The sequence below is a fragment of the Salvia miltiorrhiza genome, chromosome 3, assembly GCF_028751815.1.
Source record: "Salvia miltiorrhiza cultivar Shanhuang (shh) chromosome 3, IMPLAD_Smil_shh, whole genome shotgun sequence".
NCBI classification, from domain to species: Eukaryota; Viridiplantae; Streptophyta; class Magnoliopsida; order Lamiales; family Lamiaceae; genus Salvia; species Salvia miltiorrhiza.
Genome location: NC_080389.1, coordinates 50,378,079 through 50,522,257, shown reverse-complemented (window position 1 = coordinate 50,522,257; position 144,179 = coordinate 50,378,079). Strand labels below are relative to the sequence as shown.

General features: G+C 36.2%; 10 protein-coding genes and 3 long non-coding RNA genes across 25 annotated transcripts in view; 5 read left to right on the top strand and 8 right to left on the bottom strand.

Moving 5' to 3' along the window:
• Positions 1-4,998: 4,998 nt before the first annotated feature.
• Positions 4,999-5,630, bottom strand: LOC131014164 (proteinase inhibitor). The gene is made up of 2 exons (XM_057942048.1): positions 5,472-5,630; positions 4,999-5,387 (listed from the first exon to the last, which is right to left on the bottom strand). The coding sequence occupies exons 1-2, from the start codon at positions 5,488-5,490 to the stop codon at positions 5,194-5,196; spliced, it is 213 nt and encodes a 70-aa protein (XP_057798031.1). The 5' UTR covers positions 5,491-5,630; the 3' UTR covers positions 4,999-5,193.
• A 20,964-nt stretch (positions 5,631-26,594) lies between these two features.
• Positions 26,595-27,233, top strand: LOC131014163 (uncharacterized). Its single transcript, XR_009098092.1, has 2 exons — positions 26,595-26,735; positions 26,823-27,233. It is a non-coding gene; the product is annotated as an uncharacterized LOC131014163 (long non-coding RNA).
• Positions 27,234-27,270: 37 nt separating this feature from the next.
• On the bottom strand, positions 27,271-28,882 carry LOC131014162 (uncharacterized). Its single transcript, XM_057942047.1, has 3 exons — positions 28,039-28,882; positions 27,688-27,958; positions 27,271-27,609 (listed from the first exon to the last, which is right to left on the bottom strand). The coding sequence occupies exons 1-2, from the start codon at positions 28,819-28,821 to the stop codon at positions 27,689-27,691; spliced, it is 1,053 nt and encodes a 350-aa protein (XP_057798030.1). The 5' UTR covers positions 28,822-28,882; the 3' UTR covers positions 27,271-27,609; position 27,688.
• Positions 28,883-32,226: 3,344 nt separating this feature from the next.
• On the bottom strand, positions 32,227-34,116 carry LOC131014161 (cytochrome P450 94A2-like). Its single transcript, XM_057942046.1, has one exon. It carries the CDS (start codon positions 33,937-33,939, stop codon positions 32,431-32,433), a length of 1,509 nt encoding a protein of 502 aa, XP_057798029.1. The 5' UTR covers positions 33,940-34,116; the 3' UTR covers positions 32,227-32,430.
• Positions 34,117-51,576: 17,460 nt separating this feature from the next.
• Positions 51,577-56,132, bottom strand: LOC131014160 (probable myosin-binding protein 4). Of its 3 annotated transcripts, none has more exons than XR_009098091.1 (4): positions 55,973-56,124; positions 54,197-55,403; positions 52,841-54,034; positions 51,577-52,063 (listed from the first exon to the last, which is right to left on the bottom strand). XR_009098091.1 is itself a non-coding variant. In XM_057942044.1 (3 exons), exons 2-3 carry the CDS (start codon positions 55,320-55,322, stop codon positions 53,121-53,123), a joined length of 2,043 nt encoding a protein of 680 aa, XP_057798027.1. In that variant the 5' UTR covers positions 55,323-55,414; positions 55,973-56,132; the 3' UTR covers positions 52,760-53,120. The 3 variants fall into 3 exon arrangements, 1 of the variants encoding a protein (XP_057798027.1); XR_009098090.1 differs by having other exon boundaries at positions 54,197-55,414; positions 55,904-56,014; XM_057942044.1 differs by lacking the exon at positions 51,577-52,063 and having other exon boundaries at positions 52,760-54,037; positions 54,197-55,414; positions 55,973-56,132.
• A 14,659-nt stretch (positions 56,133-70,791) lies between these two features.
• On the top strand, positions 70,792-74,222 carry LOC131014159 (iron-sulfur protein required for NADH dehydrogenase, mitochondrial). The gene is made up of 8 exons (XM_057942043.1): positions 70,792-71,003; positions 71,089-71,212; positions 71,409-71,531; positions 71,736-71,833; positions 72,079-72,205; positions 72,505-72,590; positions 73,210-73,335; positions 73,592-74,222. The coding sequence occupies exons 1-8, from the start codon at positions 70,977-70,979 to the stop codon at positions 73,757-73,759; spliced, it is 879 nt and encodes a 292-aa protein (XP_057798026.1). The 5' UTR covers positions 70,792-70,976; the 3' UTR covers positions 73,760-74,222.
• Positions 74,223-75,808: 1,586 nt separating this feature from the next.
• Positions 75,809-80,400, top strand: LOC131014157 (fructokinase-1). The gene is made up of 5 exons (XM_057942042.1): positions 75,809-76,497; positions 78,120-78,364; positions 78,465-78,756; positions 79,406-79,558; positions 79,717-80,400. Exons 1-5 carry the CDS (start codon positions 76,132-76,134, stop codon positions 80,101-80,103), a joined length of 1,443 nt encoding a protein of 480 aa, XP_057798025.1. The 5' UTR covers positions 75,809-76,131; the 3' UTR covers positions 80,104-80,400.
• Positions 80,401-96,230: 15,830 nt separating this feature from the next.
• LOC131014156 (flowering locus K homology domain-like) lies at positions 96,231-102,364 on the bottom strand. Its single transcript, XM_057942041.1, has 7 exons — positions 102,206-102,364; positions 101,374-101,688; positions 99,302-99,545; positions 97,796-97,944; positions 97,419-97,694; positions 96,723-96,917; positions 96,231-96,577 (listed from the first exon to the last, which is right to left on the bottom strand). Exons 2-7 carry the CDS (start codon positions 101,683-101,685, stop codon positions 96,389-96,391), a joined length of 1,365 nt encoding a protein of 454 aa, XP_057798024.1. The 5' UTR covers positions 101,686-101,688; positions 102,206-102,364; the 3' UTR covers positions 96,231-96,388.
• Positions 102,357-112,309, top strand: LOC131014155 (uncharacterized). The gene is made up of 18 exons (XM_057942040.1): positions 102,357-102,603; positions 102,685-102,781; positions 102,888-102,941; positions 103,067-103,119; positions 103,216-103,249; positions 104,003-104,075; positions 104,772-104,863; positions 106,369-106,443; positions 107,135-107,226; positions 107,961-108,090; positions 108,203-108,292; positions 108,857-108,922; positions 109,783-109,874; positions 110,193-110,258; positions 110,362-110,428; positions 110,792-110,880; positions 111,478-111,604; positions 112,015-112,309. Exons 1-18 carry the CDS (start codon positions 102,551-102,553, stop codon positions 112,042-112,044), a joined length of 1,380 nt encoding a protein of 459 aa, XP_057798023.1. The 5' UTR covers positions 102,357-102,550; the 3' UTR covers positions 112,045-112,309.
• Positions 112,310-125,575: 13,266 nt separating this feature from the next.
• Positions 125,576-129,786, bottom strand: LOC131014154 (pentatricopeptide repeat-containing protein At3g22470, mitochondrial-like). 9 transcript variants are annotated; one of them, XM_057942036.1, is made up of 4 exons: positions 127,559-129,689; positions 127,115-127,164; positions 126,143-126,244; positions 125,576-125,927 (listed from the first exon to the last, which is right to left on the bottom strand). In XM_057942036.1, the coding sequence occupies exon 1, from the start codon at positions 129,638-129,640 to the stop codon at positions 127,838-127,840; it is 1,803 nt and encodes a 600-aa protein (XP_057798019.1). In that variant the 5' UTR covers positions 129,641-129,689; the 3' UTR covers positions 125,576-125,927; positions 126,143-126,244; positions 127,115-127,164; positions 127,559-127,837. The 9 variants fall into 9 exon arrangements, with proteins under 9 accessions (XP_057798019.1, XP_057798021.1, XP_057798015.1 ...); XM_057942038.1 differs by having other exon boundaries at positions 126,165-126,244; XM_057942032.1 differs by having other exon boundaries at positions 126,143-127,164.
• Positions 129,787-130,466: 680 nt separating this feature from the next.
• Positions 130,467-135,728, bottom strand: LOC131014152 (uncharacterized). The gene is made up of 3 exons (XR_009098088.1): positions 134,914-135,728; positions 131,968-132,122; positions 130,467-131,866 (listed from the first exon to the last, which is right to left on the bottom strand). It is a non-coding gene; the product is annotated as an uncharacterized LOC131014152 (long non-coding RNA).
• Positions 130,522-134,382, top strand: LOC131014150 (calmodulin calcium-dependent NAD kinase-like). 3 transcript variants are annotated; one of them, XM_057942028.1, is made up of 9 exons: positions 130,522-130,644; positions 130,727-130,912; positions 131,127-131,350; positions 131,436-131,494; positions 131,620-131,841; positions 131,973-132,099; positions 133,118-133,437; positions 133,602-133,746; positions 133,930-134,382. In XM_057942028.1, the coding sequence occupies exons 1-9, from the start codon at positions 130,638-130,640 to the stop codon at positions 134,167-134,169; spliced, it is 1,530 nt and encodes a 509-aa protein (XP_057798011.1). In that variant the 5' UTR covers positions 130,522-130,637; the 3' UTR covers positions 134,170-134,382. The 3 variants fall into 3 exon arrangements, with proteins under 3 accessions (XP_057798011.1, XP_057798010.1, XP_057798012.1); XM_057942027.1 differs by lacking the exon at positions 130,522-130,644 and having other exon boundaries at positions 130,702-130,912; XM_057942029.1 differs by lacking the exon at positions 130,522-130,644 and having other exon boundaries at positions 130,702-130,912; positions 133,857-133,996.
• Positions 135,729-141,648: 5,920 nt separating the features above from the next.
• LOC131014153 (uncharacterized) overlaps positions 141,649-144,179 on the bottom strand; it is a 2,922-nt gene continuing 391 nt past the window's right edge. The window contains exons 1-2 of the long non-coding RNA XR_009098089.1: positions 143,213-144,179; positions 141,649-142,127 (exon numbers count right to left, since the gene is read on the bottom strand). The exon at positions 143,213-144,179 is cut by the window's right edge and continues 391 nt beyond it. This is a non-coding gene — a long non-coding RNA (uncharacterized LOC131014153). The remainder of the gene's footprint in view (positions 142,128-143,212) is intronic.

Below are 144,179 nucleotides of genomic sequence, written 5' to 3'. Positions count from 1 at the left end.
GACCTCGAAGCTCCAGAATCTTCCATTCATCCATGATATTGTTGAGCTCAATAAATGGAGATAGAGGGTTAGAGTTTGATGAAATGTTTTAAAGGATTGATTCGAAAGAATAAGGATTTTGAATTTTGACCAACAACTGATTCCGAAAATCAAATAAGCTTTAGAGCTTGAGGTGATGTGAATGCATGAAACCAACTTATTTAATGAAATATTTCTGATGATTGGTTTGAAAGAATAAGGGTTTAGAATTTTGACCAACAATGATTCTGATAAGCAAATTAGTTTTATAGCTTGAATCTGACATTGTGGGATGATGTGAATATAGGAAATCAACTTCTTTGATGAAATGTTTCAGAGGTCGAAAAAATAAGAGTTTTAACCAATAACTGATTTTGGTGATTGCTATTTATGCAGTTTTTCTAATAAGTGTATTGATGGAACCCGGTGAGGAGTTCTCTGCCAAGGATCACATAAGATAATATTCTAAATATTCATGCACAATTAATTCTTATAATTACCACATAACAAATACAGTAGACAAAGTAATTAAAGCGGAATAATCAAGTCTTAGCATGCTCACAGATATTGATATGCATACATTGTTGTAGGCAGTTACTGATTCGACCTACGAATCTTCTAGTTTATTCCCTCTTATATCTTGAACGTTGGATGAACAACGATCTAACAAACCTTATAGCTAGGTGAAGAGTACAAAATCACGACAAAAGAAGAACACAAATTTTCAGTCCTAACTTGAGATGGGGTGAAAATTGCTTTATGTGGGGATACCGAATTATGTGCTCTCTCTCCCCTATTTATAGGTGTTGATGGGCTAAGCTAGGAATTTATAGGAGGATTATGATTATGTCTCCTGTTAGACTTCAATCTTCTTTAAGTTGAGCCCAACTTAAATTGTATATATCAATATAAATTCATTTAATTAGATAATTAATATTTTACTACATATCCTTATCCATATTACGAATATGACTAATTTTAATGAATTTAATTATTTTTCGTTTGTAAGATAGCGCATGTCCATTAATTAATGTAAGTTTGCTGACAACTTTAGTTAATTAATATATTATCCAAGAGTATAATTATTATACTTTGAATTAATTTCAATTGGCCAGATAATTTCTAGTACAAAAAACCTTATGAGCACCTCAATGGGACATCATCAACTCGACACATTGAGACACGATTTTATATAATAATATAAAAACACTTGTCGAGATTAAATTATCATTGTCCAAACTATCAGTAATATTGGAACTCCACCACTACATCGTCATCATCATATCTCTACAAGATCTATGAATTTCAGATATCGGAGTTCTAATTCTAGGATTTTCAAATTTGGAACGAAATGGTTAAAATTTTTGCCATCTGTACCAAGATTTGTCGCATCAACTGGAGGAATGAATGGTGCACATGCATCCATTACCGCTATTCATTCCTTTCGTTCTAACATTTGTGGCGCTGAATGCTCGCACGAACGGTGTGAATGGAGCCATTAGCACTGTTTGTGCTAGCCGTTCCAAAATCTATCGCCCATATAGTATGAGGGGTATGAAAAGACCTATTCATACCATTTGTGCCAATGTGCAGACAAAGACTTATTAGGAGAGATATAACAATTTCCAAACATCCTAGGATTCACGTCTGCCGCCGAACGACGCCTTCTGCTTTTCTAAAATGAAAATAAATATTTAGTACACATATTTAGCTAGATTTTCTAAATTTCGTGTTATTTTGTTTTGATTTCGTCATTGATTTGCAGCTGGATTTGATGAAAATTGAAGAAAATGAAAAAAAAAGTTGAATCGAAGTGTGTGTAGCAATTGTACTTGGATTTATTAGTAAAAACTGAAATATTATGATTTTTTGTTAGACAAAGATTGCACAATTTTTGTGGGATGAATGGTACGAATGGGGCCTTTCGTACTATTTGTTCCAAGTGTGGAACTACAAATGTTGGGATGAATGGTGAGAATGAATTCTTACCACTCGTTCCATGTTCTAGTGAGCCCAACGTGGAAAGAATGGTGCGAAATAGCCTATTAGTATCAACACTGGCACGACAGACCTTGGCACGAATGGTGCAAATATGTCATTTCGCAACATGCGTTTCAAGTGCTGGCGCGACAGACCTTGACACAAATTATACGAAATGACCTATTCGTGCCAACACTTGCGCGACAGACCTTGGCATGAGTGGTGCGAATATGTCATTTCGCATTAGTCATCCTAGCTAAGTGTTGGCGCGATAGACATTGGCACAAATTGTACAAAATGACTTATTCGTGCCAACACTTATGCGACATACCTTAGCACGAATGATGTGAATGTGTAATTTCGTACCATTGGTCCCAACATTTGGTATGACATATTCATCCCAAATAGCTATCGCGACATATCTTGGGACAAATAGTACGAATCAACTAAAAAAAACTACAACATTTTATTTATCTTTTTCATTTTACAACACATTCAACTACAAATACAAGTACAAATTTTCTAAAATAAAACGAATGTGGCATAACTAAATCTATTTGAAATAGATACATTGATTGTGCCGGTGAATCTTGATTCTGGACAGACATTATGGAGAAGCTTGGAAATTGGTTTTAGCAATGCCCCAAAAGTATCCGCCGATACACTTGGTACGAATGGTGCCAAATGATTAATTTTGTACCATTCATGTCGAGCATATGTCTGACGAGTCTCTGTTGTTCCAAGAATGGATGGTACCAACAGGTACGTTCGCACCATCCATTCCTTCGACTGACACGACAGATCTTGAAATGGATGGTACAAATTCATTCCATTCGTTCTAGACCTTTTTAGATCTGATTTTGAATCTCATAACTATCGTAGATCTGGAACTCCCTTTAATTCATGTTTTACCGAATTCTGCAAAAAAAGATGTTTGACAGCGACAATGAAGAACATTAAAGAAGAGACATCGTCGGAGAGAGAGAGAAAGATAGCAGCTCGTCGGCGCAAAATAATTAGAGCATCAACAACGGAGCAATTAGGGTTTGAGAGAGAGTAAGAGTGAAAATAAAGAAAACAAAGAGTCCGTATTTTTGTATGTACAACAGAGAATGACAGAATAATTCCATTCAAAACATTGAAAATTAGATATAATTTATTAAAATAATGCTCGTTCCATCCCACTTATCTTGGCGCATTTAATTTGGGTACGGAGATTAAAAATAAAGAGTTAAGAGTGTAAAGTGGATAAGGACCATGTATTTGATGTGTGTAGGGAATGTAGAGACAGCATACTATTTTTAGAAAATGTCAATATAAATGGGACAAACTAAAAAGAAAAATGTGGCAAGATAAGTGGGACGGAAGGAGTATTAAATAGATAACTTCATATGTCCTATTATAAGTGACACAAAATTTTTGGACACGTAAATTAAGAAAAAAAATATAAATTAATTAAAAGTGGTAGAACCTACATTTTTTTTAGTATTAAATTTTGTCATTTATTAAAATAAGTCATTTATAATGAGATAATTTAAAATAAAATAGAGACCACTTTTAATGAAATGGAAAAAACAACCTATCTCTAATAAATATTTCGTAACATTAATACTGGATACTAAAATTGTTCGAGACCCTTCTAATTGGAATACGCAAAATTGATCAACGCACAACACATAAATTTTAAAAACAGATTTTCGTCCTCTAATACAATGATCTAAAATAAGTGTAATCAATAAAATAAAAATGATTAATTAACCTTTAAGCAATACAATTGTGTGACGCAAGGCACTCCAAGAACAGCCAAGTCATCTATGGTATTTTTAGCCGAAGCTCCTAATACTCGATATGGTTATATTTTGTTAGGATTCTATAGATAAAAATATAAGTGCTAACTTTGTTAAATTTTAAATTGAGGGCTGTAGAGAAAAGACAGACATATAATTATGATTCTGTTATATTATTTATAAAGAGGAAGCTTTAAAGATTAAATGGGGGCGTATAAAATCAGTCCTGAACAAAACTACAACTACTTAAAAAAGAAAGGGTTAATGGCCTGTAAAACCACGAACTTTGAACGAATTTTGGTTTTAACCTCTAACAAAAGATTCTGCTTGTAAAACCACAAACTTTGAAATCTTTCTGATTTTGACTACGGGATAAATTTCCGACCAAAAATAGGTTGAGTTGGCAGCTTGAAATCCAGCATGTCTTAATCGACGATGACACAAAAATGACGTCGTTCTTTTAAAAAAGCAAAACGACGTCATTTAACTAAAGAAAATAGATTAAAATATCACATAAGCGGCTGTAAATTATCTCATAGTCAAAATCAGAAAGATTTCAAAGTTTGTGGTTTTACAGGCAGAATCTTTTGTTAGAGGTTAAAACCAGAATTCGCTCAAAGTTTATGGTTTTACAGGCCATTAACCCAAAAAGAAATGCAGATTTATATTGCGTTCATTGTCAAATAAACTTCAATCCAAAAAAATTTGTCAAATAGACTTCAATCCATTTTTTTTTTTTGTCAAATAGACCTTTTTTGTACAGTGGTTTTCTTTGTATAGTGGCTTACTTTGAATTTTTCTTAGAAAGAGAAAAGGTCCAAACCAAGTGCCAATTATTTATAAATCTAAATATAATATGAAAGTCGCATCATCACCTCTCTCTTTTTTTTTTCGAACTGAATTGAGAGAGATTTGTTGATTTCTTATTCGTGAGCTCGAATGCATGCCAATTGGATTATACAATAATGTAGTGAAATAAGAAGCAAGAGTAGGGAAAATACAAAAGCGGCATGAATGTTAAGATTTATTTATTTATTTTTTTTGAGAGGGAAAAGAACTTATATTAAGGTAAATCGGAGATGACAATATCTGAAAGCCACAAAGGAAAAGCCAGAATGTTAAGTTAGAAGAACAATTCTTATAGAATCCAAACACTAAACTTATGGCTCTTCATTTATGAAGCCAAAAATATAAAATTGACGCACAAACCAAGTAATTTAACAAGAGAAGGTACAATTTATTTATTGGCCATTGGCACTATTTATTTAAGTGCAACGGTAGTTTACAAGGTACAATTTATTTATTGGCCATTGGCACTATTTATTTAAGAGCAACGGTAGTTTACAACACTTAATTGACATCATAGATATATAAGTGTAAATAAAAAGAGGAGGAATGTGATTATAATTTAACCGGCGGTGGGTGTACGAACCACGATCCCCCAATCGTCGACCCAAACCCACACACGGTCGCAGCGGAAATCCTTGGTAACCGGAGTTCCGTCTTTTAGAACTATCGCATCCACTTTTCGATTTTCTCTCTCTATCACGACCGCCGCATCCTCTCCATTCTTCCCCACCAACTCCGGCCACGAATTCTTCCCTATACAAACATTCGTACTAAAAATTATACCATATATATGTAATCAAAATAAATGTAGCTAGCTAGAGAGAAGGTGGTTCTTGCCTGGACACGAGCTTGCCATATCTACTATTAATTGATTAATTTTGATAAATGATGGTAAATATATGGCACATACTTCACTCCATATTTATAGAGAGAGTAAATTGTACGTTTAGAATGAACTTTGAAAAATTGCACGTCATCTGCCGATTTTGTTGATTGGTGTTAATCATTTGGACTTTTGCTTGTTATGAATTTGTGAGGAGATTTATTTATATGTTTGACTTTGGTCGGCCTAACCCTATCTCATCTACTTTGGGTTCCCATTTGACGGTCATATATTTCAATCTCTTTTAGCAATCTTCTTGAGTTTATATTAGCTTATTTCAAGAAATCTCCACGAGTTCCTGGAAAAAATAAAAGGAACAATAATAGAAAAAAAGAAAAATCATGTGGGTAATCTGACTACCGATTCTCCATTAATCTATACCTATTGTAATTCTAAAAATAGAGTATATCTTCACCTCAAAAAAAAAAAAAGAGTATATCTTATGAATTTATACGAGATAGTCACAATTATGATAAGAATTATGACTAGTCACAAAAAAAAAATGATAAGAATTATGATATGATATTTTTTTGACTTTTGGGTTAGGTCGGCCTAACTCGATCGGTCTCTTACTTATGAACTTATACATTATTTTTGTGTGTGGAGCTAAGCAAAAAAAGTTTCAAATAATTTAATCGATTCATTTTTTTTTCTCTTTTAAAATTAATCTATAAATTAATATTAAATTAACTAAAAATAAAATCATAATTATTGTCTAGAATTTCAACAATTATTTAAAAATAAATAATTAAACCATAATCTATAAAAAAATATTTCTATAAAAATACTAAATAAGTAAGAATATAATAATCAAGTACTAAATAACATATTAGTAGTTGAATAATGAGATATACACTTATTTTAATTGTATATCTACAAAATTATTATATCATTAAAATCAATTTTATCTCTATCTTTATCACAATATTAAGTTAAGTAACAGTGGAACTATGTGTCTTCTACTTTACATTATAATAATAATAATAATAATAATAATAATAATAATAATAATAATAATAATAATAATAATAATAATAATAATAATAATAAGGGTTAATGCCGTGAAAAACCATGAACTTTGGTGCCATTTCAAAATTTTCCATGAACTATTTTTTTTATCCAATTTTCCATGAACTTAAGGGGTTGAACAATTTTTCCACAATTTTCAAAAATCCCCAAATTGAATGCTGACATGGCATTTTTAAATAACCTGAAATATGACATGGCACCGCCGGACAGGAACCAAAACGACGTCGTTTCATTGGGGGTAAAACGGCGTCGTTTTTACCTTAATTCCACCGGAGGATTCGTCGACCTCGTTAGCCCAGCCCATGAAGAAGTCGGAGATTATGCAGAGCGGCGGGGCGCCGTCTCTGGCGGTTATATCGCGGATTAGGGCGCGGAAGGGGGGTTGGAGGGAGGTGGAGGCGCGGAAGAGGGTGGCGAGGAGGTGGAGGGGTACGGCCTCCGAGTTCTCTGTGTCCGGAGGGAGGCCATGATCGGCGGCGGAGAAGGGGAGGTCGGAGAAATGGATTTGGGGGTTGGAATTCTCTGCAACTTCACCAGCACAGCAACAACAGAGATAGATGGGGGATCGAGCGAGGGATAGAGAGGCGCGACTGGCGGCGGCGACTTGCCCTTTCGTCGCGGCGGAGAAGGGGAGGTCGGAGAAATGGATTTGGGGGTTGGAATTCTCTACAACTTCACCAGCACAGCAACAACAGAGAGAGATGGGGGATCGAGCGAGGGATAGAGAGGCGCGACTGGCGGCGGCGACTTGCAGCTTTCGTCCTCCCAATCCTCCACCGACTTGTAGATCTGAAATGGGAAAATTTCCACCGACTTGCTGATCTGAAATGAAAAAATTTAAAAACCCTAGGAAGTTTGTAGTTTGAGAATTTGGGAGAAAATGGAGGAAGGAAAGAGGGAGAAGAAAAGGCGCCGGCCTCGCGGCGCCGGATGCGGCGAAAACCGGCGACGTCCGCCGGAGGAGAGCGAGAGAGAGACAAGAGAGAAGAGAGAAAACGTAGAGAGAGAGAAGGGTGAGGAAGAAGAACAATTCGTGCTTTTTTTTTCCATGTGGAAATTTTTGGTCCACATAAGCGCCATATCAGCTCGTATTGCCTAAAAATTGCCATGTCAGCCCGGAGCTTCACCGGAGGAAAAATTCGTGGAAAAATTGTTCAGGCGTTTAAGTTCATGGAAAATTGGATAAAAAAAATAGTTCATGGAAAATTTTGAAATGGCACCAAAGTTCATGGTTTTTCACGGCATTAACCCTACTTGGTTTTTTGTTACATAGACGAGCACTCTTTTTCCTTGCTATGGGGTTTCCCTTTGAGTTTTTTCCTAGCAAGGTTTTAACGAGGCTCGGCTCTTAGTCTGCTTGGTTGTGCTTTCAAGGGTTTTGGGTCGTTTTTTCTTTTTCTATAAAATTTTATTTCACACACACACATACACACATATATATATATATATATGTGTGTGTGTGTGTGTGTGTGTGTGTGTAGGAGATGGCTATAGTAAAAATACATTTTATTGTATAAAATATGAACCATTTTCAGCCCTTAGATCATCAAGATCCACGGTTGATTCATCACCTTATTGGATGAATTCATGGTCCTGAGTTCGAATCTCATTGGTGAAACGAGAAACCAACACCTAAACTAGAAAGCAGTAAACGACACCGGATTTACGTGGTTCGGTCGAGAAGACCTACGTCCACGAGGTGTTGGGGATTTTTTCACTATACTTCGAGAGAATTACATTTTACAAGAGATGAATGAGTAAAAAATGAGATGATGCTCCTAACCCACTACTAAGTCTCTATTTATAAGCATGTAAATAAGCCTTAGGGCCTCAAGCCCATTCCCTAATATAATTGGGCTTAAGCCCCTTTAATACATTGACCTTGGTCTGAGTCGCCTATGCTTGCTTGACTACGCCGGAAGCTCTATTATTTCTTTTACTATCCCAAGTCTTCCATTAAACCTGCACTGGTTAGCTTAATAATAATAATACTAATCATAAGCATAAATAGAAATGTTCCCATTATATAGTGCACAGCGCTGGTGCATATTTCAGTCCTCATCAGCTACTCCTCCCCTGGTCTGGTTGAACCGGGTATTCTTCGTGTTCAGCCAGCCAAGTATTGTTAAAGCCAGCGCTGTGCTGTTTTCCTTAATCCCTGCAAATCATGAAGACATAAGAGTTTTAATATTATAAAAAAAGCAGAGATAAGCATTTTCCCCTTGACTTTGGAATTGTAGTTCCAAATTAGATTTCCTTCTTGTTTATTGAATGTTGACAAAGATAAATAATTTCCATTTCTTTGGGCGCAAAAGAAGACCAGCGCTGAGAATACCCCATATTGAATACTTTGCATAGATAGGCAATATAAATGCTTTGTGTTGGATGAATCAGAAGACCGTTGCAAGAATACCCGAATAACATAAGAGGACCCATGTCGAAGCTGAGAAATATGATACTCTGATCATGTGAGGAAACCCATCATAAATATTTGACGAGTTTGAACAGTATACCCTGTTGTTGAGCACGTAAGAAATCCAGCGCATGAGAAGACCAATAGATGACAATAGCACGCCAAAAAGGCGGCTTATTTCTCGTTGAGCAGCGATTAAAATAGATCAAAGCAGCCCATAGAGCAAAGGCGCAAAACAGTGTAGCCCGTAGAGTAGAGCAGAGAAATTCCTATCAGATCAGAGAAATGCTCGTCAGAGCAGCCCGGTCAGAGCAGAGAAATACCCTTTCAGAGAAGAGAAATGTCCCTCAGAGCAGCCCGGTCAGAGCAGAGAAATTCCTATCAGATCAGAGAACTGCCCGTCAGAACAGTCCTGTCAGAGCAGAGAAATGTCCCTCAGAGCAGAGAAATGCGGCAGAGCATTGAAATCCCGACAGATGATTGAAATCCCGGCAGGGCATTGAAATCCCGGCAGAGGATTGAAATCCCGGCAGAGCATTGAAATCCTGACAGAGGATTGAAATCCCGGCAGGGCATTGAAATCCCGGCAGATGATTGAAATCCCGACAGGGCATTGAAATCCCGGCAGAGCATTGGAATCACGGACGGCGGCAGAGCATTGAGGTCACGGACGGCGGCAAAGCATTGGGGTCACGGACGGCGGCAGAGCATTGGGATCACGGACGGCGGCAGAGCATTGGGGTCACGGACGGCGGCAGAGCATTGGGGTCACGAACGGTGGCAGAGCATTGGGATCACGGACGGCGGCAGAGCATTGGGATCACGGACGGCGGCAGAGCATTGGGATCACGGACGGTGGCAGAGCATTGGGACCACTATAGAGCAGTGAAATCACGGTAGAGCAGTGAAATCACGGCAGAGCAGTGAAATCATGGTAGAGCAGTGAAATCACGGCAGAGCAGTGAAATCACGGTAGAGCAGTGAAATCACGGCAAAGCAGTGAAATCATGGCGGAGCATTCCTCAGCTGCTTCCCTCCTTTGTATGCATTCCTTTGCTGCTTCCCATCCAAGCTTGAACACTCTGCGCGGAGCATGGAAGACCCGGGGGGGGGCGCAACCAACTTTCTCGGCTTACGATTAAATAGTAACCCTCTGCGCGGAGCATGGAGGACCCGGGGGGTGCAACCAACTTTCGCGGCTTACGATTAAATAGTAACCCTCTGCGCGGAGCATGGAGGACCCGGGGGGTGCAACCAACTTTCACGGCTTACGATTAAATAGTAACCCTCTGCGCGGAGCATGGAGGACCCGGGGGGTGCAACCAACTTTCGCGGCTTACGATTAAATAGTAACCCTCTGCGCGGAGCATGGAGGACCCGGGGGGTGCAACCAACTTTCGCGGCTTACGATTAAATAGTAACCCTCTGCACGGAGCATGGAGGACCCGGGGGGTGCAACCAACTTTCGCGGCTTACGATTAAATAGTAACCCTCTGCGTGGAGCATGGAGGACCCGGGGGGTGCAACCAACTTTCGCGGCTTACGATTAAATAGTAACCCTCTGCGCGGAGCATGGAGGACCCGGGGGGTGCAACCAACTTTCGCAGCTTACGATAGCTTCCCTCTGCTCTTCCCTTGACTTGCTTAGAAGCAATTTTGAATTTGTAAATTGGGGACTACGGGTATACACCCTACTCCCCCCTCTGGTGGCATGTGCAATGCTCTGCATGAATATGTTAAGTGTGTGTGTTTGGTGCTCATGCTTGTGATGATTGTGAGAGAGTTAACATAACTACAATTCCCAAGTAACATAATTCCAGTTGCACTTCAAGCCCTAGCACATATGCAGAAGGTGTGCAGCTTCGTGTACTTAGTCAATTCATAATCCAGCCCTAGGCACATATGCAGAAGGTGTGCAACTTCCAAGACATAATTATTATTGCATAAATCCCAGCACAGATCATATAAGTCATGGTTTTGCCCAAGTAAAGAAGTAGAATATTTCCCCAATCCCTATCATGCTTACATGTTCCCATAAAATACCCTAAGATCATAATTTTGCCTAGTGATAAAGAATAATACTCCCCCATCATGCTCACATGCTTCCACGAGATAAAGTTCAGCGAAGTACCTGAATTACCACTTACAAGTGGTTTATCGTTTTCATGTTATGGCGGTTCCCATATTTTGTTCAAGTTTTTTCCCCCAGAGATGTTTATCCTGTGCTATAAGAATTCTTAAGCAAAAGTATTAGTAAAATATGAGAGCCCCTTTAAACAGGGCTGTAATCCCATTATTGAGAACACTCAAAATTTTGATCATGTACACCCATAAGAAAACAATCACATGTCACTTTGAGGTTGTATTTCCCTAATTAATCATCAGAATCGACACTCGAGTGTTTAAATCAACACCAGGCAAGAAATTTGTGGGAGAAACATGATTGATTCACAAAAGATCAACAAAGCCGAAGGAGACGAACAAAGCAATAATTGCACATGCACCTTCAGTTTGCATAATCATTTCCCAATTAACTCAAAACCAGACGGAGTTGAGAGAGAGATATAACCCAACTTCACCATTGACAAGCAAGTCGCCATTTTCTTCGCCGAGCTATTCTCCCTATCACCGGCTCGAGGGAATATACCTTATCTTCTTGTTTCACTAATTTATTTTTCTCTTTTGCTATTTTGTCTTGCTCCACTCCACATGACCCTCGCATTAATCAGCAAGTAATTGCAATTAACTATTCAAATACAGAATATATCCTCATAAGAATGAGAAATAAATTACTAATTATCGTCCATTTGGTCCTGTCTAGAATTTAAGTTGAATTCCACCAAGGTAAGATATAGGCAAAAGCAACAATTGTAATTCATTTACCCCAACAATATTCATTTTCACAAGAAGACGATCTTTGAGCCCGTATGTACCCAAATCAAAATTTAACGCAGTTAAGCTAACAAAATTCATGACAGATAACGGATGACTTGTAAGGAACAAGCCTTTCACTATAATAACCAACAAATATCTATGAACATCAAAATTCAAGTATGTTTCACAAGTTCATTTAACATGTCGAATTGTCCCCAGACAAGTAAATAAAAATCATCAAATTGTATCACCTCGAGAATTAGATGAAAATCCCAAACACGAGTAAAATAGTTCACCACTTAACAGTGCAATTTCTATGCTTCAGATTCCTAATCAGGCAACTAAACTCAGCAATTCCCTGCGTGATAGCATTGAACCCTCACAACAAAGCAAATTTTATGCTTCAGAATCCCAATCGGGCAACTAAACTCAGCAATTCCCTTCTTGATAGCATTGACCCCTCAAAACAAAGCATCATTTGCCCCAAAACCAAAGCAAAAATCAGAGCTAAACCTATTCGAAAGCATGACCGATTCATAGAATTACAACAAAGTGAAGACATGTAACTTAGCTTTGCAAAATTGAGCACAGCTGGCTATGCTACCGAGCAGAGCAGCGACAGGGGCGAGGGGCGGCGGCGCTGGCTGCGCTGCCGAGCAGAGCAGTGATCACCCGCCAGAGCAGAGAAGTTCCCGCTGTGGCAGAGAAGTGCCCGTCCGTCAGAGCAGAGGAGTTCCCACTGTGGCAGAGAAGTGCCTGCCCGTCAAAGCAGATAAGTGCCCGTCCGTCAGAGCCGAGGAGTTCCCGCTGTGGCAGAGAAGTGTCTGCCCGTCAGAGCAGCGAAGTGCCCGTCCGTCAGAGCCGAGGAGTTCCCGATGTGGCAGAGAAGTGCCTGCCCATCAGAGCAGAGGAGTTCCCGCTGTGGCAGAGAAGTGCCTGCCCGTCAGAGCAGAGACCCGTCAGAGCAGAGAAGTGCCCGGGCAGAGTAGAGAAGTGCCTGCCCGTCAGAGCAGAGCAGCGACAAGGGCGGGGGCTGTGGTGCTGGCTGCGCTGCCGTGCAGAGCAGCGACGAGGGACAGCGCTGCTGGCTGCTCTACCAAGCAGAGCGGCGACAAGGGCGAGGAGCGGCGGCGCTGGCTGCTCTGCCGAGCAGAGCAGCGACGAGGGCGTGGGGCGGCTACGCTGCCGAGCAGAGCAACGACGAGGGAGAGAGGCGGCTGCGCTGGCTGCGCTGCCGAGCTTCTATGCTGGATTCCGATGGGAGGAATCTGAATTTTCTTGCGATGTAAACCCAACAACTGTGATTCCAGTGGGCATCAGCCCCTCCTCTATACCTAAAACCCAAAGCAACATCAAAGTAATATCAAGCCCAAAAACAGAGCGGAATCACAACACAATCTTAAACTCAAAATCAGAGCAAAATTATGATAATATCAATCCCGAAGCATAGCAAAATCTCAAAGCAATTAGAGCAGAAATGTAGTGAAATCAGTCTTCAAATCCAAGCCAGATTGCAATAATATCAGTTTCAAGGTCTGCGTGAAGATCATAAGAAATATTAATGAAATGAGTAAAAACAATTAGGAGAGTCCTGGAGATGTCTCCCTTTTCTTATGGAAGTGTTTGCCAGCGACTGGCGTTGCTTGTACACCCAGACAGCGGCGATTTGCTCGCCGGAAAAACACAGTCAGCAGCGAAGGATTGAGAAGGAGCCGATGGAGCTAGGGCTCGGCCTCTGCAGTCTGTGTGTGAGGGAGAATCTTCGTCGATGAGAGATTCGGAATCAGTTGAGGCGGAGGAACCTTCCTTCAAAGGCACCGAGACAGCAGGCGCAGCTTGGTCGGATTTCATAAATGGCGGTGACACCTCGGTGGAAGAAAAGTTAGGGCCCGATTCAGGGCTTTTGTGCAGCTTCAGGTCGCGAGAATGTGCAACGAAATTTGACCACCCAATATTATCGATGATTTGCTTTTACCCTGAATTGAAGAAATCGGACTGGAGAAGACGAGAAGTCTGTAGGCGTAGCTTTGGTCGCGGCGGCAACGCACAACATGAATCAACGACAGTGCGCGGCTTTTGCGCAGCGGCGGCGCGCGGTTCTGTGCTTTCACGAAGGCCTGAACGGCGTTGCTTTGTCCAGATTTAGAGAGAATGACGAAATCGGCGGTGGCGTGATCGAGCAACGAATCCTCTACCGCTGTGGAGAGCCTCTCCAGTGCTCGGCCGGAGGAAGGCGGCGATTCGCTGGCTCTGGAGGAGTATCGATCCACTGGCGTATCGGAAATGACCACATTCCACCGGATTAGAGACGGCCCAATTCAGATCTGGGGGTCCTCCAATTTTTTTTATTTTTTTTATGAACAGTAATCTCCTCCGGTAAATAGTAACCCCCGATGAACAGTAACAAGCAGTAACCCAAATCCCCAATCGATGAACAGTAATCAGTGATGAACAGTGAATCTCCCCATTTTTTTTTGTAAGCTCGCCGGAACTCACGACGTAGCTCCGATCCTTTCCCACAGACGGCGCCAGTTGGTGAAACGAGAAACCAACACCTAAACTAGAAAGCAGTAAACGACACCGAATTTACGTGGTTCGGTCGAGAAGACCTACGTCCACGGGGTGTTGGGGATTTTTTCACTATACTTCGAGAGAATTACATTTTACAAGAGATGAATGAGTAAAAAATGAGATGATGCTCCTAACCCACTACTAAGTCTCTATTTATAAGCATGTAAATAAGCCTTAGGGCCTCAAGCCCATTCCCTAAGATAATTGGGCTTAAGCCCCTTTAATACATTGACCTTGGTCTGAGTCGCCTATGCTTGCTTGACTACGCCGGAAGCTCTATTATTTCTTTTACTATCCCAAGTCTTCCATTAAACCTGCACTGGTTAGCTTAATAATAATAATACTAATCATAAGCATAAATAGAAATGTTCCCATTATATAGTGCACAGCGCTGGTGCATATTTCAATCCTCATCACTCATAGATAGCAAAAAAATTATTTTTCGCAATTCATACCGTTATATAGTGAATTCATACGTGTTTTACCTAAAATTCATACATTTTTGCTGGTTTGTAGTTTTTATTTTAAGAGCTGTTTTTACTGTAGCCCTTATATATATTTATAAGAAAAACAATTTTAGAAATAGTAAGTTATTAGATTTGGGTGTCACATTTTTACCCCTAATTTCTTTCTTCTTTCAATTTCTACCCACAATTCCAATTCAGCCACCGCCGACATCTCCCTCGGCCTCTCTTCTCTTCCGGCGGTGATGAGACATGTTCGCTAATTTCTTAACACAACGCAAGTGCACGAGTGCAATTGTGAATAGTGGCAACCAAGGTCGAATCGACAAAGACCAATTAAAATCAGTTCATATCCTGGATTACTATTCTCTATTTGGACCGAAAAGATGAGTTTTTATTTTTAAACTAAATAAATAACCAACAGGAAAATAAATAAATCAAGCTACGAAACAGATATGAGAAGAATTTCTCAAGGCAAAGGTTTCAACAGATTCTCATAACTAACAAGTTCAATTCAATCATCAAGATGATTTCTAAGGCAATCTCAAAGCTAGTCTATACCCACTCTCATGGCATACAAACCGTTGATTATATGCAAGGCTATCGTCTTCGGTTCGCACTTCTAACATGAAACTCCTAAAAGCTCATAGGATTAGCGCCCTCACAAATATCAATTCCCTTTAGAATTAAAATAGATGTGTTCTATATATGTTCTTAGTTCAAGTAATAATTATCATCTCTCGATATCAAATTAAAACCTATGATTATGCTAAATTGGTGGTTAATCAATAAAGCAAACAATATAAACAAGAACATAAAAATGAATAACAATCTCGATTGATTGAATCAAACAGTCATAAATTCAAATCATGTTTACTCCCTAAACCCTGGGAAAAAATGATTCTAGCCACACATAAACATATGAACTAGAATCAAAGTCTCAATAAAATAGGAAAACATTCAACAATAAAAATCGTAGTAAAATCGAGAATCTTCAGTTCTTGCTCTGGCTCCGTTCTCCGTCTCTCACAGCTCCAAAAGATAGAAAATATGATAAAAGGTCCCTTCAATATGTTTCTGGGGAGTATTTATATGTCCTAGGTCTTGTAGCTCTCAAAAATACCCAAAATTGCGTGAACATGTAAAAATTCAGAAATTTGGGTGGAAAAACAGCATCTCGCGCGGCCCACAAGGTGTGCCCGCATGACGAAACAGAACTCCTGACAACTTTGCACATCGATTTTGTTTTGGCTCGTTCTCCCTCGTCCGAACTCCAATTTATGATCCGTTTGCGCTCACGAACTCCTCTCGAGACGTATTCAGCAAATTCTTCAAAATTATGCTTCATTATTTCTAAAAATTCGTTCAAACAACAAGCAAGTGACAAGTTCTTGACCATAAACCAATATAAGCTTAAATAAACCATCAAACACACAAAATCCTCAAAACTAAACATCAAAATTGACACACCAAGAGTTAAAAATGCATGTTTATCAAGGCCGCCGGTCACCTCTTCTTCGCTTGAGGCGGCTGCACCGGAGAGTGTTAAAGGGAACATCTATTTCCTCAAGTTCCTAAATCTTCTCAGATCCCCCGACCCCGAAACCAAAAAAGGGAAAACAACAACTTTCGGGAAATATTAGAATAGAGCAGTGCTCTGCTCTGTGACCTCCGTCCAATGCGCCGCTCACCTCCGCTCCGCCAACGACGCGCCTCTCCAGTCGCCATCCCCATCTCCAACATTCTTCACAAATTTATACGAAGCAAACACTTTAAAAGCCTGATTCTGCTTATTTAGAATATGATTTAAGCTGCCACAAGCTCTCAAAAACCCTCTTAATTGTCCTACAACTTTTCTTTTTGAATTTCTCTCCTTACACACACACCTTCCTCCCTGAATCTTGATTCGACCAAAGAAACCTTTCGACAAAAATGATAAGGTATTGAGTTTTTCTTTCATTATCAGTAAACATTAAAAAATGGAAGTTCTTACAATTACTCATTTTTTGAATCATGATTTTGTAATTGAATAAGAATTAGTAGATATATTTGCATATTATTTCGTTATTACTTGTTCTTTGATGCTTGTATATATATCTATTTAGTATACACATTTAAATTCTTTGAATAGGATGGGTCAAAATGATTTTGCTGCCGCCTCAAGCGAACAAGAGGTGACCGGCGGCCTCGTCACCGCCGGAAGAGAAGAGAGTCAGAGGGAGATGTTGGCGGTGGCTGAATTCGAATTGAGGGTAGAAATTGAAAGAAGAATTAAATTGGGGGTTAAAAAAAATTGACTAACGTTTGACTAAAAGAGGTTAGTCAAATGGGCTTAATTGATCGATTTTTCGGACTTTGGGGGCCTATTTGCACACACAGTGAGTATGTATAGCAATACGCTATAGAGGCCTATCTGCACCTTAACCCTTGTTAATATTATGAACTTAAAATAATAAATTCAAAATAACAAATTCAAAATAATAAAGCTAACGATCCTTTAGAACGGTTGTTATCTTAGAAAATTTAAAAAAATATACTCCTTCCGTCCACCAATTAAAGCCCCATTTGAGGTGTGCACGGAGACTAAGAAAACTGAAAAAAGTGTTGTGAATGAAATATAAGGGTAGTTGACTAAAGTGATAAAGTAGTTGACTAAAGTGTTAAAGGTATTGTGTGGTTGGTCCATGATGCGTCTTCGACTTTTGGGCCATTTGGCCCTCTTTTTTCCTTTATTTGTGTCAGTTCAGGTCTGTCCGGGGGAAAAACGAAGTTGTGAAGGAAGGAAGGTCAGTAGCGAAAACGGAAGAAAAGCGATCAGAATGGGCACTACCGAGCCCAGATTGCTAAGTCATGTTTACCAGCATGGAGCTTCGGCCAACAAGTACCTCTCCAATTCAACTTGGGGCATGGGAACCTGGAGCAACCACCTGGTATAAGCCACACCGATAAGAGCAGTCAGTCTGATCGCTACCAGAAGAAGCAGACAGCCAGAGCCATAAAAGGAAGGTCAATCTCGGGGATCTCATGGAACAAGCGGAAGGTTGAAGAAGAAACTGGAAGGATCGAAAGAATGGGAAGGTTTGACTAAGCTTGCAGCTGGACGCCATCTTCAATCAGGATCAATCAAAGATCGAACTAATTAAGGAAAGAAGATCCCGGCGAAGATTTGGAACCGGCGCAGCTAGGGTTAGGCCTCTACCATCCGGCAGTATAAAAGGCTAATGTTGTGCAGCGTGGAGAAGCTCTTGGAACCCCTTGAAACTTTTGCTACTTTAGTTATCACTTTAAGATCGCCGTGTGTGGCATCCAAAACATTTTACAATTCCGCATTTTCCCTTTTCCGTTGTGTTATTACTTTTGGACAAGTTCGAAGGCTTGAAGCCTAGGTACTATTTTATCTATTTCAGCATTTCATTTCGTTCTATCATGTGTTTAATTCTTTTTGCATTTATGAATTGTGTTATGTGTGAGTAATCCCCTTGGTGAGGTTTTAGGGGGTGGAAGTAATTGTTGTTAATATGTAAACATTCGTGAGGCACTTGTTCTTTCGGTTGAATCTCGTGGTTCCGGAAGGATCTGTTCGACATCATGGGCAGTAGGGGCCTAACGGGTGATCTCCGTTCGGTAAAACGCTGTCCATGTCAAGCAAAGGCCAGGACATACCAAAGTACAACAATTGGTATGCCCAAGACCGAGTAGCTGAGCAGCGTCAACAAAAGGCGTTGTAGATCCAGAAGGTGGGGAAAGGGTTGATGGGATACACTGCCCTCCCTCAGTCTTGGGCTTCTCTAGAGACCATCCATCAACTGTGACGAGGCATAAAGCCATGGTTATCAAACGAGGAAAGCAATCTCGGCGCCGTAGCATGTCTATGACTGGTCGGCTAACAAAGCCAGAAATAGTTGAGTCCAGGAGGCATGTGTCACTAAAAGCACGGAGTTGGGGACTTCGGGAGAGAAGGTTGGTGAGGGCCATACTTGGTGAGTAACGGGTATGACTACTACCTAAGGAGAAGTGAAGCACTGCCTTGTGACCGGGGATTGTGTGACCTTCGGACCAAGTGACCACAATGAGATCAACCATCCTATATGTGAAGTACAATTCCTTGAAACGCCCCAATGTCTTTGGGCCACGCCTTGGAATTGTATGGATCATAGACGGATCATCAGTGTGCCTATGACCGAAACAAATGTTAACAACAGTTATGACCTAACCGAATAACCTCACCCCTTGTTATTATTGATCTTGTTTATTTCTTGTGCAGAGTATACAGATTGAGAATTGTGACACCTCAGTTTGTCGTAGGAAAACAAAGCGGTTCATCACTCCCTGTGGGATTCGACCCTGCGCTTACCGCTAAGACTAAGTTCTTATCGTGAGAAGTAGGAGCGTGTATTGTCCGTACTGGGCTTACACAGGTATTTTGTCCACACCGCACGACGGGTGTGTGCCAGTCCACTAGTGATAAAATGTATAAAGGTAGTTGACTAAAGTAATAAAGTAGTTGACTAAAGTGTTAAAGGTGTTGTGTGGTGGTTCCACTAGTAATAAAGTGTAATAAATATAGAATATAAAAATGATAAAGTTGTTATAAGGTGGGTCCATTAGTGGCAAATGGTAGTAAATATAGAAAAAGAAGAAGACTAAAAAAGTACAAAAAGCACAATAGAGCTTTAATTGGTGGACAAAAATTTAAGTGCAAGTAGGACTTTAATTCGTGGACGGAGGGAGTTTGTAATTATTAATTTCGGTCGTAGTGTAAGTATAAATGGTCTTACGCCCGCCTTGGTAACGACCGAAATTTTCGCTCGGATCATCAGGTTGCATAAGAGCATATAATATTGTAAAAAGGAATTGAGTATACTAAGTACATCCGAGAATCTTCGAAGTGATGAGAGAGAATATTATAATTGGAGTTTTTCATATGTATCGTTCGGCGAAGGAAGCCGCACGTGACACATTGAGCAACCTATGAGGGGGTCTCTTGATTTTTCTAGTTGGCTTAGGAACATGGCACGGAATGACATTGAGTAATACATATTCTTAGCATTCCGCTAAAAAAAAAAAGAGTAAATCAAGTACTAGGAGCTTTAAAGCAATAAATATCTGTACAAATTTCATTTGAAATGAAAGTAGATTAAACTTCAGTTGATAAAAGGGCATCCATTACATGTTACGTTGTTTGTTTTTAATGAGGGTATGCTGCTTGTCCAGAGTAATTAAGCTAGTAAAAGCAATCGCTATAGCAGAAACTGGAAAATGGGCAAGATCAGCAAAAAGTGCTTCTGTCGTCCCTGCAATAATAGTAATTAGAATGCTTGAAAACATAAGATGATCATGTAAATGACTGTGTGTATATATATGTATTTGCACGTGCGCATGAGACAAAGAAAGAGAGGGACAAGATGAAAACCAGCTTCATAAATCTTGAAGAAACCAATAGTTAGGACCATTGTCCCTGAAAAAGAATACATTAACTACTGTAAAAAAAGAGATGCTCACAGACAGGTGAGAATCGGGTTAAATTTTGATCAATGTCATGAGAGCTAATGTTTTGATCCCTCATGTTTCCAAATTGTTCTAGTCTCTAGCTAGGCAGATTGAAATTGAATCCAAGATGACCTTGCTTTATTAAATTATAGCATTTACATGCACGGAAAACGTTTTTATATTTTTATATTTATATAAAATTGATACCAATTTAATTATTATATTTATAAATATAATAAAAAAATAATTTTATGAAAAGTCATAATGTGAGCAAAAAGAACAAAACAAAAAAAAGAAGATTTTTTCACAAAAAGATGAGAGATAAGAGATAATTTTTTAAAAAATTTAATCTTTAAATAAAGGGCGAAGGTGCAGATTCCCCCCTGAACTACACCCCCCTAGAGCTTTTAGCCCCCCATACTCGGTCAAAGCGCGTTGACCTCCCCAAAGTCTCGGAAGAAGGGTGCAAATAAGTCCCTCCATTAAACGGCGTTTAAACGCCGTTTTCTTTAATCTTTTTTTTTTTTAATTTCTAATGGGTCCCACTCCTCTCTCTTTCTCTCTTCTCCACTGCCATTGTCATCTCTTACGGGATCTCCGACGAAGATGTCGCCCTGCATCTCTCACTCTTCTCCAACCCTTCGCCATCAACTGCCACGGAACCGCCACCTGGGATTCCATAGCTTCGATCTTCAGAAGAGGACATCGGAGGCGGTGGACGCGGAGGCTTGCTGGTAACGGCGGCGGCTTCACTTCTGTTGGGTAGATTCAGGGAGAAAAGGGAAGCAGGGGCGGTGGGGGTTTTGTGAGCAGAGGGAGGCGGCGGCATCTCCGCCGTCGCCGAGGAAGGAGACGGCGCCGCGTGGGGCGGCGTCGATACCCAGATCGAAGAGTGGAGTCGGGAGGGGGGAGGGGGATTCAGGCGGCGTGGTCGTTTGAGATACGGACGGCGGCAGCGATTGAAGAGGAACGGTTGAAAGAGTGACGGGTTGCGGCTCTCTGCAACTGCCGGAGTCGGGCACGCGGCGACGTTTGGCTCCGCCTGCTGCTGTCGTCTGCCAGAGGAAAGAGATGTGTGGTGTGCGTTTTCAGTTTGTGTGTGTGTGTGTCGTGTGGCAGCTTGAGGGAGAGAGCATACGCGAGAGAGAGGGAAGTCAGGGCGGCGGCGGCCGGCGCTGTCTACCCTACCGGAGAAGAAGAGAGGGGGCTGTGAGTAGAGTGGTGGGCCCGCTTGAAAATAAAAAAAAAATTAAGAGAGACGGTGTTTAGACGCCGTTTCACCCTAGGACCTAATTGCACCCTTCTTCCGAGACTTTGGGGAGGTCAACGCGATTTGACCGAGTATGGGGGGCTAAAAGCTCTAGGGGGTGTAGTTCAGGGGGGAATATGCACCTTCGCCCTTAAATAAATGTAACTCTTACATTTTAAACCAAATATTAACATAAAACATATCAAATTAAAGTTCATATCGTGATATTTAATTAATTTGATATGCATATTAAATATTTGGGCAAATATCATGAAAATCCCTGAAGTATACCCGTTTTATCAAAAATACCCTGAAACTTTCAAAATGTTCTCTAAACCCTCAAAGTATCAGGTTTTTATCAAATATATCCCGCATCTATTTTTCAGTCACAAAAAACGTGACGTGGCTCGCCTGGTGCCACAATATAATTTATATTCTATTTTTTAAAAATGCAATGGCAAAAACGACGTCGTTTCGTACCATATCATTAAAAAAAAATCACTCTGAAATTTAAAATTCACTCCTATCGTGTTTGAAATTCACGCTAATAACCTAGAATTAGGGATAAACACGATAGAATATGGTATGAAACGAAGTCGTTTTTTCCATGTTATTTAAAAAAAATATAATATAAATTACATTGTGTCATCCGGCGAGCCGCATCACGTTTCTGGTAACCGAAAAATAGATGCGGGATATATTTGATAAAAACCTGATAGTTTGAGGGTTTAGAGAACATTTCGAAAGTTTCAGGGTATTTTTGATAAAAATGGGTATAGTTCAGGGGTTTTCATGATATTTACCCTAAATATTTTATAAATAGTCGAATTTCACAATTTTAGAAAGAAATAAAATAAAAAAATAAGAACATACAGAAAAAGGAATAAATAAAAATTATACTTTACAAATAAACCTTCAATTTTATTATAACTACAAAATTGTCATTTATTAATTTTGAAATTAAATATTACATTCTTAATATATTATAAATTAGTATTATGTAAATATAAATTTCTAAATTATTTACAACGAATGCCTATAAATTGTACACACACACACACACACACACACACACACATATATATATATATATATATATATATATATATATATATATATGGTGGGGTTAATATAGAAACCCCCCTTAAGATGAAAACTAGGAACCTAATCATGACCCTTTAAATTTTAGATCTAGTGGTTAGGATTTATTCACTTAAAAACACGCCTATTTTCTAGTGATTAAGTTGATAGTGCCGTCCTTTTCTTTTCAATTAATTAGAAGGTTAGTTAAGTCTTTTATAATATTCTTATTTAATTAAAGAGCCATTAACAGCAGTGAAATTTATTTGTTCATTGTTCCACGCCTATTTCAATGCACCAAATCAATCTATGCATTTGTAATTTCAGCTATGCAACATAATAAAATAACTATGCATTTACAAATATCTGGTGTGTACTATTAACATTATCTAATTAAACACGTCTATTTGTTCCACGCCTATTTTAATTGTGTTGCATTCCATTTTATTTTATTGCATAATTAATTATGTCATTTATTATAATTATAAGTAGATTTCATGTGCACAGTAAATTAAAATCATTGCACATATTTGTGAATGCATATGCAGCTTCAGATACTAACTATGCAATTAAAATTGATACACTATGCATTTCAATTTTTTACTTGTGCAACACTGGACACTACATCAACTATGCAATTTCAGATACCAACTATGCATATGCAATTAAAATGAACACATTATGCATTTATATTTTTCATTTGTGCAACATAGTACACTACAACAACTATGCAGCTTCAGATACCAACTATGTTTAATGCAACACAAAAATGATTCATGCAACAGTGATAAAATAATTATGCAACACAATAACATGTTATGCAACTATATATTTACTATGCAATTGTATGCATTCACACATATGTGCAATGATTTTAATTTACTGTGCACATGAAATCTACATATAATTATAATGAATGATATAATTAATTATGCAACAAAATAAAATGGAATGCAACACAATTAAAATAGGCATGGAACAACTAGACGTGTTTAATTAGATAATGTTAATAGTACACACCAGATATTTGTAAATGCATAGTTATTTTATTATGTTGTATAGCTGAAATTACAAATGCATAGATTGATTTGGTGCATTGAAATAGGCGTGGAACAATGAACAAATAAAATTCACTACTATTAATGGCTCTTTAATTAAATAAGAATATTATAAAAGACTTAACTAACCTTCTAATTAATTGAAAAGAAAAGGACGACACTATCAACTTAATCACTAGAAAATAGGCGTGTTTTTTAAGTGAATAAATCCTAACTACTAGATCTAAAATTTAAAGGGTCAAGATTAGGTTCCTAGTTCTCATTTTAACAGAGGTTTTTATTAGAACCACTTCCTATATATATATATATATATATATACATATAATTCATTATGGAATTTTAAATGATTATAATGTGTTTAATTATTTTAAATTCATTTTTTATAATATATCAAATTAAAGCTTGTATCATGATCTTTAATTCAAGATCCATATTGCATATAATTTCATGAACGCGGATTTTAAAAAATAATGAAATTAAAGATAATAAATTAATAAATATACAATTTTTTTATGCACAAAATTATGTGATATTTCCACTTTCATAAATCCAAATGCAATTTATCAATCTATTGCATGAATCAAAGCAGTTTTTTGGTGCCCCTTTCTTTCAAACGTGGGACATGTAATTTTAATTAAGTTAGTTTACTTAATTTTTGCATATATACAATAGGGTCGCATTCAATGGAGACCATTTCTTATATAGAGAATGAAGACCAAATCAAGGCCATTCATCTCAATCCAATCAATGATCCAGATTATTTCATCATTTGATTTTTCATGTAATTAAATAATGGTTAATTACATTTATTTAATCCAGAAAGGGCAAAAACGTCCACTCAAATCTACTGAAATATGGGATCCCATTGAACAAATCCCGAAAATTCATCTTTTTCCATTCTGGGACCTAATCCGTCAATGAACATAATAGATGAACATTAGTATGTTCATTGTTTTCCTACGAACATTTCGACGAACATCAGTATGTTCATTGGTTTTTTTACGAACATATCGACGAATATCAGTATGTTCATTGGTTTTTCTACGAACATATCGACGAACATCAATATGTTCATTGGTTTTCTACGAACATATTAACGAACATCAGAATGTTCATTGATATTTTCTACGAACACTTCATTGACGATATGCAGATCTGCAAATCCGGCGACGGCGCGGCACGGCGGTCGCCACCACGAGCGTTCTACCATTGTCGTCTTCATCGGCTTCACCCTGACGACGCCGGGGCAGCACAACCTCGAGAATCCTCCGCCTGCGACGCCGACGGAGCAGCAGAAGGAGGAGGAGGAGATGGAGGCGATAGGGGATGAAGGCGGTGGAAGGGAGAATGGAGGGGATGGCAGCGGAGCAGAAGCGGCGGAGCAGCAGAGATGGGGAGGCGGCGGAGCAACAGGGGATTGGGGGAGGCGGCGGGAGAGGGGGGAGAGTGATTGAGAGAGAGAGAGCGTGAATGAGAGAGAGTGAGTGAGATTAGGGTTAAATAGAAAATGACATGCTTAACCTTTTGATTATAAAATAAATTAAAATTAATAAATTTAATCAATTAAATTACCACCATTAGATTAAGTTAGATCAAGGAACCAGATTTGGTCTTCATTCTCTATATAGAGGAGTGGTCTCCATTGAACTCTCCCCTATACAATAAGCCATTATTTTTCAAATAAATTACAAAATCGTCATTGAAATCAATTTGAAATTGATTTCAAATTGGAAACTCCCTTTTTAATATAGTACTAGCATTTGCATCCCGTGCAATGCACATGATTTTTTTATTTTTTATATTTATATATAAACTAATACTAATTTAATTACCATATTCATGAATATAATAAAAATTAATTTTTAACTAAATATATTTGAATTTAATATTAAAAAATAAAAAAGAATTTACAATTCTAAAATTTGATATTATGAAAAGAAAAAAAATAAGTTAAGAAAATACTAATAAAAAAGAATTAAGAATATTTTTTTTTCAAAAACATGAGAGAGGAGAGAGAAATTTATAAGATTTTAATATTTAAACAAATTTAATTTGTATATTTTAAATCAAATATTTTTACATAAAATATATCAAATTATCGTGATCTTTAATTTGATATGCATATTAAATATTTTATAATTAATCGAATTTCACAATTTTGGAAAGAAATTAAAACAACAAATCAAAAGTTAAAGAAATGGAAAATAAAAAGAACAATATAGTTAAAATGTAAACTTTTAATTTTATTATAATTACAAAATTGTCACTCAAATTTGAAATTGATTTCCAATTGAAAACTGCTTTTTTAATATAGTATAGATGCTAAACATCCTAAAATATGAGTTAAATTGATCGAATACTCATATGATAATTAAGTAAAGGAATTTAGTCTAATATACTTCATTTTGAGTGGATATTATAAGATTAAATATGTGCAGGACCACTTGCCAATCTAATGACCAATTTAGTCAGTAACATGGCTTCAAGTTTACTAGTAGTATATATAAGGGTTAATTGCATGAAAATACACGAACTTTAATCCCAATTTCATTTTGCACATGACTTTTAAAACTTACATTTTAAATCATGACCTTTACATTCCTTCCAATTTTTCCTTAAAATTGAGCTCCGGCCATCGGAGAGGCTGATGTGGCGCCTATGTGGCAGCCGGGCACGTGCCATGTAATTCGCCGGAAAATAACCTATACATCGTCGTTGTTAAAAGAGTAAAAACGGCGTCGTTTTCGTCCAAATCGTAGAATTAGGTTTAAATATCACAAAATGACCCAATTTCCTCACATTTGAATCATATGTCGTAGACTAGGGTTCCTCACCAACCTCACCAAATGTCGACTTCATCTGCGACTTCCGGCCAAGTTCAGTTAGGCACGAACGCAGGGGGGTGCAATTGTAAAATGTCGGTCAAAAAATCGATTTCGAGGACCAGCAGGAATCCTGGGCGTGAATTTTTCTGTTGTGCTTATGGCTCGGTATGTGGTTTTCCTAATTAATCGAATTTTAATTTGTTCTTCACCTCCTATTGAAAACTTGTCTTAATCATTCGAATTTTGTTGTAGTGTGACTATTTTCAATGGGTTGATTCTCATTCAATTCCACTATCTTCTCAATTTCAACATGTAAACTGTATGGAGAAGATAAACTTTTGGATTGGGGAATACTTCAAGATTTCCGAGTCAAATGCTGTCTTCTTGAAGCACAACCATGATCTAAGAGTTGAACTCTCCATTTTGGAAGCTGCAAAGAAGGGAAATGACAGACACATTCGAGCTCAACGTATTGTAATTGCAGGCCTTTTGGTGCTTGTGTTAGGTTTAATGTTTAGATAGATTGGAGAATGACAGGCTTGTACTCCTAATTTGCAGATGCTATTTTCAGTATTTGGTGGATGAATGCCTGAAATATGGCCATTTTGTATGTGTAATCTTGTTTCAATTATGTATGAATGCCTGAAAAATGGCCATTTTCTATGCTTGAATTGATGCATCAATACCAAAACAACAAAGCTGCATTCATAATGTGAATTGTTATAAAACAATAACCAAATATTCCTTGTCCATCAACAAAAACCATCAACTGTTATATTTCACTAACCAAACATCTGCTGCAAATACCATTACATAACTATCATCAAATAGCAAGTAAGTCTTGTCCATGAACAAAAGACCAAGTAAAACTTCTCAATTAAACTGCCTAAGTGCCTTCACTTTCTTGTGTTGGAGCTTCATAAGTTGGACCATCTTGTGTGTTGGAAGATCCTACACCAGATGCTAAGCTTCCACTGGTAGACGACCTTGTGTTGGGACGGGGTGGTACGAAGGTTGCTCTGGCACTCCTTGAAGACATCTACATGTGCAATTAATACCAGTTACTAACATTCTAATAAATGATCAATATATGCAGTTAAACAAGTTAGATTCTTACATTAACATATATATTTCCAGTCCCTTGAGCAACATATGCCCCCATCCCCTTCAAAGCTATAGCTCTCTCTCTCTCTCATGACTGTGCTTGTGGAAGCTACAACATGAGTTGTAGAGTGCAAGGTCGTGGCTGGACCAGTAGAAGTTGGAGTTGGTGCTGAGTCTTCATTGTTGGCAGATGTAGCAGTCTTCTTGGTGGTGCGCCTCTTCCTTTCCTTAGCTGGCCTCTCACTGCAGGTGAGAGGATGCTTCCTAGGCCTTCCTCTTGGTCTCTGTAACCAATCATTCACATAGGTTATTTAGGTTTTACAAGTGCTAGCAAAACTGAATCACTGAAAACTAAAATTCATACCTGGTTTGCATCATCTTTTTCCACAGCCTCATTTTTGCAGGTTCTTGCATTATGCCCAACCTGGAGACACTTCTGACAAGTCATTCTAAGCCCAACTCTTTTCAGCCTTGTAGAGTTGTGTGGATCTCTCTCATCAATATCCCTCTTTCTCTTCTTTTTAGGCCTTCCTGGCATAGACTTAATCATAGGAGGCTCTACTGGATAACCCACACCCTTTGGCCACATTTTTTTACCATTGATAGGTTCTAGAGCATATGCATATGCCTTCAAATACTTGTCCACAGAATAGCACTCATTCACATAGTCAGTGGGCTCTTCCTTCATGAAGTGTAGGGCTGCAACCGCATGTTTACATGGTATCCCACAGAGATCCCATTGCCTACAGCTACATGTTCTATCCCCCAAATGGACTATGAGTCTATCTTCATAACAAGACACTTCAAATTTACCCCCTAAACCAGGATGGGCACGGCAGATTCTTACATCATGCTTAAGTTTTTCAAGTTTCTTCTTAATATTAGGACAAAGCCTATCTGTAGACCCTGTAACCAATCCCAATTTCTTGTACTGTCTTTCTCTCAATGCTATTCTAATATCCTCTAGCATTGTAATGATATGCTTAGCCCTAGCTTTGACAATATAACCATTGAATGTCTCTGAGACATTATTGTCAATCATATCAGACACACAAGCAGTTGAAACAAAAGACCTACAGAACCTGTGGTATTCCCTGTCCATGAAGTCATTGTATGCTGCTTCACTTTCAGATTTCATCTCCTCCATTGCTACTTCAAATTCTGCTTGATAAGTTGCCCTACATGCTCTCAGCAAATGGTGCAAGACATGTCACTGCATTTTCAAGCCCCTGCAATATCAAATAACATATATGTTTCAGAAATAATCAAATAACTTGAGCAAAATGTGAAAACTACTAAGCAAACGTACCTTCTGTTGATCTGAGATGAAGCTCAGACCAAGACCATCTGTTATTCCCAACTCCTCAAGCAAAATTTTCAGAAACCATTTCCAACATTCTTCATTCTCAGTTTCTAAAACCGCCCATGCCACTGGAAACATCTGGTTGTTTCCATCTTTGGCAACAGCACATAAAAGTGCACCCCCCAAGTAAGTCTTCAGAAAACACCCATCCAGTCCCAGAATCTTCCTACAACCCTCCATGAATCCTTTTCTTAGAGCACTGAACCCAATATAAAGCCCTCTAAATACAGAATCATCTCCTCAAAGAAGCTCAAACCTGCCTTCCCTATCCACCCTTATTAACTCAGACATGTATGATCGCAATGAGTTGTAATGACTCTTCACTGACCCCCTTAACAACTCTAGGGCATGTGCTTTTGCCCTGTACAGTCTCCCTAATGAAGGTTGGATAGAGAACCTGTTATTAACATCTATTGCCATCTCCTGTATCTGCATACATGGTCTAAGTCTAAACACCTCCACATATTGTCTAGCTAGCCATTGTAGTCTGCTAATTTATTGTGAATGTCAAAGAGATAAGTATGCTCTCCAATAACAACCTTCAGAGCAAAAGTTTGCTGCTCTTTGATTAAAGAGCCATAGCACCTCCACACACATGGTGCTTTACATCTTGCATCCAACTGTTTTTTACTTACTCTCCTAAACTTCATAGGAAACCCCTTCAGAATTGCCCAGGTTCTAAGAGCCTCTTTGCATTGGAACCCATTCTCAAACCTTAACCCAATCCTCACTGACAAATCACTGTGATTGCATCTAGGGTCATACATAACTCTAGGCAATCTCTTAGCCCCCCCATCCTCATCTGTAGAGTCTGAAACAACATCCCCATCAGATTGGTCATAATCAGAATGCATATCATCCCCTCTCTCAACATTGCTCTCATCTTTGTCCATAGACCTACCCTCACTCATCAAGGTATCCTCCTGCAAATTTAGGGGTTCCATTTCTGCCACCACACCTTCATCAAGCCTAATGTTCAATCTTGCCTCTCTATACTCTTCATCATCACTGCCCAATTCACTATCACCTAAACTGTCATCTGTCTCATAATGCTCTCCCTCTTCATTAGGAGCATAGTCAGAGTCCTCAGGATCTGTCTCTATTATGACCTCATCTACTAACTCATATACCTTACTCTTATATCTTTTAGAAACAGGTGACCTACCCAATTTTTGCTTCCCCTTACCCAACTTTTTTGGTGTACTCTCAACTGCCTCACTACCCTTTCCCATATCTAAAGTTTTCTTGCTCCTAGTGATTGGAGAAGTAGGAACATCTAAAGCCTTCTTCATACCTCTAGTTAGTGGTGAATTCTTCCCTATTACACCTACATGCTCTTTGCCATTTCCCTTACCCACAACATCTGACTTCTCTTTACCCTTTCCCACTGCATTGTCTTTACTCACAACATCTGACTTCTATTTGCTTTTACTCTCCTGTTCAACAGTTTTATCACTACCCATTTTACCATTATCTACATACACACTACAAAATGCATTTTTGCTGAGACTGATTTTTAGCATTTTCATAACATCAGCATCATTCTGTAAATCAAAAAATGCTAGCGTCGTGGGAGCTTTCCAAGCAAGACGGTCCCAGCTAACATAACCTAATTCACCAACCAATTCAAGCAAATCAAAGTAGCCAAATCTATCTTTATCTGCCGTTTTCAAAATTGAACTGCCCCCAAGATATAATCTTGCACACCCAACATGAGTAAAATTCCCCCCATGATGTATATAAACCCCAAATTCATCACTGCATCAAATTACCAACAAATCAAATAATTCAGAATTTACCCAAACTAATTCGTACATGAAATTCGAGAAAATCATAAAAATTGCCAAGTAATTGAACACGAAAAAGCCTAATTCGTACTAATTGACAAACATTTAAAAGGATTTCACTACGAACTAATGGACAAAACAAAAAGAGGCGCGAAGTGAAGAAAAAGAACCCTACCTGTCTGCCATTGATGCCTTAAATTAGCCTCGATTTGTGGCTTAAATGCCACGTTCTCCACTGTAGCTGGGACCACTTCGAATAAACAATCGCCTTCCTGTAATCGTTGACCATCAACGATGGGTGAAAATGGCGTCTCCTTCGTAATTTTACAACTGTAAAATTACAATGCCCTAATTTGAGGGTTTAATTGGAAATGGTGGTGGAAACGACATCGTCCGCTAGCTAAACGCGGTGTTTTGTCACACACAGTCAAAACGACGTCGTGTTCATTGTGGCACGTAGGTTTAATTAAAGACATGTCAGACGAATATGTGGCACATAGGCGCCACATCAGCCTCTCCGATGGCCGGAGCTCAATTTTAAGGAAAAATTGGAAGGAATGTAAATGTCATGATTTAAAATGTAAGTTTCAAAAGTCATGTGCAAAATGAAATTGGGACTAAAGTTCGTGTATTTTCATGCAATTAACCATATATATAATGGATTAGTTGTTGGATATAACACTATTTTCTCTTGTGCTCACCTTTCTCTTGATAGCTTTAGATAAAGTAAAATAGATAAATAATCATGTTTTATTTAAGCGTTTGATAGCAATATTGATTAACAAGAAGGCCCGCATTAAAGGAGAGACCCGCTCTTATATCACTGTTTCACTGAGAAATTTAATATCTCCTCCACTAGTATTATTTATCTAGATTTTATTTATTTAAGTTTTATTTATCACCCTTTATCTCAATTTTATACCAAACACACGGGTAACTTGTTTGATATTACCCCATGAAAACAAGTTCTCCATTGTGCCATAACCACTCATGGAACAACCGTCAACTACCTAATGGAACATTAATTGTGTAATTAAATAGTACTCCTTAATTAGGCAGGCCAATTAAATCATTTTAATTAATTTCGTGCATAAATGGATAAATCATCTAATTCACTTTATTATGTACAAAGTAACAGATATGAATATGATCCTCTCTGTAAGACTAGTAGCTAAACATCCTAAAATAGTAGTACTATGAATTAATTTAGATGATAAGCCTTAATTTCAAAAATAAGCTTTGGCAAACCTTTTAAGATCCTCTTGCGTGACATTATATATTGCATATATAAATTAAAAAATAAATTTGCCAATGTTAGGGTGTATATTTTTCTTATTCAAACAAGTCGAATCTATGTATATAATAATGGCAAATTACACTGTTATAATGAACTCATAAAAACTTGATAAATGAAGTGCCATGTAACTCAATAGAAACATAAAAATATATATAAAGATACATATATAGATGGTTACAACTTACAACATATGTATTTTGCTTCAATAATTATATATATATATATAGACGAATAAAGTAGTTGTAGAATCTATTAATTAATTATGATGTACTTCACCTACTCGATCTCATATCATAGTAATAATTAATGTCAAGGCTCACCCCTCTCTTGAATCCTCACCATGAACCCCCCTTTCATCTTCGAAGTAAAATCCGAGACATACACCGGCGCCACGCTTTCCTCCGCCGGCAGCACCCTGAACCGCCGCAGGATTCCGGCAGCCACCCTCTTCATCTGCAGGAACGCCATATCCTTCCCCAGGCAAATCCTGGGCCCCGCCTGAAACACCGGATAAGTGTAGGGATCCCGGCCGACGAAGCTCCACTTGCCGCCGGCATGCTCGAGCCACCGCAGGGGGCGAAACTCCGCCCAATCGGGGCCCCACACCTTCTCCACCCGCCCCATGGCGTAGGGGTGGTAGCTTATCCTCGTCCCCTTCTTGACCACCGTGCCGTCGGGTAAAACGTCGTCGCATGAGGCCGATTTGGTACTGACCGGCACCGGCGGATACAGCCTCATGGCCTCGCAGAGCGCCGCGTGTGTGTACACCATGCTCTTCACCTCGTCGTAGCTGCCGCCGTCGTCGGACTCCCTCCCCTGCTTTATCTCTCGGAGTATCTCCTCCTCAACCTCCGGGTGGCTCGACAGCAGCCAGAAGAACCACGTCAGCGCCGCCGACGTCGTGTCTCTTCCGGCCAGGATGAAGCAGACCACCACGTCGGTCACAAAGTCCTCGTCGGAGTTGCCGGAGCTCAGGAATCTCGACAGGAGATCCTCCGATTCCAGCGACGATTTCCGCCGCAGCTCCTCCTTCTTCTCCCTCGTGATCCTCTTGGCGAATTCGCGGATCTCGCCGACCTTCTCCCTCAGCTGCTTCTCCTTCCCGACGCCTAGGGCGCGCTTCATCTTCCACAGGAAAGGAATGTTGGAATTGAACCTCTCGCTGATGAGGTGGAGCGCCTCGTCGAACACCACCGCGAATTCCACCTCCGGCAACGACGGCAGCAGGTACGCCGGATCGTACCCGAAGGCGATCCGGCAAATGTTGTCGAACGCGAACCTCTGGAGAATGTCCTGCAAATCAACGGCGGCGGCGCTGGAGGCGGCGATTGCGAGGGTGGGGACCAGTCGGTCGGATAATTCGCTGTCGACGACGGTCTCGACGAATTTGCGGAGGGACCTGGTGTTGAACTGGTGGCTGGCGAGCTGGCGCTGGAATTTCCAGGTGTCGCCGTCGGCGTTGAAGATGCCGTCGCCGAGGAAGTCGGAGAGGATGGTGCGGAAGGTGGCGCCCTTGGGGTAGTTGTAGAAGTGGTTTTTGAGGATGTGCTGGACATTGGCGGCGTTGGCCGTGAACATCTGCCGGTAACCAAGGGGCCGGTGGAGCGTGAAGGTGAGCGTCGGCGTGGAGATGATCATGTCGGAGATCCACTGCACGCGCCGCTCCTTGTTCTTCCATATGGTCAGGATGGACCCCACCACCGGGTAGGTTTTTGCGGCGGAGTTAGGGTTAGGGTTTTTGAGGAGGAAGATCAGAATGAGTGGGAATGCCATGGAGATGGAGAGGAAGAGGAGAGTTGAGAACTGGAGATCCACCATATTTTTATTTTTTTAATCTTTATTTTGAAAATGTGATATTGAAGATTTTGGTTGTGGACGGATATTGCATGATCTTGAGAAATTATGTACATTTATAGTAATGCAACCATACTACAAGTCTACTGCGCGCCACGACTGCATGCAGCAGATTCTTCAAACAAAACTTCTTGCAATCCTTATTTATGTCATGTTAGCAAGCTAGGAAGTTGATTTTTAATTTCATTTAATCCGTCCGTACCTCATAAATATGCATAGTTAATCACGTCACGAATTTTAATAAAAAGTTATTTGAAGTATTGATAGTAGAAATTGTTATTCTATATATCCAAATTAATTTAATTCAAATTAATAGCCTAGCCTACACTCTCCTTCATTATTTTTTTCATTATCACTTTTTTTTTCCTCATGTGAAATGTAGATATGTATCGCTTTACATCGTGCATTAACTCCAAATTTTTGGTATCTCTTCTTCCATTTTTTCTTGTTATTAATACCAAGTTAATTAGGTATATGTAATTATGTTTTAGTATTTAATTTCAATCTAATTAGTTAATTAATAATTTTTTAATTATTTTGTTTGGATAATTGTAATTACTTTTTTGAATTAAAATTACAAGAGATATCTAAATATAATCAAATAAGCAACCCGTACGCAGACATGACCTCTACACCACACAAATGTGAAGCATAACCGCACACAGACGGGACAACTACCCACACAAAAGTAGAAAAACAACACCGCACACATGCGAGATTGAACAGTACCTCTCACAAAGGAGAGTCTCTGGATATATCAGTTTTGCCACTTGAGCTAGGTCTCATTGGCATTAGGGGTGGCAAATCGTGCGGGTCGGATCGCTATCGGGTCGACCTGATATCAACCCGACCTGATAAGGCCAAACCCGAACCCGACCTGATAAGGGAATGCTAAAACCCAACCCGAACCCAACCTGATACAGCTAAACCCGAACCCAACCCGAATCCGATTACAACCCGATATGAATCGGGTTGACACGACCCGATAGCGACACGATAACGACACGATCTGATTACAACCTGATAAGAAATGCCTATTTAATATCATATACTTCTTGCAACAAAAAACAAAATAAAAATCAACTTTTGAAGATAAAATAACAGATGCATCATCCAAAGGCTCGATGAAGACAATCAATCAATCTAATAAGCTATATTCAATCTTCATAATTATCTCTGTTTTTTTATTTTATACAGAATTATGTATAATATTCATAATGTCATATCAAATAGTTTGAATCACAATTTTCAAGAATAATTACATGAAATGAAGCATCGGATTCAAGAACAGAAATTGAATTTATTTACATCTATATTTTCCAAAAAATGGCAAATGCAGAAGAATAAAAAAAAGTAAGAAACAAAGCCACAAAAACAACAAACGAAGTAACAAACAAAATTTTAAGCAGAATCAAGAAAAAAAGAAAATGGTGACTTGAACCAACTTTCAGCAGCCGCGCCGATTGGAACTCTGAGAGAGGGGCGGCGACTCGAAGAGGGGCGGCGAATCGACTCCAGAAAACCGGCAGCGGCGGCGTGAACTCCTTCAGCAGCCGCGCCGATTGGAACTCTGGGAGAGGGGCGGCGACTCGAAGAAGGGCTGCGCCGGGCCGTCGTCGTCGATGTGGCTGCGAGAGTCGACGTCGAGTGCGGGCGGCGGGGCGGGGCAGTGCGGCGGCTGGAGGCTGGGAGTTGGAACTTGGAAGAATGGAAATTGGAAGGGACGAAACGGGTGTGTCTGTGTGCGGCGGGGGATGGGATGGAAATTGGAAGGGATGAATGAAACCCTATTAACCTAAACTAAGAAAATAAAAATTTAAAAATTAAAATAAATGTTTAATAAAAATAATAATATTATTATCGGGTTACCTGAACCGAACCCGACCCAACCCGAACCCGACCCGAAATTATCAGGTCCTTATCAGGTCGACCCGATAAGGACCCGAACCTTATCGTGCGTGTTACTAACCCATTAATTTCGTGCGGTTTCGTGTCGGGTTATCGTGTCGTGTCGAAAATTGCCAGCCCTAATTGGCATCTAATTAATTAGTTAATAATTGATTATGAGTTGATTAATCAACAACTATATATGGTATGCAGTTTTTCAATTTAAAGTTCAACCTTTGGTAATATATGTTAAATATGATTCATTATTTTATATAGTAGTAGTAATATTTATTTTTATAATAAAATTTAAAAAAATGGTATATATTCACGGTGGAACACGAGTGAACAATATAAATATTGGAAAGCATCACTACAAAAAAACGCGAAAATAGCGGCCAAAATTAGCGACGGCGAAGCCGCCGCCGGCAATTACCGCCGGCACGGCGGCGGCAAAAACGGCGACCCGCCTTTTGCCTATTACCGGCGCATTACCGACGGCAAAACAACCGCCGCTAATTAGCGGCGGTTGTGCCATCGCTAATTTAAATATATGTTAATTTAAATACAAATTATTTATTACCGACGGCGTTGCCGTCGCTATTTACCGGCGGCAAGAGGCTGCCGCTAATCACCACCGCCGGTGACATCCGGGGATAGCACCACTGCCGTCCGGCCAAAATTACCGACGGCATTTTTCCGCCGCTAATTACCGACGGCAAACGCCGTCGGTAATTTTTTTTTATTTTTTTATTTTTTTTTTATTTTTTTTCATTTATCATCTAATAAATTGGTCAAAGATAATAATACAAAAACATTGAAATTAAATATATATTGAAATACAAGTGAAAATTTAAATATTGATTATTAATTACTAATCCAAGATTATTACTAAGAATTCAAGATTCCTAGTAAGAAACTTATAATTACAACTCCGGCGTGTGCGCCACCACCGTCCAGTGAAAATTACCGACGGTGATCTCGCCGCCGCTAATTACCGACGGCATTTGCCGTCGGTAATTTTCCGGCAACTCTCCGCCGTTCAACGGCGGAAATGCCGGCGGCGGCCGATCGCGTCGGTAATGGCGTTACCGACGAGCCGGTTAGCGACGGCGATTTGCCGCCGGTAACGCCGCCGGTAACCTTTATCACCGGCGGCCGTGCCTTATTACCGACGGCAAAATGCCGTCGGTAATCGTACGTTTTTTTGTAGTGCATGATGAGAACCGCACATTTATTTAATCAGGATCGAATGAGTTGTTTCTTGCAAGTTTATATTTGAAATTAAAGACATAATTAAGAAATTGTCTAAACCTAATCAGCACGGCACGATGTCTTCATGTAGTTGTCCCTCTAGTCGTAGTATGCATTCAAGCCCTCTAGTCGTAGTTGTCCCTCTAAAACATGTGTTGCTGCTATTAAAATATCACAATTAATTAAATTAATATTGAGATAATATCTAAATATCACCAATAGTTTTAATTTATTATAATCATAATGTAACCTCTGTTGGCTTTTAGCCAACAGAAGTTAATGGTGTTTTGTTGATTCATTAACACAGGATCATATACGTACGCAGAAGAAAAACGTTTAATTAATAACAAAAGAGAAAATTTATTCAAAAAGCAACGTCATTTTGTATTTTTGTCCACATGCAATTAATCACATGATTAACAATGGTTTCGTTGAAGTCAATAGAAAACTAGATTATGATTAAAAATTGAAGTTATGAGTACTATCGAGATATTATTGGTATAGTATAAGACATTTTGAAATATATATATATATATATATATATATATATATATATATATATATAAGCGAATAATTTTGAATATTTTCATAACTTGTCATTTATCTACATGGAAGACACGTCAACCCGTTTGGTGAGTTAGCAAAAATTTAACAATTATATCAGCAAAAAAAAAAAAAGCAATATTAGATTATATATAATACAAAATTGAAAGTTTAATAATTATTATTAAGATAATATAATATTTATAGTATATGATATTTTAGAATATAAGTGGATAATTCGAAGTATTTGGATAATTATTGTCATTACTATATTAGGCCGATCCCATTAATTAGAATTGATTTATTTGTAGCAGCAAGTCAAACCTTTGCGCGAAGATCGAATGGTGATTCTATATTTTTTTGTGTCGCATTTATTTCTCAATAAAATCTTTAGTTCTCCATTAATTATTTCAGTTTTACTCAGTTTGACTGTTAATAGATTATGACAACTTTTGAAAGAAGAATAAAAAATTTGTCCTCGGATCGACAAGTGTGTTTAGAGTTGAATTATATATGTTCATTTCAAGAAATATAATGAAAAGGAAGCATATATCATTATCACATTATAAATATTCATATAAAATGGAAAAGCTACTTAAAACATAAAGAAAAAAAAAACGGAATCAAATATGCGCGCAATTATTGGTCGGTGGCTTGAAATACGATACGGCGGAAGAGTGGTCCATTTAAACACCTACTAAATTGACTTTTAGGGTTCTTATAAATATATATATATATATATATATATATATATATATATATATATATATATATATTATATTAAAATTTTATTAAAAAATAAAAAGAAAACCTAAGGAACTCTTGAAAACACAGAGAAGCTAACTAAGGGCCGAGCCTCATTAAAACTTTTTTAAAGAAAATTTCATGGGAAAATCGTTAAAAAGGAAAATGATTACTCTTCTAGAGAAGAAACCCGAAGGTCAAGAAAAAACAAAGGAAAAAACCACACGCATGAGGAGGGGGATTTGCTTCGGGAGCTCCGGCCTAACCATCGCCCCCAAAATAAATCCGGAACCATCCTCATATAGCGGAAAACAGAACAAAGGCAACTGCCAAAAAGAAAGACTCGACGCCAGAGATCCAAGAGGGTAACTCTCGACCCATGGCGGAGCTGCCAAAGGAGTCCGACCCGTTGGAGACCAGCTACCAGCGCATCAATAAATTGAAAAAGATCTCAAAGGACACTCCAACCAATAACCACCAAAAAACCACCATCAAAATACTAAGAAACTAAGACCCATGGCCAGAGAAAGGACGTCATAGGTCCAGAGAAAGGACGTCATAGGTGACAGCATGCAGTGAGCAATCATGTCACCATGCGAAGATGACTGTGGATGGCCATGTCAAGCCGAACAACAGGTTTGATAATATCAAGCTCGTGAGGCCACGCCATCCATCATCACGGGAAAGGTTAGCTATAATATCAACAACCTTGTTACCTTCACAAAAAATATGGGCTATCTGGAGATGAAATTGGTTAAGATCAATGGAGAATTCTATATTATTCGTTCTGAATAAGTCAATAACTTTATCAAATAAATCGAGAGACCGTATGAATATACATATATTCATAACACACGCCACCTTCAGGATTTGAACCCCAAGCAGAATATATGTTTAGTAAACTTGTTGCGCATATTCAGTAAATTTATTGACTTATTCAGACCGTCTTCCTCTTTCTCTCTACATTTAACATTCTCTTTGATCTCTTCCCTATATATATATATATATATTTCAAAAAGATTAAAATATTTACTTCCAAACAAAAACAAGTTATATCTGTACGATAGGTTAAATATTAATTTTACACTAGAAAAGATTAAAGTGAAGATGGGGAGTCAAAACTAAAAAATATTAGAGGTGACTTTAACACTAATATTTTACTATTTATTTTGATTACCAAATTATCACACTTTAATATTCGTAATGTAACGTGTGATACGAATACGAATACCGTAAATGAGTTTTAATCCGTGTGACAAAAAAAAAATACTGAAAGGTTATTACTTATTAGGCCCCCACTCTAAATTGTGCATTAATATCCAATTCTTAAGTAGACGGTTGGCAATAAATTGGTTGTACATTTTGTCTCAAAAACGACATGTACCCACCCACTGCTCCTAAATCGTTTCTTTCCATTTTTTGAAATAGTATAAAATAGATATCTATCAATTATGAATTCTAAATTAATATTCTCTCCGTCCCACCGAAAATGAGTCATATTTTTTTTCGAATCGTCCCAATGAAAGTGAGTTGTTTCCATTTTTGACAAAAATAGGGAATTTAAGAGCTTAATTAACAAAATTAAGTGCACCCTTATTTTTTTAAGGGTTAATAGCCGGAAAATACACGAACTATTTTCAAATTTGCATATTGCACATCACCTTTAAAATTAGTCTCATAATACATCACCTTTTAATTTTGTTGCAAATTGCACACGGCGAAAATTCCGGCAACTCTTAAGTTTGACCGACGATGACATGGATAGCCACGTGGTTTTTTTACACGCTGGCAAGCCACGTGAGCAAAACGACGTCGTTTTGATATTTTGAAGAATTTTTTTTTAAAAAAAAATGTTGCTTTCTTCCTGCTCTAGGCGGTCCGCCGCGCCGCCATCACCATTTTCAGAATTCGGCGAGCCATCACCGGCCTCCCCTTCCGATTCAAAGGCTGAGCAACATGACTCCGCCCCTTCGAAACACAACCACAACCACCGCAAGACCTGTTTTCCCTCACCTCCACCATAACCACCACCACAAAAATCTCCACCACCATCGTTTTGCCAAAGAAAATCAAAGACCAAAACTTACCAAATCTATTGGGTCCGCGGCGGCGCAGATGTAGAGGTTGGTTGTTGCGACGTCGATTGCACGGGGCGGTGTAGTCGCTGGCGAAGATCTAGGGCTCGGTGGGGGATTTGGGGGTTTTGCAAACTTGGTAGATCCATGGTAACTGAGAAGTTCGTGGCGTGGTGGTGGAAGGCGACGACTGGAGACAAGGCCGCGTTGTGCGGCTGGCCTGAGCTGTGGTGGCGGAACCCGGTGGAGGCGGTCGGCGTTTTACAAATGGAAAAGGACAGCGGCGATGCGAAAATAGCAGCGCAGCGGCGACTTCTGGCAGTGATGGTGGTGGAGGCGGCGCAATGTCTGGAAGTTGGAGGTGATGCGTCTTGTGGCGAGGAGGGCGGAGGCGAGCGGCTGCCAACGACGAACTGGAGTGGTGGTGGTGAACTGAGGCAGGCGGCTGGTGCAAGGAGTGAGGAAGGCCGGTGAGTTTGGGAGTGAAGATGAATTATGGCTCAATTTTGATTTTCACGATTTAATTTCCCCGTTTTTTTTAATTTATATTCACTCAAAATAACGTCGTTTTGAATGCCGGTGAGTCCACATCTGAAAATTCCGATGCCACGTCAACACCGATCAAGGTGGTGGTCAACGCACGTGCAATTTGCAACAAAATTAAAAGGTGATGTATTCTGAGGCTAATTTTAAAGGTGATGTGCAATATGCAAATTTGAAAATAGTTCGTGTATTTTCCAGCTATTAACCCTTTTTTTAATAAACCCAATTAATCACTCTCTCATATCTTCCCCTCTTTCTATCTACAAGGTCAGCCCCTATCTTCCTCGTGAAGTTCGTCACCGCGGCTTCCCCGGCTAGGCCGACTAGTCTCTTTGTTCTCTCATTAAACCTTTCCTCTTCAAGAACCAACTCACGCTCACACGCTCAAATAAAATTGAGCCTCGATTCCCCTCTATTTTAGAGAAATTGCTGCCCCTCATCTGAAATTTGGTGAGAGTTTGCCATCTCTGACTCCACCTCCCTCTCTTCTCAATCTGTCGTTGCAGCTTCGCGAATAAAGGTGGCGGAGGGAGGCAGCTGCTGTTAGGGCTTCAATTTGAGGTGGGTGGAGGGAGACGACTACTAGGGGTTCAATTTGAAGTGGGTGGCAGACCGTACATGGGGAAGAAAGATGGGCTCACGGGTGGCAGCTGGAGATTTGGGGGGTGGGGGAAATGACGACGGGTGGTGGGGGGAGGAAGACAGGTGGTGGGTGGTGGCTGAGAATTTGGCCAGATGGGTTTGAGATTTTAGAACAGTAACTTAGGTTGATTTGGAAATTAGGATAATAACTTTCGGACTTGAAAAAAAGGACACTAATTAATAAGTGTTGCACCCGCAGGATATTTCTTGGCCAATTATTGAATTTTTGGACTTTCCAGCATAGACCAAGCACATGACATCCTATCTGGAGCCGTAAAAACTATGTGCTTACCACATAATCAACCCCTCCGTACGAATTTTCATGTGCTTGGTCTGTGCGGAAAAGTCCCAAAATTTGATAACTGGCCCATAAATGTCCTGCAGGTGCAACACTTAATAATTAGTGTCCTATTTTTACAAGTCCGAAAGTTATTGTCCCAATTTCCAAATCAACCTAAGTTGTTGTCCTAAAAAGCCATCTGACTTGGTTGGGATGTGGTGGCTGGGGATTTGGGGGGTGGGGTTCAGGGTGTTTGGGGAAGGATGGATGTTGTTTAATTAATTTTAAACTATTTTTTTTAAAATATATTATATTAAAAAAATAAATCTGATCTTAAAATTATATAAAAAATTATTAATTGTCTATATAATTATTTATCTATCAAATTAGAAATGCACTTAATACACTAAATATTAATTCTTTAAATTTCATGTCAAAAAGAAATGTCTCACTTATGGCAGGATGAAGGGAGTATTATATTACAAAAAAGTTTAAATAATTCCTCCAATAACTAAACTGGTACAAACTAGATTATGTATTCAAATAAAATAGGATTACAATCCATTTATTAAATTGAGATTTTATAAGAGAAAAAAGAAGAAGTCTAAGAAATCCTTGAAAGCACAGAGGCGTAGACTAGGGGCGAAGCCTCGTCAAAATTTCTTTTAATGAAAATTCAATAAAAATACTTTTAAAAGAAAAAAAGAGTGCTCGTTTATTACAGTGAAGCAAGACTAAGAACAACCAGAAGCATACAAAAAACGAAGAAATAAAAAAAGAGGGGCTATCTTATGTTATGGCATCTCATGCCACTTGGGTTAAAAAAGTCCAGACTTCATCGACAACAATTTCACTGAGTTTTCAATTCTTTTATTATATAGTACTACTTCCGTCTCCCAAATACTGTTTTATATTTTTTTTTTTTGGACGTCATCCAAATAACTTCATATCCATTTTGAAACATTACCCAATCATTAATAATATTTTATTTATTCTCACTTTTCAACCTTTCACAATTCCTAAAATTATAACACTTTTTCACCAATTTCAATAATAATTATAACATTTTTTATCTACTATCAATACGCTTAATTAACAACCTCTTCTTAAAACTCATATTGTCCCTTATTATAAGGTTATTTGGGAGAGGGAGGGAGTATTGTTTTTATTCTTTTCCAACACTGTTTTACTTTGGGCTATAATCAAAACTCAAAAAGGCAACAATTTCACAAGTTTTCAAAAAAAAAAAAAAAAAAAGAATAATCTAAAGCAAGGCCTTGTGTCTGAAAATCTATAGTGACGGACGGATCAAAATCCGATTCTAAACATTACTACAATATTAAAAATATTAAAAGAAGTATATTTTAATTTGTTTTCCTATTATTTTTGCAATTTAGGTATGGTCGCAGTCTATGCATATCTACTACTCCTCATAATATCACATCAAACACGCCATGTATTCAAGTGTTGGTCCACGTTCAAGTTGTTTTCCAGTACTTTTTCTAATTTCAATACATTTAGAAGATGATTGGTATGATGAAATAAAATAAGAGAGAATAAAATAAAATAAAAATAAAAATAAAATTATAAATACAGATTAATTCTTACATTTGGTAGGCACAAAAAATATAAAATGGAGTCGTTATTTATTTATATAAAATTTATATTTTATATCATTCTCTTTCATAATAATTTTAGAGACAGAAAAGTTTGGAGAAAAAAAAATATTAAAAATGAAAAATTTAGAAAAGCAGAAATTCTAGAGGTAAAAAATACTACTAGAGAAAGAAAAATTTGGAAAGAAAAAATCTTCACTTTCAATTGTTTTTTTCTTTTCAAAATTTTTAGATTTGTCTTTTCAAAATTTTCTCTCTTCAAATTTCACTTTCTAAATCTCCGCTCTATATAAAATAAAAATTTGATAAATTTTCTCTTGCTCTAAAAAATTTAATTTACACTCTAAAAAAAATTGCCTATGAATTAATTTTCTCAACTTAATAATTTTCTCTTTTTACATCTCTAAAATTTACTTTCTTTAAAAATTATCTCTCTAAAATTCATCTCTATAAAATTTCTCTCTCTATAAATTTATATCTTTCTAAATTTTTTTCTCTCCAGCATTTATCTCTCTAATTTTTTTTTTCTATATTTTTCTCTCTGTAAAACTTTTTGTATATAAAATATTTGATTAAATAATAGAATATAGTGCTAATTGCCTGTGAATTCATAACGTTTTTCAGAAATTGGTTATTGCACCAGATGTGAAAAATTGACTTTTAAATTCATAACCTTTTGTTTTTGTCTGATTTTAGTCCTGGGATCAGTTTTTTCTTATGCCGACGCCAAAAAGGACACGGCGGCATCCGAAATTGACACCTAAGCACATTTATAATTGAAGCTAAATAAAGACCACGATTCTTTTGTTTGAGTTCGAATTCGTACGGCATAAATTACGCAGAGTTTTGAATTTCGAATTTCAACATTTATGTATTCATTCTTCTTTATTTCGGTGCTTCGAGCGCAGAATTAGTTGAATATGGCTGATTCGTTGAAAGGAAAATAAGTGAACTCGAGCGATTGTCTAGCTTTGGCTCGTTGAAAGGGCTAATTTCGAATCTCTCCTTTTTCGTATGCATGCTTTTCAATTTTCTCGAAAAAGTTATTTGGTGGATTGTCTTGTGATTGTCTAGCTTTGGCGGCGGCGGCGGCGGGTGTGGGGAGGGGAATTAGGGTTACCGATCAGGCGACCACCGGATAAATTTGAGACGAAAATGAAATGTAATGGATTTAAAAGTCAATTTCTCAAATCTGGTGCAATAACCAATTTCTGAAAAATGTTATGGATTTACACACAATTAGTCCTAAAATATACTCCATGTGTCCCATTAATCTTGGTTTATTTTCCTTTTTGGGTTGTCCCAATAATATTGACGTGTTTCCATTTCGGGCTTTAATTGTGGCTTAATTAAAATGAACTAATCTCATATATAAATACCCTAAAACCTACCCTAATCTATTCCTTACACTCCACTTGGCTCCCTCATCCCGCCCCTTCCCCCTTTGCCTCTAAGAAAACCCAAGTTTTGGGAGCCTAATCGGCGCCGCCCTAGATCTCGCCGTCCTTCTTCTATCAACCACCTTCGAGTGGTGAGACCGAGGGTTGCGTGTAAATAATAAAATGGGTTATTTTGCGTGTAAATACACAAATCTTCAGTATTTCTGCTTTTATTTCGCGAACTTTATTTTTGAATCTAAATACACGAACTTTGTGCTCGTTTGATTTTTTTTCCCAAATTAATGTTGTTGTGTCCATCGGAACTGCCAACATCGAATGACCAGTCGGTGCTCTCAATTAATTTTTTGGTTATTTGGGTATAAATACGCGAACTTTAAGCATTTTCTAGTTTTTTCGTGAATTGATGTTGAAAGTTTGTGTATTTACACGCAAATAACTTAAATTAAAATTGACTCGTGGACGCCACGTAGACAATACTATGTCATGTAGAAGTCAAGTCAATTATAATTTGATCATAATTGCTCGACATGTAACAAATTAGACAAGCATAATGTTTCGTGTATTTATATTTAAAAAAATCGTGAAAGAAATAAAAAAATGCTGAAAGTTTATGTATTTACATATAAATAACTCTAATAAAATAATACAAATATATATGAATATAAATGACTAATACCATGAAGAGTGAATAGAAAGATTGTTTCCCGTGAAAAAGGAATGATGATTCTGCCTGAAATGATGATTTCTAATAATAAGACAAATCAATCAAAGGAATGAAATGGAAGCAAGAATCACTATTCCATTCTCACATCCATTCCATCGTATCAGTCACCTTATACTATGAGTTTTTAATAGATGAGATCTTCGATGTTTTATATAATAAATTACATAAATAAATAAAAAAAATTTAAAGATCGCACCATAGTGAACTCGAATCCAAAACCTCAGCTCTTAAGCTTGGACATTAATCACCTATCTTCTGGCCGGTTGTAATGCTAGCACGTTGATTCTTATCCCCAAGAAAGAGTTGGTGGAGATTGTTGCGGATCTCCGTCCTATTATTCTGTCGAACTTTTTCTTCAAGATCATCTCGAAGATTCTTGCTTTTAGGCTCAGTTCTGTGGCTTCGAAAGGGGTTTCCCCAAATCAGTTTGGCTTCATCAGTGGCAGATCTATACATGATTGTATTGTTCTTGGTTCAGAGGGCTTTAATTGTATGGATAGATCTGGTCGTGGTTCTAATATGGCTTGCAAAATTGATATTCGTAAAGCTTTTGATACAATGAGTTGGGATTTTATTCTTCAGCATCTGCGAGCGAACCGCTTTCATGACGACTTTATCAGTTGGATTTTCATCATTTTCAGTTCGGCGAGGATTTCAATTCTCTACAATAGGAAACTCACTGGTTATTTTGCTTGTTCTAGAGAAGTCCATCAAGGCGATCCCATATCCCCTATCTTATTTGGTATTAAGGAGGATGTTCTTAGTCATCTTTTCTTGAACTGTATTCAGTCGCGACATTTTGAGCCTATGAGTTTCTGCAGAGCTGCTTACTTTCCTACTCATCTCCTTTATGCTGATGATATCTTGATTTTCTATAAGGCTTCGTTGAAGAATGCGTGCAAAATTAAGGAGATTCTGGATTAGTATGGTGGTCTTTCTGGGCAAATTTGTAGTCCTGAGAAATTCCATGTTTTCTTTGGTAAAGGGGTCTCGGTCTTTATGAAGCGGAATGTCACTCGAGAGCTTGGTTTCGTTGTGGGTCAGTTACCGGTCACTTATTTGGGTGTTCCTATTTTCACTGGTAGATTCGGGCTGCGTACTTCATGGCTATTTATGATCGAATTGTTCAGAAGATTTTTCGCTGGAAGGGTTTGCAACTTTCTATAGCGGGTCACCTTTGCTTGATTAGATCGGTGATTCAAAGCTCGGTCATTCATTCAATGATGGTTTATCACTAGCCTAAGTCTCTTATTTTCAACTTGGATAAAAAATGCCGTTCCTTTGGACTGGTATGATTGATAAGTGTCCTACTTGTCCAGTCAGTTGGTCTGGTGTTTGTGCTATTCGTGCTGAGGGAGGTCTCGGTCTTCGCTCATTCTCTCTGATGAACAAGAGTTTTTTTATGAAACTTGCCTGGAAGATGATTAAGGGCTCGGATTTTGTTTTCTCCATTTTGCGCTCCCGGTACCTGGATCGTTTTGGCCATGCCAAGCCTTCCTTGGCTTCTTCTCTGGTCTAGACTAGTGTTCGCGACAACGTGGCTCAGCTGGTGGATGAGTCATATTCTTATATCGGGTCTGGCTCCAGTACTTACTTTTGGAAAGACGATTGGCTTGGATATAAATTAGTGGATAAGCTTAATGTTCCTCATTTTATGCATGAGTTTCTGAATCATTCTGTTGAGGACTATTACTCTGATGGTGTGTGGCATTTTTCTGAGGATTTCTTCATTCAGTTCCCGGACTTCGTTTATGATATCTTACTTTTGCCTATCGGTGATGACTGTGATTCTCGATTTTAGAAACCCTTGGTGCGTGGGGATGTCACCTGGGCTCTGGCTTATTCTAGTAGCTGCCATATCTTTCCTAAAGTGCGTTGGGGAGACTGGTTTTGGGATAGCTTCATTCTGGTGCGCCGTTCTATCATCTGTTGGCGTATCATTCAGTTGCGTCTTCCGACTATTGATATCCTCATTCGTCATGAAATGGTGGGTCCGAATCGGTGTTCTCTTTGTGGTATTGATGGTGAGTCTATTCCCCATATTTTCTTGGATTGTGCTGCCATTAAACCTCTTTGGGGTGAGTTTCTGGTTTGGTTTCGGAAAGAAGATTATGCTTCCAGCTTAGTTTTGGCTTGGAATTCCAATTTTTGTTCCCTGATTGCTACGTTCTGGAAGACTGGAATTATCACTTTCTTATGGAAGATATGGGATTGCCACAACCAGGTGATTTTCAATGACGATCGTTTTGAGCCTTGGTCAATTATTTGTTTTGTGAAGGTTTTTTTTTAAGAAGATTGAAGCCAATTTTTCTAAGTTGGGGTCGATCACTAGTTCTTGGTCAGACTATTTTTGTTCTATTGATGGCCTCATGTGAGCCATTGGATTAAGGTGAACACTGACGGCTTGGCGTCGGGTGTGCTGGGTGATATCGCCGTTGGAGCTGTGTTTTGGGATAAGTTTGGTTGGGTCTGCGGTTGTTTCCACCTCAAGGGTGGACGTGGTTACACGTTTGAAGCAGAGCTTTTGGCGGTCATTACATCGATTGCTATTGCTCATGCCCGGAATTGGTTGTTTCTTTGGATTGAAGTAGACTCAACCTATGTGGTGAATCTGTTAGAATCTCGTTCTCATGGCGTTTCTTTGCTACTTGGAAACATACTCTTACCTTGCTTAAGCGATTTCAAATTCGGGTTGCTTATATTTATCGTGAGGGGAATACGACGACCGACATTATGGCCAATCCGGGTCAATCCGAGGGGTGGTGGCCTTATGATATTGATGATATTAAGCGTGCTATTTCCTTGGACATGTCTACGCATAGCTTTCTTCGTATTCGTTTCTAATGAGCTACCTTTTGTGTTTGTTCTTCTGGCTCTCTTTCTTCGAACAATTGGTGTGCAATCATCAGTTTTGTTATTCGTTGACTTGGTTTGTTTGGTTGGGTCGTTGGAGATTGAGATGGGACATCCTTCAATCTTTTTTACAGTCGTCGAGTGCGCTCGAGGCTGGAGATTAGAGGGTCGGGTCCCTGTGGTTGCTCCGCAACGCGGGCCTGTTTTTCGGCTGTTGCTGTTGAGAGTTTTTTCTTATGAGCCTCGTGTCGTTTCAAGATGGTCCTCTGGGGAAATTTTCCATACACATCCTTCAGCTTGTTTTTTGTTCTTTGCTTATTTGCGGCTACGTTGGCTGGTGTGGCATTGGGGTTGTTTTTGTGCTTTTGTTTGGTTCTTCTTTTTGGAGAAGGTTATGTTGATGTTGTTGTGTTTGCTCAGCAGTGGTGGGCTCTTCATGGGCTTGGTGTTGTCTTTTCTTCACTATTCTTGGTTCATGGTCGAGGGGTGTTCACGTTGGGTCTCGGCATTTCTATGCAGCTTTTCTTCGAGCAGTTCATGGGCAGCTGCTGCTCTTCTTCTTTATTGTTGTGGGTGGTTCGGTTGGGATGATGGAGATTGTGATGGGACGTCCTTCAAACTCTTTGACAGCTGCCGGGTGCGCTCGGGGCTGGGGTTTGGAGGGTCGGGTCCTCGTGGTTGCTTCGCGACGCGGTTCAATTTACCGGCGGGCCGCTGTTAGCGTTGAGTTCTTCTTGAGGAGTTGCCCGACGTGTAGCTGCAAGTTGGGTCTTTGGGGGAAGTTTTCACTTCTCCAGTTTATTTTTTTGGCTTTGCTTTATGTTGATGTTTCAGTTTTAGTCTATGGTTTTTTGTTTTATTTTCGAGTTTTGTCAGCGAGAGCCGGGACGGCCTAGGGGCGATGGTTCGGCCGGAGCTTCTGAGGCTGTCTCTTCCGCTCTCCTATCTTTTGATGGCTCTTTTCCTTTAGATGAGTACTCTTTTTCCTCTTTAGGGGTTTTCCCTTATGAGGTTTTAACGAGGCTCCGCCCTTAGTCTGCTTTTCATGTGCTTTCAAGGGTTTATTTTTTTAGATTTTTTTTTCTAATAGAGCTATATTTAATTAAAAAAACATTGTTCTTAATTATTTATAAATGAATGTAATTGAATTTAAATAAATTTCTATTATTCTATTCGTCCACAAAATTTTTGTCGCATTATGGATAACATGAATTTTAATAAAATGTGAGTGAATTGAAGTTGTGAGTAGAGTAAAGGTTCTACTTTAATTCTGAATGGAGTTGTGTTGTGTAGACCTATGGAAGTGGCAAATTTTTTATGGACGAATCAAAAAAGAAATTATGACAAATTTTTTATGGACGGAGGGTGTATAATGACTTTGTGCAACGCATGAATGGAAATACTAGTTGTATTTAAAAAAGCGTAATTTCTAATTTCCATGGAAGAAAAGGTTTATGCTATAACTCATCCATGTATCTATATCTATGTTATACATGATAAGGACATGTCGCAAATCATTTGTGAGTACATATCGTGAGCACTGCTACCGTATAGTCGACATTAGCATTTTTCTTTTCTTTTTCTTATAAGGATAAAATCATGAATACGATTATCAACTTACAAATTACACAAAAATCAAAGTCTTATTTATGATATAAATTTTATTCATCTTGTTTTTATTCTTTTTGAAAGAAAATTTTATTCCTCTTGTTAAAGTTAAAGGATACATCGAACTTTGATATGTATGTAGTTTGTAAATATGATAATCTTAACTCAATATTTGGATTAACTCAACATTTGGATAAGAAAATGAAGTGCAATTCAGTTAGTAAGATGCTTCCTCTCCAACCGATAGGTCGGCGGGTTCAAATCACTAAGGGAGGAAATGGAGAACCATTATTGATCATCTTTTAACAAGCGAAAAAAAATGGATAAGGAGAAAATAGATGCTGACGTGGAATGCGCTACAATGATGCTCGCAGTTGGTGCTTCCAAATGGTGAGCTCATATTGGTAATCTATTATGTCTATATGCATATAGACTATTGTGACACAAGGTATATATCAAATGAAAACTTCTCCCTACATGCAAATTAGGAATAAATTTGGATTTGTGAATTGTTCTCTTTATATGATCTACAACTGTATAAATTTTTTTAATATAATATACAAAATAATTATATATTATATATATAAAGAAGCATTATCATAAAAGAAGTATTATTGTATATAATATAAAAAAAATACTGCTATATATATAAAAAAATATGGTTCATAGGTTAAAGGGAAAAGTTTTTATTGTGGAAACTATACATTTCATGGGAAGGTAAGAACACTATAATCCAATTTAGATGCACTTTAAAAAAAATTATGCTTCATATAACATTTGAATCCAAGTGATTCATTCACTATAGTGAAAACGATTTTCACAATCGAAAAACTTCATTCTCACAATAATTAAGAAATATCGATTAAATAATTTCTTTTTGGTGTATTTCTAATGGAAAAATTTATTTGAAAGAGACAAACCATATTTTCATCATTTATCAGTAGTTATTTGTCTTTTCATTCAACCAATTGAACTAAAGTAACAACTACCATTATCAACACATCAATAATTGCGTGTGTTAGTTTAGCGTAAAATGTTTAATACCTAAGATCAAAAATCGATTTCACCGTAGCATGGTCTTTAAATTTATTTATTCAATTATTAATTTATAAAAAACATAAAGTATAATTACGTTAGAGCGTGTCACGATTCATGAAATGAGTATCGCAAGTTAGCCTTTGTGAGACTTAACATCAAATATTATTTTGCTCTCAGAAAATAAAATAAAATAAAAAGAAAAGAGTAACCAATCTTAATTATTTCACCATCAGTGTTATCAAGAATCGTCTTGCTTATATGATGCAATGCAAATAGTAACTTGCAGGTGAGAGAAAACAATTTTGAAAAGCTAAGTTGATGCAAAGAAATGCAACAATGATGCATTCATGCAGTGTAGAACTTGATACAAGCATGCAAATTTTCATTGCATAAACAGACGAAAGACTTGATATTACTTAATTAGATAAGCAATCTGCATCTTGCACTAAGCCGTTAACAGCCTTGCAAGAGCCCACCAGCTCATACACTCATATCCACAGTTTACATGATCAACTACGCACTACAAGATTGTCAAACTTATAGAATCAACCTGCAAATGTAAACAAATTTAAAAGGAGAACGAATACCTCTGCAGTCGAATCTCCAACTAAAAGAAAAAATCGAAGATTACATTGATTATACATGTTCCACTCCTCAAGCGTGATTCTTGATCTTCTGGGAAAAGATTAAGTGGAGGTTCGAGTAGATCCCTTTGGAGCTTCTCGTAATCACATCCATAGGTAGGAAGACACTTACGATCAAAACATCTTGATCATCTCCATATTGGCCCCTCCCCCTCGATCATGACTGATGATGTGGATGGCTCTCTGAGTGCCAAAGCAGATCCCTTCCAGTCATTTATGTGGCGAACTTTCAGGCAATAACTGCAAAACAGCATATAATGCATGTACACGATTATTGTTCTGATATGTATTCCAGTGAAAACACAAGTTTAATCCTTCAAAACAAATGTAGTTACAAGTCGACATCATGAAACTGCATATGATCATAATGGTTGTGGATAGTTAATTTTGAACTAAAATTATCAGAGTTTATAAGGATCTCCTCATAAGTAAAAAGAGAGTATCTTCCAAAGAGATTATAATGATAGATATATAATTTCATCTTTAAGATGTTGCAAATCTTCTTCAGCTGATAGATTCATTCAGAATGATGTTCTTAAAGTGCTAATGCTTTCATCGATGCATTTTAGGAGACTAGCCGCAGAAGTAGCAACAGTTTAAATATAAAAAGGCTTTTCTTTAGTATATTGGAGCCAAATTCCAGCCATGTGATGATTATAATTACCATTCATTTTCATGCTCTGGATACTAGTATGGCACTGCAAATTTGATTTAAAATGAATGATCATTCTTTGTAATCTTATTAAGTTCAACGAGAGTTCTCAAAATGGATTACAAAGAACACTATGGCACTACCAGTTCGTTCGTAGTGTGATAGCCTATGAAAAGGAACTTCCAATGTACTCTGTGACCTATATAATGTTAATCATTAGAATCAGAAAACTAAATCAAAATGATAATCTATGTTTTAGAGGTAGCAAACATTCGAGCCAAGACTAATCGTTTGCAATGATAATATATATTGGAGTGAGGATTGTACATAAACTTAGCAATATAGTATCTAAAGGTAAAACTTACTTTGATATCGACAGATGAAAATCTGGCTGGATGGTCATCGCCTTTTGAGTTCAATGTGAATTTTCTCTGTCATGAGTTGGGAGTGCAGTTTTTGAATAGATATAGAAATGACTTTTTGCACAACAGAACTATTCTCTTCATTCTCCTGATCTAAATTTTTCTTGTTTGTGAGTTAAATTCAAGATTGTCAACCTCTACTTAATCTTTCTAGAACATGGGCCATGAGGCATTTCATTTAAGTTTCTACTAAAATGAGCTTGATGGAGCTCCTCCAACTTCTTCAAACATTGCCAGAGTATATATTTTCATCCTCAAAGCTTGATACCGAGCCACTAGTAGGTTTGCAGTTGCCATAGGGTGGTCTCAAGATTTTATCAGCTTTGGAGTTGCTAGAAGCCCCAGGACTTGTTTCTGTTTGGGCTGTAGTTTGATTGTCCAGATCTGAGGTCTCTTGTCTATCATCTTCATCTGGCTCATCAAGGAAGTTATTTCTATAAGATTCTAACTCATATTCCAAGTCTTGCAATTCCCTCTCCCTTTCAGCAAGAAGATCATTAGCTTTTTCCAGTGCCTGCGTATCATATGCTGCTTGCTCCTCCATCATCCGTAGGTAATGCAATGCCTCCATACGTAATGCTGCCTTCTCCTCCTGCAATCTTGTAATCATAGCCATTGCTTCTTCTGCTGCAATAGCAGCAGCATTTCTTTCTGCATCCAATTCCTTGTACAAAGAATTCAGGCAGTTGTGATCATGCTCAACCTGTCGTTTTAGCTGATCAACCATACTTTCACCTTCAATGTCACTCACAGTGATTTCATCCACAGATATATATGAGGAGTCCTTATTCTCTGATAAGGCTGCAAATGGAAGTACCTGAGAATAAGGAGATTCTCCTATCCTAAATTCACCTCGTTTATGATGAGCTCTATGACTGGGTTCTTCTGGTAATATGTCCACAGCAGAAGTAGATACTGCAGCTACATCTTCAATTTTAGCAGAACCACGGGTCTCTGTTGGCTTAAAAGCATTCCTAGATGATAGTTGTAGAGTTTCATCAGCATGAATTGAAGCATCACTATGATGTGTATCATTTTCCTCTGACAAACGAGTTTCATCCGAATAAGTCCCTACAGTAGCTCTTACATGTCTGGCCTCAGATGGTTCTACATTCTCACTGGTTTCCCCAGTGTCTTCTGCTGCAAAGGCATTAAACAAGTCAGCTTAGGATAATAAAAAAAATTGAACTTTGGGCTATATATAATGATAGAAAGTCATGCTTTCTGCAGACAGTGTGAATGCTTGTATACACTTATGGAAAAGGGAGATGGGGCGTAGGAGGAAGAAGAAGAGCTTACCTTTTTCTGGTGTTGTGTCATTGGATAATGGAGGAACACTGCATACAGAAATAACCTCAGATGGTACAGAGATGGCTGGCGTGTGAGGAACACTGGATTCAGATGTCACTGCTAATGCCCCAACAGCACCATCACGTGGTGAGAAACTATCACATAAAGAAATTAGCTTTCGTGTCAAAGATGAACTACGTTTATAATAAGACTCTTCTTCCTGATCAAGATCCGCAAAATGCTCTGTATTGGCATCAGATGACAAAGTATCGCCATCCTTGTGCTCTCTTGTTTTAATCATACTAGGCGGATCAAGAGCTAAAGATTTCGCTTCAAAACCTTGACCCGTCTGGCACTTTAGAGCACTGCTATCAGATGGTGGTTCGTGCATGCTTTGTTCAATATCATGCTCCAGGGTGCCAAAGTTGTTAACACCAGAATCAGTGTTCACATCATCATCATCTTCTGAATGTGCAAATTCAGACTCAGAATCAGAGGACAATTTCAGCTTTGTATACGCTACAGTAGACATTGTATCAGCACCAACACTATTTCCCCGAGCTGGTTGATTTGCCATTGTCCCTGCGAACTTATCTCTAAGCCTTTTTAAGCTATCTCTACGACTGAAATGACTCGAACTTGGGGTACGAGGCAGAGGCAGCCTGACGTTACCCCTAGAAACCCCAAAACCAAGGGGGTCAAGTTCTACCAATCTTTCAGCATTAGATTTAGCCCTCACCGCGATGCTGCAGCAGGAACAAATCATGTTTTCAGAGGAGCTCGATTTTTTCTGCATAGCACTCGATGTGAGACACTCTTCACACATGCTATGAACATCAGCAAATCTACAATGGACAGAACAAGACACTAGTGAAGATATCTCTTCTCTGTGCTCACTGCACAATAAGCTCCAACATAATGCAGGTTTCTTTTTTCCCAAACCATGATCAAGCCTCGAGCATAACAGACAAGGTGTTTCCAGTTCACAATAGCGAGCAAATTTTAGGAGCAGATACCAAAATGCTGCATCGACAAATAGCAAGAACATCAAGAACCATTCACATGCAGCGGATGACAAGACACTCATAAATCCATTGATCTTCCTCTTCCTCGAAAACGAAATTCCAGCAGCCATGGCAACAATATGACCTCCAGGATCACCAAAAACTCGCAACTAATCGAATCCTACAACGAACGCTTTTCTCCCTACCATTACCTGTAATCAATCTATACAATGAACACATCAATGTAAAGGAAGATAACAACAGCAGACTCAGCATCAATCTAAAGATAGGCCACATCATGAAATCCTCCATTTAAAATTGTAGGGAAAAGCAAAGCTTTTCACGAAATGCATGGGAAACAAAATACAAATTTACTACCAAGAGGAGCACGTATTCAAATTCACAATCAAACTCCAATCTCAACCGAACAAAACAGAGGCAAAATAAAAATAAAATAAAAATTACAGATTTTTCCACATTCACCACCAAGAGGCGCACGTATTCAAATTCACAATCTCAACCGAATAAAACAGAAGCAAAATGAGAAAGGAACCCTAGATCAATCAGCAATGCACCAATCTCCAATTAATAAAACACAATCCGTTAATCAGAACTATCAAGAAACCATTCATAGAAATATCAAAACTAGAGAATTCAGAAATTGCAAAACTTAATCATCCATGGCATTTCATCAACATTTGAAGAAAATTACCTCTAAACGATCAACTCTTTATTCAGGAAAGAAAAAAAATGAGAAATGCGGAGAAGGAAGAAAAGTTACCGGATGGAAGGCAGAGAGAAAAGCAGGAGAAAGAAGGTACGCAGATGATTATGAATCATGATCGCCATTTCACCAGCCATGAAAAAGAAATTGTGAGATCATCATTATGGTGGAAAATTACAATGGGGTCCTCCTCCAAATTCCATTGACCGTTGTAACCAACTTATTTTCAGATTTCCTAACAACAATTACTCACTTTTTTTATCATTATAATCCTGATTCTGATTTGGTATCTTTTTCCACGTTATCGTGTGTAAATGCTAATTGTGGAATTCAAATTTTATTATTATAATAATAACTTCTTAAGTTAGATGTTTTTTTTCCAATAATTTTTAGTTGGATGTCGTTATTTATGATTTATAACGAAAAAATAAAGGCGCCGATGAAATATAGTTTTTTCCCTTATATTACAGGTGATATCAATTTTATAACAAGGTTGGTATAATTAGATACACATATCAGACTACTCTAGACGTGGCAGCACGTGTGTGCATCATTATCATTATTTGCCATAAAATGGCCATCATTGTCTTTTTTTTGTTTTTTTTTTTCATTCTTTCACTTTTCACTTTTTTAACTTTTTAATTATTTATTTATGTATTTTGAATTAGTATTGTCCACAGACCGGACACCACTGATTCTGAGCCTGAATCGACTCGTATAGACAGAGAGAAGGGCTGATTCCAGGCCTTGAACCGACGGTTCTGGGTTGCGCCAGAAACCGTTGGTTCAATAATCAAATCGATGGTTTTTGTAATTTTTTATTATTATTATTTTATGCATTGAGTATATTTTTTTATGAAATTACATTTTTATATTACATGTAACGAAATTGTTGAAAAAAAAATTATAAACGAAACAAAATTATTAGACATGAACACCCAAAATGTAATAAAATTTGTATTTTTATTAAATTCAAAGTAAAAATTTACATGGACAAGTAAATTACAATCTTTAAATTATAAAATTAAATAAGTAAACCAAATTTACTAAAGTGACAATACATAGTAGTAGCATTTTTGATAAAATAAATAAGTTAAGTATCAAAGCTCATAAAAAAATAAGTTTTGTAGCACATTTGACCTAAAGTACACAAGTACAAGTCAATAAAGTGAATGATAGTGACATATTAGTTATTTTTTATTTAAAAATAAGGAAAGTAAAACCAAAATCTGATTCGCTCTCTATTCACGTTCGCTCTCTATTCACGTTAAAATGAGGCGTTATTTTATGTGAGAAATTTTGATTCCCATAGGCTGATATCTTGTGTATGATTTATGGGTGATTTTATGTGGGAATTAAAACCATATCACCCGGTTGTTGGGTGCATTTATACCAACTCAAAGTCATACACACTTGTTAAGGAAACAACCTTAAATTTTCGAACTTAATTGGTCCGTACACGGTTGCTGGTAGGTAGTTAATGAAGAATACCAACCAAATGTTCATTCATCACCCATTTGAACAAGAAAGAAGAAGAAAATCCTCTCGAAACACATACACGGTAGTACACGGTTTCTCCGAATTAAAAAAAAAATCATCTAAAGGCTTGTATTACATAAGGTATGTGAAATACATTTTTTTTTTAAATTTCGGCTATACACGGTTGGTGTTCTTGAGTACACGGTTGTACACGGTTTGAGTTTTAGTGATTTTTTGTTGTTTATTTCAATAATTATGTTATATATATGACTTATTACATGTTTTGGACTAAAAAACGGCATAAAAAAACACTCTGTACGCAAATTACCTTATTTTTGAACCCTTAGTGTTCTGCTGTACACTGTTAGGGTTTCCGTGTACACGGTTGTGTACACGGTTGTACACGGTGGTCGAATTTGTTGTACACGGTTGGGTTGAATATGATTTTGATGTTATTTTTAGCATGTTTGTATATTCAGTTGATGTATTGGGGTACACGGTTTCCTGTTTGTTTTTGCTCTATTATGGAGTACACGGCTTTGGGGTTTCAACTTTCAAACCACACACGGTACACACACGGTAGGTAGTTTGTAGAAAATAGTGAGAGACGTGAAATTGGGTGAAATTTTGCTCTCAAATTGGGTGAAATTTGAGCTTGTACAAGAGAGGGAAATGGTGTGCACACACGGTTTCACTTGGAAATTTTCTTGAGCAAAAGAGTGAGAGGCGTGAAAATTCTGTGCATACACGGGAGGCTAGGGTTCGTGTAGGAAGAGAGAGAAAAAGACAATATAGGACAAAATTGATTTTGATAGAAGATTCGAAAATTGACTTACTTTTTCATTTGAAGTGTTGTGGCCGAGATTTTGTGGGGATGTGGACATTTTTAATAATTTTTTTTATTACATATTGAGAGAGAGAAGTGATATATGTGGGGACCATTAGATATTGAGAGAGAATATGCTATAAAACTTATTTTTTTATGAGCTTTGATACTTAACTTATTTATTTTATAGAAAGTGCTACATAAAAATCTCACCCTTTACTAAACAATTTTACTAGTATTACACTAAACTGTCTAAACTACTATTACTAAACTGTCTAAACTCTAAAGACTAATAACTAATTTAAATTTTGAATTTAAAAAAAAAAAAAAAACCCATTAAGTTTTAGGCGGTTAACCGGCCGTTTTCGGCCCATGATAAACCGCCAATTTTCAATTCAAGAAATTATGGCCCTTAATCGGATATGGTATTTCAGGGTTTCGGTTCCAGCCCATGGTAACTGGTTCGGAGCCTGAACCGTTGACCACAGGTCGGTTTTGAGCCGATTCACCCAATTTCGATTAGATTGGTACAAATTTCAAAAGTGAAATTTCAACCTCCGATGTGACACATCACAATTTGGTCGTCGAAAAGAGCACTGTTGATAGATTAACATGATGCAAATTGAGATAAATTTCAAAGAGTGAAATCAGATCGATAAAATGAATAAAGATTGTGACAAATTTCATAATTAACCTTTAATTACTTAATGTATAAAATAAATTTGTGTACGTATGTTGGTCAAGCAACAAAGTAATTAAGTAATTAATACTTAAGATTAGAATTTTTGAATTTGAATCTATCGTGACACGATTTTTAAATGAAGAATAAAAAATTGAAAACGTAGTAGGCTGGAATCATGGCATACATACGTGAAAAAAATAAATAAAAGATAGGGGTAATGGCCCGTAAATTTCTAAACTTTACTCATTTTCTCATTTTGCACCCATACTTCAATTTCAGCATATAAATACCTAAACTTTGTTATATAGTTTTCTCATTTTGCACCCAACAATGAATTACCCCCAAAACACAGTTGACGTGGCAATATTATTTATGATCTGGCACACACAGGTGTCTCAAAAATAATTAAACACGTAAATTAATTAATCTTCCTCGTTCTCTCTCTTAAAAATTAATTTAGTCTCTCTCTCGTTTCCTTGTTTTTATACAGCTAATGAATCCCAATTTCTTTCCCCATTTCCCCTCTCTAAAAAATCTTTCATTTTCTTCCTCAATTTCTTCTCTCTCAAAACAATCTTGATCTGCATAATGCAACTATGTCGTTCATAAACTTGAAAGCTCACCTTACTGCTCAATGTCTTCTCTTATTCTTCCAAGAAACCACTTGTGCACCATATAAGAGAACGTGGAACCACAAATAAAAAGTCACTAACAATCATTTTTTTCAAAAATTGAAAGACTGCATTTCAGAATCCATATTTGTGTCAATATTTGTTCTCCAAGTTTTGCAGTGTTCCCGCATACCATAACATAATCCAATTCTTAAATATACTAAGAGAAATAAAGAGATGAAGCTCCAATGCTAAAGATAAGGAAATTTGCAGCATAATTATAAAAAATGGCCAAATAATTGAGAGAGAAACATAGTCAGACCTCATTGTCAAAGATTGTCAATATTGTTAGGACCTTCTTATAGTAGAAATGTAAACAATGGCGCAAGATTGTAAACAACGGTCAGACCTCCTTGCAGCAGAAATGTAAAGCTTATGATTATGCTTTCCTAATAAAAAATTAAGTATGCAATATAGTAATCGAAATTTCCCTTCATATTTTCAATGAAAAGTAATAAATATATAAGTGAGTTTCAAGTTTCAACACCCATAAAAAACAACTAAAAATATATCCACCATGCCTATAGATGCCAAGCGTCCAAAGTAAGCCATTTGTGAGAGATCAAATATATATAAGCTAAAGAGATTAAATAAATTTTCATTAATACAACACGGATTTCTTTTTTATTTTGAGAGCATAATACAACATAAAATTAAAGAACAGAACAGAACATAAACAAAGAAAAAAAAATATGAAGATGTCGAATTACAAACTGAACAACTCAAAAATTGAACAGACTTGTAGCTTAACTTAAACAAAGAAGAAATCTGAACAGGTAGAATTACAAATTGCACAGACTTGTCTCTTATCACAATTTCAAAAAACAGAACATAAAGAAAAGAAAAAAAATCAAAACTTCCTTGTAGCTTGACTTAACAGATGCAGATGCGTAGTAGACATGTCAAAAACCAAAGTAGTGCAGATGTAAATGCACCATAATGCTTACAAAAACAATGTAGTAAAATGCCTATTATCAAGCCTAAATTCTACTTTCTTGAGTATGTGAAATCTCATTCACGATCGTGCTCTGTCCCCTTGAACTTGATGTAGTAGCCGCCCTTGATTGTTGTGAGATGTTGCTTGATTTTTTAGATGGCCTGCCTCTTCTCCTCTGAAAAATATACTCCCTCCGTCCCACTTCAGTTGACACTTTTACTTCGGGCACGTAGATTAAGAATAAAGGGTTAGGTGTGTAAAGTGGGTGGGGACCATTTGTTTAATGTGTGTAGAGAAGGTAGGGACCACATGCTATTTTTGGAAAGTGTCAATTGAAGTGGGACAAACAAAAAAGACAAGTGTGCCAATTGAAGTGGGACGGGGGGAGTATTAAGTTATACCTCATAACACCAAATAGAATTGTTAACATAAATCAATTAATACATGTTTACCTTTTCTGGTGGTGGTTTATGCAAAACTTCATTCTTACATCCCCTGATGTTATGCCCTTCTTGATGACACTTTCTACAAGTCATCCTAACACTATGCTTGTTCAATTTGTGGGGATTATTTTCCTCAGGATCTCGTCTTCTCTTTTTTTAGGTCTCCCAGGCATTTTTCTAACTTCTGGAGGCTTCACAATGGAACCCACTACCTCAGGCCACATATTAGCACCTCTCACAAGTTCTAGCCTAGTCTCATATGCAGTGCAGAGATGGCATGTATACACGGAATACCCGTAAGATCCCACACCCTATAAGTACATGACCTCCCAGCTAAATTTACAATAAAATTATCTGCTTCTATATGCACTTCAAACTTGCCACCTAAGGCAGGAAACGTATGACAATCTGCACTATACTCTCTCATCTTCTCAAGTTGCTTCCTAACAGCTGGACAGATTCTATCATCAACCGAAGACATCTCTTTATATTTCTTAACTTGTCTAACCATCAGTGAAGTCCTAATTTCTTCACACATGTGAATAATATGCTTTTCTCTAACATTCAATATATAACCGTTGAAAGTTTCACTGATGTTGTTATCTATCATGTCACTACGAGCATTAGTTGAAAGAAATGCCTTACAAAACTCGTGAAAGTCCCTTATCATGAAGTCATCGTATGTTGTTGAGTTCTCTTGCTTCAATTCTTGGACATCAATCTTGAATTCCTCCTCATTGGTGCTCCTAGCAGCTTTCCAGAACATGTTCTTAAAAGTAATACCCTTGTTAGCTTTCTTCCAATTCATGTACACATGTCTTGCACAATTTCTATGTTCTGCCCTTGGAGCCAAGTTAGAGACTGCATTCTCAAGTCCCTAAAGACAGTACAACAATGTCAGTAATAATGCAAATTAAAGAAGAAACTTAGAGCATCCACAGTGGGGATGACCTGATAGAGGGGGGACCACATTGGGTCAAGGAGGCTGCAGTGGGATGACATGATAGCTGACCTGCTTTTTTTAGTTTTGATTTTTGTATTTTTCATTTAAATTTGATTGCACAAATTTAAATAACACAATTTACTTCAAATTTAAATTTTATTAATTTTAAAATCCTAAAAATTACATAAAAAAATTACGTAAATCTTAAAAATTTAAAGACATCCTAAAACAACTATTTCGACTCTAGAGGTCCGAAACGTGCCTAAATGTGCTTGATCAAATCACGTTGGAGCTGAACATGTATCTGTCTATCTCGAAGAATTGCATCTCTTTGCACGTATTCCTCGAAGCAAATCGGTGTTGCTCGAGCACTCTGGGACGAGTCACTGCTAGACACCCCGTGTCCTGCATCGTCATCTCTCCAATGGGCAGCTCTTTCACCTTCGTTCTCAATAATCATGTTGTGGAGAATGATGCAACACATCATGATTTTCTTGAGATTGTCGACGTACCAACCTCGTGCATGACTTCGAATGATTCCCCATCGAGCTTGAAGCACTCCAAAGGCACGTTCGACCTCCTTTCGTGCCGATTCTTGCATCTTCATGAACCTCGCTTCCTTTGGATTGGTCGCCATCGGCGGACTCTTGATGAAGCAGCGCCACTCCGGATATATGTCGTTGTACAAATAGTAGTCCATCTAGTAGTAGCACCGGTTGGCCTCAACGACCACTGGTGCTGTGGTTCCATCCAACACGTTGAAGAAGAGAGGCAAATGGTTTAGAACATTGATATCGTTGTTCGAACCAGCGACACCGAAGAAGGCATACTAAATCCACGGATCGTGAGATACAACGGCCTCTAAGTTTAAGGTGGGCTCCCCTTGATCACCGCGTGTATATGCGCCGTGCCACGCCTTTGGGCAATTCTTCCACGCCCAATGCATATAATCGAGACTCTCGAGCATCTCGGGAAATCCGTGTCGCGCCTCATGCATCTGAAGAAGGCGTTGGATGTCCTCATGCGTCGGATGTCGAAGATACTCGCCTGAGTAAGCCCGGATGATAGCCTTGCAGAATCTCTTGAGGCATAGACGCCCCGTCGTGTCGGCGACCTTGAGATACTCGTCAAAAGTATCCACACTGACGCCGGTGGCTAATTGGTGGATAATCGCCGTGCATTTTTGCAAAGGCGTGAGAGAACCTCGTGCATCATATTCATGGCTCATCTGGAAATAAGTATCTTCACCTTGAACAACCTCGACGATGCGCAAGAACAACTCATTCAGCATCTAAAAACGACGTCGAAAAAATGTAGGCCCGTACGTCAGATTGTCGTTGAAGTAGTTTTGCATAAGATGTAAATGGGTGGCCTCACGATCACGGTGGACGTATTGTCGGTCATGAACAACACATTCCGGCGCCGGTTGGGAGTACATTTGAGCAAGCAATTGTTTCTACTCCTGGATCTCATCAATGATCGCCTACGCTGCCTCGTCGGAGGAAGACGACAAATTATCATCGAACCATTCCATTTTTTGAAGAAAAATAGAGGAAGATTGAAGGAGAAAATGGAGGAAGATTGAAAGAGAGAATTATTTGTGTGTGTGAATGAAGAAATGAGTGGAGATATTTATAGAAGGGAAAAAATAAAAAATAAAAAAAAGGGAGAAACGGCTTCATAGCCGTTGCGAGCAAAAAAAAAGTGAACGGCTATATTAGCCTTTAAATTCGAAATCATTTTTTTTAAATAGGCGCGTGCTCGGCACGCGCGCGCATAAACGGAGATATAAATTGTGACAGACTCGAGACCCCTGAGGCTGCAGTGGGTGACCCGATCTCGGGGGTGACTCGAGTCCCCCCTATCGGGTCCCCACTGTGGGTGCTCTTACAACAAATGAGTACCTTTTGTGGATCACTAATGAATGTCCAACCACGCCCATCTGTAATCCCAAGATCTTCAAGAAGGCACTTCAAAAACCATGTCCAACATGATTCATTTTCTATCTCAACCTCTGCCCATGCAATATAAAACATTTGATTGTTTTCATCCTTCCCAGTGGCTCACAAAAAAATCCCTCCCAAGTAAGTCTTTAAAAGGTCTGCAACTTAACTTAAATCCCTTCATGATGGAACTGAAACCAACATATAAACCCTTAAACACATCCCCATCACCCAAGAGTAGCTCAAACCTCCCCTCTCTATCACACCTCCTTAATTCTGCTATGTATATCCTAATTGATGCATAATGTGCATCTAGCGAACCTCTGACCATTTCCTGGGCAATCTTTTTAGCTTTGTACAGTCTATATCCTTAGCAACTTCTGTTTTAAATCTCAAAAGAATGTCTTTTCTCCATTCTGCCACTTTTCATATCATATCTTACTCTAAAAACATTGAGGTATCTTTTAGCTAACCACTTACTGCTTGCAATCTTATTATTCATATTCCTAGGACAATACTTATGATCACCGGCATAAGATTTTACTCTAAAGGTTCCATCACTCCTCACAACACTAGCATAGATTTTTCAGGGACATGGAGGATTACACTTAGCCATGCAGTTAGTTTTGGAGACCTTCCTAAAGTGGATGTGCTTACCAGTCTCTATTGTCCATGATGTCAAAGCCCTTCTACACTCTAACCCATCTTGAAATTGCATTTCAATAACAATTTTCAGTTATTTGTGATTACATTTAGAGTCATAGATTACTCTAATTTTCCTAAACCTCCTACCATCATCATCCTCATCTGTTTCAGAAGACTGCACATCACCATCAGATTCATCATACTCAGAAGCAGGCTCATCACCATTATCAAAATCATCATTCACATCATATGTGTCTATAATGGTAAACACATTAACTATTTTTTTCAAATTTACTCTCGCATGTACAAACTCATCATCAAATATGAAATCAAGCTCATCTAAACTTACATCAGATGCTTCATCACACGCATGGTTATATTCCAAGTCATATTCACTATCCTCATCTTTTATAACATTATGATATCCACTCTCAAATCAGCACCAGTACTACCTCAGTTTCACCCTCATGAACATCTCCAGTTAGGTCTCCCAACCTTTTCCCTCCTTCAACAAATACATCAAGTACAATGAAGTTTGAACTAAACATATCCAACATAGCCATGACATCACTATCCTGTTCCAAATTCATATATACATCAGTTTCTGGAATTCTATAACTCAGCCTAGACCAAGAAATGAATCCCAATTTCTTGATTTCATCCACCAAGTCAAAGTACCCAAACCTATCTCTCTCAAACCCAAACTTTCCTGTGAAAGTACCCCCAATATACAAGTACCTATAATCTTTTCCTCTAATGTCAAATTCATCATCATAACTAAAATTAATCCCAAATTTTTCGCTGCAGTTAAAAAAAATTAATACGTGATAAACAACACAGTGAATAAAATGGACATTACTAATTTATAGTTCTAAACACCTAATATATAAAAGAAAACAATAAAGCATTAGAATATTGGGGGAAGGGGGACCTACCATCTCCAATTTGTCCCCATGGTGTCGAACTAGCAGCACAAGGTGGTTGGTGGTCCACAAATCCAGTTACCACCTATTTTGAATCTAAAAAACAAGGTGGTCCACAGATGGTTTGGTGCTCTGTTAACAAAGCATTACAATATTGAGAAATAGAGGAGATCGAGAGAATTTTTTAGAGAGTGGAAGAAATTAGGATTTAAACATAAATGAGAAAAGATTAATTAATTTACGTGGCTCATTATCTGTATAAAACGAAGCCGTTTAATTATTTCAGAGACACATGTGTGTGCCAGGTCATAAATAATATTGCCACGTCAACTGTGTTTGGGGGTTAATTCATTGTTGGGTGCAAAATGAGAAACTAACAAAGTTTAGGTATTTATATGCTGAAATTGAAGTATGGGTGCAAAATGAGAAAGTGGGTAAAGTTTAGGAATTTACAGGCCATTACCCTAAAAGATATTATACTTCCACAGTTACATTATGATTCGGTGACGAAATACATGAGGTGAAATTGAAAAAAATGTGATTAAAAAAATTGTTTATAAGTTATTTTTTAAAATGAGAAGGTGTTTTGAACGGAAACACAAATTATCAAATCTGGCAAGTATTACCCGGATGTATCTCATAACCAATTAAAATCAACATGGTCGAATATTAAACATGCATATATGCGCATACATGCATGGACATCTCCCATCTTTATATTCAATTTGTTGATATGTGAATTGTGATATGATAAATTAAAAGTGAAGTAAAATTTAAGTATATGGTGACATGATTTACGATGGATAGTGTAGTAAAATATGTAGATCCTCGTCCATGCGGAAAATGATAGAAGAGAAATTCACTTATTAAGAATATTTGTTGAACGCATTTCCATTATGATCTGATTCGAGTTAGAGTGCATCGTGAAATTGGATGGACCCTATACACAAAATATAGGTAGGATCAACACTTAACTAGTGGATGGAGCATCGAGACATCTGAGAACTGGTGTGAATTAAAAATATAGTACTCCCTCCGTCCGCCAAGATTATGGCAATTTGCTTGGGCACGAGATTTAATAAAATTGGTGATGATTTTGATGTAGTGGAAAAATGGTCCCACCACTTTATGAGATGAGTGGTTGAGATTGAATTTTGAGTGGTTTTTTTGTAAATAAAGAGTGTTAGTAAGGATAAAATATTAAAGAGGATGGTGTGACCATTGCCATAAAAGGAAAGTGACATAATCTTGGCGGACGCCCGATATAGTAATTGTGACATAATCTTGGCGGACGGAGGGAGTAGTAATTATCATCATGATGCTAAGTTCCTACTTTAATGTCACTTAAACCTAATGTAACTAAATGAGAGAATCATGAACACGTGGCATCCCAACAAAGATATTCTAATTACTTACAAGATAAACAACACTGTATAAAAGGGTGAGAACAAAAGGCACTATATTCATTCACTCAACTCACCTGCATTCCAGTAACACATGGCTCTCTCTCTCTCTCTCTATAGACACACACACACATGCTTGCACAACACAAACACGTCAATACTACCTTTTCATCACCCGCCACTATCTGATGACGTCGCCGCCTCCAATCTCCAGCGATGTCTTTCCTTTCTCCATCTTTTCTTTACTTGTTCAAGAGACTCAACTCATCTCTTAATACAAATTATGCAAAAATCAAAAATGATAGAAAGTTATGGATTTAAAATAAGGGTTAAATACATGTAATATCACCAACTTTGATCGAAATTCAAATCTAGCACGAACTTCAAAAAGTCCAATTTAAATGTGTAATTTTACTCCGTGTTCAATTTTGGCACCGATTTGTTCTCTGGTGATGTAAAAAAAAATCATGTGACAATGACGTGTCTTCCAAATGACGCGTGGCAATTTGTAACTTAAAAAAGTCCAATTTAAATATGTAATTTTACCCCGTGTTCAAATTTTAGCACCGATCTAAAATCTCCAAGCTCCCTTCAATCCACACCTCCTCTATTTAGAAAATTTGGCAGCCTGCCATTACTAGCGATCACCATTTTCCGGTGAAAAATTAGTGAATCTCCGATAGATCTGGGCTATCCCCTCAAAGATCGTGGAAAATATTCATCCTTCAAAAATCGAAACCCCCAAAATCAACCCATCTCTCTCCCTGTGTCTTTCGTAAAAGGTCCGCCCATTTCTACAAATCCGCCGCCGCCATCGCGGCTCTGAATCTTGCCCCCAGAATCCGACATTTAGTTCACGTTGTCCCTCTATTTTCTTTCCTCGCTGGAAATTTATGTGGGTCCTTATCCTAAAACCGAGCCTTAGCTCCTCCACCAAAGTTGTCGCCACCATGACCTTCGAATTTTCTGTGAGGCCGTGCCTCGCCTTTGACGCCACTCACAATCGTGTGCCTTTTGAAAATCGGGAGAAAGAATCAAATGTTTGAGAGAGAAAGTTTGCAACAAAACACAGCGTTTTGCTTGTCGACCGGAAGATACTAAAGCTTGTGCGGCCAAGCCACGCCAATGACATGTAGGATCGAATTTGAGAAAATAAAAATCAGTGCTAAAATTGAACACGGAGTAAAGTTACACATTTAGATTGAACTTTATTAAGTCAGTGCTAGATTTGAATTTCGATCAAAATTGATAATATTATATGCATTTAACCCTTAAAATAATTACAATATTTTTTAAGTTGGCATAAAATTAGTTTTAGAGAATTTGGACTTGTAATGTATTTGAGTGATGAATTGGTCTTTAAGATTGGCATGTGCATTTTCAAGAATATTGATGGATGATTAGTCAAGAGATTAAATACCGTAGCTACTCCCATTGAAAGCCACTAACTTTGAGTGGATAGACGTGAATATCACCTCTCAAATATTAATTAAAGTGTATTTTTTTGTTTTTTCAAAGTAAACATGGTAATTTCATTCAACTGAAGTACCAGAGGTACTTAGAAGAGTGACAAAACAGTTTGAATGAATCCAAACTCAAATACAAGACCAAAGAAGCTCAATTAAAGATTAGTAGGAGTACAGTTAAAAGGGAACGAGCTCCAATCGTGAAGGGAAGCATAAAAAGAAGACGGATAATGTGATTTCAGTCACTTTCATGAACAAAACTCGATACTTTTCACAATCCTTCCTGTATTAAAAGAACAACTAAAAAAGTAATCCGTTTGAATTATCTCTTCTCATTTATTCTCGAACGATGGATTTTTCTCTTTAGCTGAGAATTCTGGCATCAAAGGAATATGAATAAGATGTTCCGAAAGTTACCTTTTTTTAAAAAAATCTCTTGTCCGTTTTAATATACATGGAAGTATAGTACGTCACCTTCCTTTTTAAAATATAATTCCATACTTTGTTTTATTATTATTTATCTTTACAAATATTTTTTATTTACATAAAATAAAAATAATTAATTATTTTATTAAAATTGATGTGCCGTCAAAGTAATATATTTTTGGCAAGCGAAAGGAGTATTATATTGTTAGCATATTTTAGCTTGAAACTAAAGAAGAAAGACAAAATAATACTCAATGAAATATAGGGGAATAGACCAAATTACTCTCATAGGAAAAAACAAGTTCAACCCTATAGTGACTAATTTTATTTATTTATTTATTATCCAACAAAGCCAAACCCAAAGCCAAAAGTCGAGACAACTTATTGGTTCGAAGAAACGTAATAAATCGATGTGAGATTTTGTTCAATTTAACTTTTTGGCCGAGTTAAGAGTATTAATTAAAGCAGAAGACGTACTTAAATGAACTCTTCTAGCTAGTTAGTTTGTTTTATGGGAAATCATTATCCCGCTTCACCCATTTAACTCTCCTAAAACCGGTCTTTTATTATCATTAAAATTAAAATGTTGTGTGCCATTCATATGTAAAATAATATTGAGACATACTATGTGCATTTGGATGCACAGTGTAAAATAGCAAAAATATTCGAAAAGGCAAAAACTGAATAACATGAACCAAACCAAATCAAAATATATAATTTGTTTCAATTTTTGTTTTGGTTGATTCGATTTTTTTTTTCAAAATTCAATTTGGTTTTGTTCAATTTTAAATTTTGAAAATTGGACAAAATCATAATTCGAATTGTGTTTATAGTATTAATTTCATCTGAATAACTCAATTCTAATTCGCAAAACTCTAATCCTAACACATTCAATCTTTATCATTTCTTGAAAAATGGGGCGAAAATAGAACGAAAAAGAATACATTATTTAGTTAAAATAAAATAATAAAAAATAGTTCGATTTTTGTATTTTTAAATTTTTTTTTTTCGGATGAGTTCTATTTTCATTCTAAAATTTTGGACAATTGGTTAAGGTGTTTTGGATAGTTAGATCCGATTCGATATTTTTAAGAAATTACAAATTTGGTTTGATTTCAACGAAAATCAAATTGAAATCCGAATGTTGAATAGGTCCTTTTAATAAGGAGGTGGTCTTGGATACACCCAGGTGTACCGTACACCTGAGTTGACTCATACTCATATCCTGGCCCGCATCCTGATCCAAACCCGTATTCTAACTCAAATCGTGTAAATGACATTATTCGATTATACAAATGACACTGTCTGTAATTGACACTATTATGTTATACAAATAGCACTGCGTATAACTGATACTGTAACATTGTAAATGACACTGTGTATAATTGACACTATTCAAAAATATAAATGACACTTCTTATAATTGACACTATAAGATTATAAATGACACTATAATATTTTAAATAATACTATAAAATTGAAAATGACACTATAACATTTTAAAATGTAACATTTTAAAATGTTACAATGTTGATCGTTTATATAATTGAATAGTGTCAATTATAAGCAGTATCATTTGTATAACTGAATAGTGTCATTCGATTTAAATCAAGATGCGGGTTTGGATTAACATGCTGGCCAGGATCTGAATACGGATCAACCATAGTGTACAAGAGAATTTGTGTTTAATATGGGGGCTTGAATCCAGTATTTTCATTTATATTATTTTTTTGCGTGATTGTGGCCAACATGTAATTCAATTTAGATCGAGTCAAAATCGGCTCCAAAGTTCAATCCAAATGCTGAAACGCAAAAATTATAAATCGGGAGAATTTAATCATCATAATAGCCAAATAATTGGTGATTATTTAGTTTTACTTAAACTTTTTTTTATTGGATTTGATTAATGAGATTTTATATCCATTGCTGAAGAGTCTTTCATAACTCTTTCATTCATCAAGCTAAAATTCTACCCAAATCACACCCGCAATAAGTCATTCCTTTTAATTTAAATCAAACCTTAAAACACTCCATAAATTTCCCTAAATAAAATCAAATCGATTTAATAATATTCTTCTTCGTCTTGATTCATTTTGTTACCCAACGGGCCTTGCAGTTTAGAAGCCCAAATTTCAAAATTCGGGCTTGGACATGCCCATGTCAGCCCGACTCACTTTCTCTTCATCAATAGAATTTGATCACCAATAGGCAATAACCACTCTTCTTGCGCTATTGAGCATCAATCTTGGAAATTAATCAGAAACTTCAGAATTAATGAACCAGCTTCTGAGACAATGTTCAGTAAGTAGCATCATTTTTAGCTGAAATCGGTTACCTTTTTGAATTGAAACCGATGAATAAATTGTTTGTTTGAATAAATTTCAAGCGCGGAGGGTTCAGGGGTTTCGCCTCGCAGAGCGGAAAGGGGCAAAATCTGAAGATCGAAGGGGTTAAGGACATAATAGCTGTTGCTTCTGGCAAAGGTGGCGTCGGCAAGTCCACAACTGCTGGTATTTTGTCTTCATTTATTGTTTCCTTGAAAGAAATTATTGCAAATTTTGATTCTGTGTGTGTGCGTGTTAATTGATTCTTTCTTAGGGTTTTTTTCGTGTCTAATATATTGGTTTGTGTAAATTTGTTAACTTGGGTTTTGAGAAATGCTTATTTATGATTTTATTTTTCTGTGACATTGCTGTGAATTTGTAGTTAATTTGGCTGTTTCGCTTGCAAATAAGTGGCAGCTTAAGGTTGGGCTGCTGGATGCTGATGTTTACGGGCCATCCATTCCGACGATGATGAAGCTCCATGGAAAGCCTGAATTCAGTGCAGGTGGTGCCTTGATGAACTTGGAAGTCTGCTTTTATTTCACATTTTGAAATTTGTTACTACTTCTATGTGTGGATGAGTTGATTATCTTAGTTCGTGCACTTTTCTCCTTATCTTATACTAGTTTCTTTCATTTTAATTTATTAATGTGAGCATTTGCAAATTTTAGTGGTTTGCGCTGTTCTGATGGTGTGGTGCCTCTAGCAGATAAGAAAATGATCCCAATAGAAAACTATGGCGTCAAATGCATGTCGATGGGGTCCCTGGTGGCAGAAGGAGAGGCGCTTGTCTGGAGGGGTCCTATGGCAAGTGCAGATTATCTTTCTACTGGTCATGTTTTCACGATTTCTGCTTTGATTGCTTATGTTTTCATCAGTATGATTTTTATAAAAATGAAGGCTGTTTGTTGGAAAATTATTCAAAAATGCTGATGACGGATCATATTTTACGTTTTCAGTTGGCCAGGACAGCTCATGGAGAGCGTCCAGTTGTCTAACAATTACGCTACAATCATTTTGATTTTTGTAGATATTCTGTTTTATCGTTTCAGGTCATGAAAGCACTTGAACAGATGACAAGAGGAGTTGATTGGGGAATGCTAGATGTTCTTGTGGTGGACATGCCACCTGGCACCGGTGATGCTCAGATTTCCATCTCGCAGAGATTGCAATTGTCAGGTAGTTAGGACTTTGCCTTTTGTTGTCTGGTTTACAAAAATCTATTTCCTGTGTGATGATATAGTTTTTATGTAGTCACTTTTATCGTATTTGTATAATATGATATGACTGGGTGTATATGCTTTATATCTTCTAATGGATGTCTAAAGAGGATTTTGTGCATCCACTATCGGACAAAATCAAGTTGTTATCTCCAAGGGGTCGATGGAGTGTTAGGATTGTCTGTGTTCCAATTCAACTTGCTCTTTGATTCGATAACATAGCCCATTTATCACATCATTTTTCCGACTTGTTAACAGGAGCCCTAATTGTGTCGACTCCTCAAGATGTTGCCTTAATGGATGCTCGAAGAGGTGTTAAAATGTTCTCCCAAGTGAACGTGCCAGTATACCCCATACCTTGAGTTACAGAATTTGTGTTTTCACAGCTTCCATAACACACACTAACTCACGTTTCACATAAAAAGCATGTGGGCTTCCTTGTTTGCATTATCCTCTGTGTTCTGTAACTAAGAGGGTAGGAGCTATTATTTCCGTATTTTCACTTAAGATGCTTCTCAATGTGCGCATTATCTATATGATTCACATCTATTCACTATCATAACCTCGGTGTCCTTAGCATGTGCTTGAATAAAAAGATTTCATATATTGCATTGCATTCCTGGACGAGAAAGTAATACTATGTTATAGCATAAGTGGATTAATAACTTTCATAAAATAAAGATAGTTAGTGATAGATATGTTGATTCATGTGATATTGCCCTTAATTGATGGGTAAATGTTGCTACTTTTTTCTTCTTTTTTTGTTGACCAAAACTGGGAAATGTTTAGAAAATATTGTTTCCAACCCTCCATTACTTTTAATCTGTTTATTGTTTTGAAGCTATTCTTTTTAGAAGTCCACTGATGAATTATAGATATTGTCATTTTCATGCCAAATTTCTTCTTTTTCACAATTATAGATTTTGGTTCGATGATGTTTCTACTTTTGGCAATGCATCGCAGATTTTAGGAATCGTGGAGAACATGAGCTATTTTAAATGTCCGAGCTGTAATGAGGCTCATTACATTTTTGGAAAGGGTGGAGCTCAAAAGACAGCCGATGTAATGGGCATGAGGTTTCTTGGCGAGGTATTTCCACTGATTTTGTCTTCGTCGGTGCATATTTTCTTTGTAATATTTCTGGTTATATTATCTACTCCGGGATAGGCACTTGCTGCATGATTATGCATGATGGCTTTGTCTGCGTATCGAATATTTTCTATTCTTGAGCAGATTTATGTGTATGTCATCTTTAATAATGTTCCAAACTGTTAATTTGCTCAAGCATAAGTACTGTTAATTTGCTCAAGCGTAATATACTGATCTACAAAATATATCATCGTAGTTGCCACTGGAGACAGGAATAAGAAGTGGTTCTGATGAAGGAGTGCCCATTGTGATATCCAATCCCGAATCTTTTGTATCATTGGCCTATGGTGATATCGCCCAGAAGATAGTCAGCACACTCGAGATACTCAACCAGCCATACTCGCGTCCTGAAATAAATCTTTAAGTATGGCTTGTGTCCAGTTAAGTCTTCAACCTTTCTAGATGGTGGCACACACTTGCTACCACATGGGCACCCTCATTCCCAAGCTCCTAAAGACCTAAAGCACGGTAAGTAGATTCACTTTGATGTCTCTTTTCACTTGGAGAATAAATCGAGTTTGTTCTTTTCCATTTCCTCTTTCTTCGCCACAGTTTTGTTCAAAGCATCGAACATCTTATGCAACTTGTGTTTTGTATGTGGAACGAGGGATGTCGTGTTCGTGTTTCTCATTTGGTAGGTTCTTTTTCGTGTAGAAAGAATGATGAGATTATTGGAATAACACGTGAACAAAGTATGGTCTTGAATGGAGAGTATATATTCCTGTAATGTAGTTTAGTGATGTGTGTTACAGGGCAAAAGGAGAAAGTAAGAATTGGTGCTTTTATTTAATGGTTGAGATACAATGGAATTTAACCAACTTGTTCCATTTTCGTTTTTAACATTCAAATTCCATCTTTTTTCTTGCGCAAATTCTCCGGTGCGGTCAACCGATGTGGACGGTTTGAAAGTTTACATTTCTTCACAATAATGTTTACTTTTATTCATAAGAACTTTTATTTTTAGTTATTTTCACTCATTAATACTTTTATTTTTAACTATTTGGTCGAGTAATCATTGTCGCAATAAAAAGTAATTATTGTTACAATAAAATATAATATTTCTAAATTATTACATTTATTGACGATAATTATTATTTTTATTCATGAGAATTTGTACTATTATATAAGTATACATATGTACTTATGCTTATTAAAAGTAACTTACAGCATGAGATGCGGTCAATCGTTCTAAAGACCAACCCTTTTTCTTGTGCCATATGTCTCGGCTACAGAAAATCTTTATGAAATTTAAACTTGATTAAAAGTAATTATGTAAGTAGATCTTGATGATCGAATGGCTTAAAATGGTTCTCCGTTCTTATTTTATTAGTGGTTCTTATTTAAACCTCTCCCTATATATATATATATATATATATATATATATATATATAGGGTTAGGTTCAATGAAAAAGGCCTAAATGTAAGAAAGAAGAGGGAAGTAATCTCATCCGTTGATCTTATCTAATCTAACGGACATGATTTGTTCACGCCATGTTCAACGGATTTTTTCGTTGAACATTAGTAAACATATACAATATTTTTGGGGGTTCTGGGTTTCGACCCCCCATATGTTCAACGAAAAAATCCGTTGAACATGGCGTTAACAAATCATGTCCGTTAGATTAGATAAGATCAACGGATGAGATTACTTCTCTCTTCTTTCTTACATTTAGGCCTTCTTCATTGAACCTTGGCCTATATATATATATATATATATATATATATATAAATTTTAATTTTCACATCTACTAGAAACGACATCATTTAGTTTAAATTCATGCAGATATTTTGTTGCTAACATGATCATCCAATTCTTAAAAAGTAGGTCCGGAGAACAAAAATATCAGGTATTTATTTTCTCTATATCAAAAGTATATGTATTTGAAGAAAGGGTTAATTGTCAATAAATTCAAAACGTTTTATCGAAATTGAGGAGTGAACTTATTTTTTTTTCTTTGGAATTCATAACTTCTTTGCTTTTTAGGTTCGGTCATCGATTTTTTTTAAATTAATCTTACGTGGCCATCGAAAATGACACTATGTGATAATTATCTCCATTTTATCTTAATTAAGGTTCTGAAGATATACTAGTATCTTTAATTCCCCACCTCATGCAATGGCAGTTTCAATCGCCTAATTTCCACCTTGGGTCTCCATCGTCACCTTTCCCAAATCCACCGTCGTCGGCACCCCAGCAAAACGCAGGGCAATCTTCTCCAAATTCCCCAGCAGCGCCAGCGCCGGAGGAAATGATGAAATTAGGAGAGAGTGATTACGTTAAAATTGTAATTTTGAAATAATTCGTGATTTTATTTGTTAAAATTTTTAAATAAAACATTATGTTAAACACTTAAACGGTGCACTCGATAGTTTATATATCCACATATACAGGAGTATTATATTTCGTTATCACAAAATTGTGAACAATATTAACTATTCTAAAAAAAACAAAGCGACAATTATACCGAAGTGAACATTCGTCCCCACCTCACAAATATAAATCATAATATCTCAGGAAATATAAATTAGAAAAATGAATAACTCGAGTGAAGATATGAATTTATTTGAAATATAGAAAATCCAAGTCTCCAATGCACAGTAACAGTAGGCCCTGAGACAAAAAGAAGAAGATTAACAGCTGCTGACTATATAATCCAAATGCAAAACTCGAAACTGCTTTGCTTCTGATCATCATCGATAACATTCACCCAATTCTGCCCTCTCAATTTGTGCTGAATGCATAACCAGGTTGCAGTGTCCCTCAAATCCAATTATGCCCTCTTTTCTTCCTACCCAAACTCCCTCCAAAACCCTAAATCTTATCCATCGCCACCCAAGCGCCGTTTCCATTACTATTCGGTGTTGAAATGTAGAGGAATCGAGATCCCGCCGGTCACCAAGCAGCGTTTCGCTTCTCTCAGCATCGGCGGCGGCTCCGTGGACGATGAGAGGATTAAATCCGTTGGAGTTAAGGAAATCGACGTCGCAACGCTTGGGAATTTGTGTGTTGATATAGTGCTCAGTGTTCCCAAGTTGCCGCCGAAACCCTTAGATGAACGCAAAGCCTATATGGATGAGTTGTCCAAGTCGCCTCCTGATAAGGTTTTCTTGTTACTGTTATATTATTAATCTCTGTACTTTTTTAACACTTTCGCTACCTACTAATTGTTTCTAGTTGGAGATGTTTTTGGCGAATGCACCCTTGACGCTTGTAAATTTTTATTTCTGTTTCGAGTTATTGACTACCGTGGTCTTTCATTGGAGCAATGAAAGATAATTGTTGGCGTGAGATTTTGCTTCAAATTCAAGCTATAATTTGATCAAAATATTAATGCAGAGATGAGGAAGAAAATATAGGAGTAGCAAGTGTAAATTTATTAACTGGAGGAAAATATAGGAGTAGCAAGTGTAAATTTATTAACTGGAGGTTCTTGAAGTCTCTCTAAATATATAAACTTACATTAGCCGTTCTCAATCAGTAGAAAATATAATGGCTATGCTGCTATGCATGTGTCAAATAAGCAGCAATGAGTTTGTATTTCTTTCAGAGAAATCAAGTCATCCATGGTTTTAGGATACTGAGTACAAGGCTAGTGTATGGGAAGGGCTGCTTGTGAATGCAGGAACACCAGAACTGGACTGGGAAAGAATAGAACAAGCAACTCTATCAAGGTCTTCTTTCACTGGCTGATTGTTAGCGTTGCAATTTCTTATATTAGCTATAATATGGGCTTTCCCTAGACTCTAGTTTCCATTCCAGGAAAAGCACATGCATCATACATTGTGTAGTTTCCTCTGTATTAATAGTTTGGGTGTTTAAAGGTTGCTTTGTTCTGACTAGTGTTTTGGCAGTGATTTGATGTATAACTATATTGATTCTTACTTTAAACATCCCCAACCTCTCCCATACCTACCTAAAAGTATGAAAAAAGGGAGGGAAGATAAGACACACACCAAATGTTTAAAGTACAAATTGAATCACTGAAAATAGTACGCATGTTCTATTGAGCTAAGTTGGGGCTTATTTGGTGTTATTCTGTCATTTTGAGGAAAATATCTTTGGTGAATGTAATTTGGTTGCGGGGTTAAAGAGCATGTGCAAATGTGGGTGGTTTTAGACACCTCATCAGGAAATAATGATGTAATGTATTTTTATTAATCATTTTCACTTTTTCAGCTATAGGGATGTGGCAATGGTGTTAGCTATAACGGTTAGTGGGAGTATGGTATGATGTTTGATCTTTAATTTTGTGGGATGTAAAGGCATTTTTATCAAAACTTTGGTTGCCAAATACATTTTCCAATCCAGGAAAGGGAAAAGAGCTTAGAAAACAGAACTAAATAGTGCCTCAGGTTTGCAATTTTACCAATGAGTTGTGACCACCAATATCAGGATACACTATGAGTAAAGCAGGCTGCCTATCAATTCTGACTTAATGATCTCGTTTAGAGTTTTGATCTTAGGTGAAATAAAAATATATCTGTTTAGTAGTTGGTACGGTTAAGGATTTTCCTCTGGTGAATTCTTGATAGTTTTAATAAGATGTTGGTTTAAATCTTGTCAATTTAGATTTTTGACAACCAAATCTTCACTGTTTTGCACCTCAACTTTATGGTGTTGAATGTTCAGTCAAGTCCCTTAGATCATCTGGTCTAACTGTCTAAGTCTATATGCCAAGTGTGATTTTTGTCTATAGATAATGATATTTTATTTTTATTGGTAGAAATACTGGGAAGCTGGTGGCAATTGCAATATGGCCATAGCAGCAGCTAGATTAGGACTTAACGTCGTTACAATTGGACATGTTGGGGATGAAATCTATGGTCGTTTCCTCTTTGATGTACTCCATGATGAAGGAATTGGTATGGTTGAAATGAACGAACAGAAAAGTGTTGCGAATCTGAAAGATTACGAAACCCTTCTGTGCTGGGTTTTAGTGGACCCCATGCAAAGGCATGGTTTTTGCAGGTATTACAAACAGCTTAAGCACTAACTGACTCCCCTTTATGAGGGTTTTATTTGAAAATGCTGTATGATGAAAATTTGCTCCAAATGCTTGTCCATCCAGCCGTGCAGATTTCAGTGAGGAACCTGCATTTAGTTGGATGAGCACTCTTTCTATAGAGGCAAAGATGGCTATAAGAAGGTCAAAGATCGTTTTTTGCAATGGTTATGGATTTGATGAACTTTCGCCTCGTCTACTTGTGTCTGCTCTAGATTATGCTGTTGAAGTGGGTACATCAGTCTTTTTTGACCCTGGGCCACGAGGGAAATCTCTGAAAACTGGAACGCTCGAAGAACAAAAAGCCCTTGAAAAGTACTTGAGGATGAGTGATGTTCTTCTATTAACTTCTGAAGAGGTGTGAATCTCAATTTATCATAAATACTATGACTTGCTTTATCATATTCGATTCTGAAGTTGGTAACTCCCCTGTCTTAGAACTTGCAAAGGACTCAATCGCCATTTACAAAGTATAAAGGAGAGCCCCTGAACACATTCACTAAAGTGCTGTGTAATGAGGATGCTACCCTATCATTTAACTTAATACTCTCAAGTATATTTTCTTTCTTCATTGCACTCGTTTGTCACCCTTCCTGTCTTCAAGTAATAATTTCATGCAGCAGCTGCTTAAAATGTGGTGCATCAAGCACCGGAGTAGTTAGCAATACATGGTGGGTCAGTAACATGGATTCTTCTCTATCACCCAATTATAGACAATCTAAGTCCTAATTAGTGTGCACCAAAAGTGCAACTAGCGGCTGTCTATAAATATTACTGTCCCTCATGGATTTTCTTTGCATCTGAATTTTGTGCTTTCTCAAGCATAAAATCTGTGTCTTTTAAACTTTTTTTGAGCTTTGAAAACTCTCTTATTTACCTTGTTACTTAGTATTTTTTTTCTATTTTCTCGTGGCTTGTTTATCAAGGGAACCTATTCCCAGTATTGCAATTCTGTTTTTAGGCTTGTATTTTCACAAGCAACTACAACTGGCATTGATTTGTATCAGGCTGAATCATTGACTGGCATTGAGGACCCTATATTAGCAGGTCAAGAGTTGCTCAAGGAAGGAAGTCGGACTAAGTGGGTGATTATTAAAATGGGTCCAAGAGGTTCTATATTGATCACCCCTTCAAGTATCTCCTGCGCCCCTGCATTTAAGGTGAGGGTGAGAGTGTGGACTGTCAAGCTAATTTACAAAAGTAGTTCAATTCTTTAGTACTTGTACAGTTGGAATATTTTTAGTTATTGTATAGTCTTGACGAATTTCAAATTGTAATACCCTGCATTATATCCCACTTTCTTTGCTTTAATAAATAGGTTGATGTCATGGACACTGTTGGATGTGGAGACAGTTTCGTGGCTGCCATTGCATTTGGTTTTATACACAAAATGCCTCTGGTCTATACATTGACCATTGCAAATGCTGTAGGTGCTGCAACTGCTATGGGTTGTGGTGCTGGTAGAAATGTCGCTGCACTGAATCAGGTCATGGAACTTGTCAAAGGATCAAACCTCAACGAAGACAACCAGTTCTGGGAGGACTTGCTTAAGGTGCATTCGGATGCCGAGAAGATCACACTGCTCACAAAAGTTGGTGTAAATGGAAATAGTAGTCCCGTTCAACCTGCCTCCTTGCAGAAGGTAGTCTCTGAACTGATACCCAAGCTTGAACGCGCAGAGAGAAAGCAGGTCGGAACATGTTGATATGCAGGATGGATTTCTCATTTGAAACAAGGTGTTGTGTGGAAATCACAAGGCCTCGGTGTTACACTCTGGACAACCAGCTCAACTGAAAACACTGGGGATTCAGGGAATTTTTGCATCAAAATAGAGTTAGATTTTTATAACTGTGTCTCATTTTTAACTGTGCATTTCGATTAGACCCATCTTAGTACAGCTTGCTTCCATATCAAATTTCTGAAATTAATGGCTAGGGTGTAATATGGTGATTGCATGAATTTTATATTACCAATTTAAATGGAATGACTTATTTATTTCAAATATAACCATGTATCCTTTTATTCAAGTTTTCAAATGGTGAAATTTAATACTCCCTCCGAATAATTTTATTTAGGTTAGGAATTGTTGAAATTTAATACTTCCCATAGTTATTAATCGCGCATCGCGCACGATCGCGCAAACCTGTCCTAGGGTGATCGCGCATCGCGCAGAAATAGATAAAAACATAATATATATCATAATCATAGTAAAACCATGCATAATATGTCTAGTTAATAAAAAATAAAGTCATAAGAGGAGACAAGAGGAGAGGAAGAACTATGAGAGGAAGAAGGTTGATGAACCGTGAGAGAGAGAGGTAGACTACCGTGAGAGAAATAAAAGAAATCTTCTGCATTGGAAATTCTAAAGACTAAGTAATTAAGTATATAAAATAAAACTTAAAACCCTAATTAAATATTACTTATTGCCTTATTGGAGAGTCTCTTCATGAAGTTGGAGTGTTGGAGGCGTTAGTATAGTCTCTTCATGCCTCTTTGACGATCAAAATTCAGCACCCTAATAAGTAATAACCCTAATTAAGAGAAGCCCATGCAATATTAGTCAAGCCCATGCATGCAATTGAGAGATTTCACGGCATCAGTTCAATCGCGCGCGCTACCGGCGCGATGCGCGAATAGCGCGCACTATCATGAAGCAGCCATGTTATAGCGGCGCGGCGCGATGGAGGTGCGCGACGCACCACGACGCGCGATCGCGCGTGCTACCAGCGCTATTAATAACTATGATACTTCCTCCGTCCCATTATTTAAGACACACTTTCCTTTTTGGGTTGTCCCATTAAACAAGACGCATTCCTATTTTGGGCTAAAATTAACATGAATTAATTAAGGTTTTATACAAACCTAAATCCTAACTCTTTTCTCTCACCTACCAATAATTTCTCTCTCCAGTAGTTTTTTTCTCTCTTCACATCCACCCATCGTTTCTCTCTCTCTGTTACAGCAGCCATGGCTTCCGGCCCCTCTCCATCTCCCTCGCTCATCTCACCCTCCTGCCTCTCTCCCTCTCTTTCTCACGCACCAGTCAACAACACTCATCGACGGTCGTTTATCTCTCTTTCTCCGGTGAATCAAAGTGACGGCAGGAAGGCCGCCGCCCCTGCAATGCCTTTTAGGTTTCAAATTTGCAGATTTACTTCTATTTCATGCCTATGAAGACCTTGATTTTGGGGATTATTTCTGATTTGGGGGTATGAATTTGGGGATCTCAGATCGGAGGGAGCAGGGGCGAAGGGAAAGGGGATGACGGGGACAGCGGTACGTGACGGTTCACCGGATCAAAGGCTAGCTTTTCTGTTCCTTTCAATGTTTCTTTGATTTTTCTTTAACGGGTGACGGGGAGAGCGATTTCAAGGTTTGCTTTTCTGGGTTCTTTAAAAATGACGGGTGGTGGTGGTGGTGGTCGGCAGTGGTTTGTATTGGAACACTAGAACCCTGCTGCCACCTTCTTGGAAAGAAACAATAACTTAAAAAAAATTACAAACAGAAAAATCGAAAAAAAATAATGAGAATAATTAAATTAACTAAAAATTTTGAATTTCTAAATTTTTTAAATTAAAAAAATAATTTGAAATGTAAAATAAAAGTAAATAAATTCAATAAATAAAAGTTAATCAACTACACTAATGATGTGGGCCACAATACTTTATCACATAAACTACCTTTCATTAATCTCCGTGCCCAAATGAAATGTGTCTTCATTATTGGGACAGAGGGAGTATAAATTTAGTGTGAGAAGGAAGCTATTTGTATTCAAACACATCTTTTTTATTATTATTATTATTATTATTTAGGCTTTTTCATGGTGAACTTCAATAAAGTATCAATGTGAAAATGATGATTTATTTCAAAATTTCTACGACCAAATTAAATTGAAAAATCTATCTAATTCAAATACATCTAATTATAAGTATTATTTTATTTATTTTGTAAGAACAAATTTTAATTGAAGAACCTATTTACTACAAATACATCTAAGGTTTTTTTTTTTTAAGTTGAAGTTAAGTATCCTTTTATTTAGATTTTTAAATGGTAGAGCAATAACTATTTTATTTAGGACCTAAATTGTAAAGTTTAATATAAATTCAATATTTGAATCTAATTATTTGAAACACATCTCAAAAATATTCTTTAATTTTTGTTTTTAACTTGGAAGTATAATTTAATTCAGTAAGTATGTAACTCATCATGTAATACTTACACTTGTATACATATTACTCCATCTTATTCATTGTATAACCCTTTCTAAGATTTTGCATACATATTTATAAAAGAAAAAAATTATACTCAAATTAGCCTTAATTAATACTCTCCACGAAAGAATTTTCTATTTTTCCTTTTGGAGACGTCCATAAAAGAACTCCATACCTATTTTTGGACTATATCCCACCACTTATATAGAATATACTCCCTCCATCCACAAAGAGTGTGTGGTGGAGTGGAGGGCACTGGTTTTAATAAAAAAGTTAGAAGATGTGATGTTAGTGTTAAAGGGTAGTATTGGACCCACGAAATTGTAAAAGTAAAAGGTATGTATTTTGTAAATATTGAATGTGAATGAGGTTTAAAGTATAAAGGAGGATTCTAAAAAAGGAAAACACACAATCTTTATGGACGGACGAAAATAGTACTAATTACTTTTCACTTTTTTCACAACTCCCAATACTAATAACTCTTTCTGTCTCAATTCAATAGGTAATATTTCTTTATTTGTACGTCCCAATTTAATTGGCAACTTCCCAAAATGGAAAGTCAATACATAAAAAATATTCTCATATAACTCATTATTTACATCAAATATCATTGTACTTAACACATAATTATCTTTTCCTTATTTCTCAATTCTACTTTTTGGAAACATACATCCTCAACAAAAGTTATTTTCTCTCTCTCCTATTTTATTTTAAATTATTCATTTTTAACATCATTGTCCAAGCCTCGTGTCCTATTGAATTGGGACAGAGAGAGTACAACACATTTTCACCACTTCTAATACACTCAACAACATTTTCTCCACTCTCAACTTTTTTCTTAAAATTTGTGTCACTCCCTCCTAAAAAATTCTTTCGTAGACGAAGGGAGTAATAATTTATTCTTCACGAAATCACTATTATTTGATGAAAAACATTAAAAGACATAAATGTAGATAATTAGTATTAAAAGCACTAAACAAACTCTCATATTCAATTTTGCTCACCCGCCAAAAATAAAAAATAAAAAATAAAAACCCTCCAGCGGTTTTTTGCTCTCAATGTAAAAAAAAAAAAAAAACAGCAAAAAACATTTACTGTAACGCCATGAATTTGACTGCAACCGCTACGACTTTGCATGTATTATTCTTTATAGGGTGTGTTATCTTTGATTGTAAATTTATCATGGAAAATGAATGATAAATAAAATTTCATCCTTTAAATTCTTTTTTTCTTTTCCCACATTTCCTACTTGACCCTTACTCATTCCTCATTTACACTACAAAGGAAGGATAATATTATCACACTATTTTTGGAGGGATAATATTATCCCTCCTTTGTAGTGTAAATGAGGAATGAGTAAGAGTCAAGTAGGAAATATGGGAAAAGAAATGAAGGATTTAGAGGGTGAAGTTTTATTTATCCCTTTTTTTCCATGATAAATTTACAACCAAAGAGAACTCACCCATATTGTTCATTGTTTATTGTTGCGTTTGAAGAAAGATAATTTATTGCGAAATATTGTTTGATGTTGCATATTGTATGTTTTATATTGTTACGTTTGAGAAAAGATAATTTGTTGTGAATTATTGATTGAAGTTGTATGTGACATTTTTTATTGTTAGAAAAGAACCAATGGATGAGCACAACTTCAAACATGACCTAGTCTTCTCGAATGCAGAATTTTTGTTAGGTTACTACATATCTCGATGAGATAACGAGAAGATACATGTAAATGATTTTTTAATAGTTATTAAAATTTTAAATATAAATATAAATAAGGATAATTATTAAAATTTTAAATATAAATCATAAGAGACATATGAGTAGGCTAAAATAAAAACACATCTAAAACATAAAATATGAACCATTTTCAGCTCTTAGATCATCAAGATCTATAGTTGAGTCTTGAGTTCGAATCCCATGAGTAGCGAAAATTTTATTTTTTGTAATTCAGACATTTACACATACGTATTCTATATATAATTCATACATTTTAGCTTATTCGTATTTTATATTTTAAGAAGTGTTTATAGCATAGCCTTTCCCTAGAGGCATAATAGGCAAATATTTTTAGCTCAAGTGGCAAAGCTGAGGCACCCAAAGCCTCTCATTTGTGAGAGATTTTAGGTTCAATCTCGCCTGCGTGTGGGTAGTTTTCTCACTTTTGTGTGGGTAATTTTCTCACTCTTGTGAGGGTAGTGATCCTGCCTACGTGTGAGTAGTTTTCCACCTTTATGTGGTGTAGAGGTCCCGCCTGCGTGCAGGTTGCTTATTTGATTATATATTACTCCGTCTGTCCCATTGATCCTGTCCTATTTTCCTTTTTAGGTTGTCCCATTGTTCTTATCATATTTCTATATTTGGTAATGATTTTACACTAAAAATAATATGGCCCCACACATTTACACACTTTTACTACATTAATTATATTCTCCTTAATAACCGTGAGCAAAAGAAATAGAACAAGCCTAATGGAACAGATGAAGTACTATATTAAATACCTCTTGTATTTCTAAAAAAAAAAGACAAATACCATTTTATAATAAGTATAAATTATTTGTTGTATTAGTTTGCTATTGGGAATGCCTTTCACGCGTCCTGTTATAAGGAGACATTTTTTTCCTTGAAGTGTTCGGAGCAAGACTTTCTTAACTTTTGTTATCTCGTAATGGCTTCTTCTAATATTGAATATGATGAACCAGGGGGCTTAGCCCACTGGCCACCAGGTCCTCACTTAAGTGAAGTGACCCGGGTTCGATCCCTCTTGGGAGCGAATTGGAGATTGGAGATATAAGGTGGATTTGGTGAATGGAGAGATAAGGTGGTTCTTGGAGTGGATGAGGAACTAATTACTAACATCTAACATGACTTTGCCGGATTAAAAAAAATATATATTGAATATGATGAGCATGGTAAAATCGTCGATCCAGTTAAAAAGGGTTACGACCAATATTTGGGAGATGAGTTTGATTGTGTAGAACAATTTGAACTCATGCTAAAAGAGCGCCGCATATTTGATGGTATGTGTAACCATCTCCAATGAGATGATCAACCACAAATAATTTACGTTGCTTGCTTCAATTTTTATTTATTAATAGTAATGTTATTTTTTGAACTTTTTGTTATTTTCAAATAGGGACAAAAGATTTATATAGAAAATTATATTTGAATTGATGATCATTATCATATTATCCTAGATGATATTGCTCGAACGTACTCGCCCTTTTTTGCAGGCCTTATTTGTTATCCAAATCTTGGCTACGAGGATGATAATGGGAGTGCTAATTTATTAATTTTTGACTAAAAATTTATAAGTTTACTGTTTTATTTTTGCAAGAATTTTCATCAAGTTATTTTTTCTTTGTTTCATGTTCTGAACATTTTAATAGATTTAAAAATTACTTTTTAATATTATTAAAGTTTGTAGATGGAATATACATGGGACCTAAATATGTCGATGAGTCCGAAGGAAATTATTCATTATTGCATGTAGTTTTAATTGTGAGAAGATGATGGAATTCACTAATACATAATAACGAATAGTTATGGTGAGGATTTGGGCCACAAAGGTTGTGCTAAAATTGCATAAGTATTCTTTGAAAGATATGAAGGATTTGAGTTTTTTTTGCCACTATTTAGGCCGATTTGTAAAAATAAATCATTTTTTTTAACTTACAGAAATTGACCAATTATTTTAAATTTCATCATCTGTGAGGCACATTTGGGCCGAATCGGACTGTTTAGAGTCACATTAGGATCTAAATATGGGCTAAATATCAGGTTATTTAGAGCTACATTAGGATCCAAATATGGGCCAATCGAGTTATTTAGGACCACATTGTGGTCCAAATGTAACCTACAGACGCCAAATTGGGCTTGATACGTGTAATCATCTTCGATGGTATGCTCGACCACAAGTAATTAACGTTATTTGCTTCAATTTGTATTTGTTGCATTTGAGGAAAGACAATCGGTTGTGAATTATTGATTGATGTTCTATATATTTTTTTTTATATTGTTGCGTTTGAGGAAAAACAATCTATTGTAAATTATTGATTAAAATTGTGTATGTTATTTTTTATTGTTAGAAAATAAACAATGGACGATCACAATTTGAAACATGACCTGTTCTTCACTAATGGAGAATTTTGTTGGGTAACTACATATCTTTGAGTATATGCTACCGGTTCGAAATCAAGAAGATATTTGTGAGTGATTTTTAATAATTATTAAAATCTTAAATATAAATATAAATATAAATAAGGATAATTATTATAATTTTAAATGTAATCAAATGAATACAAAATAGGCAAATACCATTTTATAATAAGTATATATTATTTGTTTTATTAGTTTGTTGCTATGCGTTTGCTATTTTGGATGCCATTCACGCTTCCTGTTATAAGAAGACATCTTTTTCCTTGAAGTATTCAGAAACAAGACTTTCTTGACTTTTGTTATCTCGTAATGGCTTCTCCTAATATTGAATACGATGTGTATGGTGAAATCCTTGATCCGGATGGAAAGGATTACAAGCAATATTTGTGAGATGAGTTTGATTATGTAGAGCAATTTGGACTCGTGCTTGAAGAGCATTGCAGATTTGATGGTATGTGTAAGTGTAACTATCTTCAATGAGATGATCGGCCACATATATTTAATGTTATTTGCTTCAATTTTTATTTAATAATAGTAATATTATTTGTCGACCACATATATTTAACATTATTTGCTTCAATTTTTATTTAATAATAATAATAATAATAATAATAATAATAATAATAATAATAATAATAATAATAATATTCTTAATATTTTATTGTTTTCAAATAGGGCCAAGATTTGTATAGAAAATTACATTAACATTGATAATCGTTATCATATTGTCCTAGAGGATATTGCTGAAATATACTCGTCATTTGTTGCAGACCTTATTTTTTATCCAAATCTTGGCTACTAGGATGCTAATGTGAGTGTTATTTTAATTAATTCCTAAATAAAAATCTACAAGTTTATTTTTTTATTTTTGTAAGAATTTTCATCAAGTTATTTTTTCTTTTCTTTCATGTTCTGAACATTTTAATATATTTAAAAAATATTTTTAATATTATTAAAATTTGTAGGATGTAGTATACATGTGACTTGATTATGTCGATGAGTCGGAAGAAAATCATTCATTATTGCATGTAGTTTAATTGTGAGAAAATGACAGAATTCGCTACTACATATTAACAAATAGTTATGGTGATAATTGCGGCCACAAAGGTTATCCTAAAATTGTACAAGCATTGTTGAAAGCCTAAATATGGCTTACGGGCGCTGAATTGAGTCCATATATGACCCAAAAATATCAAAATTTAAAATAATTGATCAAATTATGCAATTCTGAAAAGAAAAAAAAAATGGCCTAATTTTGTCAACCGTCCTTTTAGTGGCCCTAAAAAATTTTAAACTCGAATCTTTTATATATTTCGAACAATATTTGTGCAATTTCAGCAATGATCTTTGTGGCCTCAATTCTCACCATAACTCTTCTTTATTATATAGTATCGAATTTATCATCTTCTCAATGTTCAACAATTAAAACTGCATGCAATGTACAAAGTTTATTTGTTCATACATACAGTGTGATTTGACAATCTTTTGTTTGCTCCGCAAGGTAGCCAAAGCCAGCCAGTTTTTCATTAAAGAGGCATGATAGTCTTCAACTGCAGAAAAGTAGTGCGGAGAACTAGTCAGAATTGCGCCTGCCTCGTGACGTGGATGATCCGCCGAATCCATTGCTGACTTCACCACGATCGATTAGGTGAAACGGTTTTGCAAAGTTTGTTTGTTCATACAGGCAGCGTGCTTATAGTAGTAAGAATTGTGTGTGTCAGTCATCTAATTCGTACTGTATGGCGAGATTCAGTCTAAAAATGGGGACTCGATAAGTGTTTTCATTTCAAATTCAAATCAAAGAAATTATTACTTTGCATGTATGGAAACTGCAAATTAGTGTTGCCACCGATTCATGAACCACCGGTTCCGGGCCCGAACCGGCAATTCAAGGTCGAAAAAATATGGAACCGTAACCGGCCCGCCTGTTGTGTTGAAGGGTTGATTTTTGGACCGAAAATTGACGGTTTTCGGGCTTTTCCTTTTTTTGAAAAAATATTTTTTGTATTGTTTTTTTATGAAATTAAATGATTTGTGTTGAAATTTCAATTTTTTTTTATTTTACAAGTGTTGAATTTTTTTTAAAATTACTCAACTTAATAGCTTATCATTTATAAAAATATGTTGTGTTTTTTAAATTTTGTAATCACTCAACTTAAATAATTTCAAAATTACTCAACTTAAAAATCTTAAATAATATAATAACTTACAAGTGACAATCAAAATAGTTCTTATTCTTTATGTGTGGAAATTTATAATAAGTTGTAAACTTAATACTTTTATGTCATTTTTTTTAAATTAAATGATTTGTGTTGAAATAGTGAAAATTGAAATACAATAAAGGAAAAATAATTCTAACACATTGACAATCAAAATAATGTATAAAAATAATCTAACCTATTATGGCAGCCATAATTATGACCATTTAGCACTACTCATTTCATAATATCATTCGTGTGGGATCGTTTAACATTAATTATCATCATTTTTTGTCACGTAAGTTTTTCCTATGAGACATGAATATTTCCAATCTTTAACATTACTTACGTTGCGGTCAAATAAATATTTCCAATTTTTTATAGTATAATACTATAGTATAAATATAGTACTAGTACCTACACTTGTGAACTACTAGTACCTACACTTGAAGAGTATGATGGGTTTGCTAGCATATATTTTTGTTCATATTCATTAAATAAGGCCCTATTTGTGTTATCTATTCTAAGTTTAATAGCATCTTATTCGGGAAGGTACCATTCTATTTCTTGATTATTTGCTAATCTTTTATCATAGATGTAGCCAAAAGAGCGATAGAGTAAAGCAATTAAACAAGAGAATAACAATAGAATTATAGAGCAAGAGCAATTTAACAAGAGCAATAGCACATAAAGAATGAAGGAGAATTAGAAGTAGGAGAGAAGAGAATTAGAATTGTTAACACAATGGGATGATTTTGAAGGTGGAAGAATGTGGATATTTATCGATAAAATTGGGTGGGAGAAATTTGAATTTGAATTTGAAAAAAAAAAAAAAAATTCGGCCGAAAACCGCTGGTTTAGGGCGGTTACCACCGGTTATCCACCCAAAATCGGCAGTTCCAGCCTTGCCTGCCATACCTAGCCCTGCCGCCCACGCTTGCCACCTCACCTGTCGCGTCGAAACCAGCGGGCCGAAAAAAATTGAACCTGAACCGGCCCTTGCCTTTTGGAGGTCCGATTTCAGAACTGGCCTGTGGTCAACGGTCTGGGCTGAAATCGTTGACTTCCGGGCCGGTTTCGGGCCGAACCGCCTGTTCCGATTAGCCCATGGCATGCCTATTGCAAATAGGCTTTTTTGCTATTGCTGCCAAAATGGGACAACTTCAAATCTTCTTCCCACTCATCGATAGGATCGGGTCCCGTGTATATTTCATCCTACAAAAATTCAATATTATTAAAAATAATTTTTAAATATACTAAAATGTTCAGAAGTCGAAACAAAGAGAAGAAAAGAATAACGTGATGAAAATCCGTACAAAAAACCAAAAAATAAAACAATATACTCGATTTTTATTAAGGAATTATTTAAAGGGTGAAAATTTAAAATACTCAATTCTATAATTTATATTTGAAAAATACTCACCCTTTTAACAAATATGTTAAATCTACTCAAATGAACTTTACTAGTATTAATATCTTAATCATATTTGTTCTTTTCCAACATATTTCTTACAATTATTACATTTCATGTCACAACAATCCAAATTTTATCGGATTCACTTTCACTCATATTTCACGTCAATATGTACATCTTTTACTATCGAAATAAAAATAAATTACACTACTAAGAATCGATTTGGTAAATTAAAGCATCAATATATATATACATGTTAAAAAAATTAAAATATTATATATTTTGCTCCAATATTAAATTATCTATCCAAAAAAATGATAAGCCGCTGATACATTAGGCCAAAGTTGGATAAGTCGCCGAAAAGTATACTTTAAATAAATGTCAGCGTCTAATCCTATTTTGGCCCTATCAGCGGCTAATCACTTTTTTGGATGGATAATTTAATTTGGGAGCGGAATATATAATGTTTTAATTTTTTAACTTTATATTAATGTTTTAATGTAACAAATAGATCATGCATTTTTCAGAATTTCACGGGTACATTAGGGTTTGAATGTTTAAATTTATTTCACCATTTAATTGTGAAAGTGACTTGAACTTACAATAATTTACTCATTTTCAGATTTTGTACATTTTCAATTAATAATTGCACATTTTTCTTACACAAGTACATTTGTGTAAGAAAAGTGTAAAAACTTTTACAAATATTCATGCAAACATATCACCATTCGAGGGTAGGAATGATAATTCACATTAATTTGGGTAGATTCACCTCGTTTATAATCAAGGTATGTATTTTTCATATATAAGCTAGTTATCAATGTTGGTATTTCACCCTATTAACAATTAATTAAAATAACAGTCACATTATCAGCAATATCATTATTTGTATATCAAATAAGGATTGTAACAAATGGTTAGTATATTTCAGCAATATCATCTAGGACAATATCGTCTATATGCTATATTTGGGCCCAAATGTGGCCCTAAATAGCCCGATTGGACCCATATTTGGATCTAAATGTAGTTAGAGGGTTGTAGAAAATTAGTTGAATCTACTTGTTTTTTAGAGTATTGTAGTCAAACTTGCTGAATTTACTTACTCAAACTATTGCTTAATTGTTGCATTCTTTAAAGTGAAGTTATATATAATTTGACGACTAGCATTTTTATCTTGTACCATTTAAGTTGCTTAGAAGAGTAAGTTAAATTTGCTATATTATTCTTTGTTTTATTCTTCATCAGTGTGAATGTGGAACTTCTCTCTTATTAAATTACTATTTCACAAACATTAAATTATCATTATATAATACATTTGGCCTCAATAAATTGTAACTATGTTCACTGTGTATGCTACCGTATACGAAAGAACACACATTAAATTTTAAGATTTTCATATCTTACGTACTATTCTTTTGAATCCACAACTTTGGATTATACTTTTATCTTGCTTTGACAAATCGTGAACGAATACATAACTTATTTGGAGAGTCTGATGAATATGTAATTTGGGATTAAATTTTATAATCAATTTGTACTTGCAATGTTGTAAGACAAAGAATACATATATTGATCATTCTACTTATATTTGGTAAATATAAGTAGTATTATTGGTGATTATGGTTACTATTATTAGTGATTAATCACTAATCACTAATATTAGTAAGTATAAGTGTTCAACTTATAACTTATAAGTTGAATTATTAGAAATTATAATATACTGGATGTTCAACTTATGTAACTTATTTTCAAAAATACTTTGGTTTCTAAAAATAATGAGATGATCATGTGTACTTACAATTTAGTCAATTTCATTTGTAACGGTAAATATGAATCAATTAGTAGAAACGAGACTAATGAATTTGTTGATTTCAACAATTTATAATGATCGATCATACGGTGCACAAAATTAGGGTATGTGAACCATTATGATACAAAAATCGAATTTCGTGTATAGTTTTGTGCACAATTTCGCATAGTTTTGTGCACGAATTTGTGGATGAAACATGACAGAAATCATGCGCGAAACTCCTAAACATATCTATTTAATCACAAATAAACATTCAAATGAAATTAAATCACTTAAACTAAAGTGTATCGAAGATCAAGTTACATAATGACATTAAAATAGAAAATAACATTTAAATTTCATCAACCGCATAGGACATGTACAAGTGTGATGACAAGGTATCTCGTCCAATTTAAACTCACAACACTCGCATGTCTGGTTCTGAAGGTCAACCACGAATGATATGTTCTCTTCTTTGACTGTAAATATATGAGTGGTTGCTCGACGAACATTTAAGTGATGCCTCAGTGGAACAGATGCCTGCATCTTTGACGACACATCCTTAGTCAACTCATGCAGCCTTGCAACAACAATGGTTCGTCGTTCATCAAACCATTTCTCTATGTAGCCCGAAAAAGGCTCAAGAGTAAATTGGTAGACGTCGAGCCCACAACAATCGAACCATGTTTGCAAACAAACCTCAAACGAATTGTGCTCGACCGATCCTCGTCTCCACCCATGTACTAGGCTCTATCCCAATTACCGCCATGACGTATAATGATAGGTTTATGCGTCATTTGTTGCAACAACATACACATAACATAATAAAAATAGTGAACTCACAACAATGTACGAACACCATAAACCGTGTCAACATAACCCTAATCGTGCACTAATCTGTGTACTAAACCCTAACCATGAACAAAATTTTACACATAACTATATACATAAGAACAATGTCACGAAAAGAGTAGTTGTTTACAATTTCGTGTACAGATAAACCCTAGTCGTGTTCAATTTCATGTACGTATAAACCCTAGCCTTGTACAGTTCTGTGTCTGAGTTTACTTGCTAAATAACCTACAATTCATACAATATAGGTTGTCCTTAACAAAAAATCAACAATAAAATCACGTTTGGGTCGAAATTCCAAACATATACACTTTGTGCACAATTTTGTATCATTAATTCCATGTACTTAAGATAACTAAAAATAAATATATTATACATTCAATATCTAGCCCAAAATATTAAATGGATTCTGGTTAAAAAAAAAGGTCAACCAAAAAATTATGTTTGTAACATAAAAATGCATTTGTGTACAAGTCTTTTGAATCCAACTGCTGTTTATTTTCATGTACGATATCGTGTCTAGTTTAAACTACCAAAGTTCGAACCCTTACCTCCATTAATATTCTTTTGGATGATTTATATTATCAAAGTAGATGAGAGTCTGATTTGACTCTATATTGTCCACCAAGGAAACTCCAAACAAATCCACTGCGAGTGAGCGATCTCATGTGTCATCGGTAAGGAAGTCTCTTGGCTGACTTTGAGACTCAGTCTTCTAACTTGTATTGGTATACCCTATCCTCTTCAATGAGATGTCAAACAGCACACCTAGGGCATTGACTTTATAACTGACATACCTTTCCCTATTCATTCCGAATCTATCTTTCAGGTATGGAGCTTCATGTGAAGGGCTGTGGATTGGATTTAGAAGCTAGTTTGAGATATAAAGGTGGAACTGAGAACTGGACAGTTAAGTGTAAGAGATGACGATGGGAAAAGAATGCTTAGCTAAATAAGTAATCCCACTTAATATTTAAAATCTTATTTACGGAAATCTTTATAATATAGGTAATTGTAATTAAAAAGATTTTATCTAATATATAATCAAATTTCTTGATTTGGTTAATACTCCCTCCGTCCCAATAATCTTGTCCCACTTTCATTTTTGGTTTATCCCAATAATCTTGTCCCATTTCCTTTTTAGGAAAAATTTAGGATTTGATTAGTTAATTAAACATCATCCTAATTAATGTTTAAACAAATCAGCCCACCCTTTCATCCTACACTCTCACCCTCTCTATTTCTCACACACAGAGCATGCACACACACCAACACAGTCGCCTCTTTCTTCCACAAAATTCTCTCACCGTCCCTCTCCGGGCGGCGTCAGCCGGCCGCGCCTGAATCCGGTGAACCGTGCCTCTTTCAGCTACCCTCTTCTGCAAATTTCGAGCCCTAGCTTCTCCTAGAAACCTTCAACTATATCGGCGTTGCCTCCCTCTTTTCCCCTCTGTAAATCCGCTGATCCCCTAGCTTCTCCTAGAAACCTTCAACTATATCGGCGTTGCCTCCCTCTTTTCCCCTCTGTAAATCCGCTGATCTGCACAGATCTAGTCGAGTCGAGTTGGGTAGGTGTTGCTCTTGTTGAGTTGAGTCGATGGAGGCGTGGTTGTCACTGAAGTCAGGGGGAGAGGTCCGACGAAGGTGGTGGCTCGGGCGGCCGTCCGAATCGAACGAAGGGAAGAAGTAGACTGGAGATTTGAGGCTCGGGTCACCGGATTTCGAGCAGGGGAGATTTGGGGTGTTAGGGCTCCGATTTAAGGTGACTCTTTTGCCGTTCAGAATCGGAGCAAGAGAGAGAGATTTTCAGATTCGGCTAGACAGATGGGGGATGAGAGATAAGGGTGGTAGTGGCTTCTCACTGCTGTCGACCGGAGATTCAGAAAGAATCGGCAGCGCTCTCTGTCGTCGAAGGGAGAAAAGAGGGAGGCGCTGTCTGGTTTGGTGAGATCGTGCATCCGGGGTCGAGTCAGAGAGTAAGGGAGACAGGGGGTGAATGGTGGACGGATGGAGAGAGACGGCGATGCGACTAGTCGCCGTGTCGACGCCGGGGAAGGAAGCGGCGCAAGTGTGGCTCCGCCTACTGTTGCCGTCGCCGGGAAAGTGAGTGGCGAACCGAGAGAATGACATAGAGGGAGGTCAGAGAGTGCCGAGAGATAGACATGTTTGGGGAGGGGGTTCAGCTTGAGCTTGAGGAGGGAGAAACAATGATAATTAGCTATACTTAATTTTTTTTTAAACATGTGTGGCCTTCTACTTTACAACACTAATTTAACACTCCTTAATCTCCGTGCCCAAAAGAAATGAGACATGATTAATGGGACGAAGGGAGTAAGATTTTCCCACCAAGTAGTCCTATTCATCCAAGAGTGAAGTTCCACTTAAAACGTCTAACTGTAAAACTAGGAGAAATAGAACTAGAAAATCTATGTTGCTGCGATATGATCCCTGTTACCTGGTGAAGGGAACAGAACTTGCCCCGAACCGAAGGGTTGACTTTAGGATATGTCATAGCTTCGTTGAAAATAGATTAGGGAAATAGATTATAGGAAGTATAGTCCAAGTTTCCCACTCAGAGATTCGACTGGGAGTTTCAAAATGACCATTGACAATCGGAAACTTAGAGCTTGTCGGGTTATGATACACAGAAGTGAGTGTAATTTCTTATTGAAAAATTAATAACGTTTCTTTTGAATCAAACACGGAAATGTCACTTTTTATCCTATTAGTATTTTTTTTATTTTTAACAAAAAAATGTCTCGATCTTCTTATAACCATACTACATCACCACCCCAGCCGAGAATCTTCCGGCCAACCCCTCCTCTCCGCCACCGCAGCACTGCCGCCTTCACCAGCCACCTCAATCAGAACCGCAGCACTACCGCCTTCACCGGCAACTTCATTGCCAACCTCGTGGGCAATGATGCAGGTGACGTGGCTAAATAATTAAATGATCTGGATCCACGCTCGACATCGCCGCTTCCGCCATTATTTTTTTTTAGTTCTTGATGAGAGGTTAGTGAATTTGACTATTTCTCCGTTGTCGAAAGAGGCAAATTAAAAGGTAGAAGAAGTGAGCGAGATGGAAGGTGAGTTTGACATTTTTTTTCACTTTCTGTGATTGCCACAATATTTTGTTTATCCACATCAACATGCCATATTGAAAATAACTACTGCCAATTAGCAGAACAGAACAAGACCTTGCAATTGCAAAAATAACTACTGCCAATTAGCAATATATGGACCAATATGCAGTCACACCAACATCGAATAAAATGACAAGGCAAACTATCTAATACAACACTACACGTGCAAGTTAAGTTGTGATCAAACCTTGGCTTTTTTGGAGCTAATCAATTTTGTCTCTAGTATCCGTAACTTGCCCCATACATGGAACCATAGTCTCCAGACTGCACATGACTGGTTTGTCCAGCAGCATTAGATGCTGAAGAGCCATACGCTGGGCCGTGAGAGGGATATGGATTGTAACCTTGCATCGGTTGTCCCCCAGTAGTTGGGTTCTGTGCGTTGCTCATGGCATCAGCGATGCAATTCTGCACGATGATCCAAACAGTAAGTGGGATGTCAGGAAACGTAGGATGATTATCATGCATTGACAAATAAAAGAACAACTTAAATCACCCATATAGTTGCATATAAACAGCAATATATAGCAAGTAATGAAGCTATGTAAAGCACCTGTATCAACTGATGTGCTACTTGAACTTGTGATGCTGAGCCATTTATTTCAACAGTCATCTCACCAGGAACTCCTCTTGTTTCCTGTATTGCAATAGTTGCACCACTAGTACGCCGTATGTAACTGATATTCGCACCATTAACACCAATTACGGCATCGGCATATGCTAGTAGAATTTGCATGTTCTGTGTGACCTATAAAATAAATTAAAGCAGAGCAGCAATGGTGATTAGAAAACGGAATTGTGGAGACAAACAATTAAGGCAGAGCTTATTATGGTCAGCCAATGCACTACTGACATCTTAAGATAATTTGAAGTAGAATTGCAGCATCATGTGTAATGCTAATGCATCAAGGACTAGAAACAGCATGGAACGTCTAGGCTGCTCAAAGGACTAAAACAGCAGGGCAACCAAATTTTCACAGTTCAATTTTCAAACTTAACTATAACCCTACCCTTCATTTGTGTGATTTTCCTTTATCAAAAGTTTTCATAGCTGGGGTAATTCAGCATTAATCTAAGGAAAAAACAGTCATAAATACACTCAAAATGCCATCTCTTGGTGAATTGGAGACATAATGCAATAAGCACTCACTCAACCAACTTAAAAAAATATCACATCTACCTTCACTAGTGGAAATCAAACATGCACTTCAAGGACTCAAGCTATCAGATGAGGTAGAAGCAAATCTACCTTCGCAAGCATTGCTTCTTGAGGCTGCACATTAGTTGCATGAGCTCCCGCTGAGATGTCTCTGCCATAAGTATGTGGGCCTGAGCGAGGCTGCTTATCAAAAGGCATGTCAGCAGGTGAATAGTAATCATCATATTGATGTGGACGAGGTGCCATATATGACAAGTCAGGTTCATAACCATGTCCACCAGGGTTCACAGAAAAATCTGACTGAGGAGGTCCCCAAGATTGGGATGCATGCACATTCTGGTTTGCTCGAGCACTTGGCATTTGCGTCTGACCAAGTGAGACAAGGATATTTCATTAATATGGATTTCAAAGGTGCCAGACAACATTATTATTTAGACATTAAAAAAAAACTACAAAACAGTACTTGCCTGCATTTCAAATACTCCAATTACACTTCGATCTACTAAAAATTTTCTGAGATGTGTACCAATGATTTCGACGGCCTTGTCCAACCCTGCAGGCTCCCCTTGTATCTCAACTACACTGTCATCTGGTAAGGCAACTGCAGGCAAGTTCTCTGCAGAGTTTTTTTCATATTAAAGCAATAGATGCTTAATCAGTAAGAATCAAAGATGTAACGTTTGAGAAATTATTTGTTAAAGAAAATCCCATGATCCACAAAAAGCCCCAATACTTTAGAAACAAAAGATCTAGTCATAAGTAAAATAAACAAAAATATATCTAAATATAAATGAACAGTGCATATAAAAGTTCATATTCTCCACATAAAGTGTCACACTCCCTAGAAGTCACATAATTTGAAAGAAGTTTTTACACAACCAACACTCTGAAAGGACAAAGGAGCGCAGTTGTATTAGGATAAGTTATCATCAACATCCAACATGTCATTCAGAAAAGGTCTGGAAGAGGAGATAATTTTTGTTCAAGGAATGAGCCAGATCCATAGTTATGAATAGCGCACATCGCGCGCGCGATCGCGCGTCACGGTGCGTCGCGCACGGTCATCGCACCGCAGCGCGATTTACTGGGTACTTTCCGTTCGCGCATCGCGCTGATCGCGTGCGCTATTGAGAAGTCTGCATGCAATGTTTTAAAAAATGATTTGAAACAGCGCTTGAACGCCGCCTTGAAGCGGTGCGGTAGGAATAGGATCCCGTTTGGCAAGCGGCGTTCACATAGGTGCTGCGAAAATTCATGGGCTGAATGAATTTTAGCCTTAATTTAAATGGGCTTTAATAATTTAGGAGTAATTAGAGTTTTAAGTAAAGTAAAAGACTCCAGATTATAAAAATTAAGAAAAAAACCTAGAAGCAGCACAACGCACGACCCAGCTTCTCTCTCCTCTCCTATTCTCTCCAACTCACAGCAGCAGTCTCGAGGAGCAGCTGCCAGATTATAAAATTAAGAAAAAAACCCCTGTTTTTATATTAACTAGACATATTATGCATGTTTTTTTTATGATTATGTTATATATTATGTCTTTATATATTTCTGCGCGATATATTCAAATAGCGCGCGATTCGCGATGCGCAATCACCCTAGGACAGGTTTGCGCGATCGTGCGCATGCACGATTAATAACTATGGCCAGATCAGCATACAAAGACAGTGAACAGACTCATCGAATTTATCAGACCAGAGCCATTAAAAAATGGGACAGATAAAAAGTACGAAATACGGCCATTTCATAACATGAAACCAAATTATTTACAGTTTGTACGAGTAAAATTTTAGAAAATGAGAAATAATAGGATGACTTTATTATAATGCATCCAATAAAAGATCTATAAGAAAATGAGTCATCCTCCTTTCAGTACAGGCATGCTTCTCTAGAATTTTATTGTAACTTATAAAAATTTTGAAGGTAAGTTAGTAACATATACAGAATACACTCAAAGCCACAAATAATGTTACCTCCCCCAATTACTCGAATAGTACAATGTGAATCATCTTGAATTGACTTTATCGTGGCACCCTGCTTCCCAATCAAACTGCCAGCCTGCATAGCTGCCACAAGAAGTCTCGTACAAAATGTTCCACCAGCTGGTGCATTAGCTGCATCTGAACCTGCATCAAGAATATGTCTATGGATCTTCAGAAGACCATTCAAGGCAGGTGGAATCAGGAGATCAGGCTCTTCCTTTGCAGAAACCATTACCTAATAAAAATAATGGAATTTATAAGACTGTGTGGCAGGAGCTTACTACAAATGAATATACAACATCAAAATATAATAGAACCACCAGCAGATCAAATAAGCAGAACAATTTCATCTGTGCACCATTAACAAGCACTTAGCAAAGCACATCTATTTCTGGTATTTTCAAGATTATCAGCATTATAATACTCAAGCACTTGAGATAAACTACTGGCAAGAGTAGTGAAAGCTCAGACCGACCAACTCAGGCAGCTTAAACCTACAACACTTGAAATAAACAAATCATAGCGGGGTTATCTCTTGGATGCATCCTCCTACAAGCATACGAAGATGCAGTCATGATCAGGGACATTGACAGCAGACAGCAAGTGAAGAGTTGTAATATAGCATTGTTATATGGAGTGATGTTCCAAACTCACTGATTGCAAAAGGTGAAATATTTGGCAATCAGTCATAGCAAACTACTTCTGTATTCTGTTGGACCATTTAAATAAGCAGCCCAAAATATGTTAATCCAAAACTCTAATTAAACAAGCAATACAACTTGACATTCACGATATCAAAAGTCTTGAATCACTTCTTTGCAGTTCAAGGTCTCACATTAACCACGATACTACTTAAATGAAGAGGAAGGAAACAATCACATGTTTTGAAGGTGACTAGTGCCAATTAACAAGTAAAAGAAGCATGATCAAAATAGTTCCAGAGTTATTCTCAAAAAAAAAAAGTTCCAGAGTTCATACCCAACAGAATGCAAATTATAAAAGATTTCTGTTTTTTATGTGTTGGAAATAACAATTTAAGGGTGATGAAAGATTTTATAATGTATTTCTAAACTTGTTGTTTTCTATTTTTCCTTATTTTTCATAGTAACTCCTCAATCTTGAGTTATCTTAATAGATCTATGTTTCAAAATATAAAGCATCTTATGATTCCTTTGCTAATGTTATGTTGTTGTGTATGGTTTATCAATGTTTGCAAGACATCAATCGATCAAGTTCTGAAGTTACCAGATATAGAGCAATGCCCTTTTGGTATTGATGTCCACACAAATATCAATCTGACATATAGTCAGAAGAATATTTCAGCAATCTTAATGCTCATCGCTTCAATCTGGATCTTTGACTCTTCTTGTTTGCAGCCACATGATAGATTGATGTCTTGCTTAATTTGCAAAACCTGCAAGCGTTGATCTTGGTCACACACTAAAAACAATCTCTAGCTACAGTGGCTGAGGGGTTAATATACTTCATCTTATTAGTTTTGGAGACATACTTCACATTGAGCTAGTTCCATGATGTTTAGCTTTTTAACAATTCATCAATAGTTCTTGTCCAAGTGTATCCATCTTTTTAAGATGGTTTCTATAAGCACTCCAGCTCCCCTCACACAAAGGTACTGTACTCAGGCTTGAAGTAAATCTTTTAATTAAAGTCATGGACTCCTATATTTGAATTGCTCCTCTCCTACAAATAATCTAATAAAATTCTAAAGGTCTAAAGTTTATGTAAGCCATGTGAAACGTGCAAGTAGCAACAGAAAGATGCCTTATATCTTTCCTAATTGCTATAAATTGTGAATGAGCTTATAACTCCTCGTGTCTAAACCTTGTGCAGTTTTGAATCACATCAAACACTTGACAAAACATAAGCATGAAGAACATCAGAAGTAGAGATAGCACAGTTAGAATGATATAAAGTGGAAGTTTCAGGAGCAGTAAAAGTAGGAAAGGCAAGTGACAGCAAACACTAGGATATATATACTATGAGATCATAAACAAGATCATATTTCTTTGACAAAAAAACTATGAAGGTAATAATTAACTCACAGTTCTTTCTGTGGTCCCAGGAGGACCATCAAGAATCTTAATTCGCGCCTTTGTTTCCTCACATATTTTCTTAATATATTCTCCTTTGCGTCCAATTATACCACCAACTTTTTGCGCGGGAACTAGCATCCTAAACACATTCTCTCCAGGCCAACCGGGCCATTTCTTTTCCTCAAGAATAGTATAATCTTTTACATCGTCCTGTACATCTTCTGGTGGAAACAAGCCCTCAGGCACATTACTAGTCTCTTGCACATCCTCCGTCTCTTGTGCATTGTCTAAATCCTGTTGCTCAATGTTTTCCTCGACCATTTGCTGAAACAATAATTTTAAAAAGCTTATTAATCAGTCATGCAGATGACACGCAGGCCGCAGCATACTCCACCAACTTCAGCATCATAACAATTAACAAGACATATTAATCTTAAGAGCACTAAACTGACTGCAGCCACCATTTTAAAGAGCCAGTCCATCCAAGTACAGTATAGAGACAATCATAATCAGTATAGAGTCAAAACACACACACTCCACAAACTGTATATAGCTTTAAATTGCACATCAGTAAAGTGTATCACAACACTCTGGAAAATCTTGCACCAAATGACTCGGGGAAACACGCCCGAGGGCGCCAACAGTCTTCAGATAATACAAAATAATCAAAACGCAAACAGAAAACTGAAAATTTCCCACCTAAATCCTATACATGGAAACCCTAAATCCATGGTGTGAGATAAAATCACAATGCATAGAGCAAGCAAGGATGCCCAAAGCAAAACACAACTAGATAAAATAAACAAAGAATCAAATTCTCAAAACAACCACACACACATACTGAATTTGGAGTTGGCAGTCTGCTGCAGATGATGGCGAAAGGAAGAGAGAGAGTGAGCGAAGGGAGCGAAGCGGGAGACAGAGATTGAATTGGGAAAATAAAGGATATTTATCGTATTAAGTTATTAACTGGAACGGCGTCGTGACATGATAAGTTATTGGGTCAATTTTGTGTGGGCTGAGTTGGCAGTCATTTATATCAGAGGCCCAACAACCGAATTTGGAGATCACATTACTCAGCAAATTTGGGCGGGAAATGGCACAAGTAATTCAGCTGCCTCCTCAACTCAAGGTAGTCGGCACATAAAATAAAATAAAAACAAACGATAATTTTGTGTGCGAATTCATGGAAAAATACTTGGATCCTGCAGCAACGGAGAAAACCAAGTCCGTGAAGCGGTAAATCTTTCTGAAATCCAGATCAAGTTCATTTTCTTGCTTGTTTCAGTGGTTTGTAATTTGTGAAGCCCTGCAATTCAGGCGGCCGTGGAAGAGAAGTCTTGTCGAATTAAACGGAAGAGCCGATCCCAATTATCGCCATTATCTTTCTTCTCTTATAATTAATTCATATTCTAAGGTCAGTGCTTACCATTCTTCTTCTTCTTCTTAAATTTACTACAGTTGCACATGCTAAAGTTCACTTTTTCTTTTGGTGAACAATTTACGGGGCAATTACAAAAAAGAAAGGAGCATTTCCTCATAAATATCATGTCAATGGGGAGCCTTGCCAGACCCACGTAAGAATTTCTGTGAACTCATTTAGTAATTTGTTTATGTCCTATTTTGATATGATCATCAAAAATGAATTTACCTTGACCATGAAAATTCTGCGACGTTTCTGGTTAATTCCTTTTTTTGTCAGATTGGTTGGTTTATCAACGGTGGACTGAATGATTACTCAAGTGCAATCACAAGGTCGATGTGTAAAACTATAAATTCTCCTTTCCTGTAACATCTGAGAATATGTTTAGTTAATGTACCTTTTTTTATTTATTTTCGGTTTATTTTCAGGCAAGGTATCTCATCGCTTGAATTTGACTCGAAGGTGAGCGAGGGATACTTATTTGTTGATTAATAATTTACTCAATTATGAAAGTAATAATTTACTCAATTATGAAAGTAGTATTGTTCGTATTAACTATTATCTCTTTGTTATGGCTTTATGAAGATAATTAGCTTCACTCTCTCACAGGCTTTTCACATTTGAGTATAATTACACATAGAGAAAATTAATCTCATACTCGATAACAGGAAAGCATTCCATTTATTACAACATATGAGTTGTCAACTAACAATACCAATTAATTTGTTCCATTCGTGGCCTTGAGCCAAACAAAATTGTTGGAGAGATCAATTCATTGTATCGTTGGTTCATCCCATGATTGCAATTTAGTTGATGTTAGTTGGGGTGTTCTACTTTTCTTCAGTTTATGTTGTCTCATATCGTACTATCTAGCTGATGATTAGTTGTTCCTATCAATTCTTTTAGGTTTTAGCAACAACTTTACATGATAATGCCACTTTCCTCTAATGTTATTTCCTTTTAATCTCTTGGAACATATAAATGAAATTTTATTGTTCGAGAGTTGAGCTTGAAAAGCAGTGAAGGGCTTGACTCTAGAGCTAACTTCACTCATCTGTTCTGAATGCTTGATTCTTGTTTCACTGTGTCAAGTGGATGCTTTGAAGCTTAAAAATGCATAGCGCGCTATTGTTTCTGTTGATATGGAAGATTTTGTTGTTTTAATTTAGCAGTATTGGACTAATCAATGGTATGTTTATTTCCATGTTCTGTTAGGGTGTGTACTTGGCATCGGTAACAAAATCAGGTTGCTTAACTGTTCATGACTTTGACAATATTCGTAGTCCAGGTAACAAGTCATATTAGTCAGATTTATGTTATGTCTTTATTCAAAGTTTTGGTGACCATTTGGTACCCAACGGCTTTGTCTTTTTTATTAGTTATGATCATGTGTGAGTCTATGTAATTTCTCACATCTTCTAGGTTTTAATAAATAACTATGAAATAGAAAATGGACCAGTCTGAGCACATAGAAAATACAATAGAATAATATCACATATCTGGAGACAAAATATTCATTGGCTTTCTGTGATTTGACCTCAAACAGGTGTTCACAATATTGAGTTGACAATGACTTAATCAGAATGAGATGTTCCTATCTTCGACCTCAAATTAGATGACAATGTTTGAAATTTTTTATATTTTTCAATGTCAAGGCAAAATTTACATTTTGTTTTTACACCGAGCAGTAAGGATCATGTTTGCCATGAAATGAAGGCCGATAAAACTTAAGTTGTTCTATGTTGCAAGTTGCAACTTCATATAATGGGCAACAAGGAGTGCAATGCAGTTAATGAGTGTAGGATGTTTTAGAAGAACTTGGTTGTTGTTGTAGAGTACTCATATTTTTTGTTTTAATTCTCTTTAAGTAAGTTCTTGCATTCTGATATATTGGTAATGTATCTTTATGGACCGTATAAACTACAGACATCCCTCATGGTGCTTTTTTGTTTTGTTTTTGCTTTTTGTCGTATACATCCTTTAGATTCGAAAGAAGACGAAGGAAAGCAGTTGCTGCACATTTCCACATCTCAACAAATTGATGTTGTTCGGTGGAACCTTACTAACCAAGACGAGGTAAGAATTTTCGTCATTCTACATATATATATATATATATATATATATATATATACTATATATATAGGTGTGGTTATAGTGAGAACTACAATTTTCGTGAGAGCCATTAAAAATAATGCATCCGCTACAAAAATCAATGCATCCGCTATTAAAATTAATACACTCGAGAAAAATAAAAATTTTGTTCCCTCCAAGATTCGAACCCATGTGATCCATAAAGATGATGCATCTACCGTAGATCTTGATGATCGAAGGGCTGAAAATGGTTCTCCGTTCTTATTTTATTAGTGGTTCTTACTTGAACCTCCCCCCCCATATACATATATTCTCTCTTTTATTCAGTTGTCCTGAATTTGCAACCTATGTTGATCAATAATTCCCATATCACGTGAACTCTTTCCGGGAGCTCCCTCCCTATTGGAGTGATGACCAACTCCACATGCTTGTCATTTTGTAAATAGCAAGAACATTATTGTATAATAATCAATAGATTATTGGTTATTGATAATGTTATACATATAACATCACAACCCTTATATAGGCTGCAAATCCATCATAGAATCATAATAGAATAGGGCTTGTATAATAAGCCTGTCTTATGCTAAACTTATGAGAAGCAACAACGATAATGAATATACAAAGGAAATAAACATAAATAAGTTAAAATAATTACAATATAATCTAGTAAGTAGCGATGCATTGGTTCTGTGACATACTGTTCCTAACCCCATTCGGAACCACCTTGTCCTCCATTCATTGAAATTCCCAATTGTGGTCAGCAGTTGTTGAATGATTCTTCATTCCATTCTCTTGTGATGTTTTGTCACGCGAAGACACCTTTTCTTTGAATTTGCTTTTCATTTTCTCTTTATTTCATTTGTCATATCTCCATTATTCCAGTAAGCAATTAGCAGCTTTCTGTTTGAAAAAATCCAATATATTTGAAGCATGAGGATGTTTTGTTGTTATTTTCGGTAAACCTAAATATCTGTGTATAAATGTGACTGTGAGGGATGTGTATCCCCCAAGCAAGAGTTCTATCTTTTTCATTCTTTTTCTCCTTGGCTTGACCAACTTTTTTCTGGCACAATGGGAATCATTTATGTCATTAGCATACATTTCCTTTTGTATTGTTTTAGGAAGAAGAAGCTAGTTCGAATGTCTTCTTATACTATACTCCCTCCGTCCCATAACAAGTGTCCACTTTTTTCGGCATGGGAATTTAGGTGGGTATGATTAAAGAGTAAAAAGATAAAAAGTGGTGGAGCCCACTTTGATATTGTTAGAGGAATAAAATTTAGGTGGAGATGATTAAAAGGTAAAAAGATAAAAATTGGTGGAGCCCACTTTCCTTTTATAGAAAGGAGACACTTGTTATGGGACAACTCAAAAAGGAAATGTAGACACTTGTTATGGGACGGAGGGAGTATAAAAGATTCAATCGACCACTACATTTTTCTGTTATTTCTTCACCCTCTAACTTTATCATATTTTTGTCGTAACAGATTGCGTGTACATCAATGAGAAGTAGTGAAATTCATATTTTTGATATTGGGTATATCTCATCTGAACCCGTTGAAGTAAGTATCTTTTTTCAGCTTTATTATGTAAGCATCCATATAGTATCATTTTTTTAATGAATAATAATCATTTTGTTTTCCCCCTGGAAGCATGAAAGAACTTGCCAATAATTGCTTATACGGAAAATTTGAATATGCATCGTTGGATGTGGTCTAGTAGCGGAGTGGGTATGCTTGTTGCTCAATGTTAAATTATGAATCCCACTAATGCCTTCTAGGTCGAGCCCAACACGCAGTTTGCCTAGTGCAATGTTCTTTTCTGAGTGGTTTGTGGGCTATTGCATAGGAGAGAGTGTGAATGCATCCACAAATGGTAGCTGTGAGTTTCTCCTGTCACATTAAGAAAATAAAAGAACCCCCCCTAAAAAAAGTAAAATAAAAGAAACATGAAAATATTCATTGCTTGCTGAGTTCATCTTTGTGGAGCGATTCTACTATTTTTTTTAATTGCTTTCTATACTATGTGAAGATAAATAAAATATTAAATCTGATAGAGGCAAGGGTTCGCGGCTACTATGCTCTAGAAACCTGATACAGAGCACATTTGTAGCCTTCATATCACTCAGCTGTATAAACAGATTTGAACTCTTTCATGCTTTAATTCTTCTTTAATAGTATATGATTTGTTTGCATGTTGGTATACAGTTTCCCTTTGCAAGTGATTGTCTTTATCTTGTATTTCCTCATGCAGGTACTGAGGAAGAGACCCAATATCACTGTCCATGGATTAAATGTCCACAAAGGCTTTTCTGACATTGCCTTTTCTTCTGATGACAATTCGAGGTCTATGAAGAGTTGATCTTCTTTGGACTTTTATTTCACTTTCTTAAAATTATAAGCACTTTCTTCTCTATGCATTACAATCTAGTAGTTGTCTCAAGAAACATTGAAATCTCAACATGTATTGAAATTATTAAAACCAAGAAAATGTCAAAGCTTTTGAGAAACATCCGTTCTAGAGCATACACCACTACGAAAAAAACATTAGGTCTAACAAAAGGTAGGAGTGTTAATGAAATTGTTGATTTATAAATTCCGTACCAACGATGATAGGGGAATAAAGGATTCTGAGAACGGTTGAGATTCTAAGTCTGATCATATCTCCCAGAGATCACCCTGTTTATAAAATGTATGCAACTCGTAGATGACATCAGAAATAATTAATTAAGGCAGTTGTAAATAATAAAGAGTAACAGTTGTGTGTTAAGAAAATAATAATTGCTTCGGGCTGTTACGTAGTACGCATAAAATGATAGTTCAATCTGCAATTAAGTGTGCATGTTGTATCTTATGTTTTTAGGACAAAGAATTTTCTTATGAGTGACTTATGTTTTTAGGGGACTTTTTTTGGGCTGCAAAATTAATGTTGTTTTATGTATGAGTTTTAAGTTAAACATCAATACCATCCAGTTATTATTCTAAGATCCGTCAATAAAGATTTTGATGTTTGTCTCTTTCTTAATTATTCATGCTATGCATTTTCTTAATACCTTTTGGTCCCCAAATCTTCATTACAGGTTGCTTGCTTCGGATACTAGTGGTGTAATTAATATATGGGATAGAAGAGTTAGTGATGTTCCATGTTTGGAACTCACTACTAATTCAACTGGCTTGCTTAATAGCATCAAATTGAGCGGGGATAATGAGGTGGGTTTTAACTGAATTTGTTGCTTGAAACATGGATAAGACACATTCATCATCAGCCATCTCAACAGTAATAGGACCTTCTCTCTTGCATTTTTCTCTTGATAATCAGTAGATTGTTTTTGGAGCCAGCAAGCAGGGAAGTATATTTATCTGGGATCTACGTGGAGGAAGGTCATTATCCACTTTCAGAAACCATAAAGAGGTAGTAGTAGTGCTTTTGGGCTTCTCTCCTAATGATATATCTCATAGGACTTCTAATTTTCATGGTTAGAGACAGCATCATATCTAAATTTGTGAGAATCACAAAAGTTGTACCTATTGAATAATGTTATGCCTCATCTGATTTTTGAATATCCTGACCGATTTTCGAAAACAAGAAATCGAAAACAAGAAAAGTCGACACTAAATTTATTTTCTATCATAGTGGGCAAACTGTTTAGAAATTATTTTTTGTATAAATTTAAATTAATAGAAAACCTTCCCTTGATATTGTTTGTATATATTAAGTGAATGAAATTTAGGTGAGATGTGGAATTTTGAGTTTAGGACTTAGATTGCAACTTGACGTACCATAATCAAATTTATTGTGTTCAAAGAAGTGACTATTTGTCAATTCATTACAACCAAGAAAATGTGAACTTAGCTAACACAAAAGGCAGACTGTGGTCGATGTTGGGAGCGTGTCTTATTCTTCTTGTACTAAACAGTTTATTGTACCAATCTTTACCCTCTCTTCTGACTCTGAGTTATGAGTCTGACTTTGCAGGAATATCATTCTCCTTTGATAACTGTGAAGTTGGCGCTTGAGTTGGAGAAGATATCATCTCTTAAGGTAACCAGACTTATGAAATTTATTAAGTTCAAACCAGAGTTTGTTCTACTGAAGTTTGATGATCTTCAATTCTCAATTTGTTTGATACCTAATTACATTATTTAAGCCATGCTTTTTACTCCGGAAGAATGTGAAGATAGAATGCAACTTAATATTCAGAATCTTTTTTCTTTTTTCTCTTTTTGCAGGCGAGCTTTATAGTTTATACTCAATCCTCTTTTGGTATAATTTTGGTGGTCGAGTGAATTTCATAAGGGGAAGATTGTTATTATGATCACTAGATTCTGAGGGTTTACCTGTTCTGATCTATTAGGCTGTCAAAGTAAATTTTCTGAAATACAAGTAATTTGCTAAACACGAATACCTCAAAAACAAAAATTGATAAGGTTGATTGATAATATTTGAATGTGTAGAAGTGGCATTCTATACGTTTTTAATCGTTATACGTTCCTACGAGCAAAGAATTGATAAGGCTTGATTCTTTTTGTCTGGTAGTGTAAAAAGGTCATTTGCATATACGAATGTTACTATAAAAAGCATCAGTATGGATCTTGTCCAACTATGTTATCACTAATTTTCTTGTAAATATAAGTAATTTGAGATGTTAGACAACATACTTTGTTGTTTTACTGGTCAGTCCATGTTTTTTTGCAGTCTACTGGCCAGTCCATGTTTCGATACAAATAATCTGTTGTGTAAGGTCAGATAAGGTGAATTCATCACACTCTAAACAATGAAAAAAAAAAAAAAAAGTGAATTGAGTTACTTTTCCTTATGGGTTCGATTCTCAAGGTTTAATAAAGTTATTCTTCGTCCAATATTGTTGACTCAATTTGGTTGCATGTCTAACGTGACTGCAGGCTCAATCAAACATTGTTCCAAAGGAGATACACTCAATTGACATCGATCCATCTTGCCCTTACCAACTAGCATTTCATCTTGACGATGGATGGTATTTCTGGAAACTAGTGGATTCCGCTTTTACAATAAGCAGCAACATTTTTTCTTTTTTTCATATGTCAAACATACTTGAATTAGAAAACAGTATGTTGAACTTCAAAGGAAAACGAGATTTGCGATTTCTAGCTTTCGGTTGTTTGAAAAATTTGAAAAAACATTCTTGAATATTTTTTATGTTGTTTTTTTAAGACACATTCTTCCACTCTTCCTCCCCCCTGTGAGAATTTTTTTATTTGCTTTGGGATCTTTCATCCTTCATATAAAGCTTTGACAACTTGCTATTATATGATTATCATTAATTCTTTTCTAGGTCGGGTATCCTGGACACCAACAAGCTTCAAGTGACACACATTCATTGCCCTCCACCTCCGTGGTTGTGAGTACGCTAAATCCTGTAAAGACTTGACTTCATTCAAGCAGGAACTAATAAAATTCCTCACTGATGTCAACGTATTATTCATCTTAATTTGAGGGACTAGGGATGAGCCAAATGATTTTGCCGATCTTTCGTACTTGAGAAGGCCATGTTGGCTTCCTATCAACTCGGTAAGTCAAAACACCAGTACATTTGATTTATTTTACTTTGGGATACACAATCTACTAGACCCTGGAGGAGGATAAAGAACAAAGTTCTAGAGCAAAATTGTCTAAAAATGCCTTGGACTCGTACCTTACCGAGAATGAAATGTGAACTAACATTTATTTTGATTCTAGTTTAAGATCCTTCCAGTGGTTGGTTATTTTTTTTCTCTTGTCTATTTAATTAATGTTTTCTGTTCAAGAATATGATTGACTTTCCGTATTAAAATGGTTGGATATATGTAAAGATTCAGCTTTAGACATCACTTACCAATCATCTAATTGGATTAGGTGGAATCATTTGAGTTCCAGTTTTTTGCATATTTGCAGATCTATGCAGTCGGATCACTATCCAGTGATGGCCTTTATCTTCTAGATTTCTATCCAGATTTTACGTCCTCTTGTCATGTGGATTACAAGTAAGAACCTTGGTTAAATTTCTTTCTGTAATCTGTTTCTGGGGATATTGTTATATGGATACAGACATACAGTACTGTGTCTACCGATGAAACTTCTTATGAACTTGTATTACTGAGTTGCCAAGTGGCACTTTGCGGCCTAGGTGGACAATCTAAGCCTGGGTTTCGTAGGCTGCTTAGGTTGGATATAAGCGTGCCAGGCAGTTCTAGGTCCCTCAAGCGGCGACTATTTGATTTTGTTTTATCCTTGCAACATATTATCAAAAAGGTGTCATTTTGCCTATCAATTTTCTAATCTCATTTTAATAAAACATAATCTATGTTTATTTCCAAGAACTTGTTATAGAACTGTTTCTTTTACTTATTTAGCTTTGATGATCCCATAATTTTGATGGCAAACTGAAGTATGCTATAAATATTGGTTAGTAGTCTATTCAGAGAATAAAACATATATAAGCTATTTTATGAAACACCAAGGTTAGAAGTAGAAAATCTGATTTTTTTCCAATCCTTTTTGATTCACAAGGGATGAAGGGAAAAGTGTTTATAAACAGAGTACTTGTTATTTTTATCTAATTTTGAAGTTCTTGCTGGTAGTGAGGAGGTGCAAAGTGGTGCAAAAGCAACCATCCGCCCGAGGCAAAACAGACATTTACCATTGTCTGAAAGTGTTACTGCATGTGTTTCTCATCCTTTTGATGGGACCATTGTCGCTGGAACTAAGGTACATATGTCTTCTTTCACAAGTCATATATCTAAATGGGTGCATTATTTTGAACTACGTGCTGTCTCACTACATCAGAAGCTGACTCTTGTTGTTATGGACATTGTTTGTTAGTGGTTGAACTGAGATGATATTTCTTGCTCTCATTAGTTTCCATTGTACATGATAGGACAACAAACTTATTAGATTCCTAATGTTTTAAAGGCAGCTCAGATTTCTATAATTCTAATCAAACACCTTATATTTCAAATCACATCAATCAATTGTGAGGAAGAATGAATGGTTATGGTAATGATTGTGAATTATTTGCAAAATTTTTGTTGAAATCCCTAGTAAAGAATGTTGTATGTTGCTCAATGACGCTCTTGTAGCAGGATAGTCTATTCTTACAAATTTTTTACCTTTGTCAGCTGTCATCGCTGCTCGTGATTTCCCAATAGAAACAGAGATGCAGATGAACTTGTAATTTTTATTACAAGTAGAAATACCGATTAAGTACCTCAGGTTAACGTTCTGGGAGAGAGACAACTTTTAAGGTAAATAAATTTATTTTTTTCAACAGTGTAGATTAGAAGAAATGTGAGAAGACATTGATCATGTATGTAAGCTAGATATTGGAGAAAATTTTAGCTTTTACATGATACGATAACTACCGTTTGAACTTGTGTTAAAGCTGATATTGATATATCGTGATTTTGCCAACTAGTATACTAAGTCTAATATATATCTTCAAATAAAAGGACGAGAAAAAGAAAAAGAAAAAGAAAAAAAAACATAATTGGAAAGAGCAGTTACAGTCAGTGAGGACCATGAAATTTTATTTTTATAGATGTTTAATTGATTGATAAATTATTAATTACAAAACACATTCTTGACTCCCCGTACTTCTAGTTTTTGTTTCGGTAGGTTACTTTACAATTTTTTATGTTTTAATAGATGATCGTACTTTTATATTTGAGATCATTAAATAGCATCGACATTCAAAGCAAACCAAATAGGGATCGATTAAACCAGGACCGTTGGGCCTTGTTGTTTTGTGGACGAAAGAAGTACTCCTTTTATCTCATTAGTAATGTCTCGTATCTTTTGATAGATATGATAAATATCATAAAATAGAAGAGAGAATTTCTGGAAGTGTGTCAAACTTTATTGATCAACGCCTATTTATAAGCACCAAAGCAAATAACAGCAAATCTTACTCAACGGCTAATGACTAAAAATAAGGAACAAACTCTAGTGATGGACTCAACTAACACACTCCTCTAAACTAGGAGATAAGCATAAAGAAAAAAACAAACACCCGCTGACTTAGTATTAGCCAAGTGAGATTATTCAACAAAATTCAACATCTTTCTTAGTAATTAATTAATTATTTAAAATATTATTAATGGTGGATTCAATTTACTTTATTCACTAACTCACTTAAAATAATTCTTAAATATCTTTTATTAATTCATTTTATACACTATCTATGTTTTTCTTAATTTCCGTGCTCAAAAGTAATGGGACAAAAAAGAATAGTATTATTTTTGTTAAGTCGTTATAATCTAAAATGAAAATGGAACTTAATTTTGTAAAAAGTGTTAATATGTGATTTAACTTACGACAAAGTTAACTAATTGATTAATCTGTTAAATAAGGATTTGATAATATGAAATATAAAAGTTTAAGGAACTATTAAATTAAGAAAATTGTATAAGGACTTGTTGAAACAAAAATTTAAAAATTTAAAATACAAGTACTCAAGAATGTGTATTGCCATAATTACTTTGTTGGTCTAAAAGTGTGTTTTTTTATCAAGCGGCATATTTCTTTAGAGAAAAAAAAAAAAAACATATTTTTGAAATATTCAAAATTTAATTTTTTTTCCGTTCACAAAAATAAAAGTGTAATTTGGGGAACACAAGTTTTAATAAATAACTGGAGATGTGTGTAAGAGTTTAATGCCCCAAATTACCAAAAAATATCAAGTGTGTAAAACGAAGAGTATGTTGATAGGAATGTTATCAACAGAATGTTAATAACATTGAAACCAACATACAGCGGAAATTAATAACACACATAATAACTTTTTCACGGATTATATAAATGTAATCCGCGAGTGCCTCAAAACTAAAATTACTATGATCGTCAACAATACAAAGTGCAGATTTGGATCTCTTGGTGATCAATCTTTACAGATTGACTGCCTAAGATAAATCAACATATCTACTCACTGCACTAGAATGTCGAATCGACACAGAAATCAAACACCTTGCTACGCTCCAATGGCCTTGTACTTCAATTCTTGCCATTGACCTCTTGTCAATACAAAGAGAGACTTTACACATTAGCTGCCTAAGCCTCATTTGTCAAAGCAATCCTAGAAGAACCGGTGTCACGTTTGCAGCAGGAATGTTGTAACCAACAGCCGAATAACTTGGACAAAAATAGTCTGCTACGCTCCAATGTCCTCGATCTTCAACCCTTACCCTTGACCTTCCGTCAATACAGAATGAGCCTTTACAAATTGGCTGCCTAAGACTCCTCCATCAAAGCAAGGTTTGAAGAACTGGTGTCATCTTTGCAGCAAGACAAAGTGACGAGTTGGTTGTGAGCGAATGTTAGGTCGGTGAAAACGCACTCCCAAAACGTGAAAATGAATGAAGCTTCTTGCTGCTTTTATAGACCTTTATGTCGTGGTTAGTTTCCCCCGCTTCCCACTTCCAGAAGCTTCCTATAACCGTTGCAATCCACCTCCAAAAACTGCCAGTCGACCAGTCTGAAATGTTGGTTGAAAGATCATGGGTCCTGAAAAATAGGAACAAACTGCCTACTACTTTGGATCATGATTAACCACTTTTCCACTTATTAAAAATGTGGTCAACAAAACCTTTATTCCACAACCAAATAATAATAAAACATGAAAGAAAAGCAAAGATTAAATATATACAATTATCAATGGAGAGTCAAAGTACAAAGTCAAGGCAGACTCTGGAATGTTAGCCGATTCCCAGAAATGTTGACAATAGGAATGTTACCAACATTCAACCCAACATAGTCGGAGTCAACATTGACTCTAACAATGTGTATAAAGTGGATAAAAAGATCCATCAATACTTGAGTTTTTTGTAAATATTAAGTGTAAAAGTTTAAAATATAAGGAGTAGTTTATAAAAAAAAAAATGAAAGACTACAATTCTCGTGTGGACGAGAGTAGTATAAATTAAATATATTCATATAAAAAATAACAACACTTACTATTTTAAATTTATCATTTTTAAATTAGTTATTGAAAAAATAGGTTGAATTAATTATTGAAAAAATAGAAAATTAATTTATTTTAAATTTTTTATTTTTAAAATTTTAAACATTAATTTATTAAGAGTATTTAAAATAAAACACATTTTATTTTTCATATTATGAATATTTTATCTTAAATATCTGGATTAAATTTGATCTAAATAGATTTACCCTTATTATACACTAGGAGCTTGCATTTATGAGTAAATTAGTTCCTTCTAATTAAAATTGCGTTTTCTTGAGATGGAGCTTCTCATTTAAGGTTGGCATCAAACTTTGGGTGGGTTGAATCATTAAGTGTCATAAAGCATTTACCCTCAGTGGCAAGCAAAAGACAAATACTTGACGTGTGATTTAAAATAAACACAAACACCAACAACTTAATTTTAATTAAAGTCGACATTTAAAGGCCAATTAAATACTTATCCTTTATGATTTCCATTTAAATTAAATAATACTTTGGAATAATCTCACTAGTATGTGTTCTTATAGTACTCCACAATTGTGTTGTTGACACACATAACACGAGAACTTTGAACATGTAAGATCGTTGGAAAGTGTTTATAATAGGTACTAGGAAGTAGCACATGTATCCTCTATTTCATCATTTATTGTATTTCATCGTATTTCACTTTTAATTTGTTGTATTTTTTAATTATTTTTTCTTTAATTTCATTTTGTTATGTTTTAATATAATTTTAAGATAATTAAATAAGTAGACTCCACTCATTTAATTAAGATTTATAATGAATTTTTAATATTTATTTGAGTTAATAATTGATTATTAGGATTAATTGATTCAAGTTAAGGTATATATATATATATATATATATATATATATATATATTTAAATTAATAATTGATTATTAGAGTATTTCATAGTTAGGAAATTAATATATATATATATATATATATATATATATATATATTTTTTAATTTCCTAACTATGAAATACTCTAATAATCAATTATTAATTTAAAAATATCAAATATAATTATATACCTTAATTGGATATAATAAATCTTAATTAATATTTACAAGATTAAACTAAAACACAATAAATTAAAATTAGAAAAATAAATAAAAATATGAAAGTAAAACACCGCACCACAAAATGAGATAGACGATCCCAAGTCAAACATTTTCACTTATAAATCGCTTAGAGCATCTCCAGTGGAAGACGCTGAGAGGTGCTAAAAGGTAGTCCTCACCTTAGCGTTTTCCCTCTCCAGTGCATTGACTTTATAAGAGACGTTATAATCATTATTTTCATTTAATCTCATTTTTACTCTTTTATTTTAAAATTAAATATTAATTAAAATTAAATTCCAACATTACATTAATTAAAATAAAATAAAATATACAAAATATTACAATAAGTAAAATAAAATACTTAATAGTACAAAATTAAATTTAAACTAAAAGCCAACAAAAATTAAATACAAAAAGCCCAACAGAAAGCCCACAAAATTAAACAAAAATAGATAGGGCAACTGTTCTTTCTCAACCTCAATGGTGCGGCGCCTTCTTCTTCTTCTTCTTCTTCTCCTCTGCATATGTTCCAGACCCCCATAATAACTCTCTCTCTCTCTCACTCTTTAAATTACGCGCGTGTTGTGCATGCAAACGCCTTTGTTCACCTCCGCGCTCAGCACCATCCTTGGCACCCAGCACGAACCCCCAGCCTCCACAGCGCGACGCACAGGCGGCGTGTTGGCTCGGTCCGACACGCAAAAGAAAGCGCTGCAGAGCTCTTCGACCGAGCTAAACTTTGGTCGTTTAATTTTGGATAGGGATGTTTACGATTTGATTTGGTGTGATTTGACACTAAAATTAAATCAAATTATAAAAAACGATTTAATGATTTTAGTAAATCAAATCAAATTATATTAGTATTAAAATCAAATTGTATTAAACATGACTTGGTGTGGCTTGGTTTGCAGCTACACATACTTTTTAATTTCCTAACAAATATATGTAAGGCCCTTTAAAGGAGAAAAATATGGTATCACTAACAATAATTTTAAGTCCTGAATTAAATGAGTCGACGTTTCTTTAACACTAAGATGTCAACACTATCACATCTATATAAGGGATGAGCGGATGGTGAGGATATGGGTGAGTGCGCTTATGATTTAAGATTTAAATTCTAAGTTTTTAAGTCTACGTCGTTAAATTATTTGTAAAAGTAGTTATGAATATAAATTAATATAATATTCTTTGCATAAAAAATTTAATAATAATAATAATAATAATAATAATAATATGATTTACGGTTTGATTTGATTTATATTATTTAAAAATCAAATTTAAAACGTAGACTATAATTTTCTAAAAAACATAATCCAAATCATATTTTTTAAACCTTAAAACAACCCAAACCAAACCAAACCGCACAAATACGATTTGGTTCGATTTGATCTACAATTTAAATCAAATTGTGAACACCCGTAATATCGTGTCACACTTTAATTTTTGGTGACTTTTTAGTCCTAATTTAAAACGATTAAAAATATAGCCTGTACTTATCTATGTTGTTCAATTTATAGCTCAAGTCAAAAAATTTGGTCAAATTTCAAATCAAAAGTACAGATTTACAAAATTTAGTGGATGATCACTTAGATGACCATATATATGTTTATCGGAAAATGCCTCAGTTGTCCAGACATTTTGACTCGGGTTATAAACTGAACAATGAAGATAAGTACATGTTATATTTGTGATAATTATAAATTCAGTCTAAAAAGTCACCATTAGGTCAAACTTCGGGCTAAAAAAGTTCGAGCTATTTTTTAAAAATAACTTTTTTTCTTCAATATTAACATGTTTTAATTTAGTTTAATTTTACAACTATTATCTAGGGGCCCCTAATTTAATTAGGATTTATAATTATTTTTTCATATTTAATTTTTATTTTAAATGAAAATTAGGATATAAAATTTTTATAAGTAAAATTAGTTGTTTGGAATAGATATTAATTAGAGTTCACAATTATAACTTTTTTATTATAATAATTTTAAAATAATAAAATTAATAATGAGACACAAATACACAATGAGATATATATAGAATTAAGACAAACGATCCCATCCACTTATAAATAAATTCAATTATCTCAAACTTCTCCTTTATGATTCTTCTAAAGTTAGAATTTCTATTAATTTTCAAATTAAGTTGCTGATTGATATTCCATTGACTATTTATATAGTATTGCAATTACAAAAGGTTTATTATTCTAACAAACCCTACACTTGGAAATATATACTCCGTTGATCTTTTGATGATTAGCGTGGAAGCCTACATAGAACCATATAGTTAATTAAATCACGAATAAGTAAAAGGAGCTTAAACGTTGACCTACGTATATAAAATATAATTAAATCATGAATAAGTAAAAAGAGCATAAGCGTTGACCTATGTATATAGTAATGATTTAGGTGTCGTCTAAACATCGGGTAACGTTAAAGCTAGATTTCAAAAGATTCTAGAAATTCCATTTTGTTATTCCATTTCAATCTTATTTAATATCTTCATGTAATTAATTATTGGACATGATCACGCACGCATATATATCAAGGGTTAGTTACATTTGAACACATAATCTTTAGATCAATTAATGTAATTAATGTTTATTATAAGGGGTTATTGCCGTAAAATACATCAAGTTTGTCAATTTTCTGATTTATATCATCACCTTTTTTTTTGCCAAAAAATACATGAATTTATACTTTGTTCTCAATTGTCCCACCATTTACAATTTCACCTAAATTAATCTGATGTGGTAGCCAGAATTGCCAACGTGGCAGCCGAAATTGTCAAATCACACATACACACACTTCTATCTCTCTCTCTCAAACACACGCACACACCCACTGCACACAGCCCCTCCCTTCTTCTTTCTCCGGCGACGGTAGCGTCGCCGCTGCCGCCCTCTCATCCCTTAAACCACCCCCTACCTCTTTCTTTCTCTCACCGCCTCTCACTCTCTCTCTCTCGCCTCTGCACACACATACACCGCCTCCCCCTCCCCCCAACCCCGCCTCTCTCTCTCTCCTCTGCACACACATACACAACTACAACCGCAGCAGCCGGCGAAGCGACGACCGCCGCTGCACATCTCCCTCTTCCTCGCTCGTCTCTCCGATGCTTCGGTCGGAACGACGGCAGAGCCGCCGCCGCCGAGCCTTAGGCTCCCAAACCTTAGATCCCTATTTCCAGCCACACCTTTCCCCAAAATTTCCAGTGAAAATCTCCGCCATACACTACGCCATTCAACGGCATCGAATGAGTCCATTGGCTTCCACCAAAATTTCAGCGGCCAGCTGAATGAGTCCACTGGCTTCCACCTCAACGATGTATCTTCGCCGTGTTTTGAGTTAGATTTCTTCTACAGACAATGCTGATTACGGCGGTTTTGTGAAGCTATACGTTGTGGGGATACCTAGAAATGCTACTGAACTTGATGTAAGTAGCAATATCGACGTCTGTCAAAATTTCCCCAAAATTTCCATTGAAAAACTCCGCCATACGGTGTATGTGTGTGCAGAAGAGAGAGAGAGAGAGAGAGAGAGGCGGTGAGAGTGAGGGGGGGTGGTTAAGGGATGAGAGGGCGGCGGCGGCAACGCTGCCGTCGTCGGAGTTCCGAACGATTGGCGGGGGTGGTTAAGGGATGAGAGGCGGCGGCGGCGGAATGAAGGGGGAGGGGCTGTGCGCAGTGGGTGTGTGAGAGAGGGCTGTGCGCAGTGTGTGTGCGTGTGTGTGAGAGAGAGAGATACGTGTGATTTGGCAATTCTGGCTGCCACGTTGGCAATTCCGGTTACCACATCAGATTAATTTAGGTGAAATTGTAAATGGTGGGACAATTGAGAACAAAGTATAAATTCATGTATTTTTTGGCCAAAAAAAAGGTGATGATATAAATCAGAAAATTGACAAACTAGATGTATTTTACAGCAATAACCCCTTATTATAATTTGTGATTTGATTATGTTGAGGGGTAAAAATAGCAAATATGGCTCTATCTTATATTTTCAAGTTGGAAAGTTTGAATCCAAGGTAGATATTTTGATTTACTTTTATAAATTATGTGGAAAATATTTTCCACTCCAGCGTTGCCCGAAAATATATTCTCTCGTAATGATGCTCAAGTGGAGATCATATTTTTGAGAAGATATTTTTAGGCTTTAATTGTCATTTTGATGTTTAAGTAGAAAATATATTTCAGTAATTTACAAACTAAATAAGAACATCCATGTCAGATTTAGAGCACCTGTTTTGCCGAGTTTATGGTATAATTAATATCCTTACTTATTTTATTAAGGGAGCATATATAGTTTAATACATATATAGGGGAGTTGGGGAGGGGGAGCAGTGGGGTTCGAACTCGGGACCTCACTGTTCACACATAGGAGATCGCACCGCTTGGTGTCTCTCTGTTTTAGGCTCTTATAATATGTGTATATATGTATATATGTAGAGTGATGAGGAGAAGGGTCGGTGATGAAAGTGGATTGATCCTTTATCACATGACTTAAAGAGAATCTGTTACGTATATCAATGATCCCATCCTTCATCATACATTAATAATGCATGCATCCATCCATCCCCTTTATATATATATATATATATCATCTCTCCTCCCATCCCCCAACTTAGTTAAACTCTCTCTCTCATTTTGATGCATCCTGTGTTGAGGGGTATGTTGTCTGGTGCGAAGTCTTTCATTTTTATTTATCCAAATTTAGTGGATGATTTCGGACCAGGCTTCATTCCCCTCAAACCAATCCAAGATGCCACCTTCACTTACAGGTTTTTCAACATGCATGCATATGATATATATTCATCCAAGATTTCAATAATTATATATAATGTTGTAAATTATGGCCGGCGAGTCTGAGGGAGGCTAAACTACTTTACAAAAAAAAAAAATTATAGTATAGTTTATACGTATTTTACATATTATATATATTTATTTTTATTCGTAGATGTATCTATATGTGCATCAGAAATCGATTTTGAATGGTAATATATATATTCTTGGTGATGTGTTATGTTGATATTTCAAAAGTTGAGAATCACGAATATTTCCATCCTTTTTTTGACTGGGTATATTGATATTCTTTGGAAAAGCATTGGCCCACCTTGGAAATCAAGAATTGTTCAAAACAAGCTTTACCTTCATCTTTTTTGTTTTTTCCTCCCTCTTGTATATTTCGTCTTTGGCAAATATGTACAAAAATATTAGTAATTTATACTTTCTTTAAGTTGATTTATAGACTTTTATATTTCCTTAAAAATAAAAATAAAAATATAGCATGTAAAATGTTTGTAAATCTAAAATTGGAAAAAGTCCAACATACTTTATAGTACTATATAAGATGTTTCCTTCAAAGTTTTTTTTTTTTTTTCTTTTTTTTCCTTTTGAGGCAAATGTTTTCAAAGTTTAAATTAATTAAGCATTAATACTCCCAAAACGTATATTATAAGCTCCAAATAATCTAGTATTTTTTTAGGCGTCCAAATAAATCTAATTTTAAATACAATATATGAACCCGTCAATTATTTTTACATACAAATAAAATTTTGATTAAATGCTAAAGTTAACTATATTGTGATACCCAATTGATCATTTTTTTTAATTGCTAATTAGAGCTCAGATGCATAAATATGTTGTACTTATCTTCTTTTTCTCATTTTCTATTCATGCACCAACATAAACTTCTTGTTAGATATTTAATTAAAATCCTGAAAAACTAAGAAAGCATTGGATTTAGTTCAATTTACACTGAAATTTTTATGAGACTGTCTCGGGATCGGATGAGATCATATCAACATCTCAATTCAAATTTGTATTTTAGTAACATATTTATAATTTTATTAATATTTATAATTATAAATATATATACTTAAATATGAGTTTGAATTCAAAACTTAACCTGCTTCACATAACTCTAATCTTTCTTTGTATATGTAATATGCACACATAATGTCTCATTTTCCTTCTCATATGTTCCATTAATAATGGTTTATTATAATAAAAAATCTCTTTTTCTCACAAAAAGTTGCGAGCTCCACCTATTTTCTATCACTTTTATCCTTTAATATCACCCGTCTTCTTAATAATTATGCCCAAAAATAAGGAGCCACACTTAATGGGACGAATGAAAAAATATTATAAAATATTGCTAAATTACTAATTTTTTAAATATTGTTACCCCTTAACCCTTTTTCCTATTTCATTACAACAGACCGGCGGACGTGAGAGAAATAGAGAATTGAGTGACAAAAAAAAAGCATATGTTCTTTGACAATGCTTCTCAGACTCTCTTTAATGTATCTTCACCTCTTAATATTAAATGTATTTACGTTTTTATATCTATAGAGAAAAGTTCCATGGAGAATGCTAAATTTAGATAATGGAGAATGCGTGAAAAAATGACAAACAAGCCAATAACTATGAACAAATCAATGTACTGTATAAATAAACATTTTGGTCTGAGTTTGAATCCTGGAGGGGGCAAAATTTTCACGCTCCTCTTATATTTTGTAATTCGACATGCGTATTTTCTTGTGATAATAGACGGGTATCCTTTTTCATCTCTCATGGTTTTTTTCATTGGATTTTGTTCTAGAGAAGCTTTGATCATGAGACTCGATCATTTGTATGCTTCTTGTGCTTTTAAGGATTTTTAGTTTTTTTTTTCTTTATCTTTCATTTTAAATAAAATTTCACTTCATAAGTGAAAACGTTAAAGATTATTTATTTGTACCTGAAGGTTCTTGAGAGATTTACCAGGACCACCAAAGAAACATATGGACAATGGATCTAACAATTTTCACTATATTTTAAGAAAGTTTCACAACCAGAATCTGGCCGAACACCGACGGAATATTCCCTCGGTAAGAATCAAAATTCCGTCGGTAAATGGAGATACCGACGGATTACCGACGGATTTCACCCGTCGTGAAAACGCTCGTCGGTAAATGATTTACCGACGGATTTTTTCTGTCCGTCGGTGGATACCGACGGATTACCGACGGACGTCGCCGTTGGTAAGTCTCCGGCGCCGGCGTTGGCCGTGGTAGGTGGCGCGTTTACCGACGGATTACCGACGGAATTTTCCGTCGGTAAATTATTTTTAATTTTTAAATTTTAATTTTTAATTTTTTTTTTTTTTTTTTTTATCAACCTATCTTCGTATTCTACAAGTATTTCGTATTTCTAATGTATTTTGAACTTAATTGCATATGATTTGGCCAACTTCCCAGTGGGTCACCCATCTTACTAATGCTCTGAGTCAAGCACGCTTAACCTTGAAGTTTCTTTCGAGTGGTCGCCAGTAGAGAACACGCGTATTATTGATATAACTAGCACCTATTAATTCATTTAAACTCTATTTCAATATACAATATCATTTATTCATAACCTTAGAATATGTCGAGATGATATCTAAGACTTGTGATGCCGGCGAAAAAATGACGGTAAATATATGATCGAATTTAAAATAATAAAAAAAATTAATATTATCGTTTATTAAAAAGAGAAAATATTATTGCTAAAAATAACTATCAATTTTAAAATATTTTCAATAATTTAAAAATAATAATAATATAGAAAATTAATTTAAAATAATTTAAAAAAAATTAAATAATAAATAATAAAAAAAATAAAAAATAAAAAAAAATAAATAATAAAAAAATAATTTACCGACGGACTTTATCCGTCGGTACTAATTTTAAAAATAATTTAAAATAAATAAAATAAATAAAAAAATAAAAAAAACAATAAAAATACAAATAATAATATTTATTGAAATTACCGACGGAAAATTCCGTCGGTAATCCGTCGGTAAAAATAAAAATAATTAATAAATTCGAAATTATCCAAATTTCCGACGGAGTTTAATCCGTCGGTAGGGATTCCGTCGGTATTCCGTCGGTAAAAAATAAAAATAATTATTAAAATCGAAAATACCGAATTTACCGACGGATATTGTCCGTCGGTAGTGATTCCGTCGGTAGTCCGTCGGTATTTTCATCGGAAATAGATGCCGGCTCCGGCGATGTTGCCGGATGACGGTCCGTCGGGGATCCGTCGGTATCTACCGACGGAAAATAGTCCGTCGGTGATTTCCGTCGGTGTTCGACCAGTTTTCTTGTAGTGTTTGCCATCTCTCCGAAATTTAATGGTAGTTAGATAGTAACATACATAACTGTTAGTAATATTAACTAACATTAAGATTCTTTTTTTACAAGAAAAATAATAAAATTTCATCAATATACACCTAAAGAAGCTGAATATATATTGATTATTCAAAGAAATATAAAGAATGTATTTTATTGCACCTAAATACTTATCTATTTGAATCATGAAGAAAAAGTCAAGATTGTATAGGACCCTCTCCACCACAATCTATTATCTAAAATAAATACAGCTAGGGACATGCAAAAGAATAAAGCCTCTAAGGCATAAAAAAGTTAAATAATTTGAAGCTTCAATTTTGGGCTCCGATAAAGAATATGTAGCTCTGACATTGCAATAATCTTTTTTATCAGATTGTTCTGCAAAAGGCAGAAAAGGAAAACATTCGAATAGTGGATTCGAGATTGAAAGAAAGAGTGATAAAGGGAGGGTAATAAGAAAAATGATAGATAAAAGATAGAGACATCGAGATAATGACAGATGTATGTGCTGATTTAATAGAAAAATTGTTAATATCTAAGGTCAAATGTCTTAGATTCGAGTTCACCGTAACATGATCTTTAAATTTAATGTTGAAACTACAAGAGAAATGTCTGATAACATATGAATTGAGGAGAATTAGTGGAGATTGTTTGTTAATGTAAACAATTATTCCCTCCGTCCCAGTAGAATAGTCTTGTTTCTTTTCGGCATGAAGATTAAGAAATTTGTTTTTTGAGTGTAAAAGTGTGTGAGATCACATAATCATTACCAAAAATAAAAGCAAGACTATTCTAGTGGAACGTCCCAAAAAGAAAAATAAGGCTATTAGAGTGAGCCGGAGGGAGTATATCAATAGAGAACACTTTATTTTTGGAATAATAGTAGTATAGAGCTAAAGGACAAATATATTGTGTCCTAAAACTTCCCAATATACACATCACAATACGGTTATGTTTTCAGTTAATCCTCCACTTTAGATATATAATCATTTTAAACTGTGATCTTAATTTATAGTATAGTATATAGTTAAGATAATTTTTATCAATTTTCCCCATTTTGTAGGCATCCAGATAAGCTTAGGGCTAATGTTGTCATTTTCACTTTATTATGTTTAGTGATCCAATACAGTTTAGTCTACAGGCATGATTCCAACTGCAGTTCGCATCTTTGGAAGGTTTTTTTATGCTGGAGAGAAAGCGCGTAATGCATTTTTACCTTTTTACCCCTGATCTAAATTAGTCAACCCTAATCATCAATCCGGATTTCATTTATAGAATTAATCCGTATTTTGTGACTTTTGTCTATCAACAGTCTAACTAGAAAAGGGTTTGAAATAATTGGTTTAGAAAAATGATCTGAATAAAAACGAATAAATCATAGTTCCCAAAACTTGATGGTAAAAGGATACGTTCGAAACCAAATCCAGCCCTATTTTAGAGAACGAGAAGCTCTCTCTCTCTCTCTCACACACACACACATTTGTAGGACAAAGTACTGCAAGCTTCTTGGGAGAAACATTTCATTTCAGCATAAACTGGAAAAACAAGAATGATTGCAAAAGACATGATTATGCTTTTCGTTTTTTTCTGTTTGGATCTTCCCAACTTCCATAAATCATGTTGCCCAACATTCTCTATACTGTCATCATAAACACAGTCTTGCATTGCATTTGTACCTCCAACCCACTACACACACACCATCCAAATCCATTGAGATAGGGACTCACCGTGCTAATACGATACAAGCCAAGATACTTGTCGGCCACGACTGCTACCAGTCGACCTAGTCTATTATCGTAACGAATCTCAACCCTCAAGCACGAACAAGGCCATCACCATTATGGATTTCGACTCACCTCTGCAAAGTCACAACACAAATAGCCACAATAAGTCCAACTATATACATTACGAGCTTCAATCATTTTGATTTCATCTACTTGCCATAGGCTTAACTAGCTTACATACCGCAAACTTAGGAGAAGTAACACACAAAAAAGAAAAAAAAAAAAGCTGATGAATAATTAATATGCAGATTAAAATGCACACAAAACGATGACAAGATGCCTTCAATACCTTATGCGTACTTCATCAATACCTTATGCATACGAATTATAGTTGTACTCAATCAATTCCTTTGTCAGTTTCTCGTTTGTTATTCAAGAGACCCCCCTCTCTCTGAAAAACGGAAAAGAAAAGTAAATAATCCTCATATATATTACTCCATATACCTCATGGATATATTTACCTGCATGTAGAAAAGAGTTGCATTACCTTTAATTAGAGCTAAAAGCCTACAAATGGAACAATCCAACATATTGGTGTGTTCATTCAAGTGACACTTATGTATAAGAAAATGTGGCTCCCTTATGTATAATAGATGTGGAAACTACTATTCTTTGGACATCTCTAGGAAAAGGCAATACAATTCTTTCACAATTCAGGCCAATGAGAAATTGGAAATGGTGTTCAAGGAAGGATATACATGGAGAAATGTGATGCAGTCAGAGTTTATCAATGGTGGTTGAAGGCTCGTTCCTGAGACTCTGTGCTGAGTTTCAGTTAATCAATTGTTCATTTTAATTGTTTAGTTATTTTTATTTTTTCGCTGTCTGTCCATGGGCTCCTTTGTAGACTTGAGGCCTAGTCAATAAAATAGGGCGTGTACATGAGACGGGCAAGGTGCGCTTGGGCAGGATTGATCTCTCCTGAGTTCTAGGTATCTTGTTACTCTGATTAATAATTTAATATTAATCTTTCCTCTTGTTTGAGGAATCATTCCAGTCTTTGTTCTCTTTTACTCTAACAAATTGCTCCTTTTCTTTATTTGTTTTTAGTTTCTATCTACAACAAAGAAATGCGTCCCTTTTACATTTTACCTATTGCTAAGGAAAACATATTTAGTTGTTCACAAATATATGGAGCTATCCTAATTATCCTAATATAAACTAGAATAACTTTAAATCCCATATGCAAGACAATGATAAAAGATAGTTTCACAAAGAAAACTGAAGCATCCAATCATTGACTAAGGCAAAGCTAACTTACATAATGGAGCTCTGCAATCACAAAGGGAGTATTTACGTGCTGTGAAGGGCCTTCAAAGAGTAAATAAATCATAAATTTGGCCATGTCACTTTTGACCAGAACATTTAAATGACAACTAAGCTGACTTAATATAAAGGAACTACAATCTGTTGAAGTTAGATGCTAGAGATAATCAATTATTTTCTTTTTTACTATAAAGCTAGACAAGGTAACTTAGACCAGATGCATCTCTTTCCTCAATATCTTCACAGGATGTCATGGATTAAAATACCCACACTTGAGTTTCATAGAAGAGTTGAAGTTTCATTACTTCAACAAAATAAATGTCTGCCTGCAGTTGCAGATTAGCTACTAATGCTAGAAGTATTAGATTGCACAAGGTTGTCGAGATCGTTGAATTGAAAGTTAAAATTGAATCAGTATAGATGCAGAAGAGAAACTTACATTCCGATGAAACTGAAAAGATGCTAGGTTGAGAGCCACAAGACGCCTCACCCACTCTGTAGCAACAATATGATTGCTACGCACATGACCATCTCCCATTCTGAGCAGACATTTTATGGAAGAAGCAGCTCCAAGTCGTTGCTTATTGTACCATACTGGAACGGCCAACAAGCAATATATTTCCATAATATTCAAATTTATGGTTCGTGTGTAATGTAGTTGATCCTGTATCTTCGATGCTGACATAGTGTGAAATGGGATGAACTACTAACTCATTTTTCAGCATGTTATCTTCTCCCGGCCCTTGTCACTAAAGTTGGGAATTAATTTTAGAAATTCCGAGTAATCTTCATTTTTTGACAGTAAGTCCACTACTATAGTTGCTGTATATGAATCTGGTAAGAGAGTTCTCTCAGCCATTTTCTGAAGAAGATCGACCACGTTGGCAAGATCATTGTTATTGCAGAATCCTCGCATAAGTGTATTGAAGTTGGCTACGTCAGGAGTACAACCGCTGTTTTCCATTAGAAGAAACAGATTTTTTGCCTTCTCTAACTGCCCATTCTTGCAAAACCCATTGATCATGATCGAGTAAGTATAAGGTGTTGGTGCCAAGCCCATTTTTGGGAGTCTCTCAAATAGCTCACAAGCCGGATCGAGCTTTCCTGCCTTGCAGAGCCCATCAAGTAGACAGTTACAAGTAAGACTTGAAAGCTTATAGCCAGACTTTTCTAGAGTTTGAAACAGCTCTATTGCCTCCCCAAGGAAACCATTTTTGCAGAAACCATCCAGTAATATATTATACGTGGCAGAAACCGGCGCCAAACCATGACCTTCCATCTTTGAATAAAGATCACGTGCATCCAAAACGTTCCCTACTTGAAATAGACCAGTCAACAAAATGTTAAAAGTAATAACTATTGGTTTGTAACCTTTGCTAAGCATTTCTCTGAAAAGGGCCATTGCCTCTTCCAATTTGCGATGCTTGCAATAACCATTAATCAACACATTGTAAGTCGAAACATCTATTTTTTTACCCTTATCTTCCATCATAACAAACATCCTTCTTGCATCATCAATTCTACCCTCGTGACAGTACCCATCCATCAAAGTGTTATACGTTATGTAATCCGGCTCCTCGCCCCTCTCTATCATGAAATCCAACATCCCACTAGCTTCGTCCGTTTTGCCCTCCTTGCAAAGCGCACCAATCAACATATTAAACGTCACAACATTGGGAGGGATGCCTCTATCCATCATCTCAAAAAACACCTCCTTTGCCCCCTCCCAATCGCCCATCTTACACAAACCGTTGATCAATGTGCCAAACGCTACCACATCGGGCAGAATTCCCCTCCCCTCCATCTCGGAAAACAATTCCTTAGCCTCCTCCACAAATCCCTCTTTAGCAAGGCCATCAATAAGGCAACAATAGTAAATCAAACTGGGATTAAACCTCAGACCACATCCAACATTCCCATCCCTAATCTCTTGATGCACCCTAAGAGCAATCTCCACATTCCCACTCCTACACAACCCATTAACCAAAGTGCCCCAAGTTTTCACATTTGGATAAAAACCCATTGCAATTATCTTCCTCAACAGCCATAGCGCATCATCTATTCTAGCTTCAATGCACAAACCCTTAATCAAGGAAGTGAATGTAACAATATTTGGACGATAGCCCTTCTTAAAAATCGCGGCCAGAACAGAAAAACCTAAACCAACTCTTTTCAAATCACAATAGCAATTGAGCAAAATGTGCATACCGATGTAATCAGGCGATAAATCAACTTCCGCCATCTGATTGAACATAAAAATCAAATCTTGATATTTCTTAGCTTTGGAAACGGAGGCTAACAGCGGGTTGAATGATGAAATGTCCGGCTGCGGCTGAGTTTGGAGCATTTTGTTGAACTCTTTCAGCGTGTGAGTTAAGTCGATATTTGGATTTTTTGTGGAAGGGGTGGAATTGTGAGGGTGAGACATCATAATCGTTGAAAGCTTAGCAGATTGAGAAGGCCCGGAGACGAGAGCCGTCACTGCACAAGCTGCTTCACGAGCACGTGTTCGAGAAACCATGGCTTTGTGTTGTGTAAAGCTTCATTGCGTCGCCTCAGAAATACTAATATACCAACATAAAATTCTCTTTTTCAGTAATTTGTTAAATTAAATTATAAAAACCATTAAGCTAAATCTGATGGAAAATAAGATGGGATGTGAATTTTCTACCATGGACGATGGATGTGCACAAATTAATTTTGACTCATTTTTCATTATTCGCTAAATTCCAATACGTAGTACTACTATTATTTTTATTTTTTTGTGACTTGCCAAATTTTCCAAAACTTATCTGCAGAGTTTCAATATCAATATCACATTCTCTTAGTGAATGCTCAAATCGAAAAATTAAAAGAAGAGGGAAAAAAAAACTTTACGTTGTTTGCTTTAATTTTGGTTGTATCCTAGACTTCTAGTGCCATTTTCCGGAAATTTAGAATTTAAATTTCGTAGCTCGCTCTTCAAATAAAAAAGATACTATTTTCATGTTTGTTTTCAAAATGCCAACCGTTTTGGCAATATTTAAACAACTCGTGTGCGTATACTAACTATTAATAGAATAAAAAGTGATAAAAGAAACAATCATACATGACAAACCGCAATTTGGATAAAGAATTTCCATCCAAAATCCTTTCCTCTTTATTTGCTAATTATAATCGATAGATTTATGACGTTCCTTATGCATTCTCTCGTAAAGTTAATTTACATTGTTAAATTTAAATCATAAGATTGACACATAACATTCATCATATGCGCAATAGAAGATGAAACACGAACGTACCATAAAAAATTCGGCTTGAATTTGGATATATATAGGAGTATATATATATATATTACACACGTGGCATGCAAAATAAAACAGAACGTTGTTCATAATTGATGATCCAAATTGACTGACATACAAAGAAATGAAACATTCACGAACATCCGTCTCCAGATTCCTAGGAACAAAAAAAAACACACACAGATACACACAGACAAACACAGGAAAAATACACTTTCTTGTCCTTCCGTAGCCATGCAAAGTAAACATTTTACATAACGTAAAACAAATAGCTTCCCCGAAGGAATTTTGATAATAAATGATTATGTTTGATTCTCCTCCAGATGAGATGAACAGCAGCGCAAAGCCAACGTACACGCAGCTCCTCGTGGCCTCCTCTGTGGGGCTAATCATAGCAGCGGCGCTGCAATACCGCATCAAGAAATTCCGCGACAAAAAGATCATACCTAGGAAGAGAATCTCCGACACCGGCCAGGTTTTGAGCATTGAGAAGTTCTCTCACTATGTAGGTAATAATCTCTTTCATCTCCTCCCTTAGATCTTTGATCACATTTGTATGGTTCAATCTACAACCCCACACACGCGTCTGCCACGCACTGTTTCCATATTTTAGATGTAGTATGATCAAGATCATGTATATGTGTGTCTGAAATATATATGTGAGAAATCAAGATTTTCTTAGATGAATCTTATTGATTCTCACACATAATGTGTGTGGAGCAGCCAGGCAGATGGGATTCAAAGACAGAAGAGAATGCCCACATTTGTGCAAGTTGGCCTCCGAATACATTAAAAAAGCTGAAGGATGCGAAGAAGACATGTACGCCTTTTTTGCGTGTGAACCTGATTGTGATTCTCTCTTCATCAAACTGGTGGAAGAATTTGAGAGATGCATCCTCAGCTACTTTGCATTCCACTGGAGACATACATCATATATGCTCAGTCAGGCATGTCAATATCATGTTTCTTTTCAATCCAACCAGGCATCGTATTTCCTAGAAAAAAAAACTGTTAAAACATGTATAATTTCAGGTGCTCGGTGCCGAAGAGCCAAGAAGGAGGCTCAAGAACATCGTCATGCAAGCAACCAGGTAGATCACTACATCGTCATTACATAAATTTAGAGAAACTGAATTCCATAGGAATTTATATATAACAATAATAAATTTTTCTAGTAAATTTACTAATTTGCTTTTCCCTGCTTTGTGCAATAAAGAGAACAGAGAGTTGAGAGGGTGACAAAGAATCTGAAGGTGGCGAGAGTGTTTACCACATTAGTGGAAGAGATGAAAGCTATTGGACTTGTAACAAACGATGATTCACAGTGCACGAACGTGATGGTACCAATGGCTCATAGTGACAGAAGCCCTGTCCTCCTCCTCATGGGTGGTGGGATGGGGGCTGGGAAGAGTACTGTGCTCAAGGACATTCTCAAAGAGTAAGCTAAGCCATTCTCCTCTTAACTATACAGAATAGAAACAAGACATTTCAAAACAAATGGTGGATTTTTTCAGCTAATTGTACATAGTAAGGTGAGTTAATAAGAAAGTTTCTTTATATGCACCATAGACCATTCTGGGCTGGAGCATCTGGGAATGCAGTTGTCATAGAAGCAGATGCCTTCAAAGAGTCAGACGTCATCTACAGAGCCTTGAGCTCTAGAGGGCACCATGACCTGCTTCACACTGCTGAACTGGTATTTATCTCTCCCACCGCTCACTGTGTACAACCAATATTACCTCATTCACATGTTCCATTTATTGAGACAGAGAGAGAGAGAATGAGGTATGAATATGATGTTATTTTATAAAGTATGATAATCAAAACTATGTAACAATAGGCAGCAAACCTCATGATAGTACAAACACATCATAACATTAAATCGTAGTTTTCTAGAGTTCTTGAATTGACATCTTGATAATTTGCTCTCTCTCTCTCTACTAAATGGATTGTGCTGCCAACCCTTGCATTATGAATCTCACCATACAACTCTATATCCATGTCTCTGTAATTTCTTGTGCATGCTTTAGCATAACACTTGGAATTTAGCAATTAGCATTACAGTGATACATCTTTTCTATATTCAAAATTTAGCATGCAAAATAGGCATTTAACATATTTCAGCCAGATAAAGTAAAGTGCAGCTCAAGCAACCAGAAATTTGTTTTTTCATATAGTTAGTGGCTATTTCCATTTTCCCATAAATGCAAAAAATGTTGACTTTGTTCACCTCAACATTAAGGAGAAAGTAGATTTTATAGATACTATGAAATAAAAGTTCCCATCAAATCAAGTCTTAATAATTTGAAATGCAGCCAATCTTCATTTTAGCACCTAACTTCCCAGTTAAATCATTTGCCACAAGGAACAAATTAGTTCAACAAAACTCAACCAGAGTTCTCCATCAACAGTGCAATAAGATGAAAATAAACAGTAGATAACATTATTGACTGTCAGTCAATCATTACAGAAGCCTTCAATGAGGTACACCATTCCATATAGCTGGTCCTTAATAGATATGCAGAATAATCTTTTCAACAAACTTCGAAAAGATAAATGAAGCATGTTCCCCATCTAGATCAATATGTAAGTGGCAAATGTGGATTTTCATATATTTGATGGTTGTTGTTACTTTTCGAGACCATTATTTCTTGACCCCTCCTTCCACTTGCATGATATGATGATAACATTTCAGCTTTACTTGCATTTTCTAGGTACACCAATCATCTACAGATGCAGCATCATCCCTGCTAGTAACTGCACTCAATGAAGGGAGGGATGTGATCATGGATGGCACTCTTTCATGGCTGCCATTTGTCGTGCAAACAATAAACATGGCTCGGAATGTTCACCGTCGCAGATATCGCATGGGAGCTGGATACAGACAAGATGAAAACGGGGTCGTGACTGAGAACTACTGGGAACAAATGGATGAAGAACAAGAACAAGATGGGACTACGAAGAGAAGACCATACAGAGTAGAGTTGGTTGGCGTTGTTTGTGATTCTTATTTAGCTGTTATCCGAGGAATAAGGTAAACACAAAATTATATCAGCCATGAAAAATGGGATCAAGAAATTTATCACAAGTTTTTGCCTATGTGCACTTCCAAGATCAAGTTCTGCTTCTTCAATTGGAGAAGAAATGATATCCAACTTCATAATTCTTTCTAGTTGAATCTATTTCTTTACTTCACAGGCGAGCTATAATGTGTAGAAGGGCAGTGAGGGTGAACTCTCAGCTGAAATCACACAAGAGATTTGCAGAAGCATTTATGACATACTGCAACCTAGTAGACAATGCTCGACTTTACTGCACTAATGCATTAGAAGGCGCTCCTAAGGTACACTGATCTCAACCCTGTCTTGCTAAGTCAGACCAATTCAGTCATGTGGTGAAACTTAACAATCGCAACTACGAGCATAACCGAGAATTTCCATTTTCACTACACAGATTCTACTGGATTTGTTCCTTACAGCTACTCGAGTCCAAACATTTAGATGCTAATACATTGTGTATTCTGAAGTTGATAGGATGGAAAGACAAAGACAAGACTCTGTTGGTCGATCCAGATGAGATAAATTGTTTGAACGTGGTATCCAGGTTGAACGAAAACGCAGATTCTATTTTCGAGCTCTACAAGACCTGCCATCCAGCTTTTGAAGAAGGCTCTGTGTGGAATGACATAGTTTTATCTCCTTCAAGGATGAACATCCAGACAGAACTCAAGTACTCTATTCAAAAAGCCGAGACAATGAGAGAGTGATCCGCCGTACAGGGCCATGACAAGCAAACAATATACACGTCCCAACACATGCAAGAGAGTGGATCAAGAGGAGATATATAGATCTTGATGGAGTTGTATACCTTTATAGATAATGTTTAGATATTACTAAGATGTGACTTACAGAATCAACATTAAGACATTTTGGCAGAGGAGAAACACAAGTTGAAAAGGCACAACTTCTCAAGTGCAGCTACACATGAGCATTCATTTATACATATTGAAAAACTTAGCAACAAATTTCCAGAGATTTCCATTCACTAGTTTGTCATGTGAAAAGAAGAGAGATTTAGAGACATCAGGATTTGAAAATTAAAACATTTTCTGTGTCATAATAAGGGCAAAATATTGTGTCAAGAATACCATGCAATCTCTACAACCAACAACTAATTAAGAGTTGAACCACAAGCCTCCTAGCTTAATTAATGATGATCTTTGGATTTACCATAAGACACACGCGCACAACACAACCAAAAAAATAAAAAAATATATTGCATATTGAACGCCTATTTTGATAAATTGCCATCTACAACACTAAGAGACATAATGATTTCAGCAAAGGAATTCTAGCAAAGGCATCAGGAAAGCATGCATTGAAAATTGGGAATCCGGATAAATTTCTCCTAAAAATACAAAAAGAAAAAGGAATGCAGGAATTTAGGCATCAAAATTGTACTAGTAAAGATGATGAGCTTCAACGGTAGTAAATAAGAGTTAAGGAGTGACCTTGAGTAGATTCCATGGATATGTAGTTTTGTTGAGTTGATTATTACGCAGGAATCGAATCCAAACAAAGTGGGAGCTTCAAATAACAGTTTGTAAGATTTGATTCGTATTTTGGCGGTGGATATGTCAATCTTTTTTCTTAACCTTTGATAGAAGAAACAAAAAAATTTTCTTAAACCGCCAAAATACAAACGTATTTGTTGCATCCCCTTTTAATATAAACTGACACAAAAAGGTAAAAGGACGAAGAAAAAAAAAACACAGGTTAAGAAATCATAATCTATATCTATACTATATATGAAAATAGAGTTTCAATGATAATAATTTACCGCTATAATCTAAAATTTAGTTATTAAAGAGAAATTTAAGCTATATTTTAGGAGACTTACGTTTAATTACAATTTTTAAATTTATTTTTCTCTCTCTTTTTTTTCTCTTTCTTTCTTTATTTCTATTTTAAAATCTTGTACAATTTGACCAATGATAAAATATACAAGATATATATCAAATTAAAGATCATGAAAAGAGCTTTATTTTGATATATAATAAGATAGAAAAAGATCTTAGATAGAAAATTACCAAAGTTAAAAGTTTCAATCTGATTTGTTTTCTCTCCTCTTTATTATTGCAATAGTGCACACGCCAGTGTGATGCACGTCCAATATCAAAATTGAACGATATTTTAAATAAATAAATATACTTAGTAAATATAATCAAAATATAAGTAAATGCAAATTATTTTATTTAAAGTGAAATAATTCATACTAATTACTGAATAAAAGGTATGAATATGAAAACATATGAATTTTTTATTTTATATTTTCAATATTTGAAATATCAATTAATTAATTTTAATAGATAATGAGTACAAATATGTAAATTTATCAAAAATAAAAAAGATGTACAAAATCATCTATTTTCATATAGTTTAATAAGTATATTTTTTAAATGCATATTTACCCAGTTATTTTCTTTAAATACAAATTTTAGAAGAAAAAAAAAGTTCCCAAAAATCTAATTTTGCAAAAAGAGATGGGAATTATTTTCATAAATAATAATCGCCCAATTGATTAAATTTAATTTTATGAATAGTAATGTTCCATTATTTTAGTTGGATTTTGATTTTAATAAAATTTATTTGAATAATGGTGCAATTGGTAAGTGGTAATGGTAAGTGCATATGTGGCAAGTAAGTTGAATAAACATAATAGCAATTTTGTTATTTTAATATGCTAAACTAAACGAGCTCATTTGCTGAGCACATAAAGTGCAGTAAGAAAAATAAGCTTAGTGAGAAACATAAAGAATAGAAATAAGAAAACAATAGCATCGATCGGAAAACATCTATCTATAGCTCAGGCATGCAATGCAGATGCATTGATAGTGAACTCCACCAATATCTCAAGTCGCACACGTAGTTATATCCACGCCGATATCCTGCGTGTTTAAAATTTAGATTACGAAGATCCATGTAAAAATAGTGTCAGATGATTGAGAAAAGGAAGTGCTCATACAAGAATCACAATCTGCATCAAACAACTTACAACAAACGAAATAAATTAATTAAGGCAGAAAATAAACGAAAACAAAAGCAAGGTGTAAAAAAGAGGTCAAGTGAATGAGTCAGCGCAGTCTATACATGGATGGATAAATTTTGCAATAACTAAGAGGTGGATCAGAAACACATTTCCGAGCAAGTATATACACAAATAATCACTAGGTTCAGAGGAGAGGATTTTCATACTTCTTTCATATGCATATTAGTACAAATATCATTTACCATATCCAACCCCTCAGCAACTGTTTATTGTAGCCAGAAGCACAGTTGCAGTTGAAATATATAGTCTCCAAACAACCATGTTATATGAGACAGTGCTGTAATTACACCCCATGCAAAACGTGTGACATAAGAAAATTTTACTACAAATAAATGAGGAAGGACATAGGCATATTTTGAAGAGAAACACTTCAGGCACGATCCACATGTTATTATGCTAATTGGATAATTATTGACGTAAAGAATATCATCATTCATGTTGTTCATCTATCGAATGATATATATTTAGCATTCATAGCTGGATATATCATGCTTTCACAAAAGGAATTCTTGCAAAAACAGGCGTGCTCTATGTCAGCAGCATCTCCTACTTTCAAGTCCATCACATTTATGATAACATTCTTCATGTTTGATTAAAGGTCGCGAGCGTCAAAATCAGATATATCTAATGACCTGCCTCTTGATACTAAACCTAGCATAGATACAATACAACTAATAAATGCAATATGCACACACCATTGATTTAAAGAAGAAATACATCCTAGCAGCCATCAACTAACTGGCTTCCCCTAATTTCAGTTTGATAAAGAAATGGAAAGTTCAAAAATCTATCATAACTGAATCTCTCATCACCTAACTCTAGTAGTGTAGTTCACCTCATCGAAATTAAATGAAGAATGCTGCATAGAAAGAGATTAAGCTTTTAGAAAAAAAGTTTTAGGAAGATGTGTATGCTTAAAACACATTATTTGGATTTTATTTTTATTTTTTTGGTTGAGACAAATTTTGAAGATCGCATGACTGCGGATTCAAACTTGGGGCCAAACTCAGACATTAACCGATCTACCACTAAACCAACAAAAGCACATGTTGAGAATAAAGAATAAAATGGCATGCATGCCACGCATGCATGATGGAGTAGCTAGTTTAGTTTGCTAGATCTATGAGTTGTATTTTTCTTTTTCCCAACGTCTCTTTCACGTGCATGCACATTATGTGAAGGGTTAGACGTATAAGTAGTGAGCTCTACTTTGTTTTGTCATTCATTCACTCAAATAATGAAACCACCTTTTCTCTTCAAATCTCATTATTTCTCTCAATTAGCTCTTCTTTTCTCTCGATTATGGTATCCAGAGCATAATACATGTCGCTGATCTTCAATGGCTCCTCAACCCAAGTCAAATTATTCTCCTCCTCCATATGATGATCCGTCTAGTCCGTATTATCTACCACATAGTGATAATCCTAGCGTGCAGCTGGTTACGCAGCAGCTAACTGGATCAATATACTCCAATTGGTATCGCTCCATGACCACGGCGCTCATGGAGAAGAACAAGCTCGCCTTCGTCGATGGATCTATCGAGCGGCCCCATCCCAACTACCTCTTATACACACAATGGATGCGCTGCATAGCATGGTGATTTCCTGGCTTCGCAACTCGGTAATTCGTGAGATTAGTTCAAGTATTATGTACATCGATGATGCTTTTCTCATATGGAACGATCTTAGAGATCATTTCTCTCAAGGAAATCTAGCTCGCATATGTCAATTGAAACAGCAATTGCTTAATCTAAAGCAAGGTTCAGAGGATGTAGGAGCTTACTTTACTAAGCTATGCATTCTGTGGGATGAGTATAAGGATTTTCAGCCTTCGCGTTGGTGCACTTGTGAGACTTGTCGCTGTCACAGCTCACGCAAATGGAATGAATTTCAGATGCATGAGTGCTCAATGCAATTCCTCATCGGATTGAACTCAACGTATTCTCATATCAGATCTCAGATCATCTCGACTACACCTTTTACATCTCTATCAAAGATATTTGCTCTTGTGCTGCAAGAAGAAAGGCAACGATCTATAGAGCTTGGTCTTCCACAGTCATCCCCAACTACTACTGAAATTCAAGGATCTCTTATTAATGCAGCAGGTATGGCTCGAGGTAAAGGAAGTAGAGGCAAATTCCTCTGTACACATTGTGGTAAAACTAGCCATACTGTTGACAAGTGTTCTGAAATCATCGAATATCCACCAGGTTATGGAAGAGGTAGAGGGAAACCTCAAGGTTTTTCTGATAATAGCTCACGGTTTGCTAATCAGTTTAGTTCTGCTGAAAATATGGTTGTTGCACAGGGCACAGCTGCCTCCTTATCCACTGCAGATATGGCTCGCATGATCTCTTATTTGAAGAGTCCATGCAAGCTAATGCTCCTTCCACAACTATGCAAAACTGTCCAGTTTTCTACTGCTTTAGATGGACAGTGTTTTGGAGATGCTTCGGCTCCCGCTAGCATGTCTCCTTCAGTGGTACTGTTACCTGTACACCTCTCATTTGTTCCACTTTTACTTCATCTTTGTGGTTATTAGACATATATAGGAACTACTCACCATGTGTGTAATAACTCATAGCTCACTACCTCTTCTAAAGCTAAAAATACACTTGTTAATCTTCCTAATGGTAGCAATGCAGAAGTTACCTCTATTGGTACTCTAATCATCTCTCCTTCACTTCATCTTGAGTGTGTACTTTGTGTTCCTTCTTTCTCATACAACTTAATCTCAGTTAGTTCACTTACTTCATCATCTAATTGTTCTGTGATTTTTACACACAATGATTTTGTCATTCAGGAAACTTCTCATGGGATTATGATTGGGGAGGGTAATAGAGTGGGCAATCTCTATGTTTTAGAAGTCACTTCAGCCCTATCCATCAACACTGTTGCTCCTATCATTTCCAGTGTATCTTTGGCATCATAGACTAGGTCATTTGTCTTTCAATAAACTTCAGTTGTTGTCTAGAGCTTTGTCTCTTACTAGTTGTAAACATTCTCTTTGTGTAATATGTCCTTTGGCTAAGCAAAAACGCTTGTCATTCCCTGATTCACAACATGTATCTAGTGATATTTTTTATCTAATACACTGTGATGATATATGGGGATCCTATCAAACTCCTACCACACAAGGCTACTCTTATTTTCTTACCATTGTGGATGATTACTCTAGGTTTGTTCGGACTTTCTTAATGAAGTTCAAATAAGATGTTAGAGACATCTCACTCAGTTTTTCAATACAGTTAAAACTCAATTTGGGAAGTGCATTAAAATTCTTAGGTGTGACAATGGGCCTGAGTTTAGTCTTGGGGAGTTATACACTAAATTTGGTACATTAGTACATCATTCCTGTGTTTCTACACCTCAGCAGAATGCAAGGGTGAAAAGGAAACAATCAGCATCTGTTGAATGTAGCTAGGAGTCTCCTATTATAGTCTCATCTGCCTATCTCTTATTGGGGAGAGTGTATTCATACAGCTTCATATCTTATGAATAGAACTTCATCCTCTATTTTGCCTCACAGTAGCACTCCTTTTGAGATGCTTTTTAGGAAACCTCCAGCTTACTCTCATCTTAGGGAGTTTGGTTGTTTATGTTTTGTCTCCACACTTGACAGAAACAGGTATAAGTTGTCACCATGGGCCTCTAAATGTGTGTTTGTGGGTTATCCTTCTGGTTATAAGGGTTATAAAGTTCTCAATGTTGATACACACAAATTAATATCAGTAGTGATGTTGTCTTTCATGAGCATATATTTCCTTATTCTCATCTGCCTTCTTCTACATATCCTGAGCCTCGGTTTACCTTTCCTATTGAGCCTCCTTCCGCTCCTGATCCTATTCCTTCACCAGTTACCATTGATACTGCTTCTCTCTCAGATATTCCAGCTCCTAACACCTCTCTTCCTACCACCAAATCAGGCAGAGTTATCAAGCCTCCTTCTCATCTTTCAGACTATGAATGTAATTCCATTTCTTGCTCTCCTTATCCTATTCATCAGTATATTTCCTATGCTAGACTTTCTTCAGCTTATTAAAGACTTATTCGTTCCCTTTCTTTCATTCATGAGCCTTCATCCTACCATCAGGCTGTATAATATGCTAAGTGGAAAAAGGCTATGCAGGTAGAGCTTGAAGCTCTTATAAAAAACAACACCTGGTTCATCACTTTGCTTCCTCCAGATAAAGTTGTAATTGGTTGCAAATGGGTATTCCGCACTAAGTATTTTGCAGATGGCACTCTTGACAGGTACAAAGCCAGGCTTGTGGCTAATAAAGGCTATACCCAACAAGCTGGTGTCGATTTTCTTGACACTTTCTCTCGTGTGGCTAAGTTAGTTACTGTCAAGGTAATGCTTGCACTTGCTTTGCTTCAATCTCTGGTTGGACTCTTTCCCATCTGGGTATTAATAATGCTTTCTTATATGGAGAGCTTGATGAAGATATCTATATGGAGCTTCCTCCTGGCTTACTGGACCGGAGGGGGGGGGGGAATCCATAACCTGTTGGCTCTATGTGTAAGCTCGCCAAGTCATTATATGGGCTCAAGCAAGAGTGGTACCTTAAATTCTCTAAAGCCTTGAGTGCTTTTGGCTACAAAAAGGATAAAGAGAAGTTTTTGGGTTTGGTAGTGCATGTTTGCTAGCTAGCAATGATGCATCACTAGTCGCTTCATTCAAAGAATTCTTGGGGAAATCTTTTAAATATAAGGATCTGGGCAAGCCTTCATACTTTCTTGGTCTGGAAATAGCTCGAAATGACAAAGGCATATATTTGTTCCAAAGGAAGTACGTTTTAGACTACTTAAAGATACAGGTCTCATGAACTGCAGACCATCTGCTACACCCATGGAGTCTGGAAAATATGTGAATCTTGAAGAAGGTGCACCTTTAGCTAATTCTTCTAGGGCTGCGTTTATTTTGATGGATAAATTTATCCATGGAAAGTGATGGATAACAAAAATTTATGCTTTTAAATGTCTCCTTTCTTTTCCAACATTTGACACAAGAGCATTTTTCCTTCCTTATTTTCACTTCAAGGGTGAATAATATTATCACACCAAAAATAGAGAGATAATATTATCCACCCTTGAAGTGAAAATAAGGAAGGCAAAATACTTTTGTGTCAAATGTCGGAAAAGAAAGGAACATTTAAAGGCATAAATTTTTGTTATTCATCCTTTTTCATGGATAAATTTATCCGTCAAAGTAAACGCAGCCTAAGTATAGAAGACTCATAGGAAGGCTGCTCTATCTCAGTTTGACAAGGCCTGACATCACTTTTGCCGTGCACAACTTAAGCCAATTTGTTTCAGTGTGAGGATCATCTAGCAGCTGCAGAATGTGTAATTAAAAATCTCAAAGGCACAATTGGGCATGGACTCTTCTTTGGCAAGAACTCCAGCTTACACCTATCTGCCTTTTCAGATGCAGATTGGGCTTCTTGGCCTACTACTCGACGCTCTGTTACTGGCTTTGCCGTGTTTCTTGGGTCTTTACTTATTTCATGGAAATCCAAGAAGCAGAATACAATCTCTCGGTCCTCAGCTGAAGCCATGGCTCAAGTCATTGCAGTTGGAAGATGTGTTAACCAAAGCCTTACCAGCTCCTGCACTGCGCAACATCATGAGCAAGATGGGATTTGAGAACATCTACCTTCCATCTTGAGAATAAAGAATAAAATGGCATGCATGATGGAGTAGTTTGTTAGATCTATGAGTTGTATTTTTCTTTTTCCCAATGTCTCTTGCATTGTGTGAAGGGTTAGACGTATAAGTAGTGAGCTCTGCTTTGTTTTGTTTTCTCTTCAAATCTCCTTTTCTCTCGATTAGCACACTCACATTATTTGGATTTATGGCGTATGAATGCCACGCTTGCATACGCCATTATATTAACACAATCACTAAGTTGAGGTTATATGAGGAAATGAAACACAACTAGTAAGAGGAAATTACTAATTCAAGGAGAGAGTTATAAACAATCCCGAAAAACAATAAATATAAAGAATGAATTGCATATATGACTTAAACATAAATCAAGCTAACAGAAATTTAGGAAACTAAATTAAAGCATTCTTTTACTTACTGTTATTTACCTGAATCTTTAAAAGAAAAGGAGTCCAATTATCATATCATCATCATCATTATTTGGCCATTTTCAAGAAAATAGCTACCAGAATAATGAGCAAAAGTGTCAGCTACAACAGAAGGCATAGCAAAGATGTAGTCATAATTGAGAAGCCTATGTAATCATAACTCAGAAACATAAGACCCAATACTGGTAGTAGAAGAAAACCGTAATAAAAGAAAACAACAAGGCATGCATCTAACCAGTAACCATAATATTTGGCTGTTGCAACATGCTACATACTTAGATCAACACCTGTAAATGCTGAAACCAAAGTGTGTTCTATAACATCTCCTAATTGCGCAACCTAATACTTCAAAATGTATTTAAAATTGCTACGCGAAGAAATACTCCAGGAAGTCCAGATCAATTCCAGGGAAACTGATTGAACATATTTCATATACAAAGAAATCCCAGAAACACGTTACACAGGTGCCTAAATTTTCTCCTTATCGTTAGACTTGAAACTTTCCAAATGCAAACATTACATTACATGTATCAGGAAGTGAGCAGCTCTCCAAATAGCAGTAGAAATAAGTGGTATTGAAGATAAGTGGATAGGGAGATTTTACCTGAAGCTGATCTACATTGCCTACAAACAAGTGCCTTGGACAGTTGGACTTAAAGACCAACTGTGCTTTTCCTGCAACATATCAAGTACCCACGTTTCATTCAATCATCTAATATGAGGCAATACCTTCATGTTTCAATGTGAATATGACATGTCCAGCAATTTTACACCACTGGCTAGATTGCCTTCTCATTGTACAACAGACTAACATGACCTGCCCAACCACGTGAGGCTGGGGAAACAGCACGACAAGCAATCAACTAGCTACAAATCAGGGCAATGGCGATAAAAGAAGAAATATGTGAAATTGGACAGTATGGATCAATAGATAGTCTGAAGATTTTTTTACTGGGACATATTTAAGCATATAGGTACATCTGGGGGAATAAAAACAACTACATATATACCTAAGGTGAGCTCACAATACTGTTCCACAAACAAACATCATTTTCCCAAACTACTCTCCGATCTCTACTCCTTTCCATTTTTCACCACTGCAGCCTTCTAAGATGCCAGAGCTTTCTTGGACGTGCCTCACACACTCAGAAAAATAAACATTTTGGTTTAGCATGCATTGTAATTTGCTACTCTTGGAAAACCTTTAATTTGTAAAATGAATACAAAAGGAACATTATATGGCAGTTAATATTTTCCCTTTTCCGACGAGGACTTTCCATAGATAACCTGGGAGCATTTCAACCAAGATGAGCACCATAACATTAATTAAATCATGATGGTCCACTCAAATTTTGGTGTGACGACTGCATTAAGAGATGATTATTATGAAGACTTGTAAAGACAGGAAATTTCAACACCCATATGGACCCTTCAAATTTCGAAAAAATTGAGGTAGCACTAACCACTAAGGAAGAAAGATCAATCCATCTTGGTGAAAGGAATTTACCCATCTTCCCATCGGCTATACCATCCAACACCATAGACTCCAAGTTCCAAATTATTTTAAGACA

Excerpts from the sequence above, each read along its gene's own strand:
- LOC131014162 (XM_057942047.1), bottom strand. The coding sequence starts at position 28,821 with ATGGAGGAGATGAAATCTGAAAGTGAAGCAGCATACAATGACTTCATG. Across the intron at positions 27,959-28,038 it reads AAAAAGATGATGCAAACCAG|AGACCAAGAGGAAGGCCTAG; the intron begins GTATGAATTTTA and ends GATTGGTTACAG.
- LOC131014161 (XM_057942046.1), bottom strand. The coding sequence starts at position 33,939 with ATGGTGGATCTCCAGTTCTCAACTCTCCTCTTCCTCTCCATCTCCATG.
- LOC131014160 (XM_057942044.1), bottom strand. The coding sequence starts at position 55,322 with ATGGCTGCTGGAATTTCGTTTTCGAGGAAGAGGAAGATCAATGGATTT. Across the intron at positions 54,038-54,196 it reads TGACACAACACCAGAAAAAG|CAGAAGACACTGGGGAAACC; the intron begins GTAAGCTCTTCT and ends ATGCCTTTGCAG.
- LOC131014159 (XM_057942043.1), top strand. The coding sequence starts at position 70,977 with ATGAACCAGCTTCTGAGACAATGTTCA. Across the intron at positions 72,206-72,504 it reads GCAGAGATTGCAATTGTCAG|GAGCCCTAATTGTGTCGACT; the intron begins GTAGTTAGGACT and ends ACTTGTTAACAG. Across the intron at positions 72,591-73,209 it reads TCTCCCAAGTGAACGTGCCA|ATTTTAGGAATCGTGGAGAA; the intron begins GTATACCCCATA and ends AATGCATCGCAG.
- LOC131014157 (XM_057942042.1), top strand. The coding sequence starts at position 76,132 with ATGCATAACCAGGTTGCAGTGTCCCTCAAATCCAATTATGCCCTCTTT. Across the intron at positions 78,757-79,405 it reads TTCTATTAACTTCTGAAGAG|GCTGAATCATTGACTGGCAT; the intron begins GTGTGAATCTCA and ends GATTTGTATCAG. Across the intron at positions 79,559-79,716 it reads CCTGCGCCCCTGCATTTAAG|GTTGATGTCATGGACACTGT; the intron begins GTGAGGGTGAGA and ends TTTAATAAATAG.
- LOC131014156 (XM_057942041.1), bottom strand. The coding sequence starts at position 101,685 with ATGGTCGAGGAAAACATTGAGCAACAGGATTTAGACAATGCACAAGAG. Across the intron at positions 99,546-101,373 it reads CTGGGACCACAGAAAGAACT|GTAATGGTTTCTGCAAAGGA; the intron begins GTGAGTTAATTA and ends TATTTTTATTAG. Across the intron at positions 97,945-99,301 it reads TATTCGAGTAATTGGGGGAG|AGAACTTGCCTGCAGTTGCC; the intron begins GTAACATTATTT and ends AAAACTCTGCAG.
- LOC131014155 (XM_057942040.1), top strand. The coding sequence starts at position 102,551 with ATGGAAAAATACTTGGATCCTGCAGCAACGGAGAAAACCAAGTCCGTG. Across the intron at positions 110,259-110,361 it reads TGCCCTCCACCTCCGTGGTT|GGATGAGCCAAATGATTTTG; the intron begins GTGAGTACGCTA and ends TTGAGGGACTAG. Across the intron at positions 110,881-111,477 it reads TCTTGTCATGTGGATTACAA|TGAGGAGGTGCAAAGTGGTG; the intron begins GTAAGAACCTTG and ends TCTTGCTGGTAG.
- LOC131014154 (XM_057942039.1), bottom strand. The coding sequence starts at position 129,640 with ATGGTTTCTCGAACACGTGCTCGTGAAGCAGCTTGTGCAGTGACGGCT.
- LOC131014150 (XM_057942027.1), top strand. The coding sequence starts at position 130,702 with ATGATTATGTTTGATTCTCCTCCAGATGAGATGAACAGCAGCGCAAAG. Across the intron at positions 130,913-131,126 it reads GAAGTTCTCTCACTATGTAG|CCAGGCAGATGGGATTCAAA; the intron begins GTAATAATCTCT and ends TGTGTGGAGCAG. Across the intron at positions 133,438-133,601 it reads GCTGTTATCCGAGGAATAAG|GCGAGCTATAATGTGTAGAA; the intron begins GTAAACACAAAA and ends TTTACTTCACAG.